General features: G+C 35.0%; 1 pseudogene across 1 annotated transcript; it reads right to left on the bottom strand.

Annotated features, from left to right (window-relative positions):
• Positions 1-1838: 1838 nt before the first annotated feature.
• Positions 1839-63728, bottom strand: LOC145693086 (glucose dehydrogenase [FAD, quinone] pseudogene; annotated as a pseudogene). The gene is made up of 2 exons (XR_014132709.1): positions 63570-63728; positions 1839-7993 (listed from the first exon to the last, which is right to left on the bottom strand). The product of XR_014132709.1 is annotated as a glucose dehydrogenase [FAD, quinone] pseudogene (transcript).
• Positions 63729-123341: the final 59613 nt, after the last annotated feature.

Here is a 123341-nt window from a genome sequence, read left to right as displayed (position 1 = left end):
AACTTATCTATGTAAAGCACAAGACTTCTTAAAAGCAAGACTTGCAAGATTTGCAAGCAAGACCGAGACTAAGACGAAGACTGGGTGTGCAAGACTAAGACCAAGACCAAGGGTTGCAGTGCAAGACCAAGACCAAGACTGAATGTGCAAGACCAAGACCAAGACCAAGACCAACCGTTTCTTGGTCTTTATCTTGCATTTGTTCTCTGCATAGAAAGTCGCTAAAATCATTAACAGTATTGGGCTAGGGATGATGAATGAACGCGCCATTCGCCCTTGGTTTGTCAATTTCATTCCGGTGAAAGATATGCCAAATCAGCCCCGTGTGTTTCGACTAGCATCATGTTCAAATTGCTGTGGGAATGAACCCCCAGAAAAGTGTTCGTGGCATTGAATACGAGTTAGGCATACACCATGCCCTGTCGTTTGATGGGTCCGTGTAATCCAGAACATGAGAAAGTTGGAATCATGTTATCCCACTTGAGTTGACATGAACCAACAAAAATCATTGCTTGTATGATTGAAGTTCTCTGGAGGGATAATACCTAGGTAATTATGTATTAACCGGAAAGCTTTGCTGCATCGGATCGTTAGTTGCAATGAAAAATAGATTTACTATGACAATCGTGAATTGAATGCTATGAAATAATAAAATAAATGATTAAAGAAAAATACAAATACTCATAGCCTGGATAAGATTGTAATCTACAACAGACAGGACTCGTGATCGCCAGTATAATTTCTTAGATCGCTCGGTCGTGCTTGCCGGCGTTATTTCTCATTTGCTCTTGAACACTGTATGTATACACATTGTATAATTGAATGCAAATTACAGTCAATTAGTCTGGAAATATCTTTAAACTCCCTTGTAACAGTCAACCATTTGTATCGTTCGCTATGTTGGGAATTTAATTCTACGTTCTAAAACTAGCACGGAGGCCAAACAAGGAAGAGTTTCTTAAGTGGGAGGGCTTCACTGATTTTAACTTCAACCAATAGTAGTTGTTCTTAAAACTCCGAGGAAACCGCGACCACTAATAGGGATGAATCAACTATTTCCAGTTTTTACGTTCATCAAAAGCAGTAATAGATAACAAAGAACAAAAGCAGTAATAGATAGCAAGAAGCAGTTTCCTATAATCGATTAAGCGTTCCAAATATACATTTCTTCTTCTTCTTAAACACTTTATTAAAACCGGAAGTCAGAAATTCATTACAACTTCCGTTTCCAATATTTATCTACATAGACCAAAAACGATAAGAGATAGTGAGAATCGCTTTTGAGGGAAATCGATTTATTCTTCTAAGTATAGGTATTACCTCCTCTCTTAACCTTGTATTCAAACTGGAAGTGGGAGAAGTCAACAAGTTCTGCTTTTAACACTGATCGCTATGGAGTAATAACGGTAGTACACAGAGAAAAGCGGTTCCCAGTAATCAAGTAAACATTCCTAGAATAAACCTATATTCCATCTCCACTGTAGGTGCCTAATATCTCTACTAAAACCGGAAATGGTAAAAAATACTACTACTTCCAGTTTCCGATATTAATTGAGATAATATCATGTCATATAAAACAAACTCCTTCACTTGAGGTGTACGTGACACTGTTGCTTTTTTCATTAAATTGATTACACAAAATAAAGGGAACGTAGGTTCAAATTACATTGCTGTAATCTCAGTACATTCTAAACATAATTTTGTTTTCTGTTTGTTTTTACATAAATTATTTCACATTTGTCTTTAAAAAAAAAACTTACCTAGAAATAAAATGACTCGTATTTTTTTTGTTCTTAAAAACAAGGTATCCTTTAAAATAAAATACAGTAGTTTTTTTATGCGTTAGCCAACGTACGACACTAATCACACGTAAAAATGACTCAATATTTCCCAAAGTATTTCTCTAGTGATAAGTATTTTGTATATGATGAAGAGACTGATTGAATATATGAAGTCCGTCACATACGGCTAACTTTTATTAGTTACATGTTGTCTTGTCAATGTGCATTTCAATTACGGTTGTGTATAGTAAAAACCTATTTGAAACAATAGTATTTTTAATGGAAACACTAATATAACCATTTACTATGGGAATATTATAATGAACAGTTCGTAGAGGAGAGCATTTCTACAATCACCACAGCTTCACTACTCACTTAATGAACTCCAAATTATGATTAGTACTTTTACAACAACACTCTTATCATTTGTAGATGTCACGCAGTGGCGTATTTAGGATTTTGTTTCGGAAGGGGGGAAGCTATGTACAATACGTGAATAAGTACTTATATTTTTCCTTTTTGTGTGCCGACAAATTTTAATGAAGTTGTGCATATAAAAATTTATTTCAGGTGGGACTGGGGGCCGATAGCTACCCCGTAAATACGCCACTGCTGACAGGTATAATACTTCTCATCTTCCACACTGCGCTTGAGGTTCGTAAGGTTACCAGATATCTAGACTGAGATCATATGAAAATTGTCCCGGTTAAACCGGAACGTCTGGGAGTCCTAAACTAGAATTAACTAGAAAGACCAGATTCCCTATGAATAATTTGGCTCCTTTAATGTTTCGCATAGAGGATATTCTATGTACTTTACCATGTTTAGGAAATTTGTTCATTGAAGCATTCATTACAAACACATTACTTATTTATTTAAAATGCTTATCCAACGCTATGAAAATTCGCATTAGAAAAAAAAGTTTGTTAGATAATTCAGGCTAAATAAAACCAACTAATGAGTAAACTATTGCTTAATTTGCGCAGCTCGTCTTTACACTTGTATTATACATTTCTGATGGTGCAAATGACAATCTATTATTTAAACATCAAATAACCACCAATATTACAGAGAATTTCAACTCCTGTGAACTCTAATTGAAAACACTTTCCTAAATAGCATTTAAAACATCTTTTCGTCTTCCAACACGTATTTTGAAAACATTTATTTAAAAAATGGATGGAATTATACAGAGGAAATAATGTCGAAAAGCAAATTTGTCCAAGAGAACATAACAATCTATAACAAGAATTAAAAAAAAAAAAAAAACTCAATCACAAGTTCGTTTTATATGAACTCATCCACTTGCTTGACACAAGACAAACTATTATAAAAATAAAATACATTTTCTCATAACTATCAATAGAACGATTAATGAATTGGAAAACCATTTCGGTTATGTAATGCAGTAATGTCCTTCAACCAAATTATTTTGTAACTTTTAAAGTTTAGAATACCTTCAATCTTTGTTTTACAAGACAAACTGTAAGAGGTGATTCCTCCTCACATCAAAATAAGACAAAAAGTTCATATGGACCTATGGCGAAAAGTGCATAATTTCAGAGCTAGGGCTGTCCAAAATCGCAAAAAAGCCAAATTTCAAGAACCCTTATTTCGAACTCGAGAGAATGTGGATAGTGATCCTTATCAGCGTAAAGGAAGTCACGCATACGCAATCCAAAAATGCATATTTCATTAATGTTCAATGGGTGTACAAATTATTCCCTGCAGGGTGAAATTTCCAGACATGACATCAACCGAATTTTGAGATGCGCTCTGACTTTATGATTAGTCCAATGTAGGCAAACGATAAGCCGTGATAGCAGTGAACACGGAATTCTTTGGCGCAATGTCGGAAGTGTTAAGGATCGTGAGCAGCACGGTCTCTCGTACTCAGGAAAACCCATGGTGCGATGTTTTCTTTCACGCTTATAGGTAAAGAAAACATGAAATATACCGTGACGAAATACATATCATCACGCGCAATTCCGAACACAAAGGAACATGGAGTTGCCAGTTTCTAACACTTCTGCGTTCCGTCCGAAGCATTGGATGTCCATTATTGTCAAGGTTACCTCCTGCCTACTTTGGACCCTTCTTGAAATCAGGGTATATCTGAAAACTCTATTGAAAACATATCTGAGAATTACATCTTGTAGGGAATACCCTCTGCAGCTATCGACAATTGATGAAATATTCACTTTTGGATTGTATATGAGTGACCTCCTTTACGCTGATAAGAACCACAATCCACAGTTTGTGGAATTCGAAATAGGACCTACTGAAATTTTGCTTTTCGCTATTTTGGACAGTTCTAGCTCTGAAACTATGCACTTTTTGCCATAGGTCTATATGAACTTTTTGTCTTATTTTGATGTGAGGAATCACCTCTTACAGTTTGTCTGTATAGTTCATTAACACCCTGTATATATGAGGGGAGTGAAAAAGTTCCCAGAATGTTGTTGTAGTTTTAGCATTTGTGATGCAACTACAATGAATCTTATGCAGTACAGTCCATAGATTGCCTAATTGTGAATCTGACATGTGTTAACACTTCATAATAGGCAGTGTACGTGTGTACCACTAGTTTAGCTGAACGGAGAAGTATATGATGATCAGTTAGTGCAATTTCACAGATGTAGCAACGCGCAATCAAGTTCATATGAAAAATGGGGAAATCTGCCTTAGAGACTTTAAAAACAGTTTAGCACCATCGGATGTTTGGTTCTTCCGAAAGCTAAAAATGGGCCTTTTCCGTTTCTCCATTGTAGAAGAGAGTAAAACCAACGCGACGCCTGAACTTCGGAAGATATCAAAAGGACATTTCCGTCAGTGTTTCCAGCAATCGTAAGATTACTGAAACAAGTGTATGTGTTTCGAAGGTGCCTCCTTTGAAGGCAATTAAGTAAATGTGTACTGTGTATTGTAGTAATAAAGAGCTACAACAAAATTCTTGGAAGTTTTTGACTGCCCCTCGTATATTTAAAGTTTCAATAAAATGCATCATAGACACATCTTTGCTCTTCCTAAAAAGCTATCCATTAAGATGTAGCAATAATCTGTTTACTCTTAAGTTCCTTTACGTAAAAGAAATATTTTGTCTTACATTATTTTATTTGCAGTACTAACCAAGATTATTATTAGCATAATAAATAACTTAATAGTTTAAAAGTTCTACGATATCTGAATGTATCAGTAAATACTATTCAATTGAACACATAAAGTCTCTCTCTTCCATTTTCAGCTCAGTTCTCCAAATATTTCTGTGAACTATTTTCACGTAAGTCTCACAAAAATTTTCTTAGTTTGCTGCAATGAACTATGCTCATTCCCATAAGTGCGGAAGTTCAAAAAGTAATTAGGAACTTTCCTTCCATAGACTTTAAGTTTACAATACAAGCATACGATGTTTAACTACAAATTTTACAATCTTGTTTTAAGGATAACATTAACAGTCCTATAGACCCTACAAATCTAGATTTGTACTTGTAAGTTAATAAGATAAAACACATAATATCAAATTGCAGTGTTATCTGTTTCATTATGTAATATGGGAATCTATAATTTATTTAATTTTTTCTGTGTCTGAGGAAATAATATACTTTCATACTTAGTAATTATATATTATACTCATTCTCCATGCAGCTGATTTCCTCAAACATATTTACTTCTGTTTTGTGTAGCCATGTTTATTAAAAGAACATTACCTCTCTTTAGAAAGTTCTCCACTCACCTATCTATAGCTCTAGTATACATATGTTTCTGTTTTCCAATTTTGAAAGCTGGAAAGCGGAACATTGCCTTCGCTAGAAAAAGTTATGCAGATGCCCAAGCCTTTAACAGGTAAATAATGGCTTTGTTGCTACATGCTGTACAGATAATGTATTTGAAATTATGATAGTTCCACAGCTAATCTAAGATGTAGATTAACACAGTAATCTTGAACTAACTTTCATAGCTTGAAATTAAACACTACATAAAATGCAACTGTTGGTATAACTTGTAATACTGCTGGTATAATCTCCTGAGTGACATTTCGTCCCCCATCAAGAGGACTTTTCTTGTCTTGCTACAACGACAGTGAGATAACATCGATTTATTTAATCTTTTCAACACTATTATAGATACTCACCACGAATATAAATATTCTTCAGGTAACCCAAACTCCCAGTTCTCATTAGCTAAGTGCGACTCCAGGTCTTTCACTCCCAAATGTGTTCCCCCAAAATCTCTAGATGCTTGTTTCCCAATTCCCCAATCTTCTTTAATCAAATCAGACCCTTTCTCCCCTATCATAATGGCCACTGCATTTGTGTGAGCACGAGGAATTCTGGGAGCTATAGAACAATCAATAATCCTTAGACCACTAATTCCGTATACTCGTAATCGTGGATCAACAACTGCATCGGGATCTGAAGGTGGACCCATTTTACATGTTCCCACTTGATGGTGAAAGAGCATTGTGTATGTTCGCAAATGGCATTCCCAATATTCTTCTGAGTTAAAAGGATACTCTTCACAGCCTGGTACAGGCACTGTGTAAAGATAGCTTCCATATTTCTTAAACGCATCAGTTTCACTCATCTTCAAAACAAGTTTTAGTCCTTCTATTGCCACTTCCACGTCTCTTCTATCGGATAAATAATTAGGGTAAAACAATGGAGCTTCGAAAGGGTTTCTGGATCTAAGTTTCATAAATCCTTTGCTATATGGTTGAAGTATCGTTGGAAATGTTGTCCAGGCATCCTTGTTTTTGATGGGTCTAAATACTTTATTATAAAGTTGATCACTTAAGCCATGTGAGTCTTTGATTCCACCATTATCGGAATTTGTTGAACCAGGAGCAAAAATAAGTTCGAGATCAGGAAAACCGTCTGAATATTTAGTTCTCACGAAACCAAGGGATTCAGCGCCACCTAGTGATGTAAATGGACCTTTTCCATCTGCAAAATACGTAACAAAATTTTGAAGAATAGTTATTCTAGATTCTATTAGACTTACACTTCGATTGACTAGGAAAGTTATGCCACCTATTCCTATGTGATCCTGTAAATTTTGTCCAACACTGGGTAAATGCTGTAGAACTGGAATTCCTAATTCTTGTAAATGATCTGCAGGACCAATTCCAGATAACATAAGAAGTTGAGGAGAATTTAAAGTTCCAGCCGAAAGAATCACTTCATATCGTGCTTTAACTTGTTGATATCTCCTATTTCTGTAAAATTCAACTCCAACCGCTCTTCTTGTTGAGTAATCAATTAATATCTTGGTGACTTGTGAGTTAAGAGCAACGTGAAGGTTATCTCTTTCTTTAATTGGTCTAAGGAATGATTTCTCCGTGCTGCACCTCCTTCCGTCTCGCACTGTTCCTTGAATAAATGTAAAACCTTCTTGATGTTTGCCATTTACATCCTGTAGTTCAAATCCTAATTCTTCAGCAGCCTGAAGAAAGGCTAAACCTAACGGTGTTCTAAATCTTACTTCATCCACTGTTTGATAACCTCCTGCTGAATGATAGTTGGTCTTGAGTAAATAGGGATTTTTCTGATCTTCTGATTTCTTAAAATACTGAAGAAGGTCCCTGAAGCCCCAACCAGGATTACCCATTGCTTCCCACGCATCATAGTCTCTCCGATTACCTCTAGTGTATATCATGTAGTTTATCACACTCGTGCCACCTAATACTTTCCCGCGTGGCCAGACACAACGACCTTCAACAAGTCCACGACAGAAATTGGGAGAATATTCAGTTTTATAATTCCAGTTGATTTCTGGAACATGATCAACATATGCTGATACGACAGGAACGTCTGTCAAAAAATTATCAAATCCTCCAGCTTCTAACAGAAGAATTTTCCAGCCTTTAATTTCACTTAACCTATTTGCTACCACGGCTCCAGCTGAGCCCCCACCTACAATTATAAAGTCATATGTATCATCAACAACTTTAACATTTGTAATTCGTCCTTCCAAAGCTTGGAAAGTCCCTCTATAGAAGTCTCGTATAGAATCAAGGATAGTTGATGAGAAGAGACCAAGGGTATCCAAAGAGCAGGCGCAAAGACCAAGAACTAGTAGCAACCATTTCCATATAATCATTTTACTTTTTGTTTGTCACTGTGGTCACTTTAAAGACGGGTCTTCTTCATATGATAACTTCTTGACATCTTCCGGAATTTCTTGTTCCAGTTGTTCTTATATGTTGTATTCACCTGCAAAATTAACATAATAATAATAAGAATAATCCAGTTTAAATCTGATTATTATACAGAACACTACAACTATTCTTAAACTCTTTAAAGAAATACAAGTTCATCAATAATTGTAATCGATATTTTTTTAAAATAATCATTAAGAGACTAAATAACCAAATATAATAGAAAATTTTTAACCGATCAAAAACCAATAGCACAGGAAAAGGAGTCAGAGAGGCAGGACCGGAAAGACGCAACAATGCATTGGGACAAAGGAATAGTAGTTGATGAATTTTCTTAGGTTGCACTATAAGATCTGTCAGTAAAATTCTGTTTTTCCTTGAATTGAGATCATTACTTGAATTGAGGTTTTATATTTTCGGGTGCAGACCTATATCTAAGTTACTTATATATCTAAAATAACCTTCGTTTTCGATATTTATTGTAGCGTCAGGAAAAAAAAAAAAAAACAACGTAAACATTGATTAAAATAATCGGCCATGATGAAAGAGGGCAAATGAATCTGCTTCACTAAAATTGCAACGATTAACTCTGCTGCCATAACGTCATTGTAAAATTGCAATTAAGCAAACCACAAACAGGTCAATTATGAGCTTCCTCATTGCTATATGTTTAGCGTATGGGACTTCGGCACGGGAGACCTGAGTTCGATTTCCGGGGAAAGCTCATATGGTTCGAATCCCACGTTTAGCTCTAGACTCACGTCTCATATAGCCTCACTGCTGAACGGGACACTAAACTAAACCCAATAAACAATTATATATCAGCAATACTATTAATGATAATTGTTCTAATATCAATCATTGTTATGAAAAGTTGGTATATATATGGTACAAATAAATAGCTGCATCTTAATTTACAATAATACAAATCCTTACAACTACAGCAGCATAAACATATTTGAGAAAAACAGAATCACATGAAGAGTCTTAAGCATTAATGTGCAAAAGGTCTGGCTAAATGAACAAACTTCTGACGGTCAGACAGACTTGTCGCAGGAAGTGTCCATACGAACAAGCATGTTAACGACTGTAAAGTAACATTTGTTTGCGACAAGGATACCAATTGCGATGCTTATATAAACTTGATTCAAAGTGAGAAAGTTGCTAATAAGTTTTTATAGCATTAAAATATTTCTGTAGAATACTGAGTAGTCGTTATAAGGAAGTACTCGCATTTTTATATCTATATCAGCATGGTGAAACCAAATATGGAGACTCGCTAATAGAATAAGCTTTCTTAAGGTATTAGGAGATTATTTCTGCAAAGAAACAACAAATTTGCATTGTGTCAATACTGCATATCATGCAGTTCTCGGGGTATGCATTGGAGTCTATAACTGCTAGCATCAGTGACCACGGCATGACGAACCTAGAAATTTCCGCATGATGTGGCTGCAGTGATATATAGCCTAGCGGTTATGATCGAATGTGCATGTGGCTTGTATGAGAGATTTTTCTGATAGATGTAGCTGCAATGACCATTGGCGTTTAAGACAGTGGTGTGTGTGACCGATATTGTGATGTGTTTGTTTCTAATATCCCAAATACAGAGTGGTAATGTGCACGGTTGACAACACTTGGGAGGTGATTCCTGACATCAAGATACGACAAAAGTATGGACCAACTGTAAGTGTAGAAATGCTTCCTTTCGGCTCTATGACCACCTGAAAATTTGTTGGAAAAATGCAATAACAGTCATCACTCGTGAATCAAATTTCAGTTCAAAGAAGGAATAAAATATAATGTTCATTATATTTAGTTGTAGATTCCACTAATGCACAATTGAATATAGTGCAGCGGCGGCGCAAGGGTGATATGAAAGGAAACTGAAGAATCCCTTGGGTATTTTTATCAAAAGTTAAATGAGAAAAATGAACAACAATCATGTATACCCTAGGTAATATTTCAATGAACAAAAGGCACCGTACATCGCTCAAGTTAGAAGAACACTGTTAGAATTCGAAAGAAGGAGAGATACATAAGTTTGATTGATCTATTTTGTCTCAGCTTAGTACAGAATAAACTCCCGGAGGAAGAATTGAAATGAAACGAAGTCTTTAACGTCTTACTGTTACGCCTTTTAAGCTAATGGAGACAGATGATAACTGAATGGTTTCTGTTCAAGTTAAGAGCGTGCGAAAATGAAGAGAAAGGAACTTTGATCCAAAGTAAGTGCAAAATGAATGTGCGTAGGACGGCTGTATCAAGCGCCGCAAGTAAAGAAATTTTAAGTTTTTTTTCTTTTTTTTCGGATTTTAACTTGACGATGTATTATGCTATATTGAAATATTGTACTTGACAGCTGCTCATTTTCTTCATTCAACTTTTAACAAAATACCCAAGGGAGTCTCCAGTTTCTTTGGGGGTCAGGGCCGGATTTCCCAATAGGCCCGGTAGGCCCGGGCCTATGGGCGCAAACTCCCACGGGGTGCACGGCCGAGAGAAAAAATAAAAAATATCTAGAAATAAAAATAAATAGCCATAATTTAACATATTTTTTGAATTGATTAAAAAAAAAACAGGCTAATAAAGCACTCTGATTTTGAAGTTTATTGGAACAAATAATTGTTGGTAAAGTTCACCAATCTTTTGTTAATACATTAACGGTATTTTGTTAAGCCCAGAACCAAGTAAATTCCTCAAAAAACTTGCAATGATAAAATTGCATCGTGGAGTGGTGTTTAAGCAATTAACATACAGGCCTGATATAATTTTTTAATAAAGGTTTTTAGGAAAGTAACTTTAACCAGACTAGGGGGCGGAAAAAATTATTGGGCCTAGGGGCGCCAAAATGCTAAATCCGGCCTTGTTGGGGGTTACCCTTGCGCCCCCTGACTATATCCAATTGTGCATTAATGGAATCTACAACTAAAAATAATGAACATTTCATATTACCCGACTTCGTCCCGAAATTTGATTCTCGAGTGATGGCTGCTTTTGAAATTTTCCGGCAAATTTTCGGGTGGTCATAGAGTCGAAAAGAAGCATTTCTACACTTAGTTGGTCTAGGCTTTTTGTCTTATCTTGATGTCAGGAATCACCTTCCAAGCGTCGTCAACCTTGCACAATAACACCCTGTATACTGTGGTATAGTTTTGAAAATAGCAAAAACAACACACGAAGGATTTGTACCGTACAAAAGGCATACGTGGACTCACAAAAGGGTATCAGCCCAGAATGTTGTTTGTAATAAAAATGGAAACATCCTTACGTATGACGAGATGTTCTAGATAGTGGAAATAGTATTTGGATAACCTGGATGAAGTGTTATGGAAGCGAAGATAGGTCTACATAATGATAGTGGCGTATACATAATTTTATCAAGATAGGGAGGGGTGTTAAACTTCCAAGTTAATATCGTTTCAGGATTTTCGTATTTACATTTTAATATGGCAAATGCTTATTTCTTCATAACATCTTGTTGAAGGTGGGAAGTTGAAATTCGGTACTTCCACCCTTTCTGTACGTCACTGCACGACACCATGTCATTTTTTTTATTATTATTATTACAGGCATGAGGATTGTCACTGCAATTTAGAAAATCTCTCCAAGTGACGAATTTGTGTCCCCGGGTTTAGATCTGAAAGTGACCTGAAAAAGAACACTTTTTGTGATTTTATTTACAGATGAGAAATAAATGAATAACAAAAATATATGAAAGTATTATATATACACCGTATACAGGGTGAACAATTTATCTGGAACAACCGTAATAACGGAGAAACCAGAAGATCGAGAAAAGTGAAACTTTTCATAAAGCAACTATAATGAGGGGGACATAGTTTTACAATTAAACAACACCACCTAATAAACAGTGTTGCAATCCCAACATAAAGTTGTATATTTTCAAATGGCACTACGTCAGATTATTACATATTTCAAATCAGCATGTTAAACGAAAACTCAAAATATCACATTTATTATTCAGTGTTGCAAACTAATGATGTTATAATATTACAAACATACAAAGTTTGGAAGCCTCTATCACACATATAGCGAAACGGAGATGGACAAGACAATGCACATCGGAAGTACCTTAGCTTTGGATACTATGGTCATGGTATGACTTGTGTTGAATAAATAGTAACGAAGTTATAAGCCCTGAAAATTTGATTTTTTTCGAAAGGCTTTATTTAAAAAAAATGCTTAGATAAATATATATCTAGTAAGTTTCGTGGCTTGCAATGGATGTGTAAATTATTTTGCCGTTTACAGCACTTCGATATCTCAAACCACTCCGGAGATATGATAAACATTGTTGAAGTTTGCAACACTGCTTAAATCATGTAATTGCGAGGACGTGTTGTAATTACACCTACTAAAAGTTATTCCAACAATACTATAAAAGGAAAGAAAACAACAATCAGTTTAAACATCATCCAGAAATACGACATTTTCAGCAGTATTGCGAACTTTATCAATGTTTATCATATCTCCAGAGTGGTTTGAGATATCGAAGTGCTGTAAACGGCAAAATAATTTACACATCCATTGCAAGCCACGAAAGTTACTAGATATATATTTATCTAGGTTATCGATATCCAGGTTGGTCTATACTTTTTGTCTTACCTTGGTGTCAGGAATCACCCCTCAAACGTTGTCGGTGTTGTTTTGAAACACCCTGTATATGTCGTCTGTTATTAAAGAATTTTAAAATAAGTTTTCATTTTAGGTAATAACATAAACAATGTACACTCATGTCCAAAATTATTGTCGCATGTCTATAAATATGATGTTGTAGGAATATAATTTGATAACAATTCGACAGGTATTTCTTATAATGTTAGTATGTGTATAATGGGCAAAGACATGTATGTGGAAAATTTCATGTCAAAAGAGACTAAATAAGAATAATAAAACGAAAATAAAACTATTGTGCACTTAGCAACATTTTGTTTTGCTCATTCTAATATTCTTATTTATAATTCTTTTCCTATGAAATTTACCACAAATATACATTTGCCGATTATACACATAGTATCAGTATTAAAAGTGACCTGCAAAATCATTATCAAATTATATTCTTACAAGAAAACAGTTATATATATGCGATAATCATTTTGGACATGAGTGTACATAAATATTTCTTCCTAATTCTGGATAATAAAGATTTTGCATAAGTTGTTTGCATGTTTATAATATAGATTTTGCATGTTTCTGTACAAATTAACGAAAGATTGGTGAGATTTCTTCTTTCGTTTCAGGAACAATCACTTCCTCAATAAAATAACAAGTTGCAGTGAACGTGTGGGCACGGACACAGACGGAGTACCTACCTACCTCAAGCTATCTTGTATTGCAGCAAGTCACAGTGTTGTAAATTTCTCTCAAACTAAACTCCCACATTGCAATAACAGTAATTTATTCTTAAGCATGACTGTCTTACTTCGTAATTTACGTGAAATTGGTTCAAAAAGGATAACAAACATTACAAGAGCAATATTGTGAAAATAATTAAATATAAAACTTAGTGACAAGATCGTTTACAAAATACTCTTTCGGAATAGAAAGCATTCCCGCCAGTTCATTTCTTGAAGAATTTGAGTTAGTAGTCCAAATGTCAAATTATGGAAGTTAACAAGAAAGGGTGTTTGCAAACACTGTTGCCGCATTGATCTACCCTCGTACCAAGCAATCAAACATATCTAGGGGTCTATGTATTTCATATGTGAGGACTTCCTGGTTAATTAGAGCTTTGAAAATAACTTTATGGTAACATATAAATATGTGATTAATCAAACGATACGCAAATTGGATCATAATTTAACAATGATTTAAAATTGAAGGGCTCGGGAAAAGATAGTGCTATGCCACACTTCGTCCTAAAATGAACTAAGGGTTGTTTGTGGTTCCTCATCTGTAGTATTTTTAACTATCGTAAGAAGTTTCAAGAAATTTTAAGAAATAACAGCACAAATGGTATAATCTTTGTTGTTCCCATAAGTATAATCGTAAACATTTCAGCATGAACAACCTAACGTCTGGGAGCAACATGATAGAAGCTAGTACAAGTAATGTTAGTAAACATGCGAAGAGGACATTGTGTTATATACTCAAAGAAAGTGAAACTGAAGTTACTTCACAGTAATGAAGAATATGTTTCTCGTGATAGTGAAGAATATTTATTAGAAGACAATAAATTTGAGGTGGAGCATATTTTTTTTTAAACAAAATAAGGCTTAACTATGTTTCTCAAATTCAACGTATACAGGTATACTCTTTCTTGAAGTAGTACTATGTTAAAAATTAACTATATTATTGAAATGATAAAGTAAATTCCTCATTGGACGATTCTTTCCAAGATTAGGAAGACTATTTGCGTCTCTGAACAATAGCGACAATAGTCTATGATCAATGAAGACAGTTTGCGTCTGAACAATGTGAATTGTGATAAATGTTACAAGTAAGTGCAAGATAACTGGTCTTAGAACTACGGTCAAGCTAGAGACCTGCACGGGCCGAATTTTTCGGCCCGAGCCCAATCCAGCCCGGATGTACGTAGGCCCGGAGATTTTCGGCCCGAGCCCGGCCCGGCCCGATAAGTTTTTTAAAATTCTTGGCCCAAGCCCGGCCCGGGCCCCATAAATTTTCGAAGTTTCATTTTGTAACATTTTTCACGGGCACACTTCTTCAACTTTTGCCTTTATTCTAATTATCGTTTAACGAATGTCAATATTATTAAAGAATTGCAATTAATCGGCCCCAGCCCGGCCCGACCTGAAGAGAAATCAGTGTCGGCACGGCCCAAAGAAATAATAGAGTCGGCCCGCTCAAGCCCGGCCCGGCTCGTGCAGGTCTCTAGGTCAAGCCAATAAATGTACAAAGTTCACACTGTATAGGTGTTTATATTCCTATTACACACCAATGGCGAAGAAAATAGTATATCGCATCAGATAACGTTTTTACCAATGTGGTACAACATTTCGACATTTTTTTTTTTTTTTTTTGGTCTTAATTTGATGTGAAAATCGATGGTTGTATACAGAATTTACGATGTTACACTTTGTTTTTCGTTAGAAGAACATACAGTGAATTGTATTTCTTAATTATGAAAATTTTCAAGGCGTTCAAAATTTGCAGATACTAAGTTCTAGCTATTAAAATAACATATTTCAGAGTTAACTGTGCTCTTAATATTTCTTGAAAACATTAGTAATTATACGTTATTTAAATTATTTCAACTACGTACAAGGAATTTGGTATTACATTAAACTTAAAGTAAGAATTTTGATATGAATAGGCTAATAATATTTTTATCGTTAAACATGGAGGTTGAATTTGTGTTAAGAATATGTGACAAAATAACTCTGAAGGTTTAGAGAAAACATTACTTTGTTTTGAATATGTTGCTGTCTTTACATAGAACACAAACTGTGGTTTTATTGAACTTCTATTAAAAAAAAAATCTATAAAAAATTTTCTTCATAATTACTTCACTTCAAATATTCAAATTTAAGTATTTTCTATATATCAAGAATATGTTGAGCATTCTTCATTTACATTAATCTCCATTAACATTCTTCTTGGCATGATTCTAACGTGACATATCAGCATCTTACAACGACTCTATTTTTACAAATAAAGTCTACAAGCAACATAGTGCTATGCCACAATTTTCAACGATAACTTTTTTTTTTTTAACATTTTTCACACCTTGCGTTTAAATTCAAATTTGAACTTTATTGGAGAAAAAATGTGCGACCTTTCTTTATAATATAATTTTTCGTGGAGAAAATGAAACTATTACACTAGTTAACAAAGGTTTTGTTACATAAAAGGAAATACCTGTTCTTAAAGGAACTTTTTGCGCTGAATTCGAATATGCACTCGGTTTTTCTCCATCACGTACGATTTTCCCGTAACAGAGGGATTTTCGGGAAAATCCCTCAAAAATTTCCCTTTTCGTTTATTTTACACCCCAAGATCTTGTCCCCTTGCATATACTAACATAGAAATTATACCTAAGTATACTTTGATTCATATTTAACAAACCCTCCAAGTTTCGTAATAATCGCTTTATTCTTTCTAGAGAAATAAATATGTTTGTATGTATACTGTGTGTATTGTTTATTGCACCTTATAGTAATGCTTTCAGATCTCTTAAGTTGAGGTAAAACGTTTTGCTTTATTACCACAAACACATATATAAAATATAATACAATATAATTTACAAGTGTGACAATTTACAATAAACAATAATACAAATGTACCAAAAGGTCATGAAAAGACAATCAAAACTATTACAATATATGAAACTTCCATTGGGTTACAAAAACATACACTACTTCCTTCTTTTGTAAGAAATGTTGCATTCTCTAACAAGACCCCAACAATAGTCACCCATCATTGAAGCATCCCATCGTCCCTGGTACCTTTTCAACATTGCCATTATATCTTGGTGGAATCTTTCCCCCTGTTCGTCGCTGAGAGCACCTAGGTTAGCAGGAAAGAAGCTGAGGTGGGAGTGCAAAAAGTGGATTTTTAAAGACATCCTACAACCCAACTCTTTGTATTTCTGTATCATGTCCTGTACGATTTCTGTTTAACTCTCAGCTTTGTTATTGCCCAGAAAGTTGCGCACAACACACTTAAATGCTGTCCAGGCAGCTAGCTCAGCACTGTTTAACTTGCTGTCAAAGCTATCATCAAGCATTAATTTCCTAATTTGGGGACCAATAAACACTCCCGCTGAAATCTTAGCATCACTCAGGTTAGGGAACTTATCTCGCAAATACTTGAAACCTTCACCAGATGTGTCCATGGCTTTGACAAAGTTTTTCATAAGTCCTAACTTGATATGAAGTGGCGGTAGTAATATCTTATTAGGATCTACCAAAGGAGCGTATTTGACGTTGCATTCTCCAGGTACGTAATTCACTCTAGGTTCCCATTCCTTCACTTCATAATGTTTGTCATCAGCTTCTTTCTTTCTTTTGCATTCTGTTACATTTGATAACAAATATTGATAACCATTTCATGAACAAAACGAAAAAACTTGGAGAATTGTATATATATGTATTAAGATATACATATACTGTACGTTTAAAAAATATATACGTTGGAAGTACATTCTATTTTTATACACGTTTCTAATTTACAGAGAGCAATACAAGTGTGTTGTTGATTATTGTAAATATTCATTTTTATGTCTGTGTTTGTAGTAATAAAGCAAATCGTTTTTACCCCAACTCAGGAGATCTGAAAGCATTACTATCAGGTGCAATAAACAGTGGACACAGTATACATGCAAATATATTTATTTCTCTAGAAAGAACAAAGCGATTTTTACGAAACTTTTAGGGTTTATTAAATATAAATCAAGGTATACTTAGGTATAATTTCTATGTTACTATATGTAAGGGGACAGGAGCTAGGGGAATAAAATATCTGAAAAAGGGAAATTTTTGAGGGAATTTCCCGAAAATCAATCTGTTACGGGAAAACTGTACGTGATGGAGAGAAACCGAGTGCATATTCGAATTCAGCGCAAAAAGTTCCTTTCAGATCAGGTGATTTTTCTCATGTAACAAACAAAAAGTTTAAATTTGTTAACTAGTGTTATTTATAGATTTTTTTAAAATTTATTTATCTCGAAATCATACAAATGTGGCATAGTACTATCTTGCCCCGACCCTTCAATTATTTAATTTCTTGCAATCTGAATAAATTATTATAGATTTCAGGTGAGAACTTTTGGCACATCTGTGCACAAAACAAGCTACTAATTCTAGTACAAAATCATGAAAATTGGTTCTGGGTTCGATTCCCGATGGGGAAGCATTGAACGCATTACGGTAATTCGGATTCCACCTTAAACTGTAAGTTCGTGTTTCGTGCAGACCATGATGCTGAAAAGAGACACTAAACTTCAATTAATAAAACAAAATCATGAAAAACGTTGTTCTCTTGATTAATAGTTCTAAAACTACGTCCAATTTAATTTAAACAAAAGCCAGTCTAACATTTCAATTCTCAATATAACTTTAGATCACAAGTTCAATCAAACTATTAGGGGTAAAAGTATAATCATGTATTGCGTAACAAAATTTGTGGATGACAGACAAGCCAATTGTGGTACATTTAGGAATAGTCTAATAATGTTGAAGTCGTGGAAATGACGGATTAGAAATTGATGTTCTATTCCTAACACAAATGTAGGCTAATTTATTTCCTGATAATGATCATATGCCTATTTTTTTTAATTATAGAAATAATGCACGAATGAACTTTTTGAGACTGCTGAGCTAGTCTTGAATCTAAACATAGCTAACCTAGGTCAAGTTCAACCCATTTTAGCCGATAACAATAACATTTGTGCATATAAGTAGCATGTCAGTCAACCTCCGGTTGCAAATTGAGAAAATATCACCCCATACAAACCAAACTCCTTCCCGTGGTGTACACATGACACTGCTAATTCTTCTTATATTTGATCAATATGATTTAGGGTTGCCACTTGTCCCGACTAAGTCAGGACATTCCTGATTTTGTAGAAAATATCCCGCGTCCCGACGTGACTTTATCGGGTCTTTAAAAGGTTCCAACTTTTATATTTGTTGATGAAGTTGGTAATTTGTTATTATTATTATTATTTGATTATTATGACAGAGTATTTTTTATTTTATTGCTATTATATACCGTATCTTTAGAAAATCCTTAGTTATAATCTTTCATTCAAAGAATCAACCTTTTATGTTGAAATATGACAATAGGTAACCAGGATCTTTTGCATGCCGGATATGCAGTTTTAACCAAGGTTGACTCATTCTTTAAATGAAACTTTAATTTTCTTAGTTCTGTAAATGGTATATTATGAAATTTACTGTTTCTATTTTAATCTTATTTTATAAATTAGCTTCAACCTTGTGAATTGAATCTTCTGACAAGGGCCTTAGCCTGCCAATATTCATTCTATACTAGAAATGTTCTGGGCCATTTAAAATGATTATAATGGTTTTAACACAGTGCTGTATTTTTGCCTATGAGCTGTTCAAAGTTGTTCAAAGGCACAGAAAACAAAGTTATTATATTATTATTATTATTATTATTATTATTATTATTATTATTATTATTATTATTATTATTATTATTATTATTATTATTATTATTATTATTATTATTGGAACATAATTTCCATATTATTACACAGTCTTTTAAATAAGAGGAAATCTTACAACAGCGATAGGCAGGTAGCAGTTTGCCTGGTAACAAAATCCAAGCTCATTTTTTAATTGATAAAGATCGACTTCTCAAGGCAGTAACAAGTAACCAGAAATAAACATTTATATGGGAACAACAGTAGTAGACGTGAGTGGCAGCAACTAAAGAAATAAGAACAAGTGTACTATTCCTGGAACAATAAATATATTAAAGTATAGGAATAGTTAACTATTTCTATTTTTTTTTTTAAACTTTGGATGCAGCCCCTATTTAGGTAAGTAACATATAGGCCTGGACGTAGGTTACATACTATGCAAATTGGTCATTGTTTTATTATATACTAGCAGAATACCAGTTCTTCACACAGAGAGAATACGTTTCATTTTGGACAAAGTACTAACGGGGGCTGAATTGGGATATAAACGGCATCGGAAGTGTCACTGTGCGTCTCAGCAACCCCGAAAACTATGAATTCGACACTAATATCGGTCATTTTCGATCATTTGTAAATATTTCCCTCTCCTCTTCCCCTAAGTTGCACCGTCAAAGTGAAATGATTAAAAAAAAAACTTCCCAGGTCCAAACCTAATTTATGTTGAAAACTTGATCCGGATCGGTCGGGTGGTTCAAAGTTATTAAGTCACAGACATAGTGACTTTCATTTTTATAAATAGATTTTATATGATCTAGGCGTATGACTTAAATTGTCTTACTTTCCTTTTATCAATTAAATATGCATGATTCGATCTTCACTATAGAAAGACTTATATTACATTATATTGTAAGAAACGATTATACATCCTCCCCTCTCTCTGACTAAGTGAGTGAAGTGACCCTACAATTTGTTTCAGAAAGGTGGGAAAAAGTATGACACTCCTGACATTTTGCTTTGAAATGGTGGCAACTCTAAATGATTCAGCATAAAAATTGTTAGTGGATATTCATACACCAGAATACTATATGACTACTGACTTATTATGAAACATATCCTCCGTCATTAAAAATAATGTATAATTTAATGTAAGTTATGTAGGCGAAATCGCCTAAAAAAATATGCGCGCCTTGCTTCACTTACGATAAGTAAACTTGAACTTTCCTGGCTTTGGTACGGAAGACACGGATTAGATATATGAGATTAAAAAAATAATAATAAAACTTTTTCAACAATTAGATGCTGGGCCTACCTACTTAATCTATATTGAGGCGCCTGGTATCAAAATCCGCCACGTCCATTTCGCTTGGTTTCGAGTAATCTCGCAAAACGTGCAGTGAAGCTCCATATACACGCGTACAAAGTTCCATATTTGAACATTTTTTTTTTTACTATGAAATATTAAGCTTTTAAACAAAATTCTGTTTCCATAAAATTCCTTTAGATCAAACATATAACAAAAGATATATAACTCAATTTCAGTTTTAAAAAAATGGATTTGGCGGCTTTTGATACTTGGCGACTCAAATGAAAGTGGTTATGTTTGTGAGTTAATAACTCTTGAACCATCCGACCGATCTCAATCAAATTCTAAACATGAATAAGGTTCGGATCTGGAATGTTTTTTTTTTTAAATAATTTTACTTTGACGGTATATATATATATATATATATATATATATATATATATATATATATACAGTGGCGTATTTACGATTTTGTTTTGGGGGGCTTTGCCTGAAAATGTAAAAATTCTGCAAGATATTTCATATATTTTACTATAGTAAGTAAGATTTCGGGGGGGCTTAAGCCCGGAAGCCCCCCTTAAATACGCCAGCGTATATATATTTGGTCTAGGAATTAATTCGTGCGGTTGGTACGCACACATTGAAGCTGTAGTACAAACACAAAATACATAAATACCTTAAGAAAAATATTGTCCATCGCTAGCCACCACTTTCGCCCATCTGTCAGGCAATGTACGGATTCCGTGGCGAAAGAAGTCCTCATCCTTGGAAGCGATCCAGTCAGAGACCCATGTTTCGATATCTTCTGAAGAAGTAAACCGCTGTCCAATCAAATCGTTGTTCATGCAATCGAACAAGTAGTAGTCCGAAGGAGCAACGTCTGGTGAATACGGCGGGTGGGGTAAAACTTCCCATCTGACATTTTCTAAATAGGTTTTGACCGGTTTTGCGACATGTGGGCGAGCGTTATCATGTTGAACAATAAGTTTATCATGTCTGTTCTCCCGTTCTGGCCAGAGCTTGCTTCAAACGCATTAATTGTCGTCGATAACGTTCTCCATTCATAGTTTCACCCGGTTGCAGCAGCTCATAGTACACCACACCTTTCATATCCCACCATATGCACAGCATAACCTTTGCACAGTGAATATCTCGTTTTGGTTGTGATGGACCTAGTTCACCTGGTTTCACCCAGGCCTTTTTTCGTTTAGGGTTCTCGTAATGGATCCACTTCTCATCACCCGTAATAATTCGATGCAGAAACCCCTCTCTGCTCTGTCGTTGAAGCAGCAATTCGCAAATGGTTTTTCGTCTTTCAACGTCTCTGTCTTTCAATTCATGTGGAACCCAATGTGACATCTTTTGAATCATTCCCATGGCTTTCAAGCGTTTGGAGACTGTTGTTTGATCAACGCCTAATGCTGCTGCAAGTTGTTCCTGCGTTTGACACGAATCCTGCTCGAGCAATGCTGTCAATTCTTCGTCTTGAAATTTTTTTGGCTGTCCAGCTCGCTCTTGGTCTGCCAAGCCGAAATCACCACTTCTAAACCGTGCAAACCACTTCTGACACGTTCGCTCAGCTAGAGCATGGTCACCATACACTTCCACCAAAATACGATGACTTTCAGTCGCACTTTTCTGCATGTTAAAGTAATGCAGCAGGACACCCCGCAAAAACACTTTATCAGGCACAAATTGCGCCATGTTCACTTAACTACAAACTGGTGTTGTTGACGCTTTAATCCACTGCCCTATACTACGAACGATACGCGATGACAGGGGTTTGCAACACATGTGTGGATACACGGAACTGTGGGACGCTCCGTTCGTTGCGCCATCTCTTGTCCAACCGCACGAATTAATTCCTAGACCAAATATATATATATATATATATATATATATATATATATATATATATATATATATATATATATATATGTGTGTGTGTGTGTGTGTGTGTTAAAAATGACCGATTTTGGTGTCGAATTCATAGTTTCGGGATCGCTGAGATGAACAGTGACACTTCAATGCCGTTTAAATCCAAATTCAGCCTCATAACTTAGAAGAGGGTATAGATATACAAAAATGACCGAAAGCAACCTATATTAGTGCCAAATTCATAGTTTTCGTGGTCACTGATACGAACAGTGACACTTCCGATGCCGTTTAAATCCAAATTAAGCCCCCATTAGTACTTCTAATGGGGGATGACAACATGTAAAAATAGTTGAAAACCGCCTATATTAGTGTGGAATTCAAAGTTTTGGGGCTCACTAAGTCGATTCGTGACAGTTTTTGTGCCCTTTATATTTAAAATGAAACCTATTCTCACCGCGTGTAAAACGAGCATTCTGCTTGTAGTTCATATAAAGATCATATAGTAATATCAAAGTATATTTCACTTACATTAAATCATTTTTGTAATAAAGAAAAAAACAAGTGAATTGAGGAATTATGGAACTTATTATAAATTTTCAAAGCATGGGTATTCAATATTAAAACCGGAAGCAAAAAATCAATGACTGAAGATGGATGATGGAAGATGGAAGATGGACAGATGGATGAAGTCAGAGACGAAATCTGATCTCAATTCATTTACGTTCATTCGCTGGAGCTGAGTTTATTTTCAGACAATTTTCTCAAAAACGAGTAAAACAAATCTATCCCTATTTCATGAATAAATATTTCACCAATGACATGACAATATGGCAATTCAGTTCTACTGAAAAGTCCGCAAAGGGTAGTTTATTCTTGGGGATGAATTTTTTCAAATATTTTCTCAAGAAAACGACTCAGAAGATTTTGATCATATTTCATAAACAATTTTTTCATTATTTATCTGACAATATTAAATATTCATATTAATTTTGACTATTAAATTCCGTAAGTAACTTCATGAAAAGATCCACAAGGTGTAGTTTACTCTTTAGGGTGGATTTTTCCTATTTATTATTATTATTATTATTATTATTATTATTATTATTATTATTATTATTATTATTATTATTATTATTATTATTATTATTATTATTATTATTATTAGTTTTTACATTATCATCAAATCCAACTCATGCGATACTTTACTTTGTATTACATAAATAATTATTTCATTAGTAACGACAATCATATACTGTATGATCCAAGTCTTGTCTCACAAAAAAAAAAAAAAAAAAAAATCTACAAGAGGTAGTTTTTCTCTTAGGGTTTTTTTTTTTCAGATGAAGTTTTCCGAAAACACTTTATAGTTTTATTCATAAAATTCAAAAATAAATGTTTCGATAATAATTGTAGCATAACATGATTTAATTTAAGGAATTGGAGCAAAAATTTTTAGTGCCATGGTCCGTATCTTTTAGTCGATATGTAAGGCCCATGAATCGTGTACAACCGTTGGAATCTCAAATTTATAGTTGTCAGATCGTACGTTTTTCTGGCAACTTACAAGTTTTTTTTTTTTTCATTTTTCCCGTAAAACGAATTTTTCCGTTTTCATCAATTAATAAAAGAAATAGTTTGGAACACTTTCAAAATGGTTTCATGTAAGTTACTGCGAAACAAAATAACAAGAGGAATTGATTTCTCACATACACTGTTAAAAACGCATATCAACGATGTAATTTAGTATCCAGAGAGAAAATGCAACAGGGTGCTTTCGTATCTGGTATATAATCGGCAAATCGACTTAATGTTTAAGAATAATTTGGTTTTAGCATCTTAGCCTTCGTCTATCAACGCCGTCTCGATCATATCAAAATTAAGAATAATTTGGCTTTAGCATCTTAGCCTTCGTCTATCAACGCCGTCTTGATAATATCACAATTAAGAATAATTTGGTTTTAGCATCTTAGCCTTCGTCTATCAACGGCGTCTTGATCATACCACAATTAAGAATAATTTGGTTTCAGCATCTTAGCCTTCGTCCATTAACGGCGTCTTGACCATATCACCATTAGGAATAACTTATTATTGGCATCTTAGCCTTCGTCTATCAACGCCGTCTCGATCATATCAAAATTAAGAATAATTTGGCTTTAGCATCTTAGCCTTCGTCTATCAACGCTGCCTCGATCATATCACAATTAAGAATAATTTGGTTTTAGCATCTTAGCCTTCGTCTATCAACGGCGTCTCGATCATATCGCAGTTTCGATCGATCTTGATATACTGCTGTCAGCGGCAAAAGCTACTGTGAACTAATAAAAACCGAACTCCAAATGCCTGTAAATTTCGGTATGCCCTGCAAGTATTTTTGAATGTGTAAAAAGGGACGTGGGACCTTTAAGAATTGCAAAGCCCTTATTAAAATACAATTCAAAAGCAATAAAGATTTGTGTAGAATATTATAGCCCTACTTAATTGGTTAGATTTCAGTTTAATGTCCTTTCAGCACGGAGGCTATATGAGACATGTATGTATAGTACCTACAGCTTAACGTGGGATTTGAATCACATGAGATCCCATCGGGAATTGCGTATATGCGCTTTCTTACTGTTTTATGTGTTGCAATTATTTTTAATAAAACCGATCTTGTTCACCAACTAACATTATTCTACATTAGTATGTAAAGCCATACATATGTTTGTTATATATAAACTCTGAGTATCACATATACTCCTCCCAGCCATAATAATAATAATAATAATTTTTTATTAATTTGTTGTAAGAAAATCTAGCAGCTCTACTCGATTTCGATGTTTTTTCTACGATCATCACACTTTGTTGAACGAACTTAAAATGTTTGCTACTAAATTGTCAATTGCCTCTCTCTCTCTCTCTCTCTCTCTCTGTGTGTGTGTGTGTGTGTGTGTGTGTATCTGTTATTAGCAAATTTTTTGCCCTCCATTCGGTAGAGCATCAAAAACTACCTAAAGAATGATGGAATTTTTCGCGTCACTCTTACTGTTCCCGAGATATTCCGATTTGAAGAGATTTAAGGTGCCATATCTCGGGAACCGTTACTCACAGAGAGTTCATATTGGTGTTGATCAATACCTAAAAGGATGGTGAACATTTTGATACCAAAGAGTAACTAGTGGCCACTGGCCAACTTGCGACCGTTCCCCAAATATTGGCCAAAAAAGTCTGGATTTCGGTAGATTTAAGAAGCCATATCTTGGAAACCGTAAGTCAGAAAGAAATGATGTTATGCGAATCTTTCAATTTTGAGCCCTCCATTTTGAGCATGTGTTTTCGTAAAACACATATTGTAGCACGTATTGGAAATTATAAAAGAATATATATATATATATTACAAGAATTATTTAATGAGTATAATAATAAAATACATAGAACAATTGGTATGAAGCCTGTGAAAGTTAATACGAAAAATTATTTCTTTTTAAGTTCATTCTGGTTTACTCTCTGGTCGCTCGAAACCAAAAAGAGAGAGGTTTTATTTTGAAAAAAATAAATATAAAATCTTGCCTCTAGAACTGAGAGTTTGTATTGTAAAGAACGTATAGTATTTAAATTATAGTCTCATTATCTAATGATATTAGGCTGTCGACAGTAATGATGAAGAATTGGGTTTTATTACAGAAAAAGGGGAAAAAACTAACATCATCTTGGTCTAGGTCCTAAATTAAGGTACAAGTGTGCACACAATTTAAATTCCGGTGCTGAATAAATGAAACAAACAAACTTGTAAGAAGTTATTATGTATTTTAAGCTATATTAGCGTGTGGTTTCTCCAATGCGAAGGTCCCATTTTTGCTTACTATAAACGTAATGTACACACCGTACGTGACGATATGATATGTTTTATTTACAATTCTGCCACAGGCGACCATATACATTATTTAGCTTTTTATATCCATGAAATATAGAAGACTAATTGCATAATTAGAGTAAATTATGCTTATAAAGAAGAATTACATTGTAAATATAGCATTACTAACCATTATTCTGGTACCCAAGAAATTTACGTATAAGATATATATATATATATATATATATATATATATATATATATATATATATATATATATATATAGTTCATATAAAATAATCATAGTTGCAATTTCCAGGAGGAGGAAAAAACTAAAACCGTGAATATTTACAGCAGTCAATACTGACCAATTAAGAAATAACAATTGAAGGTACGGGTGAAAGTAATTCTGATTTAACACTTTTCTTTCTGTTTACCTTTAAGTGAAACCATATATTATGGAAGATAGGGAAAACCACAACATTGGTTTATGTTCAATCTTTCAAAACACTCGCCTGCAGGAATGATCTTAATAAAGGTAATTTATTTCTTGCTGTACTTTATTTTATTTTATATGTTTTGAAAAGTAAAATTAGAATATATTATCCATTCACCTTGACAGCTCAATAAGTACTCAAGTTTATAGTTTAAAATACAAGACAGTTTTGTAAGCAAATAAAGTTAAAGTTTCATATTATTTACTCAGTAGTATAAGGAAGAACACCCAAGTCTAAAATTATTGTCGCATGTCTATAAAGATGTTGTTGTAGGAATATAATTTGATCACGAATTCGCTCGGTATTTCTTATAATGTTAATATGTGTATAATCGGCAAAGACATGTATGTGGCAAATTTCATGTTAAAAGAGCAGTAAATAAGAACAATAAAACGAAAATAAAATTTTCTTGTCCATTTAGCAACATTTTGTTTTATTCATTCTAATTTTCATATTTATAATTCTGTTCCTATGAAATTGACCACAAATATATCTTTCCCAATTATACACATAGTGTCAGTATTAAAAGTACCCTGCAAAATCATTATCAAATTATATTCTTACAAGAAGACAGTTATAGATATGCGACAATCACTTTGGACATGAGCGTACATAACTCACTAAATAAATACAATAACAGAACAAAATAAATAAAGGTAAAAGCCACAATACTAACGCTTATTTCTTAAATGAAGTCATGCGATGGTGTAGTTTTTATTGTAACCAGTAGGGCAGCGGTGGCTCAGTGGTAGAGCGTTCACCTGTGGTGCATGAGGTCCTTACTTTGACCTATCTCGCGCCAAGTGAGTTTTGTAGTGAACAAACACCGTGTGCATGAGTTTTCTCGGGATTCTCCTGTTTACTCCCACTTTCTTCATTCCACCTTTTCGCTCGCATCACCCTCCCTTTTAGTCTACCGGCCTAACCATGGGACATGCAACTTAAAGATTTTATTTTCCTTTTATTGGAACCAGTAGCGTACCCATAGTTCAAGGGAAGGGGGGTTCAAGCTCTAAAGCTCTAAATTGGAGGGTCCAAAGTTTTGGTGTATATATATATATATATATATATATATATATATATATATATTCGCCTTTTCACTTATTACCTTCGAACTTCGATATGTCACCTAAGACGTACCTGGAAGATCACAAATAGTCTCCATCAGCATCGACGACCTTCTGCCAACCTTCTTGAGGCGCATGAATTCCATTGCGGAAGAACTTGGTGGACCGTGAAGCGAAGAAGGTATCAAGTGCACTTTGAACCTCTACTAGGGATCTGAACTGGCGTCCTCTAATGTGATTTCCAAGGAATGGAACAGGTGATAAACGGACAGTGCAATGTCAGAAGAGTATGGCGGATGTAATAGTTTCCCACCCAAGGCGTAGAATTGTGTCCCGCGTCATCGTAGCCACGTGGGGCTTAATGTTGTCCTGTAACAGGAGGACCCTTTTGCGATTCAGAAGTGTTTTAAGTTTTTCTTGAACACAGCTTAACTGCTGACAGTACACAGTTGCACTGATGCTCTGACCATCTGGTAGCAGTTCCCGATGCACAATGCATAATGCCACCAAACACACAAGGAGGACCTTCTTCTGGTGCAGTGCTGGTTTCGGCTGTTTTGGAACCGGTTCATGGGATGCTTACCAATGATGACGGCGCCGTGGAGCTTCGTACAGGACCGATATTGTTTATTGTTTATTTTTGGTAGAAAGATATTATTTTGGATGTATTTTGATTATTATTGAATAAGTTATATAGAGAAGAAGGTTATAAAATAATAAATATAGAAATTATAAATTTTAATAATTTATGTTTGTTATGGAGGAAGATTTTAATGTACGAATTTTTTTATGTGTTGTTTCTTTAGTACAATTAATTATGTATTTATAGGAAAGTTTGTTGGTATAGGTTGAGGTTTATATTGTTAAGGTTTTAATTTTAGTGGTTGATTATGTTGTTTTGATTGATTGACCGATTGTTAAATGATTGATTAAATAATTGACCTTTTGTTTACCATGTTTAGTTTAAATACCCTGTTTTTGGCTTTTCACCTGTATAACTTCCTTATTTTGTTTTTGTATTTTGACATTTCCACTTTTATTTTTAGATTTCACTTCCTTGAAAGGGCATTTACGAAACCTCAGCCTGTTTGTTTCTTTAATTTTTAATTTTAAAAGTTTTTAATATACATTGATGAGTTGAATTTACATTACAACTCGCGTTCTCTTCTGGCTCGGAGTCAAATCATGTGGGACCCATCGATCCAACTTGTAGTGCTTCCCAAATTGATGGAGGTGCTACCGAATAGTTTCTCCACTCACACTGAATTGTAGTCCCAGTTCCTCATATGTTTGGTCACTGTTCGCCTCAATTGCTGCCTCAATATCTTTATTTTGTACATGTGTTGGTCTTCCGGCATGTGGTGCGTCTTCGAGTGTTTCATCACCGTCCTTAAACTTGTTATCGCTGCACTATCCGCGTAGTCATGACACCTTCACCAGAGGCCCCTGGCATATCTTCCGTTCCGCCCTGCAGCGACCTTTGACCCCAGTTTGAACTCGTACAGCATATACGCCCTTATGAGGCTCTGTGGAGGTGTCAAGTTTACTCTGTCCTTACGTAAGTTCACGGTGTAACTGAACTGCCACAACCAGGTAGTATGTTGGATATACCCACACCAACAACTGACCTTCGCCTTATCTCCATTCGCATTCAACTCACGGTGTGAGGAGCAATGGAACACAGATCTCCACAAAAGCGACAGAATTTTCTTGCCTTTATATATACCTTGCTCAAAGAGGATTAAAATCCGAAAACCTTCCCTTGTGTTGTGTATGCCACTGCTTCCAACCATTCATTTATGAAATATGAGCAGAATTGTAATGGGTACTTATAGAATAATTCGTTCGAAAGAAACTCATCTTAAAGAGTAAACTACCGATTATGGATCATTTCGAGGAAAATGACTTATGCTAGGATTATTAATAAAATAATTAATTATTTAATATGAACAAAATTGTGAGAGTTCTTTTTGAAAAAAATCGTATAAACATAATTGTTAGAGCCTCTTTTAAGATATTTGCATTTTTTAAAATTTCTAATCTTCAGAAAATTGCCTCTATTTTGTGAGTAGGGAGAAAATTCAAATCCTCTCCCCTGGAGAATCTTTATAAAAACATTAAGTTCAAAATTGATCTATAAGTCCATACGAGCCATAAGTCACACTACATGTAGGTACTTCCCATCTAGTGACCTAATAAATATATATGAGTTTTATAAATGCCTCTGCAGAATTAAATATGTCTCTAGCTCCTTTGTCGGAATTTTATGTAATATCTCTGATGTTGCAGCTTCTTTTACTTCTATATTTTTTGAGAGTGATTTTCAGCCACTTGTTCTTTAACATTTCTCCCCACAGGGTTATGTTAGGTGTGAACAAGTCGGAATTTCGTTGAGATCATGGTAAAGTTGGAGATCCACGGCCAATCCACCTTCCAGGGAAGTTGTCGTTTAGAAATGTACAAGTAACACGAAATGAGCAGGCGTATCATCATACTGGAACCAAATTTGATCCGTAACTCCAGTTTTAAAATGTTAGTTTAGGTACTAAACTATCTCGGCGAATCTCCAGACAAGTTCCTTCGTTAATAGACCCTTTAGAAAAGTTCACCCACATAATTTACAGCAATACTTTCTCACAACATACGCTATTCCACCGCATGCAGCAATAACCGACATGTGGCATACGGTCGACAACGGATGTTGCAATATATGGCTTGCAGCTTGTTGGCAGGGGGACAAAGAGCGTGTGGCATGCTACATGTGTTTCCAAGTATAGCATGGGCTATTGTGCGGACTTTCGGAAAACGAGAGAATTTAATTCTACTAAGCCAACAGTTTCGTGGTTGACGTTGACGGAGCAGAATATCTCAAAATATTCAGCATGGTCGTAGATAAAAAGCAAGAACTATTAGATCAAATGAAGCACAGAGCAATTTCTTTCACAAGTTGTTGGTTGACGACAAAACACATTCCAGAAATTGTGCTAGGATGCGCCAGGAAGATTTTGAATTTTTGCTAGAAGAACCAACTATCCTGAGGCAGTATTATCAAAAGTGAGATTGTTGATTACTCTCTGATTCTTGGCTACTGGTGACAGCTACATTGATCTGTATTTGTTTTGAGTTTCTGATCTTTTATAATCAATCACAGTAATAATCCGTAATTCCGGAGCGTTTGGTAACCTTTAATAACACTTTTCTGCATGCCTTGCTGGATCCGGACCTAAAGTCTTCGACAAGCAGATTTTTGTAGCTTACGGCATGTTTATGGGCCCGACAAGTTATGACATGTGGCATGTCATACTTTCGCTTCCTGTATGACGCGCCGTTCCCTCGGTTAAATATAAAATGTCGCATGCTTCATGTTACAAAATGTTGCTTCGGTGGAATAGCACGAATAATGTCCCAACTCCAGTAAGAAATGTTGATTTTCCTTCGAAGAGTACAGACCACTACACAAAATTTTCTCACTTCAAATCCTAATATTAAATCATGTTATATTACAGTTATTAATAAAACATTTTTTTTTTTGTAAAATAGTATCCAAATTATAAAGTGTTTTAGAAAAAACTTTACCCGAAGAAAATCAATCACAAAACTAAATTATTCCTTATAAATTTTTCCACATGAAATTACTTATGTCGTATATTAAGGTTATTAGTGAAGTATTATTTGTTCATAAAACAGCATAAGTCGTAATTTACAAAACTCAAACATACCCTCAAGAGTAAACTGACCCTTATGAATATTCTGATGGAAGTGATTTATGCAATATTATACATTCTTAAATATTTATTTGTGAAATATGAACTTCGGAGAAAGTCTGAAAAAACTTAGTCCCAAGAATAAACTACTCCTCGTACAAATTTTCAAGACAAATGAGTTAAGTCATATTTTCAGATTATTAATGAAATATTTGATTATGAAATATAAACAAAAGCACCTGAGTTACTTTTGAGAAAATCGTCTTTAAAAAAACACCTCAAGAATAAACTATCCCTCGTATATTTTTTCAGGACAAATGAAAAATCTTTAAGTTTTACGTCCCACGTTTATGCCAGTTAGGCTAAAGGAGTCAGGACAAATGAGTTATGCTTAGAGACGAAACTATTTAGTTAATGCGATATGTGCGAAACATTAAAAAAAAAATGCGTATATGTTTCAGAAAACCTCAAACTTTTTTGTTCAAGAGCCAGAAATCACGTTTATAATACCGCGATTTTTTTTTTTTTTTTTGCGAAATTCGGCATTACTTGCGATAAATGCGAATGAAAACGAAATAGTAGAATTCTTGCTAATTGTTGCTAACAATAACTTAAAAAGCGCATTTCCAATATTATTATTTAACTTAAAAGTCGTTGCATTTTACCAAAAACGTGCATGACGCTAAATTAAGTTCTCCATAAAATCCGTAAGCTTACATGGTGTGATACTTTCTGGATGTTAAACAGTTTAATCACTCGCCCACTTGCCCGGGGCGAGTGGTACATTGATGCGGGCAAGTATTTAATATCATACCAAAGGTAGTGATTTCTATTGTGGGAAGGGTTAGGAGCTTTTTTTCTTGGGCTGGTAAAATTTTGTTGCTTATTTGCATCCCTTTTGCTGTCAGCTCGTTACGTTCAATACGGTTGCAAGTCTCGAGTGTTGATGCCGCAAGATTCTTTTCCAAGTATAATATGATGATTACTAAAAGGAGAACAAATAATTGGTAATGCCTTGCTGCATGTTATTCTTTATCTAAGGATGACGTTAGAGGAAGTGTTTAAATTTTTGCATTAATCTCTACATTTCGGTGAATACATTAGCTAGAATGTGCACCTGATCAAGGTATATCCTCATTTTTGTATCAGATATGCCTTACTAGCAAAAATATACTGTTTACAAGTACAATATTTGTTTTTTCTTTTTTTTTAAAAAAAAGTGCTACATTTAGAAAAATAAGTGCGACATAAATGCGAAAATTGTGATAATTAATGCTACAAAATATCAAAATTGTTGCGAAAAAGTTTCGTCTCTATTTATGCCATATCGTCAGATTATTAATGGAATATTTATTTATGAACTATGATCAAAATTCCCTGAGTCGCTTTTGAAATGAAATCTTTCAGTTCAACGTCCCACAATTATATCCTTTAGGCTAAGGAAGACGGATGATTAAGGCAAGTGAATTATTATGAATGAATTTGGTGGAATGAGAATGTGGGAGAAAGCGGGAATACCCGGAGAAAACTCACGGACACGATGTTGTCCACCACAAACTTACTTAGCCGGAGATCGCCACGCACCAGAGATAGGCGCTCTACCACAGCCACCCTGTCCCCTGAGTCGTTTTTCAGAAACTCGTCCGAAAAAAACACCTCAGAAATAAAGTATCCTCATACATTTTTCATAACAAATCAGTTATGCCATACTGTCAAGTTCTTTAATGAATATTTATTTATGAAATGAAGAAAATCGCCTGTTCCAAAAATCCATCCCAAAGAATAAATTACTTCTGGTATGTGTTTTCAGGACAAACGAGTTATGATATTTATTAACTTATTGATAAAATATTTATTTATAAATATGAACAAAATTTTGTCCGTCATTTTTGAGAAAATAATTTAAAAAAAAAAACTCACATTATACCCACTCGTACATTTTTCAAGACAAATGAGTTATACTATATTGTCAAATAATTAATAAAATTTTATTGTTAGGTAATTAGGACGAACAAACCAACGGATGAACAGACGGATAGATGTCGAAAAATATTTTTTTCGATATCTATGGGCCATAAAACAAGTAAATCCGTTCAAATCTCGAAATCGATCTTCTTCACTATCATCACATCATACTTTCTTTTCTCCTTTCGTCGCTCGAAAGTAAAAAGGATTGCTCGACTAATGCAGCGGCAAATTGTATATACATTCATTATTAAAAGGAACATGTTTTCGTAGCAATAACGCACATGATTCACTATGTTTCAACATAACACCCTCACTAACTGTAAGTTCCTTGACAAAAGGTCAAGATGACCTCATGTCAAGTTGTTTTTCATGCAACGACGTACTCTTGACCATAATATTACGAGTTTTGATGCCTGGTTGTGTGTTAATTTACAAGGTCACTATTTGATGGATTAGGCATCTGCAGCACATAGGCCTATATTGAATCCGATCCTTCGAAGACTGTGTTCGCGTTTCTCGTAACCTAGCCAATGCTGCTTTTCTTGCAGTGACTTCCAGAATTATGATTGAATTGTCATAATTTGCTGTAATGTCTGCGTAGTGTGCAGTCTTTTGTGGGCTCAAACACTCGCAACCAAACCGGTCTTTCCAACTTTCTTTTTCTGGTCAACCGGATACATGTCATAATTCAAGACTTCTCTCGACTACTTTTATTTAAACTACTAAAAAGTAAATAAGAATATTGCCATAAGCAATAACTTCATCTAATGTACCGTATTTCATATTGTGTCTTATTTCTACTTGATGGTGTTGTTAAAAGTAGATTATAGTGCAATTTACATTACAATTACATTGAGATACTGTGCAACTATATTAACAACAATAGAAATATCTTGACGCGAGGAAACCAGGATCAATTCCCAGCAGGAGCTCAGATCCCACATTAAGCTGTACGTCAATGTCTCATATATTGCCTCAGTGCTGAAAGGGACTATGAACCCCAATCCTAAACTGAAACTCCAAAATGTTATATCTTTAATGTAAATAAAACGTTGTTCCAACATAATTCGTAAAGTAAATAAATAACGTAAAGTAGTATGTGATACTATTCGGTTCAAAATCTCTTGTTCTCGCGAATTCTGTCAAAGAATTTGAAGCTTAAAATATATAAAACGATAATGATGCCTGTTGTTCTGTATGGTTGCGAAACATGGTCGCTTACTCTGAGGGAAGAACATAGACAAAAAGTATTTGATAACAAGATCCTGAGAAGAATATTCGGACCCAAGAGGAATGGGAATGGGGAATGGCGGAAACTTCATAACGAGGAACTACATAATTTATACGGTTTACCCAATATTGTTAGGGTCGTCAAGTCTAGGAGGCTTAGGTGGGCAGGTCATGTAGCTAGAATGGAAGAAAGTAGAAACGCTTTCAAAGTCTTGACTGGAAGACCCATCGGAAAACGACCATTAGGATGACCTAGGCACATATCGGAGGACAATATTAAAATGGATCTCGCAGAGATAGGAATACAAAGTAGAAACTGGGTCCAATTAGCTAAGGATAGAAGTCAGTGGAGAGCTTTTGTGAACGCAGCATTGAACCTCCGGGTTCCATAGGCCGTAGAGTTAGTTAGTTTAGTTAGTTAGTATGTGATACTACGTCCTTATATTAAATATCTATCAATCTCATTATTCGTCCTCCCCATTTACGTTTTGGGTAAGATACTTAACTTTATTAATATTGCTTCTTTTGTCAAAATTACTGTGGCTCATGTGATGAGATATTTCTCATCTGGCCTCGATTCTACCTTTTTTAACATTTGAGACGAGACGAGAAACATGTGAATTCTCGTATTGGTTTCGAGTCGAGAAATTTCTCGAGTCTTGTGGGCGATACTAATTCACTCAAGTATTAGATCTTAAATACTGTTTCAGTGTTACATGATTCATAGGATAAAAAAAAAAAACAAAAAACTATGGACTGATAAAGTAAGTGTATAAACATAATGAAGATTTTTTTTACCAATTTTTATCCTATGAATCATGTTTATCCTGTGAATCCTATGAATCATTATTTGAAGATAGCAAGTTATTACACAATATACTCCAACAACAATAAATCTGGTTTAAATTAGGGATGGCCAATTCGGAATTTATACTTTCCGGAATTCGGAAAGTAAAATAGGAAATATCCCGGATTTCGGAAAAATTCCGGATTTCGGGAAAATTCCGATTTGGGAAAAATCTGACATTTTTTAAATTCCTAATTCCGAAATTTTTGAATCCAGGAATTTCCTAAATTCCGGAATTTTTCCGAAATTCGGAAAGTGAAATTTCCTATTCGGGAAAAATTTTGGCCATCCCTAGCTTTAAATGTTTATACGATACCCTTTGTGGATCTCTCGTAACGCGGAAGGATTTTAATAACTTCTAAATGAAATTAAGAAAAAATTAGGGCATACATTTTGTATACCTAGGTATAGATTTACAAAGCGAACGAGAAATATTTCAAGACGAAACGAGAAAAGTTATTTTTGAGAATGGAGACGAGACGAGAAAGAATTCTTTGAAAATCGAGACGAGAAAACCTTACTTCTCTTCCTGTCTCTAGTAACACTAATCAAAGCACCATCTCATAAACATTATTACTGTATTAGCTTTACCTTGAATAATAAATGTATAATATGAAATGAAGATTTATTAAATGACTTAAAGGTTGATCTAAGATTCTTTAAAAAAGACCTCACAAAATATAAAGTTAACTAAAACATTTATGATAATATCATAGAATATGCACTACTGTTAATCAATGTAATTTCCTTTTTGTTTCTCCTCAAGATTATATACGCGTATAGATTTTCCTCCTCCACCCAGTTGCACTCATACCTTCCAAAGCAACGCCATCGGTAATTTGACGTCATTAAGCCTATAACTAACTAATGCAGAAACATGCTGCAACTTCCTGTGAGCTTTCACTAACGAAGGAATAACGGAATATTTCAGGACAATTTCACATTTTAGTTTTTTGAGTCATTTATTGGGCAAGTGGCAGCGAAAGTGGTGGCAACCACAGACAGATTTAGCTGTATATTTGATTCCAATTATTATTGTACACGTACTTGAAGAAGTAAGAGGGAGACGTGCGTTCTCGTTGAACGTGAGGGAAACTGTTGAAAAGTCATTGAGATAGGTCATGATTGAATCAAGACAAACGAAAGAATAAATGTCAGGTTGGCAAGGATTGAAATACGGTAATAAGACTTCAACTAAGAATGCAGTTTTAAGAAGTTAATTTTTACGACAAAGAACAGGTTCTCTGTTTTATATCATTTTTCAAGAAATTAAACTGCTTCTTTTTTTCGACATGACAGGAAAACGATTATCATTTGGCTTGAATAGTATAATCCAGCTACATTTTGTCGTGACTCTGTGAAAATAAGAATTGGAAATACGTTTCTGAAATCTACTGCACGCTAGGAACATTTTGAGGTTTGATTTGGTTTTAGTTTGCGTAGAGTTTTACGACCTTTTTCAGACTGAGGCTAATAGTAAGTAGAATCTGACGAACTTCTACACCCGAAAGCTGGAATGTTAGCGGTACTTTACGTAATAATGATGTTCTAACATGTTTCTTTAATGGATGTTGTCAGACGGTTTGGTAGGTCATTAGGGGTTGATGACATGGATTTGGAAAGTTGTTATATTTCTGTTTTTAGTTGTGCTGACATGGAAAGGTCATGTACTCTTTTTCGAGTGTGTATACGTGTGTGTAGAGACTTTTATACTGGGTATTTTTAAAAATAATAATAATGGAAATTTGAATTAAATCTGTTGATACGTCATTCTGTATCACGTACTTTCGTAGTAGTGATTAAATTAATATTTGAGTCCCGCCTGTTAGGCTAAAGGAGATGGTGATTATTTTATTTGTTAAAAATAAGAAGCTCAGAACACTTATAATGTGTGATACGCACTGGGATCGAACCCGGGACCCTTAACACAAGAGATGAATGCTGTATTGTACGGGGATTGAATATGGGATTTTCAAGCACAAGAGGTGAACGTTGTATTGTACTGAAAATGAGCCTGGTACCCTTAGCACAAGAGATGAATGCTGTATTGTACGGGGATTGAATATGGGACTTTAGCACAAGAGGTGAACATTGCATTGTACGGGGATTGAATATGGGACCCTTAGCAACAGAAATGAACGTTGCATTGTACGGGGATTGAATATGGGACCCTTAGCAACAGAGGTGAATGCTGTATTGTACTGAAAATGAGCCTGGTACCCTTAGCACAAGAGATGAATGTTGCATTGTACGGGAATTGAATATGGGACCCTTAGCATCAGAGATGAATGCTGCATTGTACGGGAATTGAATATGGGACCCTTAGCAACAGAGGTGAATGTTGTATTTTATGGGAATTGAATATGGGACCCTTAACACCAGAAATGAACGTTGCATTGTACGGGGATTGAATATGGGACCCTTAGTAACAGTGGTGAATGATTTATTGTACTGTGAATAAACCTGGTACCCTTAACACCAGAAATGAACGTTGCATTGTACGGGAATTGAATATGGGACCCTTAGCACAAGAGATGAATGCTGTATTGTACGGGGACTGAACCCGGGACTCCCCCAAGCACTAGAGGTGAATGCTGTATTGTACTGAGAATTATTGCAATTCTCACATGTAAATTGGCGAGAAAAAAAAAACATATGGGAAATACGAAGTCTGTGTATGTATGATTTATTCATCGTTTTTATTCCTTATAGTTAACTTCGTGTTTACAGCCAAGTTTGAAATACGGAGCGAGTGAATTGTTCTTCCGTCTCTGAGAGAAGGCTGTTTTAGAATGAATAGAGTTTTATTTTTGTAAAATGCCATTATTTCCGGGTCGTTGCCTTACACGCTTTCACCTTGCTCCCGATAGAACTATGGCTTGTGACACGCATGTATAGAGTGTCAATGCACTTTTCTAATTTTATTTCCGCTTGTACTGGAATAACCTTAGACACTTTCTCCCTTGGCCAGGAGAAACTGTCTGTCAACATACTGAAATATTTTTCCATTAACGATGTTTGTCACTGCGATACCTATCTGCAGTGATGAAGAAGACAGATAGAAATTTTATGTTTCTTCCCCCTTTAGAAGATGTATTTTTGTGGCAATATCTGATTTTGGCAGAATATCTAATATCTGATGAACATGTAAGCATTTTCCTTAATTAGATGAAAACCGTACATAGCCTGTCCTGAATGCTGATCGATCGATACCCTGTCTGAATGAGATTTCTCCAGTGGTTGACGAACTTGAAAATAAGAAATTTTAGATGTCTTACCGTAACACTGAATAAACGATGTTAGCGGATATGATGAACTTATTTATTTATTTATAATTAATGAAATCGGGCTGAAAACCCGATGAAAACATGATGCTTGGGGGAGGGACATAATGAAATCCTTATATATATATAGTATTAAAATAAAGTTTGTTATTATTGTTTTTACACAGCTCCATAGTGTGTGTGTGTTGATTTTTTTGTGTGTTGAACTTTTTTTTCGTCAGTGATTTTAATAGAGCGAACTCTGATTTTTAAGGTGAGAACTTTTTTAAATGCCATGTATTATTCACTTAATTATAATGAAAGTTTTTTGAATAATTATTGAAAAACTACACGATTTGCTTTTGAGAAACATTATCGGAGGAATAAACCTACGACTTTGTAATCATGCAAGAGGATAAGCTTTGCGATATACTGAAAACGCTTGAAATGTAATTGCGATTTTCGATTACTAAAGTTATTATTATTATTATTATTATTATTATTATTATTATTATTATTATTATTATTTTTTACGGATCGTATGTTATACTCTGAACAAATTTATTTGTGAACGTTTTAAAATCGGTGTTATTTGCATTTTTCATGCTTGGTACACAAGCTAATATCAGCTACGCTGCGAACTATTAAAATATTTTATTGCTTCTTATTTTTTATTGGAGCGTATGCCAGAGCATACTCCTAAGAGCAGCTACGCTGCGAACTATTAAAATTTTTTTATTTGTTCGTGTTATTTTATTTTATTGGTTCATTTGCGTAGCAAATTCAACTTATTTATTGGATTGTATGCTAAGCAAGCGCAGAACACTTGTAGTGTGAACCTACAAATAAAAGGCCTAAAGACGGACCATTTACTTGTAGAGTTTTATTTGCTTAATTATAGCATGCTTAATTACAATATGTTTGATTCATTTGTTACGATTTTTTTTAACTGTTATACCGAGCACTTTAAAATCAGTTATACCTAATATATATATATATATATATATATATATATATATATATATATATATATGCACGTTGTACAGATGGGACTTGAACTGTTTAAGTAAGCTCATTTGCCAATAGATGGCATAAAAGTACGCTTTGGTAACACAACTGATAATCTTTTTAGGAACGCAAATGTTTGAACTAAGACTAGTATTTGCTGAAAGAAATGTTTTAGTCTTGGGGGGGAGCGCTTTTCCCCCAACATTATCGTGTTTTAATAGTAAATATTACTGAATGTTAGTTATTTTGCGTGGGTGGTAGCCACATAGCGCAAACAATAGCTTTAATGTCAAGAAAGAAAATTTACGGAAACCCCTAAATACATTGGTTATTGAACACTGTCTTTTGACTTGAAAACCTGTTGTATATTCGCAAAGCAAAAGGAAAATTACGTAGCTATAACTGACGGGGCCCATTAGTTATAGGCGATCCTAGATTTTAGCAGTATTATTTTATAGCAAAAAGAGAATTATGTACGACTTTTTGTAGTATATTTTTACAAGTAACGGGGGCCCTTTCCCCATAGTTATGGGTTCCTCTAGATTTTAGCAGTATTGTATTATAATGAAGCGAATTGAAATGATGTCCCTCCAACTAAGTGGCTTTTGCCTCCCAGATAGAGCCCATGTCCCTCAACGAGGGGCTTTTGCCTTTCAGATAGCCCAACATAGATTTAAACAGTATTATAGCAAAAAATGAAATTATGTAGTCCTATTTGTACTATATCCCTCCAACTAAGTGGTTTTTGCCTGTCAGATAGATTGCCTAAATTTACCAGTATTATAGCAAAAGAGAATTACGTACAACTATTTGTAGTATATTTTTACAAGTAACGGGGGGGCCCTTCCCCATCTTAGTTATGGGTTTCTCTAGATTTAAACAGTATTGTAGGGACCCCCAAACACCAAAGGTGAACGCTCTACCACCGAGCCACCGCGGCCCCCAGGCTTACTTAGATTTTAACAGTATATTACATTATAGCAAAAGGAAAATTACGTAGCTATAACTGGCGGGGCCCATTAGTTATAGGTGATCCTAGATTTTAGCAGTATTATATTATAGCAAAAAGAGAATTATGTGGAGCTGTTTTTACCGGTTCCCCATTAGTTAGTTCTTACAATTGTGGGTTTTTCTGAATAGGTAATAACATAATGATGATGATGATAATTATGTTCAACTCAAGGGTCATATGTGTTGGTGGGTCCCCCTTAGGGATTTGTAATATAATGAACGTTTGGTGGTTTACTGATAGAAGAAGAATCAACTATGCCCTCACAAATTATGTTTTATTAACAGAACACAACTGCGAGAAGGGTACTTATTTAATGCTATCAGTAGTATTTAATGGCTAAAAAGAAATATATATCATACTTTACCTTTTAAAATATAAATATATATTCAGGACTAATAATAAATACGTCAACACGGCAAAAGGCTTATACTAAACTAAAGTTAATTTAAAAGTTCTCCGACAGATGTCATTGTTAGTGGTGGGAGGGGGAGAATACTTGATAGAACATGATATAACATGTATTTGATGTGTACGCTTATCATTTTTTCTTACGTCGGCGTGCGTTAAAGATCACAGAGAAAGCTTTCCTGATTATTTAACCTATTTTAATAGTATTAAATAAAGTATACAGGATTACCAGTATATTTATTGAGACCTGTTTTATTACAGATATTGAAGCTGTGCTAAGCGTTGTGGTGCTAGCAATTAATTAAAAAGTACCGACTATCCCAGCTGAGATTTCTTCTTTTTCTTTTTTGTGGATTGTGAACGGAGAACTAAGCCTTGAAACGTATGTATTTCTTATGGTTATTATTATGATTTTTTTTTTAAAAAAAAGAAAGAAATTATATGGTTTTTAATTGTACTTGCCTTGTATTTAACCAATATTAATGAACAAAGAGAGACTCTTTCTCTCTCTCTCTCTCTCTCTCTCTCTCTCTCTCTCTCTCTCTGTGTGTGTGTGTGTGTGTGTGTGTGTGTGTGTGTGTGTGTGGATATTTTTAATAGAATAGTTTATAATTTAATATAGGTGAATATATTTACTGATTTTTTCATAAAGTAACTTGATTGATTTCTATTTACATATCAATGATTAACTCAAGATGATTATTTTTTCTTTTATATGATATTATTATGTGAGCGTTGCTTAAAAGATGTATTTATTTGATCTTTTTTTTTATTAAAGTGGTGTTGATTACTCAAAATAGTTTTTTCTTTGTTTTTTTTTTAGATGGATTTCTTCTGCCCAACTGAAGAATTTAACATGATTGATGAGATCTACCTGCAAGAGGTTTTGCGCGGTCTCAACGAGTACCCTAGGGTTTTTAGTACGTGGAAAGCCATCATGGAATTAAGCAGACTTGGCCATAGGGGAACCGTGAGATGCGAAGCCATATTGCGGACCCTTCGTGTCTTTGAAGGTAATGATATACTACTTCTTCAGCACTGTGTAAGCAGTGCTGACGTATTGGATTTGTTTGTGTACGGTTTTTTCCGTAGTAAAGAATCATATGAATTGGCTCTAGATAAAGTTATGTATTTATTAGCTTGTGGGGAAGGTCAGGTAGATAGGATAAATGATACAGAGTTATCTGAGTTTTTTGATTTTGGCTCGCGATTTGTTTTGGAACCATGCTTAATCCCATCTGAAAATAATAATGCCATAGTCATGACCCCTCAAGAAACTCATAACTTGAGTTCTAATAATTTATATTTGTTATCAAATGAAGATTTAGCTTTCCTAAATGATAAAGCAGATGGGATTGGCAATCTAAATTCCGTTGAATTACCAATTGAAGAAGAAATGAGGAGATTGGTTGAAAATGCGGACAATGCTGTGGTTATACCCACGCAACAGGTCCAGGGAGAAAATCCTGTATACAATACAACTCAATATTGTGTACAGGATAATCATGACTATGGGAACCAAATGATTTTTTCTCCGCAGCCTGGACCGTCATCTGCTAGTGTCCCACCAATGGTTGGACATGGCAACCTAAATAAGAATAGTACAAGTAGTACTACTGGTAGTCATAATAGTGGTAGTACAAGTGGTAGTAGTAGTGATAATAATAATGGCGGGGATAATCAAAGAAATAGTAATTTCGAAGTTGTAAGACAAAGCAGACAAAGGTTTCGTAAGTTTCATCTTACGGGCCATGAAATTGTCGTTAGACCTGTGGGTGATGAAAGGAATATTAATAACCCAGAGGCCTATATCGAAAGTTTAATCGATTTTGCGTTGGAACATGTGATCTCCAATGCACGCCCCATGGACTACATTGGTTTATACGTTGAAAGTAGTAATAGTACTAATAACAAACCAGTGTATGTGCCGTTTAGAAGAAAGGACAATTTCACTGCTAGAACAGTCCTCACTTCAATCGAACGAGTACTAAATTCGAATGAAGTGTTCCTTTTAGGGGAAGAAGTATTGTTTCGATTCCATATAGCAGAGAATTTCCACGGACAAGGAAGACCTAATGCAATGAGTGCTGTCCAAAAATACTGCAAATACCAAGATTACTTGGAAAAGCGATTAATTCGCATTGAAAATAAGAATATGTACTGCCTCCCCATGGCCATAATATATGGAATAACAAAACATACCGCAAGTAGTCAAGTTTTATGTAATTTAAAAACAAGAGACTATAATAATTGGATTTTTAAAGCAGAAGTTCTCTGCGAAATGGCAGGAGTTAACGTTCAAAGTAAGCAAGGTTGTGACATCTCTGATCTGGACCTCTTTCAAGCATATTTGAAAGGGGAATATCAAATTGTTGTTTATGAGGAGGTTGAAAAGAATAATCGGGAATATATAGTACTTTACCCAGGAGAACACGCAGAAAATAAGATTTTTATCCTATATCAAAGAGGTAACACTATTGGTCATTTTGAACCCATTCGTAATATTACAAGTTTTCTCAAGGCACGGAAGTATTGTTATTATTGTTTGGAAGGTTATGATGAAAGGTCACGTGCACACAAGTGTAAAACTCGTTGTACTTTTTGCGAACATACTCACGAACGGGACTATACTGCAAACAGGATTAAATGTAATGCATGCAATAGAGAGTTTGCTGAGGGTATTTGTTTTGACAGCCATCTGACACATAATAAAGCGGCTAAATCCGTATGTGATAATGTAAAGCTCTGCATCGATTGTGGTATCATCTTTGATAAGAGGGGGCGAAAATCTGAACACATGTGTGGTGAACATTTTTGTTCAACATGCCGCGCGTATGTTGATACAAATCATACATGTTTTGTTCAGAAACAGCAACCTGTTCATACGAAAAGGTTTATGTACATCACCTATGATGTAGAGACGATGTTGAAGGCGCCGAATGAGCGCGGTGAAAGGGAACATGAAGTTGTACTGGTGTGTTGTCATCATGTATGTCACGTCTGTATACGAAAAGGTATCGATGAGCCTTGTAAAACGTGCGGTGACAATATTGGAAATCGTTCGTTTTCTTTTAAGACAATGACGGATTTTATTAACCACGTGTTAGTAGAACGTCCTGTCTTTCAGAAAATCCTGGCGATCGCTCATAATGCATCCAGATATGATGGTCTCTTCTGTCTTAGAACTCTAATAGAAGACCAGCATATTGTACCTAGTGTTCTTATTCAGGGTCAAAAGATTTTTAATATTAATATAGGTAACCGTATCTTTTTTCGCGACTTTTTCCTCTATATTGGTGCTAAATTATCCAAATTACCGAAAACGTTAGGCCTTAGTCAAAATTTAAAGAAGGGAGATTTCCCATATTTGTTTAATACTGAAGAGAATCAAAATTATGTCGGTCCCTACCCTCCGCTTAAGTACTATGACCCTGAGGGACGAAGCACAGAAGAAAGAAAACAATTGGAAGCCTGGCACCAAGAACGTGCGGAAAGTGGCGAGGAGTTTAACCTGCAGAAGGATATGTTGGCTTATTGTAAAAATGATGTTAGAATTCTAACAGAAGCGGTCATCAAATTTAGCGATATTATTGAAGAGAAAACGGAGGGTTTGCAATGTTTCATAACATCATCAACCATTGCAAGTCTTGCAATGCGTACATATCGTACCTTGCACTTACCGGAAAATACTATTCCTATCATTCCCGCGTTGGGATTTCATCATAAGACCAAGTATAGTACAAAAGCTATGCAATGGCTTATGTATATGGAAGACCAATTAGGGATAGAAATCCAGCATGCTAGGAGAGGTGGGGAAAAGTATATTGGTAGGTACAAGGTCGATGGATGGCACGAAGGACTCAACGCTGCCTTCGAGTATTACGGATGTTTTTTCCATGCCTGCCGCCATTGTTTTCCCTTTAACCGTGACGCGGTTTTGCACGATGCACAAGACTCGTACAATACGATGGAAAAACGATATGAGCAAACCATGAAAAGTATAGGTGTAAACCTATATGAAATATGGGAATGTTCTTGGGATAATAAGATAAAGACGGACAAGGAAGTGCAAAAGTTTGTTAAAGAACGTTGTACTAATCTACCTGATTTTCTTATTCCTAAGAACTGTTATAACGGTGGTCGCACGGAGGTCTTTCGTTCTTACGTCAATTGTACGAGTGATGAGCGTATATCTTATGCCGATGTAACTAGCCTTTACCCATGGGTAATGGCGCGTAAACCTATGCCGGTTAAATCACCTAAGATTCACACGGGACCGGACTTTCCAGATGTGGAAAGTATTCACGGTGTAGTCAAATGCACAATTGTCCCTGCAAAGGACCTCTATTTTCCGATCTTACCATACGTTGCGGGAGGTCGATTACTTTTCGGCCTTTGCCGCACATGTATGGAAGAAGAAAACACTAATGAATGTACTCATAGTGATGCTGAGTGTGCTCTCACAGGAACATTTTGTACTCCAGAGTTACACCTTGCTCTTAAAAAAGGTTACAAAATAATCGATATACATGAGATATGGGAATTTGAACTCTTAGATCCTGAAGAGGGGAATTCAGGTGGGCTGTTCGGGACCTATGTGAATTCCTTCCTTCAGATGAAGCAGGAAGCCTCTGGTTTTCCTGCTTACTGTACCACTGAAGAAGACAAACATAAATATATCGAAGAATATTATGCCCATGAAGGCATACGATTAAATTATGATAATATTAGGACGAACCCTGGATTGAGGCAATGTGCGAAACTATACCTCAATTCATTGTATGGAAAGTGGGGGCAGCGCACAGATATGTTACAGAGTATAATTGTTAGTGATGAGGTTACATTTCTTAGGTATTTAACTACGGCAAGGTATGAAATTCAAAGTGTGGTACCAATTGATGATGACCATCTCATTGTCACATACAGAGACATTGAAAACGAAAACGTACCGTTAGCGTTTTCTAATGTGATACTAGCCGCATTTATTACTTCGTGGGCTAGACTTAGACTTTACGAACTACTGACGACTGTAGGACCTGACAGAGCAATTTACTGTGACACTGACAGTATCATGTATCTACAGAAAAAAGATGAGGAACCCTTGTTACCGCTCGGAAACTATTTGGGAGATCTTACAAATGAAATTCCTGAAGGTTGGGAATTTACAACCTTTATAGGTCTTGGCTGTAAAAACTACGCAATGCGGCTAACAAATGCCCAAGGGGATGTTCGCGATATATTCAAAATTAGGGGGATAACACTAAACGATAAAACCTCTCAAAAAATTAACTTTGAGAGTTTCTATAAATTAGTGTCTGGACAATTAGAGTGTCCACAGTAATAGAAAACCCAAACAGTATCGTTCGTAGACCAGGGTTCCGTATCTTTAGCTGTAGAGAAACAAAGACACACCGTGAGGTCAACAAAAAACGAAAACGTATTGACGAACCTGACGTAAGTGACGATGAACCAGTACAAAAACGTGCAAGTGTACCTTACGGTTATAGACCCACAAATGAATGAATGTGAGTTGTATGAATGTCTCTTTTTTTAAACCGGCTCGTATGCACAGCATAACCGTTCTTAAAAATATTTAATTTATTCCTAATTTATTTTAATTTATTCATAATTTATTTTAATTTCATATACCAGTAATTTTTTTTTCATTTCAAGCTTTAATTTTATATCCCAGTGATTTTTTTTCATTTCAAGCTTTAATCTTATATCCCAGTGATTTTTTTTCATTTCAAGCTTTAATCTTATATCCCAGTGATTTTTTTTTTATCCGTTTCATTAGTATGTATACTCCGAACAATCAACGATTGTGAAAATATTAAAATTCACATGTTCGAAAATATGTGAATGTATGAGTGTGAGTGTGTATATAAAGCAGAGTCTCTATTGTATGCATTCATTTGATTACAAGATGTTAAAGTTTCAACATCCCTCTACTATTTTAATTGCTGGTCCTTCAAGGGCTGGTAAAACTTGTTTTGTAAATCGGTTACTTAATGAATGTGATAAAATGTTTAGTATAAAATTTAATGATATTGTTTGGTGTTACGGCGCAGTAATACCAAAATTAGATGCAAATGCAAAAATACGTTTTGTAGAGGGGATACCTGACATGAATAATTTTGAAATTAAAGAAAATTCATTATTAATACTTGATGATTTAATGTCGGAAACTAATGGCGATGTTGCTAATTTATTTACAAAGTATGCACATCATAAAAAGTTAACTGTAATATTTATTATTCAAAATTTATTTCCAAAAGGAAAACATGCACGTGATATTAGTTTAAATGCACATTATATTATAGTATTTAAAAATCCACGTGATAAATTACAAATACAATATTTAGCAAGGCAGATTATGCCTCGGTATAGTAAAGAAGTCGTGAGTGTGTTCGAAGAAGTAACACGGGAGCCTCACACTTATTTATTATTTGACTTGACACAAAAAACAAACGATGCATTGCGAATACGTACAAATATTTTTCCGAATGAAATAATGCATGTGTACGCTAACGTAAAAGACATGCATACAGAAATTTTTGTTTAGTCTACATCAAGATGTTGAAGGTGAAACAACACTACAGCACGCTCCGTGCTCTGTGCAAATGCAAAAATGCAAAACGAAAACAAATTTTACAAAATGCTTCAGGGGATTTAATAAGAACAATATCTCAAGTAGCTAAAAACACAATAAAAGGAAACATTCCTTTAAATTCTCGTCAGAAGCAACGTTTACGTAGACATAAAAAGATCTTACGTGCTCTATCTCAGCAGCGTACTGCATTGAATAAAAAGAAGAAGTTGTTATTACAAAAAGGTGGTGCGCTTTTACCGTTAATCTTGGGACCACTTCTTGCAGCAGTAGGAAGTAGTATTTTCAATTGTTAAATATGTCAGAATTACGTAAAATGATTTTAGTTCCTGAAAATGCTGTACATGAAATTCAATCAAATCTTAAATCCATAGATTCACATCAGTCACGTTTAGATGAAGAAATGAATAATATCTTAAAACGCCGTGATCTTAGTGTACAACAAAAGTGGAAATTATATCAACAAGTTTTGCATCGTTATTTACAGTATACATCTTCTTCTTCTTCACATAAGCCTATTACTTTACCTATCATTCAAGAAGAAGAAAAAGAAAAATTATCATCAAGTTCCAAACAAGATAGCAATACTTCTATTTTACCATTTGTATCAGACATTTTACAATCAGTACCGAAAACACTTCGTAGGAAAACAGATCTATTATTAAAACAGTTGACAAGTTCTGATAAAATTCAGTGGGATAAGTCTGGCATTGTACGTATTCAAGGAAAAACAATACCAGGTTCAAATATTATAGATTTAGTAAATGATGTTGTTCGTACAAGGAAATATTCAAGAAATCCTTTAGGTATTCATGAATTTAAAAATTTATTAGAAGATCTTAATGTTCCTAAAGAATTTATTGGTACACCTATTAGCACACCAGCATCAAAAGTAAATAGTAGTAGTAGTAGTAGTAGACAACGTATTCGTAAAGTAAAAAAATCTACTAGTCCTGCAGTAGTTGCTAATTTATTTAAACAGTGGAAAGAATATAGTATGTAAAAAATGACAAAATTATCAAAAATATATTATGATTATTCAAATCCTGATTCTTTATCAAGTATACAAACATTACAACGCAAAACAAAGTTATCTAAAAAGAAAATTAAAAATTGGTTAGCTTCTCAAGATGCTTATACATTACATGCACCAGCTCGTAAAGTTTTTGAACGTAAAAAGTATTATGTTAGTGCACCAAATGAAACATTACAAATGGATTTAGCAGATATGCAAAATATTGCAAAGTATAATAATAATTATAAATATATATTATGTTGTATTGATATTTTTTCACGTTACGCATATTGTGTTCCGTTAAAAACAAAGAAAGGTCCTGAAATGGTAAAAGCAATAACAAAAATTTTTAAAAATTTCAAGTTACCCGTGTTTAACGTACAAACAGATTTAGGCGGTGAATTTTATAATCGTCATGTAAAACAATTGTTTAAAGAATATGAAATTAATCATTATAGTGTTCATTCTGAAATTAAATGCGCGTTAGCAGAACGTTTTATACGCACATTAAAAGAAAGATTGTATCGTTATTTTACTGCAAAGAATACTTATCGTTATATTAATGTATTAGATCAAATTGTAAAAAATTATAATCATTCATACCATTCAAGTATTAAAATGGCACCTGCACAAGTAAATGATTCCAATGTGAATCAAGTGTGGGAAACATTATACGGAAATAAAAATAATAAAAAGAATATAACATGTAAATTTAATGAGGGTGATTATGTACGTGTTAGTAAGTATAAACATGTATTAGAAAAAGGATATTTACCTAAATGGTCACAAGAAATATTTATTGTTGACAAATGTATTAAGTCAGATCCTGTCACTTACAAATTAAAAGATTGGAACGGTGAAGAAATTAAAGGAATATTTTATGCACAAGAATTACAAAAAGTAATTATAAATTCAAAGAAAACATATCTCATTGAAAAAGTATTAAAACGTAAAAAAGGGTGGATGTATGTAAAATGGTTAGGATATCCATCAAGTATGAATTCGTGGATTAGATCAGATTCTATTCAGTCTGCAAAATGAATTCGAACTTTACACACGACTTTTACGTTACTCTTCCTTCAAATGCAAGTAGCAATCTTTTTGAGAATAATACTACATCATCATTTCGAGTTAAATTGGCACAACCTATTGATTTAAGTGATGGGGAATGGGGTGTTGCATTAACACAAATTAATATTCCGTGGAGTTTTTACAATGTTGGTGAAAATGAGGAAATTATAATTACTAGTGTTATCGATGATAAAGTTGAACGCTACCATGTTCCAATAACACCTGGATATTATTCATCAATTGAATCAATTCTACAATTAATTCCTGAAAATGTTCGTATGTTACACTATTTACAAAATAAAAATCAAGTTGTTATTAAACATTCTTTAAAATTAGAAGATCAATGTATGATTGGTGTTACACCAGGTTTACAACAGATTTTTGGATTTATTAATGAAAATACGCTTGATGTTAAAAATGTTATATACACAAAAGTTAAAAATGTTGATTTAATATTAGCACGTGGAAAATTTCCATGTGATTTAGATTATAATATTCCCAATACAATTAATGTTTGCATTGATATTGTAAAACAACAACAAAATATAGGTCCATTAGTTCGAAAACTTAGTGTATATAATGTACAACACGGTCATGTAAAATCTTTTGTATTTCACACACCACATTATGTTAAAGTTGAAAAGAAATATTTTGATACAATAGAAGTAAACTTAAAAGATGAACACGGGTTAAAATTACCATTTCGTTTTGGAACTTCAAACCTAACACTTCACTTTAAACGAAAATGATTTCTGAAAGTATTGATGATAGTTTTTACATTACATTAGTTTCAAATGCTAGTGCTAATGTATATCCTACAAATAGTCCAACACATTTTATTAATCAATTAAAAAATAATATTCGTTTATCAGAATCCGATTGGTATGTAGGATTAAGTGAAGTACATATTCCATTAACATGTTATAATGTTACCGCGGGTGAAAACGTTATATGGTACAAATTTAAAAATGCAGAACCTATGAAAAGTAAAATTCTTGTTGGATATTATCCATCCATTCATCATTTACTAGAAGAATTAAACGCAATATCGAGTTTTATAAGATTTAGTTTTTCAAATGTTGTACATGTTGAATGTGATGAGCATGTAGAATCAGTTACATTGTCGCCTACATTAGCTTTACAATTAGGTTTTTCTGAAAAATCAGATCTTGTAAAAGAATCTCATGGATTCAAACAACCATACATAGATATCGGATATCCACATCAAATTTTTATTTATACAGATATTATACAATATCAATTTTTAGGTGATACAAAAGCACCATTATTACGTATAGCAACAATCTCTGATATTAAATATGGAAAAGTTCAAACAATTACATTTGAAAATATTCATTATATGCCACTTGCAAAATTTTGTTTTAATACAATTGAAATACTATTAAAATATCATGCAGGACGAAATTTGCCATTTCGTTCTGGGACACTGACCGTAACACTACATTTTAAACGCTCTCCGGCATCTTCTAAATAATAATAAAAAAAATGAGAGCAAGACGTGTTACTTATCATCGTGGGCGCGGAATACCATATTTTTCAGGACCTGTATATCAAAGGGGACATGGTATAGGTAGTTTCTTTAAAGGATTATTTCGTTTTGCTTTACCATTTCTTAAACAAGGTGCAAAAACTGTAGGACGTCAAGCATTACAAACCGGTATGCAAGTTGCGGGTGATGTATTAGAAAATCGACCATTTAAAGAATCGGTTCGTGCACGTGTAAAAGAAGCTGGTAATAGTTTAAAGACAAAAGCAATTAATAAAGTTGGGCAGTTGCTAACTGGTAACGGCAAGAGACGGTCACGCAAGAGGAAAGCTCCTGCAATTGTAAAGTTTGGACCACCAACAAAACGTAAACATATACAGGACATCTTTTCATAATGGCGTTCCTAAATTCAAATAGTTTTGAATGTTGTACCAATGAATTTGATTTCTTTTCTATACCAATGACACAAACAGCTATTGAAGCAACTACAAATGCTGAATATCGTCCTATTTCCACATTAACCTCAGAAGGACCTATTGAATTTGTTATTCCGGGAGAAACAGGTGAATTTATTCATCCTGCATATCTATATCTTTATGTACGTTGTAAAATTACTAAAGCTGATGGTACAACTTTAGCTGACGATGATGTTGTCGCACCCGTAAATAATTTCTTACATTCTTTATTTAGTCAAATTGATATTTCGTTAAATGATAAATTAATTAGTTCTTCATCAGGATCTTATCCTTATCGTGCATACATTGAAACATTATTAAATTATTCTCATGATGCTTCTCAAACACATTTAGCATGTGCCATGTGGCATAAAGATACTGCAAAAAATTTTAATAAATTAGATAATACAAATGTTGGTTTTCAAAAACGTGCTAATATGGTGAAAAATAGTAAATCTTTTGAAATGTATGGACGTCTTCATACGGATATTGTAAGTTTAGATCGTATGCTTCCTAACAAAGTAAGTTTGCGTGTAAAACTACATCGTAGTAAAGATAATTTTTGCTTAATGTCTGCTGAAAATACAAGTTATAAAGTTGCACTTGAGGAAATTATTCTTCATGTACGTCGTATTGATGTAGCTGCAGATTTAGCTATGCAATTAAATACACGAATGGGTTCGGAAACAGCCAAGTTACCTCTGACGAGAGTGGAAACAAGATCTTATACTATACCTGCACAAGTAAAGTCTTACAGCCTTGATAATCTTTTCCTGGGTAATGTTCCTAAAGGCCTGATTATTGGTTTCATCTCCAACACAGCCTTCAATGGGAAATCACATCTTAATCCCTTTGAATTTCGAAACTTTAACGTTAACAAACTGCAATTACAAGTCGGTTCAAAATCATTACCTCCCAACCCCCTCACACCTGATTTTAATAATAATTTATACCTTCTAAGTTACTATACTTTGATTTCAGGTACTGGTATATATTATCAAAATTATTCACATACTGTTACTCTTGATGAGTATCCAAACGGATATGCTCTGTATGCATTTATTCTATCTCCAACAGGAACTTTAGATGATAACACGTGGGATGTAGTACGCGATTCCCCTGTAAATTTAAAAGTATCATTTTCAGAAACTTTAACTGAACCTGTTACATGCATTGTGTACGCACAATTCGATTCTTTAGCACAAGTAGACAAAGACAGAAATATTTATACTGATAACACCTTCTAATTTATTTAGTTGAGTACAATGCGGGTTGTTGTTCACTTCTCGGCGTATCATGATAACGAAGATGAGTTTATTATAAAAGAGCTAGCCATTGTAAATCCTGACGTTCCCTTTTTTCAAAATTGGGTTTTTAAACCACCATTTCCTTTAAATAACTTATCTGAGCCAATCATAAGCACAAACAAATATCTAGGTGAGAATGTGTATGGCATTACCTGGCACGAAGGGGATGTAGAATATTCACATCTTAAGGAAATTCTTCAAACATATTGTTCAAATACTACAACCATATACACATACGGAATAAATAGAAAGTGTTTTCTTCAAGAAATTCTTCAAAGAGAAGTTACAAATTTGGAAGAAATAAACTGTCCAAAGTATACTGCATTAAGTTTTCACGTTCATCGGTGTGCACATAATAAGCATCGTTTCGGACAATATAGATGTACTGTTCATGAAGCATTACTGTATAGTGAATATGTGAAAGTGTATGATTATGTGTTACATGTGAATAACAGTGATAATTACATACCTACTACAATTAAAAATAATCTTTATCATGTATAGTGATGAATTATTAAAAGTGTTACTAACTGATAAAGTGACTGGTGCAAGTGTTACTGGAATTTACCCTATTGACAAACTTCCTGTAACGGTAAAACCTCCTGCAGCACTTGTGATTAATCTTGATACATCTGATTCTGCTGGTTCCCACTGGGTTGCAGTGTACATCAATAAGAAAAAACATGGATACTACTTTGATAGTCTTGCTATGGACATTCCCAAGGAAATAAAAAACTTTTTGTCGAAAAATACTAAAATGTACTTTACAAATATTCAACAATATCAACATGATAATTCTGTGTTATGTGGTTATTTTGTCTTATATTTTCTGCATCATATTATTCGCACTCAATCATTTGAAAAGTGTTTAAAATTGTTTAACAAGAAAATTTTGAAAAAGAATGATGCTATTGTTTATAAACATGTAAACAAATTTTTAAAAAGAAAACACAAATAATTTTTTTTTATTTTTTTTATTTATTTTTTTTAATTTACATTTTTCATTTACAATAAATTTTTTAAACTTACACCCATGCATTTTATTTACAATTCCTCATTACAATCTTGATAATGCATTAGTTAATGCTGTTGATCTTTCATATTTCCACCAATAATTCAACTGTTGTGCATTACGATATGCACATCCTGATTTCTTTACAATACTTGTGTGAAAAGAACAATATTCATTAAATGTATTTCCACATAATTCATTTAATGAAGGACAATGTTTTGTTTCTAAATCAATGACATTATCTAATGCAAATATTCTTTTAATCCAAAGAGATTTCTCTAAACCTTTACAATAAAAGGTTGAATTCTTTGCACATAATTGATATACAAAGTATCGTATGCATGATACAGTATATCCAGTTTTGCTATTCCATTTCAATCCATGCAAATTTAATGTTAACCAGTCAATTTGTTTTTGACATCCTAGTGATAATAAATTATATTCAACTGGTGATTTTACCAAGCAATGGAAATTTACTGTATCATCGCATGCAGTTAAACAAAACTCACGAATAATAAATTCGTTATCAGACATTTTAAAACCTTGAATATCAATAATATACTGATTTACACATGGTGAAATTTCATTTGTATGAAAAATAAAAAACGGAATTATCTGTCCAACAAATTCTGTATTTTGTAAAAGATCACAAGTTTTATGCATAAAGCATCGAAATGAGATTTCACTATGTTCTTGTTCAAACACTTCAAAGAGTTCACTAAGAGTTTTGTCAAGAGATAAATACTTCACTGCAAATGATCCAGTATTATGAAAATGTCTACATTCATGAGGAAGATGTAACTTGCATTCCACGCATTCCATTGGATTATTGTTGTGTAAGTATACTTTTATAGTTTTTAATACACAGTTCACATTAATGTTTTCACCATTACATAACACACATGAAACACTAGCACTATTCGAATACATTTTTTTTTCAATCTGAAATATTCGCTTTCCGTTTGTCTTTTCTTATGAAGATCTCTAGTAATTCCGGTAAATAGTCTGTATCACTTAATAATTCCACATAGGCGTCATAAAATTTTTCTCTTGTTAATAGTCCGATAATATGCGTGTTTGCGTACAAATAAAACACATCATCTTCAACACTAGGACTTGCTATAATACTCCAAGCACGGATTTCCAATAATTCTGGACGCGTCGTCATACAATCATGATCAAAATCATGATTAGATCCTGTCGTACAACCCTCACATATTAGTGTCTCATTAAAATTCCATTTTTCAATAGCCTTCTTTATACATTCACGATCCACTTTTTCACTATTACAAGAACAATCTAAAGCCCAAAATCGTGATGTTCTTGATAATACAATTGGAGATGCTGGCGGTGTTGGTGAAACTGTTAGCGCTGGTGAATCTATTGCATCAAAATCAAATTCTTCATCTGACGATGATTCGTATATTTCTGTTTCAGCATCAGATATTGCTTCAATATTGCTATTGCAAAGATCCTTCTTCTCATACGACTGCATGATGTATCTTTATATATTTTGTCTCTTATAACCTGTATTTAAAGTATTTTCATAACCGCAAGGTAATCATGTGTTCGGCATTCCCAACCTTAAAGTTATTTTTATTAGTTTGTCCCCAATTTGTGATGCTTATCTACCACGTCCGCAATCTTCCTTTTGTTCACCTACCGTGGCGCCAAAGTTATTTCTATCAGTCTGGCGGTATTCTGTAATGTTTACCAAACGTGTCAACGGTCTTCCTTTGTATTAAAATTCAAGTTTTAGCACGCCCTGCAAGCACACATCATCACTCTTACCCAACCGGTTTTCCAAAAGCGCGGGAAAAGTTCAGTTCATGTCTTAAGTTCATCAGCAACAGACGTACGAAAACCACGCTCTGTATATGTACCATCATAGTGTATCATACCGTACACAAGGTTTTACCACGCTCACCGAGTATGCTCACACAGTGTTCGAGTAATCATTACGAAAGAATAAAAAATACGATCCAACAAATTAAAAAAGTCACGCATGAATAAATATTTCCCTCCCATCATACAGTGTTCACCAATAGTGTTAAGGCTCCCGGGTTCAATCCCCGTACCTATCACACACATTATAAGTGTTTTGAGCTTCTTATTTTTAAAATATTTTCGAAATTATTTGTAGGTTCCCATTTTTAATATGTTCGGAAATACAATTTGCTCCGACTAATTTATTAGGAGAATATCTTTTTTATTCTCTCTCCACAATTGTTCGAACATCTTATTTTTTAACAAATAAAATAATCACCATCTCCTTTAGCGTAACAGGTGGGACTCAAATATTTCATTTTTCCAAGTTATATATATTTCTCAATGTAAGTTTCTATTAGTCAAATCCATTTGTATAATATCTTTTTTATTCTCTCACATATTGCTCGATCATCTTATATATTCAATCCCCGTACAATGCAACGTTCATCTCTGATGCTAAGGGTACCAGGTTTATTCACAGTACAATACAGCGTTCACCTCTGGTGCTAAGGGTCCCGGGTTCGATCCCAGTGCGTATCACACATTATAAGTGTTCTGAGCTTCTTATTTTTAACAAATAAAATAATCACCATCTCCTTTAGCCTAACAGGCGGGACTCAAATATTAATTTAATCACTACTACGAAAGTACGTGATACAGAATGACGTATCAACAGATTTAATTCAAATTTCCATTATTATTATTTTTAAAAATACCCAGTATAAAAGTCTCTACACACACGTATACACACTCGAAAAAGAGTACATGACCTTTCCATGTCAGCACAACTAAAAACAGAAATATAACAACTTTCCAAATCCATGTCATCAACCCCTAATGACCTACCAAACCGTCTGACAACATCCATTAAAGAAACATGTTAGAACATCATTATTACGTAAAGTACCGCTAACATTCCAGCTTTCGGGTGTAGAAGTTCGTCAGATTCTACTATAGTAGAGTATTCCAGTTTAAACGGAGTTTGATTAACAAAATTCCTTTATATATTAACTTCATGAGTGTTCGTCCATCTTGGAAGAAAAAAAAATTCTCAAGAACTGCTTGATGCATCATTAACCCAATTGAGCACCTCGGAGACGATAATGGTAAGCGCCATCTGTAGTCAAATTGAGTTATTAGGTGGAATGAGTTGTGATCTAACCACTGAAGAGTAGAGTATGTAGGTGGTTTAATTTCGGAAACGTACCTGCAGATGGCAGTGGTGGGTGTAATTGCATTGAATTGTATGGGAATAGCCAGCCTTTTTCTGCATTTTACTCGAATGTGACATACCATTGTGTTCGCCCGAGTCCATCAATTATAGCTAGGATGAAGAGTGTCAACAGTTAGAAATCGATTATGTTGATAATGGTGGTCCATATAGCAAAAGAAGAATAACTCAACGATTTTTGGTTTCAAAGTTCATAATTACAGAGCAAAATCGGTAATAGACAACTGTTTCCTGCAATCGAATAAGTATCCCAAAAATACATTTTACTGCCATCGTTTACCTCCTACTGAAACCGGAAGTGATAGAAATGCACTACGATTTCCGGTTTCAACATTGACCTACATAGAACACACGATAAGAGATAGTGAAAAGTATTTTTTTAAAAATCGATTTAGAGTTCTAAGAATATATACCATCTACACTCTTAACCCTTTAGTCAAACTGAAAGTGGCAGAAATCAACCAGTTTCAAATTTAACGTTGATCACTAGAGTAAAAAACGAGAATAGAGAAAAACGTTAAGCGTCTCAGAATATATTCCATTTCGATTCCAAACTGCCTACTAAAACCGTAAACGGGTGAAATTACTGCCATTTCCAATTTCAATATTATTTGAGAACATATGCCATACAAATTAAATGTCTTCGTGAGGTATACACGTGACACCAGTACTTGTTTAAGCATATAATAACTATATTTCCATATAACAAAGACTCGTTCTTGGGACGTTCAGAGTACATTAGTCTCTGAATATGGGGATATCCATAGGGACCCCGCGTGAGCGTCCGCTAATGTTTTGGAAACAGGACTTTTTTGGAGGATTCCTGAGAAACATTTCTGTGCCCTTCGCGGAATAAGTAGGATGATTTTTAAACATCTAAATATTGTCCCATTTCCAACAGACTCATCCATCTGAAATAAAAAGACAATTCCAGGGATCCTGCCTTAAAGTTTTTACTCCTAGCATGCATGTCCCGGGACAAATATGGGACCTGTAGGACATCCAACGGACGTTCCGCGGGCTTATGCTACGTGAGTTACCATGAAGGTTTAAAACTTGCAAGTGTTGCAGAATCGGTGTTGTGCTAAGTTCGATTATTAGGTTATAGTCTTTCGCCTTAATTTCTAATTCCCTACTTATCAATCAATAGACCAAATTTATCGGTATTTTTTCATCTTTTTTGCATGTTTATGGTTGTACCCTCATATTTACTCGATCTAATTTCTATCTGCAAATCTCTACTGAAACTAAAACTCGAGCCATTTCTCACGCAGTTCATCACGAGTGACGAAAAGTGGATAACCTACGACTACAATATGCGAAAACGATCGTGGTCGATCAAAACGAGAAGAAGCTCATATACCACGTGAGTAGCGACAGTCCATATACATATTTAGCGACCCGTCAGAAATTGAGAGAATTCGGCTGGTAGGTTTTAATGCAATCATCATATAGTCCGGACCGCCAGGATCCGTTTATTTAGGGCTCTGAAATACTCCCTGAAGAGTATTAAGTTAGTTTCAAAAGAGGAAAGTGAAAACCACTTTTTTTTTTTTTTTTTTTTTTTTACCGGGAACCACAGAAGTTCTATAGTGCGGGATTATGGCGTTCCCGGAAAAATGACTAAAGGTGACCTGACAAAATGGAACATTATGTTGTTTCATTTCTTTTTCCAAATCACAATAAATATATTCTCAATTTTGAACTTCAAAGGGTCAATACTTTTTAAACAACCTGATATATTGCTGCATATTAGAGCAGCGTTTCCCAACCTTTTTCAACTTGCGGCACACTACGAGTGTTACTTGAATTCTCGCGGTACACTTAGAGTTATTATTTGTAAATATGAAACACAGTGATATTTTTTTCTGTGATTATTGATCTCCTTCTCACAGAGAAGAAAGCTCTATCACTGGGTTTCCCCCGTGGTAAATCACTATGCTTATTTTTCATTCTAATTTAAAAATAGAAACAATTGCAATGAAATGTTGAACTCAGGTGTTTAAAAATACTGTACGCTTTTGTTTTCAGAAACTATCCAACCTTTCACTAAGAAGGAAGATCACTAAATAACGAACGAACAAACAAATCTCTTTTACTTTTAAAACACAAATGTAGGTAATTTGTCGAAAGGATTGAATGATATTTTAAATTTTCAAGTTACGAAATAGTCTGCAACAATAAAGAATGGTCATAACAATGATAACAAATACTTTTTTCAACATTAGAAATGTATTCAGAACAATAACCCGGTATGAAACTTAAAATTGTAGATTCATAGTAGAGGTTCATAGTAATGTGAAATACAAACATACCTTTTCCCCTGTTTTGATTGCTATCAAATTCACAATTTTCTTTCGATTCATCGCGGCACACCAGCGGCCCATTCACGGCATACCGGTCGGGAAACGCTGTGTTAGAGGGACGTTAAAAAAATTAAATAAAATGTAATTCTTCCTGTTTTAGTCCCATAATTATGCCCTGTAGGCTAAAAGAAACATATTATTATGAAAGAATTGCTGAAATAGGAGAGCCCCGAGAAAATTCACGGACACGAAGTTGTCCATCACAAACTCACATCTTGAGGTCGAACCAAAGGTATGCACTTTATCATTCAGCCATCGTGCATCTCTCAATAGACGTTAACAAATAGCACAAATACTTTTAACATAAGCAAAGGAAGGGAAAGGGAATGTTATCGGGGAAGTGAGATCATTTGGGGAGTTTCATCCCTTCTAATTCTCATATGCCGTTCGTATGCTCAACCCCGAAGAAATATACAATTTGATTAGTAATTGGAAGATATTTCACTAGCTGAACCTGCGTTCTCTATACAGCGCATCATTCACATATGAACATGAATCTCCTTGTCAATACTCACAACAACCGTATATGTCTCTTTACAGACACAAGTGAAAGACGTCTTAACAAAAATCGGCAAGGGGTAACATAAAGGGGAGATTTTTTCGATTATTTTTTAAATATCTCGCACCGTTTGCAAGACTGAGCCAACTTCCGGTTGGAGTTTCTAATTCATATATGATCAGTATTTTCTTTCTTTTTGGATGCAGTATGTAATAAGCAAATACATTACATACGCAATTAATTATAATGTCAGTGATATATGGTGTTCATTGCTCATTACTAGTTTTGACCTTGGTCTTGGTCTTGCACATCCGGTCTTGGTCTTGGTCTTGCACTGGAACCCTTGGTCTTAGTCTTGGTCTTGGTCTTGGTCTTGCTTGCAAGAGTCTTGCAAGTCTTGCTTTTGAGAAATCTTATGCTTTTCATAGGTAAATTTTACTCTAGATCAGAGGTAAAAGTGAAGGGGAATGTGGGGACGCCGTACCCCTACCTACAAAAATATGTATGGCGTCCCTCCAGTTCCAAAAAAAAAAAAAAAAATGCATTAGGTAAAGATAGGCAGGGAGACGGTGGGACGTAATGCTGCTATAAATATACCACATTGACTTGACACCTAGTCTTCCGTTTCAGGCGCTGCTATCGGCTGAAAGAATTCCACTTTCTTTCGCTAAGGCTCCCTCGCCTAACAGCTGCTGAACCCTTATTGGCTCAACGCGTGGGTGTGCCGGGGTGTGAGCTTTAGTTCACATTTTTGCCACGGCTCAAGACAATTTGGCAGCATAATACCTATCGTCCCCCTACCTTTTCAGATATACTTTTACCCCTGCTCTGGATATAAGGGATAATAAATTCTACAATGCTCCAATGGTAACGGAAATACAAGTTATGTTTCTAAATGTAATATAGTTTACCTTTGTGTAAGTATGATGATAGTGTACAACATAGGCTATGTCCTTTTCTTATTTATTTCTTCAATGGGTGCCCACGTTTATGTTAGATAAATCACGTTTCGTAATGTTTTAATATATTTTTAACAGATCCAATACTCCACTAGCTCCCAAACTGGAGAGGCTATCCTGAGACGCATGAAAGAAAATCAAGACAGCTCAGATTACTGAAACACCATGAATGGCAAAATTATTTTTACACTCTAAAGGCGCCAGATTATTTTTTTCAACCACGATTCGGAAATCTTAGTATTGAACAAACTTACAATTAAATATTGAGATTTGGTTTTACTGATTTCAATATGTACTCTATGGGGCAGAAACATGGGCATTACACAAAAGCCATGAAAAAAATTGGAGGCTTTCGAAACGTAAGCAAGGAGAAAAAGGGAAAGAATTAGCTGCGTTGAACGAAAAAGGAATGATGTGTTAGAAATTGTAGCAGGAGAGGAGAAAAGAAGAATTTTAGATGTAATTAAGAGAAGAAAGAGGAACTGGGTGGGACATTGGCTGAGGAGGAACTGTATTATGAGGGACGTGCTAGAGGGTATGGTGGAAGGAAAGAGAGGGAGGGCGAAAAAACTATAGTTGAAGGAAGGTATTAAAACAGAAAATTGCTACGTCAAGACGAAGAGACTAGCTGAGGACCACCGTATATCGAAGCTACTCAGTTGTAGCAAGTGACCTGCCAATAATGGCAGAATAGCTATGATGATGATGATGATGATGATGATATGTTTAGCAATATTGGCCAAAAAAGAGAGAGAGAGAAATCAAATAATAACGATTATATTCAAATCTCTTAATATTTTAGAATAATCTAAGTGAAAACTGAAAACGACTCAACTGTTTATGTCTTTTGTGTAAACTCAATTTATATAAATACTTTTGACCTATATCAGAAATACGAAATAACGGCATCAAACTCCAAGGCCAAGGTCAAGGAGCCAAGGCCATACCCATGTAGTCGGCGCCTATAGTGTATGGAATTATTAATGTTCAATAATTTCGGTAATTTTGATTTCTTTTTAGTTTTGGAAGAAGAACATCACTATTATGTTTCGAAATGAAGTGAAATATCTAGTATAACGTTCCATGACTATGCACCGAGACTTAGGGACATGGCGATGATGAGAAATGAATGGTGCACAATGTGTTTGCCCACCAAAAAAACTCACATGGCGCAAACTGGGATCGAATCAGGGACCCCATACCACAGGTAAACGCTGTACCACGGAGCCGGTACTTGTGCACGACTCTTGCGCAAGAGTCTTGGTCTTGGTCTTGCACCCCTTGATCTTGCATCGGGATTCCTGGTCTTGGTCTTGGTCTTGCATGTAAGACTCTTGCACAAACTGCACGATCAAGACTCGGGCGTTCATCACTAGTCAAAACACTCCAAACAATAACGATTCATCTTAGACTGGAGAAACGGTTATACTTCGTTTTTCATTATCATTTGGTCATGAAACAAAAGTCTGAAAGATATACAACCCCTGTATACAACTTATTGTATTGGAATATAGTATAACTCATAGGATATGATGCTTTCCTTGTTTAAAATTTCAACACTTCCAATGTACCCCTAAAAAATGTAATAAAGAAATAACGACCATGTTTTTTTTTTAACATCCAATTAAAACTGGACAATTCACACAAAATTTGGAATCGACCAGTGAAAACGGCACGTTTCTAGCACTTGTGGTTATCGAGATCTCTTTGACGAAAGATTGAAGATGAACATATAAACTCTCCTTTGTAGACAAATATACAGGGTGTTTCAAAACAAACCGACAGATTGGGAGGTGATTCCTGACACCAAGATAAGACAAAAAGTATAGACCAACTTGGGTGCACAAATGCTTCCTTTCGGAGTTTAGGCTGCCGAAAACACGAAACAATGAACTTTAAAGGTTCATAGCTCAAAAACTATGGGACCTACCATAGTCGGATCAAGACTTCACTTAGGAACTAATATGTGTCCTACCCAAATATCCAAGTTTCAGAATTCTGCGGTACTTCCGCAACAATTTTTGCAGAGGTAGTTGGAGAATACTTCAAATTACATGTCCGTAGCCAAACTCCCTCTATAAAAATTGCTTCGTGAGTACCTTAGTATTCTGGAACTTGGATATTTGCATAGGGCACATATTAGTTCCTATGTGAAGTACGGTATTGACCCGATTACTGTAGGTTCCTTAGGTTTGGAGTATGGACCTTTAAAGTTCAGTTTTTTATGTTTTCAGCAGCCTATAACTCCGAAAGGAAGCACTTGTGTACCCAGAATGGTCTATACTTTTTGCCTTATCTCGGTGTCAGGAATCACCTCCCAAACGTTGTCGGTGTTATTTTGAAACACTCTGTATAAACCTAGTATTTAAATACGTATATTATTTTGAGAAATGTTGCAGATCTCCTATATCGTTCCAGTTTTATTCCTACATATCCTTACTTAATGCCTTAAGAATGTAGAAAATAAGTATAAAACCACTGAGATTCTTTAAGCTACTTACAGCTCAGCAAAGAGGTCACAATATGTCACTATGTACTACAATTGACTTCGTTGATTGAATTTTTCCACTGGATAGTCCAGTTGTTGCAATCTTGACCATTCCAGGAAGCTAACTGAGTACGTTTGAATCAAAACATTGCTCGCACACCTCTCTCCCACAGTGGGTGGAGAGACAGTGAAAGAGGCGAAAGGAGGGAGGAGATTAGACAGGAAGGGACGAAGAAAAAAAAAGCAGTTTATCAAGTCAGGTGAGACACATCTTAATAATCCTGTTGTTCGCTTTGATTTTTTTTTTTTTTTTTTTTGCTCACCTTCACCGTTCTCAGGGACTGTTATTATATAATGAAATGGGATGCCATCGAATACAGTAGACAGAAAAAGAAAATCAAGAAACAAAGAAAAAAGAACCCTAACAGAATGCTTAGAGTTAATCAAATAGAAATTCCGCCTTTTTAAAATAGCTAATTTTTCTAAATATGAATGAAAAGGCAAAATTAAAATTTGATTAGTCGTAATGCCCTAGGGCAAATAGCGTTTTCTGAAATTACGGCTGAAATTACGTATCAGGGAGCAGAGTAATACGTCAAGATCTTGCTTCACCCTATAAAACCTATCATAACGTATTTCCCAGCTGTAAATATTAAAAATTATGGTATTACCATTTCATAACACTTGCTACGTTCTGTGGCTCTCTAAGTCTATCATTTTGACTCCAACTTTCCATTTCTTAAAGAAAAGGAAGAACAAATAACGCGAATTTCACTTCCAATGACTGAAACATCTTCTTTGCAATATTTTCTTGTAATTCGCTCAATAGATTACAATAGTGATCTCATGTGTGTTACCATGGTGACGACCGTTTCTTCTATACAATAATCATCACCGTTGTCGTTTGCCTAGTAATTTGTGGTAGTTACACATTCTAACTTTCACTGTCAATTTTTTTAAAGTTTATTTTCTTTATAGTATGATCAACTGAAACCCGTTTACAGACAGCTTCAAAAGTACTGGTAATATTTAACTAGTCTTTACACACACAATGTAAAGACATCCATGATGAATGTATCACGGTATTTGTATTTGAAAAGAGGCCATCATAAGCGTTCAAACATTTGTTCAATTGTGTGACCAGTCTACGAATGTCGTTCATGTAAAATTTGAAAGATTGGCGTCGTTCGAATTATTGACGGACGGCGGCCTTATCATGTGAGTGAAGTTTCTGCTCTTTTAACGCCTTCTTTAGAGGACCAAAGATGTGAAACTCTCAGGCTGATAGGTCAAGCAGTAGGGAAACCTTTGAAGAAATCTTTGCAAAATTCTGCTCAGTGTCATCAATATATTCTTGACTAGGGAGGGAATAAACTCATGTTTCTGCATATCCTTCCCGAAATATTGTTGACCAATCGAAAAATGTTTTCGATATACATCTGTCACCATACATATTCATTGACATTCTGGGGGGCGCGGTGGCTCAGTGGTAGAGCGTTCACCTCCGGTGCTTGGGGTTCCTGATTCGATCCCAGCTCGCGCCGTGTGGACTTTGTGGTGGACAAACACCGTGCTCGTGGGTTTTCTCGGGGTTCTCCCGTTTCCTCCCACTTTCTTCATTCCACCATTTCACTCATCTCTCATCATCACCGTCTCCTTTAGCCTAACCGGCATAACCGTGGAACGTAAAACTTAAAGATTTCATTTCATTGACATTCTTCAGCAGTGAGAAACTATCTTCTTTGAACGTTTGTGGATACAGATCGCCATCTTTCTATGGATATTCTTGAAACGACAAAAATAAATAAAAACAAGAATAAAAATGACTGTATAAAGACATGCTATGATATATCACTACAACTACACATTCCTTTCATTTCGCAATATTGTAGTTATTAAGGTCAACGAACATTTTTCAGTTGATCAATTCCCATGTTTTTATCTGTTGGAAATCTCTAAGATCTTACCAGTGTCTCTCGTACTGTAATATTAACCATCCGTAACATAACTCAACATCATATTACTTAAGCTTAGTATTCTCAGTGAGTATTGCAGCGGCGTATATGCGAGGTTTCGTACGAGATTTAAACGCTTCCCCTTGAGCAAGATATTATGGAGGAATAATCATTTACTATACACATACACACACACACACACACACACACATATATATATATATATATATATATATATATATAGATAGATAGATAGATAGATAGATAGATAGATAGATAGATAGATAGATAGATAGTGTTCATTGTAGCGTAGTTGCTAACGCTCTCGCCTTCGGTGCGAGCGGTCCCGATTTCGATTCCCGGTGTAAAACGCTTTTTCAGGCCAGCCACCCTGCATGAGGTTTTCTTCATTCACACCAGGCAAATGCCGGGATGGTACCTAACTTACAGGTCCCAGGCCGCTTCCTTTCTTCCTTCCCTTTCTCCGGATAATGTGCTCGCCGAGGGACGTCATCCCTCAAACTTGACGGGCTAAATGGCCTTAGATGCCGAAAGCCCAGAAATCTAAATCCTAAAATCCTAGATAGATAGATAGATAGGTATAGATATATCGCGCATAAGGTAGAAGACTGACTGTTACAACTCAAATTTACGATTTGTGGGAACATGACTTTTAAAGTTTATTCTATCAAATTCGCTCCCTGGAATACAGATATTTCTGCCATCTAGGGCTTAACTTGTTTAGTTACGTTTATGCGAAAATACCACCAGGTAGAGCTCGTTTCTATATATATATATATATATTCTCTTTTCAGTGATGATAGCCCAAAATTTCCATTTTTGAGTTGTATCACTCTTCCACCGGGTGTGTGATATGTTGAAACTCTTGTATAGTGGACAGTAATGGGGATCGTTATCCGGAAAAAGCTTAGGATACAATACGAGAAAAATTGAAGGAAATTATTTGTGGTAGATTCCTCTCATACAACAAATGACTCGAATTTAACAGAAAATTCTCTGAAGAATTATCATTTGTAACCATGAGCAATGCTTACATAGGAATCCATTGTAGCTTGAAACCGGAAATGTATTTTACATAAAGGATGGATTTTTTAATACTCAAATTTTTAACTTGTTAGACACTTTATGAAGTTCGCTTATTTTATTTACAGGTTTGGAATATTGTAGGAGACGGAAGACACGTAATTTATTATGTATTTATGTAAGACATGGTTTAACATTAAACTACATGCATTTATGATATACTGAATAAGACTTAAAAGTTTTTAACATCTTTTCATTAGTAATTTATACCGTTCGTGTTCAAAATAATGGCTGCATTAAGGATTACTACAGCTCAGCCGTGCACATTGTTGAATATGTTTTATAGTTATTATGGATATTGCCTTATAGGATACGCGAGGGACACAAACTCAATTCACTATAGGTTGGTGAGAATAAAATGTACCCTTTGTCGTTTGTTAAGAAAAGTTTATCTGCGCAATAAAGCATAAGCTTAGTCTGAGATTCAACGTGTAACGCTACAAATCTCTGTTCGTCAACACTATCAGGTTCAAACATTCGGAATGATCTAGGTTGTTCCACACAATTACTCTTCACAACAAGCTGCAAACAGCTCTATTTGTCCCCCCGTGCTTTGCTAAATTTCATTCTGATAGTATAACATTAAAATATACTCCTTAAGCAAGAATATCATCAATATGTCCGAATAAAATCTTCCAGAACACTATAAAATATAATCTATTGAAGGAAATTATTTGCACCATTGTAAACGCATTATATACTTTTCTTATCCATGCTGATCTTATTTAATGGGTCCGTGCATTCAATTATATATATAAAGTTCGACTCCCGGGATCTGTATGCGTTAAAACAAGAAAAATTGTATGAAGTTGTGCTGTAAAATAATAACTAATCAAAAAATATCTTCATGGGATTATCATTTTTTTTTAATGTAACAATGTTTCTGTTACAAAAATCGTAAACGAACTGCAAACATACTATTGGATTTTCAAATCGAAGTCCATGTTGGTTTGAAAAGTTCAGAGAAAGTATTGTTTTTAGTATCGTAGTTCATAATCAGTGGCGACGAGGCTCTGAAGCTGGGTCTACCATGTTTTCTACCGTATATTTTCTTATTATTACCGTATATACCGTATCTTTGGTTTCTTATAAAATAAAGTCAATACTTCAACATTTCGGTAACAAAATAGTAGGTTGAAAATACTCGGAGACCCTTCCGTCTGAGCCTCACCAGCTCGCTAGACAGGCTTACGGGCTATGCTGCTCTGGGAGCGAAGCTATTATCGCTGGGGATTACTCGCATTCTTGGGAAGGTGCGAAGGCTCGCCTCTGTGAGTTTAGTTTTAGCGTTAAAGGCATCTCTCAATGCTAATATGTTATAAAATTATTTCCTTAACACAGAGTAAGACGTTTCTGTGTAGTATTATGTATTTCTATTAGTGATTAATGGGAAGTATTTTGACGAGAGACGCTTACTGCACCAAAGAGATCAGATCAAGAATTGCCATAGCTAAAGAAGCATTCAACAAGAAAAGATCACTCTTACTAGCAGGCTCAATATTGGACCTAAGAAGTTGGTCAAGTGCTATATATGAAACATAGGACTGTATGTTTCAGAGACTTGGACATTACGGAAGTAACAGGAGTAGTATTTGGAGAGCTTCGAAATGTGGTGTTGGAGGAAGATGGAGAAGATAAAATGGACAGAGATAGCAACAAACGAAGATTTTAAAAACGGATAGGAGAGAAGAGGATACTTCTGGCCACCATCCTTCGTAGAAAGGCCAATTGGATTAGACACATCTTGCGAATAAATTGTCTTTTTCACACCGCCACAGAAGGAAAGATGGAAGGGAAGCAAGGAATAGGAAGAAGAAGGACACAGCTGATCGATGATTTGAAAGATAGGAGAAAATATTGGAAGTTAAAAGATGAAGCTGAGGATCGATAAAAGTGGAAGAAACATTTCCAAGCCCAAATCTAAAATTGAAAAAAAAAAATCCTCATTAGTTCCAGGACCTGCCCAAAAGGCAGAATACTTAATAATAATAATAATAATTAGTGATCACTTGTTCAATTTAGGTATACACTCTCAGGAGTTATCCAGAGTAGCTGTTTTCTTTTCCTAGATAGGGCCTGGGCCATAATAGCTTGTAGAATATGTCTTTAAATATACCACTGCATAGAATACAATATTAAATATCTTGCGTTGATTCAAATGAAGTTCCTTCTGAGGATTAACAGTTCTAGTGAAGTCATTATTACGGGTTTGCCTTAATTAAGTGCAGTATTGTGTGGATCACTAGTTGTTCTCGGTGCTATGCTAAACGCTGCTTGAATAGAGCGGCGTTGCCAGGTAGTGTCGAGTGTTTACTGGTGCTAGATAATAAAGGAAGTAATAATGGAATTCTACTTGGATACTTACTGGAGAAATTAGTTTTCGAACCTTACCGCAATTCACATTCAAATTCCACTTCTCGAACTGCAACGCTAGCATCCAGAAATTAAACGTACAAATTTGGCAACAACGCATTATTTCGTCCTGCGTAAGCTTCTTCTCAAAATCTATTTCCTTAAATGTAATTTAATATTTAAATAAAATGTGAAACATAACACGAAAAACGGTCAAACAATATATCTATTTTGTAATGAGATTTTTACTTTAAAATACTTTACACATCAAATAAACATTTCATAAAATTGAGCACTTCTAGTAAGATCTAACAGCAAGTGCCATCTTGTGTGCTCATTGTAAAAAGAATCAAATATTTTCTTTTATTTGTTACCTTTTTCGATATCAGAAGACACAACCAAATGAATCACTGTCTTGTGTTGTAGCTGAAACATAACTTTATCTTATAGTTCAATATGTGTAATATGTAACGTTACATTGGGCAGTAGTTAAGGGAATGAACTAAAATATGTACTGACTTGTGAGTGTTGATCCACCTAAAGTCGGAAATGCAAGTAACAAACGCTTATCCAAGAAATTTTTTCAGCAAACTGTAAGAATGTACTTTCTTTTTCTCTCCCTCCATTTTCAAATATGCAGGAAATGAAAACAGTAGGAAATTCCCCTCAACCCCCCTACAAATCCTAGACAGAAAAAAAATGTGAATTGCACTTCAAAATATTTGTAGTGGAGCTAAATGGGAATATACCATTAATACATATTGCGTGTTTTTTCATGTAAATATTTGCTGAATAATAATAATAATAATAATAATAATAATAATAATAATAATAATAATAATAATAATAATAATAATAATAATAATAATATACTACACTTCGTCGTACAACTCTTGTCATTTAAGCAAACATTTAATAACCAAGAGGAAAACGCTACTAGTATACCAAGACGAAAATCTTTAAAATGGAAATACTATAGTTTTAGGAGAGTAGGACTCCTACGAATTTACAACCCTGATTATAACGCTTTGTTTAAGTGTTGTGGGGGACGTAGGCACGTGTGTGGCGTGTGTGTTTATACTTTCGTAAATAATTCACGAATATTCGTGCGTGTAGTGTTGTAAGAATACCCAAGTGGACAGAAAGTATGTATTAAGTGGATTTTCTTTCGCGAAATCCATTTTCTCAATGTTCATTTGAAAATAAGTGCGTTATTAAAGAGCGTAGAAAGACCAAAACCGGATCTAAACATTGCGGAGAAAAATGGCACCAGGGTAAGAAAATTTTGCTGAGAAGAAGAACAGGCGTTTGGAGCTGATATAAAGGGAGATATAAATTCATCCATATGTGATACGACTCTGTCAAAGATGGCCTCAGTGAACTTATAAGGCAAGATTTTGCTTCTATAAATATTCATTCTTTCTTGTTAAATTAAACAAAAGAAAAAAAAAACTACTATGTATGCATGCACATAAATTTTACTCTAAACAGTGTTATGGTTCTTTGAAATAAATAGATTTGGTAGTTTTTTTCTAGTTTAATACAATAAGGAAACTATAATTCTGACTATAATTTTAAACATTTTATGATGCATTAAAGGTTATTTGTATTATTAGTTTATCGGGCCTACGCTACATGTGGTATTACGCTTCGCCAATGTTCATAATAGGGTTAGTTCAGCATAACTTCTCTCCATTAATGTGAAATCTTCAGCGTAAACTGTTCGATTGTTACAGTATAAACTCAATAAACTACATCAATTTTACCTGTAATCATCTAAACTCAATAAAATACATCAATTTTACCTGTAATCATCTAAACTCAATAAAATACATCAATTTTACCTGTAATCATCTAAAATGTTTAAATATTTGTAGACCTCGTGTTACATAAGAATACATATTCAAAATGTCCTTCAAAAGATTCTCCATGCCTTACAATATATAACATCTTTTCACATCCACTGTATTCTTTCCATGTCTCTCCCTATGGTTATTATATATTTCTCCATGTCCACCATTTTATTATTGTAAGGAAAACCTTCCTTGCTGATTAGGTGCTGCATTGTGTTATTGATGATTTCTTCACATCATAGATTCCAAACTTCCCTATCGGTTAAATTCGTTGTCTCAATGATAGTAGAGCATATATCTGATGCAGCTGAATGATACTTCATTTGCAACAGTCTAATATATAGTAAACCTTAAAGCATATAATAATATACAACAACAATAAAAAAAAGGAGTATATGTATGTTTATAAATAATCAATTTTCATCATCTCTGTCCTTTCTTAATTTGGTATTAACATCATCTACCTCATTATTTCATAGAATATATAAAGTGACCAAGAAAGTTCTGTCACTTTTTTTACCGCCACCTTCGAACATCGATATATCACCTAAGGCGTCCCTGAAAGATCTAAAATAGTTCCCATCAGCATCGACGACCTTCTGCCAACGTTCTGGAAGGCCATGGATTCCATCGCGGAAGAGCTTGCTGGACCGTGAAGCGAGGAAGAAGGTATCAAGTGCATTTTGCACCTCTACTAGGGATTTCAAATGGCGTCCTCTAAGGTGATTGTCCAAGAAATGGAACAGCTGATAATCGGACAGTGCAATGTCCGGAGAGTATGGCGGATACAATAGTGTTTCCCATCCAAGGCGTAAAATGTTGTCCCAGGTCATCCTAGCAAGGTGGGGCTTAGCGGTGTCCTGTAACAGGGGGACCCCTTTAAGATTCAGAAGTGCTGGCTCCAGAGTTTTGAGTTTTTCTTGAACACGGCTCAACTGTTAACAGTACACAGTTGCATTGATGCTCTGACCAGTTGGTAGCCGTTCCCAATGCACGATGTCGCGAACAGTCTATCAAACACACAGGAGGACCTTCTGGTGCAGTGCTGGGTTCGACTGTTTTGAAACCGGTTCATGAAATGCTAATCAATGATGAAGGCACCATAGGGCTTTGTATAGGATGCACTTCTCATCACATGTCAATACCCTGTCCAGAAATTCTCCTTCCTCAGACGAGACAGTAAAAAAAAGAAAGATGTATGTTCAGGTTGCCTTCTGGCCCGGAGTCAAATTTTGTGGGACCCATCGATCCAACTTGTTGTGCTTCCCAAGTTGATGGAGATGCTGCCGAATGGTTTCTCCACTCACACTGATTTGTAGTCCCAATTCCTCACATGTGTGGCCACTGTTCGCCTCAATTGCTGCCTGAAGATCTTCATTTTGTACATGTGTTGGTTTTCTGGCACGTGGTGCGTCTTCGAGTGTTTCGTCACCGTCCTTAAACTTGTTAAACCACCGCTTAAAGCATCAACTGTCCGCGTAGTCACGACACCATCACCAAAGGCCTGGAATATCTTCCGCTCCGCCGCAGCGGCGTTTGACCCCAATTTGAACTCGCGCAGCATACATGCGCTTATGACGCTCTGTGGAGGTCCAAGTTCACTCTGTCCTTACGCACGTTCACGGTGTAGCTAAACTGCCACAACCAGGTAATATGTTTTGTATACCCACACCAACAACTGTCCTTCACCGTATCTCCATTCGCATTCAACTCACGGTGTGAGGAGCAATGGAACACTGACCTCCACAAAAAGCGACAGAACTTTCTTGGTTACCTTTATAGTTTGGTAAGAAAAAACTTTTTTGTTTTGAGTTATATATATCAAGGTGTATGTAATGCAGCACTGACATTGTTTTATTTCCCCATAATTATAGTATAGTATAGTAAACCATATGTAAAGAATTGTTCTGCAGAACTAGGAATCCAATTACAATTGTGAAGATAGTACAGGTCATTGACTATGATAATGCAAATTGCATCAGAATCGGAATTTACAGTAGATATAATTAGATTGTAACCTTTCGGTGAATTCCATAGAGTTTCCCATATCAACAACTTACAACCAGGGATGGATTCAGAGGGTAGCTCTGGAGGAATTTCCACCCGAAGAAAGTTCATTCCTCTCGGAGAAACTCAAAATTTCAATCACAAAATGTAGAAATTACTTCACCCAAACTCCCCTCCCTCCCGAGGAGTTCACATCCCCCCCCCCCGGTGAAAAGGTCTGAATTCAACACAGACTACAACTCTTGACGCATATTTTATCAGAAGAATAGAATGAAAAAGGAGATCAAACGGCTTCATTTAATACATATTATCTTAAAGAACAAAATTTTGTGTTTGTAGCTGGGGAGGGTAGTTTTCAAATTTAAACTCAAACATGAGCTCTGTCTGAGAGAACCTCTTCAAGGACTGTTGTGCAAATGTATATACAATTCGATAAAATTCATCTCAAAAGGGGAACTGACATTTCCGTCAACATAACTTCTAGATAATCACAATAACCAAAAAATATGTTCTTCAATATCATGGGAAATTTATCCGCAAAGAAGAGGGCATTATTAGAAAATTAACAGATATCATAAATGAAAATTTTCAGTTTTGCGTCCGACGGTTATGCCGGCTAAGACTAAAAAGACGGTGGTTATTAGAACGAATGAAATGATGGAACGAAGAAAGTGAGAGGAAGCGAGAGAACTCCGTGAAAACCCAAGCATATGGTGTTTGTCCACCATAAAGTCCACTTGAACGATATCGTAAAACCTGGGTAACAAATGTGAACCGTAAGTTTTTAACATATTGTATTCGGCTTAGAATGTACTGTATATAAACAGATGAATTACACTAAACAAGCAACTGAAAAGCGTTTACTCCAATAGATCTGACTACAAGAACATAAAGAAAGTGATTCAAATGAGAGCTGTTTAAAAGAAGTTCAGTGAGGAAATTCTGATTGGCAAATGCAAGTGAATTAACCTACTGGATAAACCACTTAAGGGAAAAAAATGAAGAAAAAGTGCACTACGAATAATGCCTCTAGGGTGGCGAGGAAACTTGTGTAATAAGACCTTTCATTTTTAAAATACTATACTGTATATTCCCATGCCAGAATAAAATTCCAGTAATATAATGGGCATCCGTAGAAGTAGCAGACATCTGAAATTCAGAAGAAAATAGTAATTTCACCTTGGTATTACCTGATCAGGATAGCAGTGCTGTTTTTTTTTTTTGGGGGGGGGGGTTGTGTTTACTTCAGTTACTGTGCGAGTGCGGCGAGACAGGGGAGCGGAGTGTGCCACTGTTGCAGTGTATCCAACGGTTTTTCAAAGTTAAAGTTTAGATGTTATAAGTAAAAATGAAATGAAATGAAATCTTTAAGTTTTACGTCCCACGATTAGGCTAATGGAGACGGTGATGATGAGAGATGATTGAAATGAAGAAAGTGGGAGGAAACGGGAGAACCCCGAGAAAACTCACGAGCACGGTGTTTGTCCACCACAAAGTCCACACGGCGTGAGCTGGGATCGAACCAGGGACCCAAAGCACCGAAGGTGAACGCTCTACCACTGAGCCACCGCGACCCGCGATATTATAAGTAGCCTAATCTGATTGTGCTGATCGACGAGCTTTACGATACTTGCGTTTGTGTTTTACTAGTAAGCCTAAATATACGTTTATCGGTTGGCACATAAATTCTTTTCTTGAGTTCAACATGGAAAGAATTCAGATACGTTTTCACTCGAGAATTGTGAATGTAAGCAAGCCTCCTTTTGGTGCATGTGGTCCCGGGTTCGATTCCCTGTGAGAGAGTAAACAAAAAGTACAATATTCCGTTTGCATTAATCGTCTGCCTTCTTAGGCTAAAGGGCATAACCATGGGACGTTAAACTAATAATAATAATAATAATAATAATAATAATAATAATAATAATAATAATAATAATAATAATAATAATAATAATAATAATAATAATATGACCTGAATTACTTATATCATTTTGTAAATTAATTCCAAGTGTCAATTTTTCTTCATCAAATATGTCTATTACTTTCTTCTTCAAATCCATGCCCGTGGCTAATATCCTTAATAGTTAATTTCTATAGCGATTGAAGCTAACACATTAAGTCTGATGTTATTCATTGTATTCCTCCGAAATGTATTAACTCCCTTCATGGCACCCATGCTTCTCTTGCATGGTGCTGTAGTAACTGGAATATTTAAGCGCACATGTAACAAGTGAAGACACTCTAAGTGCACTTCTTGTGCAGGCAGTTTGATGTGATGTTTTTTTGAAGTAAATCAAAATGTCTAAGATATTTACAGTATTTTCATCGTACTAGATGACTGTCAGTTCATTCCTCAGCTGATTACCGTCGAAAACAGGATACAGTCTAAGCAGATTATCTAGTTTCTTCCTAAAAATATCACTCATAACCAAGTAGTATTTAATCTTTATAATCATACTTATTACGCGAATTCGTGCGTATGAATAAGACTGGTCAAGGTATAAAGATACATAAACATTCATAGTAGTAACATATGCATACTTATTACATTAAAATACTAGGCTACATCCAGGCCGGTAGCCAGCCCAAAAATTTAGGGGGAGCCCGGCAGAAGTTAGGGGGGGCCGATCCAACAATATTATAGTTCATCAACATATTATAGTTCATTTGCAAGCCTACTGTGAAAATTTTAGAGGGGGCCAGCAAAAATTTAGGGGGGGCCGGCCCCCCTAGACCCCCTGGATACGGGCCTGGCTACATCTACGGCCAAAGAAAAAGAACACACAAAAATAGACATTTTTAATACTATTAGTAATCAAATTCATTTACATATCTAGGTATTCATTCACGGAACAAAAGCAGTGCTGTAATAGGTAAGTTTTCTGTAATCTCTTGAATCCTCCTCTCTGTTCTGTCATTTGAATATATTGAGGAAGCTTATTAAATAATATCGTACCCATAAATGTTAGATTCCTTTCGTATAACTTTGTGCGATGCTGTTTGCTGTGGATTTTATCCTCACGCCTGGTATCGTATTTATGGGTTGATGGTGTGTTAAGTAATTCAATGTTGGTTTTAACAAAGAGCATCATGCGAAATATGTATAGTGAGGGTAAAGGCAGTATTTTAAGTTCCTTGAATATTGGTCTACACGAGTCGTTTATTTTGGCCTCTGTTATAGTTCTTAAAATTCTTTTTTGATAACTGCCCCACGAACAATATACTACTTTTTTGGAGAGAGGGGGAACTTCCCCAGAAGATTATGCCATATATTAGTAAAGACTGAAAGAGACCGAAATATAAATTACGAAGTGTATCTAGATTTAAAACATGTTTGATAGATTTATTGCATAGAGCATTTTATTGATCTTTAGGGCCAATGAAAGTATCTGTGTTTTCCAAGAAAGAATGTGATTTAGCCAAAGTCCCAGAAATTTGGTTGAGTTTGAATGCATTATTATTTGATTATTTGATTAACATTATATCAATATCTACGCAATGCTTATTTTGAATATGATGGAAATTTAGGGTTGTAGATTTGTTTGTGTTTAATTTTAGTTTGTTCTGGATAAACCAGTTTTCTAAACTACTGGTTGCTTCGTCAATTTTATCGCAGATAATATCATAACTTGTGTCTGTTATAGTTAGACTTGCGTCATCAGCATACATAATTGTATTTACTAATGTTACGTCATTTGGCAAATAATTTACATATAACAGAAATAATATTATTCATCCTTGAGGAACACTGGTAGAAATACTTTTAAATTTAGATTTATAAGTAGCTGAATCACACATCTGTCTGACACAAATTATATTTCGACAGCTTGGGCACGATTTTGCAAATATATACGATTTAATCCTTGAGTTGACAACTTATCTTAAACCGTAACCGTTAACTTTATGGATAAGAATGTTATGAGAGAAGAATCGAAAGCTTTGGATAAATCCAAAAACATTCCCACGCATTTTTTGCCTTTGTCCAGGGCTTCCGTGACCTCATTGATATAATTGTATATATATGTTAACCTTTTTTTAAAAAACGAATGTTTCGCATTAAAGTCGCAAATAAACGTTTTACGTATTTGCACCGTGTGAGCGTAATAGCAAGTTCAACCTATGAGCGTAACAATGTATAAACAATGCATAGAGGCATTCACATAATGCTGCACATCTCTTTTCGAAGTAGCTATTACAGACAAACCATCGCACATTTAATACATAAGAGAAGTAGGAATTGATGTAGAAAATTTCGGCGTTCGGTACATGGAAAATTTGGTGTGGGGGAATACCAAATGTAAAGAAAGATTCGTTGTAGTAGACCGTAGGATCCTTAGAAACTTAACTTTAAGGATAAAGTAGCGTATTAGCTCTAAATTCAAACTTTGTGTAGAATGTACTTTTACTGTCCACTATAAGAATTTAAAAGAAATGTGATTGTGAAATAATTACTAATTATAGTAATCCCGCACAAAAGACATGTAAAATATATCAGACCTAATGCAAAAAATATATTTTCTTAAAATACGTAATAACATTTTATTCGGGAGTGTTTTATGGCGTTTTCGTGTTCACAATATGAAGTTTTATAAGTTATTTGTCGTGTCCAGAGTGCTAGGCATATTTACTATTATAAGTATTACTTGTCTCCTAACTTTCCGCACACCGAATTCTTGTGCACCGAATTTTCTTACATCAATTCTTCCTACACCGAATCTTCCTAGACCCGGAAACTTATATCTCATATTTCTGGCTGAGTGGACAGTGGGATTATGAAACACCAATTCACTTCTCAAGTCAGTTCTTGAGAAAAATTTTCATATAGATAACTGATTCATACTAACTTTGCTAACTTGAATAACTTACACTAAAATTACAAATCGCTGAGCAAAGCAACGTTTATTTATAAAATAATAAGAGTGTGATAGTTTCGCCAACTAACAGAACATATCGGCTTCATCAGGCACCATGAAAACAAGAGAGTGTTGCATCTAAATATATCAGAGTCCCAGGAAATGGTTCTGAACGCTGATTGGCTGATCAAAACAGATTCAGCCAATCATAACGAAGATTGACAAAAATGAAATTAAATACTGCAGATCCCTTTCCCTCCCTGGTCCAGTGGAAAACTAAGCTACAAATTAAGTCTCTGCAATAACTTGCCCCACTGTTCGTCAATTTTAAGTTTTGTATTTCAATTCATAACACAGTTTTTTTCTCTTTTTTAATGAACCTAACCTCTTATTAATTATTCCTTATGCAGAGGTTACAAAAACGTGTCACAACAGATTCCTCACATCAAAATAAGACAAAAGGTCTTCCTGCATATTGTTGAATTCCGCGTCGTGAAAGAGTGACAGGGTTGCCTAGTTCCCTTTTATATGCAGTCATTCATTTTAACCGTAAAATTACTAATTTTTTAATGACGACGTACTCTCAATCTGATCCCAAATTTCTCCAAGCGGTAGAATTAAGTAGTAAATAATACAGCTGTATTTTATCTTAGAAGTTAAGGTGGTCTTACAAGCAACGGCGCCGACTTTGTGAGACTTATCAGTGGCAGGACATGTTATGTTTTCCGGGGAGTCTCGATATTTTTTGATTGATTTCCGTTTAGTTAAAATCTTCTATGAACACTGTCATAAAGGGCTATACTGTAATAAAGTGAAATATACCGGTACTGCAAGGATAAGTTGGGGGTGCCCTAGCTCAGTCGGTAACACGGCTAACTTAAACGCAAGAGAAAGGGGTTCAAACCCGGGTCCAATGTTAAGGATAAGTTACTGTAATGAATATTCTCAACATATGAAATCGTAATATTAAGTATATACTTTAAACAACTTACATGATGCACAATGATTGCAAGAGGCAATGATAGTGTCTATTATGACACGTTACTGAAAGAAGATACCCATTCATACAGACTAAAATGAAAAATCTTCATAAAAGCAAACAATTTTAATGGCATTGCAGAAAGAACTGTGCAAGGAGTTTGTTCTGAACATAAACTACGAAATGACTAACTTAAGTGTGTTGCTTGGTTCCCTTTGCACAAACATATTTGAAACGAACCATTATTATGTTTTAGAGGTTAGAAATTTTAACTTCCATCTCAATTTTTAATTGCTTATATTTTTTTTGATAATAGCAAGTGAGAAATATTTATCTTATTTTGTTTTTATCAAAATAAAAATTTTGTGGGCGCACCGCACCCACAAGATTATTTGTGTAATGCTGGAGCCCCGGAACACCCACGTAATCGGCGCATATGCTTAAAAGTGCTACACGATAGTTAAAATAAATTAATGCATATGAAAGATGACTATATTAGGTACTATTTTCCATCGGCGGAGTATTTCTGCACAATGTACAAAAACTGTATTTTATGTTTATATATATTTTATGTTTATGTTTATCAACATGCGACATAGGTAACTGTCACATGTTGATGTAGTGCGTTTGTGATTTACAAGATGTAATACTTGGAGTATTTCATTTTTACATTAGAGTTTCTTGAAGTATATGAAATCTTCATGGGTTTGAAGTGAGGTTAAATACACATGACTTTTGCAATTAGATCAGTTGCGTACGCAAAGGGAATTTTCGGGTTTTAACTCTCTCATTTAAGAAGACATTATGAAGAATGTACTCTTACCATATCAAGATATATTGTATAGAGGAAGTCAGTTGAATATGAGCATAGTTAAGGAAAATACTAGCATATCTAAATATATATATATATATATATATATATATAGATATAGATATATATATATATATATATATATATATATATATATATATATATATATATATATAGATAGATAGATAGATAGATAGAGATAGAGATATAGATATTACAAAAAGTAAAAAGTCTCACCAAAAGAAAGTCTGATCTTTCGTCTAAAACGCTAAAAACGCTAAAAAGTATAAGGTTATACATACTTTTCTTCGTGAGTAATAAACAGGTTAGAAAAGTAAGTGCACAGTGCTCATATTTTCCGTAGTACAAGGGTAATATGAGCACTTCATAGGGCAAATATGAGCAGCAGTTTTTTAAAAAATATTTCCAAATAAAATACAAACCAGATACAAAAAATGTACAAAAGAAGAAATAAAACGTAAATGATTACAATAACGAGCAAAATATACTTTCACATACACATAAAACACAGTTCATATCAAGAGTTCTATCTATTTGGTTTGACGTAAATAATTAGGTATTAAATCTGTTATTAATCACAAACAAAGAACTCAGGGCACGGACATTTACATAAAGGACATGATACCAGTCTTGGCACATATCACACTTGATCCATTCTTCCCTTTTGGAGTCTTCACTAAATTCTCCTTCACAAATATGGCAAATATTATCATTCTCCTCACACTGTGTGGATGAGCCTGTCCTCTTTCTTGGTGTAGCATTTCTGGCGTTTTCTTCAATGGAACTACTATTATTCAATTGTGCTTTAGATTTATTTATAGATGTCTGCTTGTTCACCTTCTCCACACACATAGACTGTGACAACACCCCTTCCACACAGGACTGGGGCGATAGACTGGAAATGGACGAAATGTATCCAAGCTGATTATGAACTTGAAGATTGTATTATGTTATTACGGAATGTCTACTTTAGTTAGCATCTGCAAAAGCTCCTCACGTCCATTTCTCTCATTACTTTCAATAAAATATGTGCCCATATTAAACTGAATTCAAAAGCTCATATTTCACCGACTACTGATGATATTTTAACGTGTTGTAGTTGACAACTCTGTTTATAGAAAAAAAAGTAAACAAAAGACTGGCGTTGTGTTCCTAGACAGAACTGACTATAAATTCAGTGACAAATTATATACAATGCATAGATACCAAGTTTTAGCTTATTATCTATTACCCTAATTTAACTCATTTTTTATTCTACGTACCGTACCTGTAAACTTGTCTTTTATTTTACAACAGCTGCAGCGAACGAACTTGAGCTACCCTCTGCAAATTCATGAAACTCCAAGTAATGATACGAACTCCGTTGTTTTTCTCTTACGAAAGGTATGTGTGTTCTGTGTGAGTTCAAGCTTCGTGCTGCTCATATTTTCGAACTGCTCATATTAAACTGGCTTCCCCTACACAAAATCCTGGAACAATATAAACTTGGAACCTTGAACCCTCTTGATGTAATTCTGTGTATATCGTTGCACTAGTCAATGTTAGTGTTTTATGTCCAGCATTTAGTACCTTTTATAAAGATAGACTATAATAGAAAGTTCAGATTGGGATCGTGCATTCATATCGAAAAGTTTAAGAAACTGGAATAAAATACAGGAAAAAATCCAAGAGATAAAAGTTTTAAAACATAAACAAAGCGAATTTCAAAGAAGAGTTTCTAGCAGTCACTGCGAAGCAAAGAGAATGAGGATTTAAAATACTTCTGTATATTCGTTCTTGTTGTTGAAGTTTAGCACCGAGGCTATATGAGACATGGACCTATAGTTTAAGGTGAAATTCGAACGACCGTAATGCATTCAAATGTTAAAGTTCTCCCACAGGGAACTGTCAAGAATGAATTTCTTCATATAGCAAAGTACATATGCACCTATAACTAATCTTACTGCACATTGGATCCTAGTGTCAAATAGCGAGTTGATCGCCCAGTCGCTGAGAAACGCAACGTACAGCACATCAGTACTACCAGGGGCGACCCTGGGCAATTTGCCGTTTATTGCAATGGCATTTGCCGCCCCCTTTTCCCAGAAAGCACAGATCTTAAAAGCTACGAACGATTTTAAATATGCCACCCCATCATGAATAACGGAGAAGGAAACAGCACTCTAACTCAGAAAGGCCTAAACACTATAAATTCAATATCGTTGTGTCTGTTTTTTCTTTAAAAAATAATCTGTTATGTTAGTGAAAGATAAAGCAAACACATCTGCAAAGGAAAGAGAAAGATGGTGATCCTTTTTATAGAACTTAATTTCGAGCTTCAATCTGAATATACCAGTTTGTAATTCCAGTGCAACTAGATCTTTTATCTTTATTTGTTGATTTTTCTTCTAAACTGTTAAAATTCTCCCAACCTTCATTGATAAGGAACTTATTTGTAACAAAGACAACACTAGTTTTCATATCAAAACTGTGATAACTAATTCATCTGAAAACCCGGTTCCAGAACCGGATCTTAGGAACTGGTTCCAGACCTGGATCCGAAAGCCCCCAAAGACCCGTAAAGGAGGCACAAAGTTCACCTTAAAAAAAAATGCAAAGAGGACCATGCGCTTGTGCCTTCCCCGCCCAGACCCGCTTGTGCCCCCAGAAAAAAAATTGGTCCACCAGTGGGTGTTTAGCCAAATGAGTTGGCCAGTTTGCCTGTTTAGCCAATGAGTTTGCCAGTTACCCAGTTTATTTAGCCAAATGAGACAAGCTGCCGCTGCCTGGGCGCCTGCCCGTCGCTTCCACAATTTCATCTAGCATACTGTTCACACCCAGCCAGCAGTTCGGGTTTAGCGTAGGAATGGTCACAAAGTTTCGGTTCCAGCGGAACCGGTTCTACTAGATCCGGTTTTCAGAACCGGTTCCGGATCCAGTTCCAGACCTGGATCCGAAGAACCGGTTCCAGACCTGAATCCGAAGAACCGGTTCTAGACATGGATCCGAAAAACCGGTTCTAGACCTGGATCCGAAGAACCGATTCTAGACCTGGATCCGGAAGAACCGGTTCCGGAACCGGATCTTCTAGAACCGGATCCGTTCAGACCCGAAAACCGGTTTTACCAGGAACAGGTTCTGGCCATCTCTAAGAGCCGTCCCTGAGTACAACTACAATTATTGAGTTTTTGAAAGCAACGGAACCAAGAGTACCAACACCGGAGGTGCCCGGTGCTCGAGCAACCTCTAGAATTTTAGTAGGGATCAGTGCTTAAAGTGAGCCGGTATGAGCTTGTTATGCATCCGAAAGTTACAAAATCATTCGGTATGGCATACCGGTAAAAATAATTTATGTAAATTGTAATTTGCGTGTAGAAAAAAATGTACCCTATACATATGTTTAATCCTGTGCCGTATGTTAAGTCTTGGTTGCGAAAAGGAAGGCGCAGTGCAGACTACGGATTTCAACAACGAGAAAAGAAGGAATATGGACCATATAAGAAACTGTGGCGGATACTGTGACTTAAGGTTCAGAAGCTAGATTGCTAAAAATAGTTTAATATTCTAATTGTGTTCTGAAGTAGGTCTTTGTATATACAATGTATTTTGTATATATTTAGAGCTCCACACTTACGTAGAAAGTATAAGAATTTGACACTTTGAGCTGACAGAAAATTCATTTTTTAAAAATCGTAAACCGGCTGCAATATATATATATATGTTTCTGTCCATTGGATTTGCTAGTAATAATTTACGGAATATTGTGATGATTAGCAATATCTAGGTTTCCATATTATTGAATGAAATACAACGGAAAGCAAAATTCATTGAATACTATATTTATTTCTGTTAGGCTGATAATAGTGAGGAGTAAAACATTTACATATTAGTCCTCTCTTACTTTCTCTCTCTGTCTCTCTCTCTCTCTCTTTCTATAGATTTTTCATGTCGAAAATGGTGCAAAAAAGTCAGGAGTAGATACTCTTTCTGCTGTAGGTAGTCATTTTTGTTCCATATGGTCACGCAGATATGATAAAGAGAAGCATAAGAACAAAAAATAAAACAAGAAAAAGGAAAGAAAGAAAATTCTCAATGTGCTGCGTTGTATACACTGACCAGGGCCGGCGCTAGCACCTTTGCTGCCCTAGGCGGTACTTTTACATGCCGCCCCTATACTCCGCAAACCTTATTTTGACAGAAGACGTTCAAGTGTCACGAAAAAGTAAGATGCCCCATTTAAAAACATGTATGAAATGGAAAGGTAAAAAGAAAATTGAACTACCTCTCTCGAATGATTATGTAATATTTAAACGACTCCATACATGACAGAATATTCAGTATGCTCGATTTTGCTGTATATCTCTGATATACAACACCACATACAAAAAATAAAGTAAAATAATATGCTTTAGTCACGACTAAGAATTTTAATTTTTAAGCTTATTTTATATCAAAAGGTGTTTCCAATAGAGCAGCGTTTCCCAACCGGTGTGCCGCGGCACACTAGTGTGCCGTGAATGGGCCGCTGGTGTGCCGCGGGGAAATCGAAACAAAATTATTAATTCTATAAAAATCAAATTGCAAGACATAAGGGAAAATGTATATTTGTATTTCACATTACTATGAACCCCTACTATGAATTTGATTTTTATTTTTTGAAATTGAATTTTAAGTTTCATACCGTGTTACTCTTGTGTACAATTTTAATGTTGAAAAAAGTATTAGTTATCATTGTTGTGACCATTGTTGCTCCTTTATTGTTGCAGACTAATTCGTAACTTGAAATTTTAAAATATCATTCAACCCTTTCGACAAAGTAAAATGCATATAAATTACCTACATTGTGTCTTAAAGCTCAAGAGATTTGTTTGTCAATTCGTTATTTAGTTATCTATCTTCTTAGTGAAAGGTTGCATACAGTTTTCGAAAAAGAAAGCGTAGTTTTGCAAACCTGAGTCCAATATTTCATTGAATTGTTTTCTATTTTTAAATTAGAGTGAAAAGTAAGCATAATGATTAACGACGGGGTAAAACCAGTGGTCGAGCTTTCTACACTATGAGAAGGAGATCAGTAATCACACACACACACACACAAAAATACCACGGTATTTTATATTTACAAATAATATCTATGAGTGTGCCGCGAGAATTCAAGTTACACCCGTAGTGTGCCGCAAGTTGAAAAAGGTTGGGAAACGCTGCAATAGAGCACAGAGCACGAAGATAATATAGGAATCAGATATTACGGCAAAACTAAGTGATTAGCCTAAGCCTTATAATGTACTAAAACACGATAGAGATACATAAATTTAACATACTTTTAACATACTTGAAAGAAACTTTTCTTGCTTTGATATGAGCAAATTCCTTTATCCCATTCGCGTAGTCCAATGTTTCAGCCAATTCGTGTTTGATTGATATCATCGCTAGAACACTCAAGCGTGTTTCAGACATGGAAGAACATAGTTTTTAATAAGGTTAAGTTTCGAAAAACTTTCTCCACTTGCCACTGTTACCGGTAAGGTTAACAAAATCCCAAGTGCCACACTGACATTCGGAGCAAAGTCATGTTCCTTAATTAATTTTAGTTTCTTTTGGTGAACTTATAGGCTTAATCATAGCTGGTAATACTTTCGGTTTGGCTTTCAAATCACTGGGGTTAATATCTTTCGATTCTTCGTATGTTAAAATGCTGGCAAGTTTAGTACACTTTTCAGACAAAAGTTCAGGTAGCATGTCTTAAAGATTACTTGTATCACAAAGAAAATCGAAATACTCGCTGTGATGTTTAAGTTGCTTAAACCTTTCTCTTCAATCTAACACAATCACGTCTAGAACTTTGTAATAAAAAACAATCTTGTATCTTGTTTGTGGATCTTCAACAGCTTCATCTTCTGCCTCGTACTGAAACGGTCTCCTCTTCTTTCGACTTCGAGCTTGCACTGTATTGCCTATCCGTGGATCATCCATATCTAATACTGATGCCAAATCCATCGCATCAACTACGTAAGACTGAAACTTTGCACCATTTCTGCTCCTCTCAAAGTACTCAATATATTTTCAAGAAACCCGACTGCATCCAACACATGAGAATCAATGCTTTGGAGACTTCTGCTTACTATATCTATGTGAAGTAAAAAGTCATACCAGATAACGAGTGAGCAAAGGAAAGTAAAGTCACGTAGCTAGTTTGCTATACACAGAGCACTGTAGGCTACTATTCTATCTGTTCTATTTTTGTTACTTATTTGAAGTAAAGCATCACAAACCTCCCCTATTTGATATCTAAATAGAGTCAGAGCATCAATTCGGCCCTCCCATCTCGTGGTGCTTAATGGTTTTAATGTGAAACTGCAAATATGTTCCTTTAGTGTGACCTAACGTTGAACTGATGCAGAAAAAGTCATAAACCTCTTTAACTATATATACAAAAAATGAAACGGCATACTGAGATGTTGCGGCTGCATCGTTAACCACAAGGTTTAGTGAATGAATACTGCAAGGAACATAGAAGGCTCGGAAATTTATTTCTAAAATTTTATTCTGAATACCTGAATGTTTGCCTTTCGTATTGGAACCATTGTCATATCCTTGGCCCCTCATGTCTTCGATGTCATGTGTTCATTTCTTTTAGCTGTTTAATTATTACTCTTGTCAGTCCTAGACCAGTGGTGTCTGTTACCAGTACGAAACCAAGAAAATGTTCGCAAATTTTTACAAGGCATTCTCCATTACTGTATGTAGTTTGTACAAAACGAACGATTATTGTCATTTGCTCTGTACCAGAAATATCTTACATACAGTCTAGTATTATACTATAATACAGAATTCGCCGCTATCAACAAAGACAGTGTTTTACTTTTAATTTGTTCACTAAGAATTTGAATAATTTCATTTTGGACATCTTTTCCTAAGTAATTGTGATATTTATTTTGCCTTAAGTGGGAGTGTACCTTTGGCATATTTGGAGAGGAGCGTTAGAAATTGGTGAATAGAAAAAAATATGACACCTTGATAATCTTATCCACTCTAGCTGAAACTTCTGCACCACTGCAAGGGAAATATTGAACGAGATACCTGGGGATAGTAGTTTGATAGTTGAAAATGAGTGGGAGTGCTCTGAATTTCCTGAGTATTTTCCTGAATATGAGTGAAGGAAGTTAAATTACATTCTCAAGTAAACACAATTTTGTTTCTCCATGTGGGCTTGTTACGAAGCATTATATTTTGATAGTATTCTTTTCTTTTTTCAAATTTTGCCGCTCATTACACTTGCCGCCCTGAGCAGTGGCACGGCTCGACCCCCTAGCGCCGGCCCTGACACTGTCATTATACAAAAAAAAAAAAAAAAAAAGTACTTGAATTTGGTTCTATTTCATTAGCATCAGTGGCTTTCTTTCTTTTGAAAACTTATAAATCAGAAGGTTAGCGTTCATTATGTCTTGACGAGAATTAAGATGGGGGTTCAAACCTTAGAATCTCCCTAACTACGCTCCCTAAGAAAACAAAAATGAGAAGAGCAACAATAACAAAAAAAAAAAATCTCCATTTTCGTTTTAAAATACCTAAAACTGTATTTTCAGCGGTTCGATTTTTAAAACTTTCTGGAGCAAGACCCTGAACCTCCCGCTAAGCATTGAGTGTATTTCATAATGTCAGCTCCTTACTTGTTCCCCGTGAATTAGAACAGCCCCTCTCTTTTTCAAAATCAGGCGCTCTTGAACTGATCAGTGGTTGTTACATGAAATACTATAAAATATAAGAGCAAGTCCTGTTCTAAGTGTAACGGCAGATAAGCTATAGTTCCGCGTGTGCAATCGGAACTTTCACTTTGTTTTTATGGTATAGGAAGATACAGTTTTTCTTTTTCTGAAAGCATGTAGTATTTTTCTTTTCTTCTCATTTGAAGAAAATTTAAGACTAATGTTTCCCAGAACTTTTAACTGCCCAAATTAGACATATAGTAGACTATAAATACTGGAGAAATGATTTTAAGTACAACTTTTCAAATACCATAAAGATTGTGTAAGATGCAGACTGCATAACTTAGTCTATAAGATTACTTTGCACGATTTATTTTTTCTTTCTTTTCTTATTGAATGTCTTATCTTATAAGTATAACAAAACTTTAAAAGTTATGTATTTGGTCTCCCTCTAGGGCTTCAGATGCCCCTCCTCGAAATCTAGGAGATTAGATAAAACATTGATAAAAGGACATCGTGAAGCACCAGATACTACCTATCGTCAACCAATATTGCAGCGCAAAACATTGGGATTGAACTCAAAATGCCCAGAATTATTACAACACAACATCGCTCTAATCATCCAGCAACAAGTGACAAATATTGGAAAAGATTCGTTCACATCATGTTGAAGGAAAGATTTTCTAATGGCAATTTACCCGCATTTTCTTTATTGTTATTGCACCCTGCTGTAATGTTGGAGATGTCAGTAGAAGAACTTGGTCAACAATCACAGCGTTTTTATGACTTCTTTAATCTGAAATTTTTTGGTAGTGAAGCAAAAATATGATACAGTTTTGGAAGGAAAAAGGACAATAAGAAAATACTTGAAAATGAAGGAACTGGTGAAAGAAGCAAGGAAATTTTCCCCACAAACAAACCATGATCTTCTTACTTCTCTGTAAAAGCATGCACTACGAGTACTATTGAACGGTTATTTAGTGCCTTGCTCAGAGTGAAAACTTGGTTGCGTTCAACAATGAGAGCATCGCCTGAACGGACTGGGCATCTTGAGTGTACATCAAAGCATGGTCCAGGAAAGAAGGAAAGAAATAGAAAAGGACATCTGTAGAGGTTTAGCACAGACGGAAGAAAAATTATTTTCATATAGGCTCAAGACCAAATTTAGAAATTCTTCAAACGACCTATTTTTTCACTCGTCTAGCTCGTACCCTGACTACACCCACAATTGGTTACATATACTTTTTGGCGGTTTTTTCTTTTTCTTTTTGTTATCATGAAAACAAGCAAGATTGCTATCATGAAAACAAGTATGATTGAAACTTACAGAAGTATATACATGAGTCCTAGAAAACAATTCCCAATTTTTATTTATTTTTTGACAATTCCAAAATTTAATGGTGGATCATATGTACCCTTCCCAAATTTAAGAGCGAATCAAGGTACTCGTATTCTATGAAAGAGAGTTGACCCCTGTATCCATTCATATGATCATATAATGCTATAAAACTATAACTTTGAAGATAAATGAAGACAAACCTCTACTACGAAGTGGCCATATGGTAATATGACGTTTATATTTTGATTATATTTGAATATGAATTACCCAAAAAATCTAGGTTAACGTAGCGACTAGAAAAATGAACTTAACGGCAATTGATGATTTATCATGTTGTCTTGGTTCCTTGTTAACTACTTTTTAAAATAATATTTATATGTATTTTGTAATAAACAAAAAATGTAATTTTAATAACTCTGTACACCAGTCCTATGCTCCTATACATTTTTTAAATGGACAATTTCCAAAATTTAACAAGGGGTCTTATGCACCCCTCTTGAAATATTGAGGGGTGGACCAACGTTCACATTGCCAAAATTTAGAGGGATTGGTCCTAAGTACCCGTGAATCATAGGCTGTGGGCAGTGACGACACCACATTCAATTTCTCGGGTGGAAAAGTGGAGGAGCAGAAACATTTTAGGGGGGTCAGCTCTTTTTTTTTTTTTTTTTTTTTTTGTACACCGAAAATAATAGTTTTAAGACTTGACCTGCATTATAACATATTATGCCTTAAAAGGGGGTGGACGATGCCATCAGGGATGCTCGCCTCCTTGCTCCCTCTAGTGTAGCCACTGCACCTGGGCTAGGGACCAGGAACACAAAATTGCACCAAGTTCTCTCCATATGACTGACATAGACCGATTTCTTTCATTGTTATAATAGCAGTTTGCATTGTAAAATGGCCTTTTAGCAGCTGTATTTATGACATTGAAATTTTAAGGACGTTCTAGATAATTGATTTGCGGTCTAAACATTAGCTATAATTATCTTTAATTAATAATACATAAAACAAGAATTTTAAAATGGAAGAGATGAAACTATAAACATCAATGACCTTCGCAACTACTCGTAACTAGCCACTGCCCAATTTGTTTGGAAATCACATTTAAACAAAACAAATTTAGTTAAGCAAACATATAAAAGTCCATAATTTCGTTCCTCATACTTTTATATAAGAACACATTATTGCATAACATCACGATCAAGACCTTGGGAAACTATAAAGAAACATGTTTCATGACACCTACCTCTGGTCACTTGAAGAAGTAGTAAATATAAACCAGAACAAGGCTTTGTTTTTGGTTGGTGCAACTCTTTTCCCAGTGTCTGCTGGTTCTTCTTTTGCCGATTGATTGCTTGCTTGCTCCTTTGCATACATATTTTTAACAATTTCGTAGTGGATCAACAGGAAGTATCTAAGCAGGAAAGGAAAAGGAACTGATATTGCTTCATTGTGTGTATTGTTAAATTATTTTTTTCTTTTTTAACAACATCCGTTCCGAGAGTTGGATTTTGGTTTTTATCTCAATCCTCATAATGACTGTCCACTCCTTTCCTTTCTTTTCTTTCTTTTTTTTTCTTGTAAGGAAGTTTCATATGCGTAAAGATCAGATTTGATGATACACAAACAAAAAGTAGAACAAAACAATTGACCACAAAATCAAAAGAAAATGTAGTCTTCCCTAACATTTTGCCTAATAACTTACCTTCTAAAAATAAATATGATTTAAAATCACATCAACTACGTATGTGTGTATATTGGATATTTCATCTTAGATATGTATACAGGCAGGCACGTAGACAAAGGATGGGTCCAGGGGGTCCGGACCCCCTCCGAAACCGGAACCAGAAATGAAAAAATTAAGGAAGGATGAAATAAAAAGAAACGAGAAAAAGAAGAATTAGCGTTAAAAAATATAAAGCTACAGCAAGCGTTTGATTTTCCTTCTTATGTAGTGATGGGCATATTCCCGGGAAGATAGTTTTGGGAATATTCCCTGGGAAGATTCCCCAAAATGGGAATATTCCGGGAATTTATGTATAAACACAAATAAAATTGCATCCTATTACTATATTATGATTTCAAAGGTAAATTCGTTTTTTAATCACGGTATATTTATTACTGTTGTATCCAGAGGATTCTTTAAAATATATATTCTGAACGGTATAGTTATTTTATTATATTTAGGGAGTACGCAAAAATATAGCCTATATTTACTTACAATATGTTTACGCGAGAAAATATATTGAAAAAAATTAGTAGAGGAATTCCACATACTATTACACCGCTAAACAGTTTAAATTTATATATAATTTATATCAAGTTTTTTATTTTCTAAACTTGATCCTACTACTGATATTATAAACAAATTAAACTTTTAAATGTTATAAACAAATTAGGCTCGGTAACTGCCAGAAACTACATGTATCACCATTTTATCAATATTTGCACATATATATTTATGTCCACAATATTTGCAAGATACTGACTTATCTTTATAATTTTGCACGTAACATTGCCACACACGACCTTTCTTCCTACCCATTTCTCGAAATTTCATGCGTTAATTCACATGTAAGAGAAGTTCGAATACCTATTCAGAAATTCGAGTCAGAGACAGCAGACAGACTGACGTCTATTACTAACAGTGGTTCGGGGTGTATTAATAGTATTTCATCTCTATTTTTGCATAAATTTGCAAACTGGTTCCTTTTTATCGTTTGGAAATTAGTACTTTGCTACTTTCTAGTGCAAATGGAAATGGAACTTTAAAAAAGTCATGTTATTAATTAATTATTTAAAGTACGGTCAGCAAATTTTATTTTTTAACCTCCAAATTATTTAAAACCTAGAAGCAAATGGTAATGAATGAAAATAAAGTAATTAGTAATGTAGTTCTTCTAATTTGGAAAATAAAGTAAAGAAATGGAAATAAATTCCTTCCCGGGAATTTATGTCAGGGAAAATTCCCGGAATATTCCCATTTTTTATTTTCCTTCCCACCGGGAATATTCCCACTGCCCATCACTATTCTTATGAGGAGATTTCTGTGTACGAAACGGGGGGAGTCAAGTTAAAAATGGATATTATTGTAACGGGGTTATTATTGTAACAGAGTTTATATTCCGAATTCCATCTAGCTCCATGCTAATCCTATGGAGTACAAATGACAATCAATAAACCGGTTCGATGAGATAGGCTCTCAGGTAGAACTTCAGAAATTCCCACAATCAATAATATGAGCCTAGCAACATGTAGATTCTAGTTAAACTTGTTATAGATATTTTCAATTTCGCTGCTTTTACTCGAGATTTCTTCATAGTTTGTTATTAAAATATTTACTAACATATCCTCATTTTATTATCCTAACAAACCAATATAGGTATGTTGCCAATAAACTAGCTTAGATTGAACGAGTCCCTGGTGTGTAACCACAGTATCTCATGTCACGCCCCCTCCCCCATTATGAAATCATGACTAAATGAACCAACATATGTTGCCAGTAAAATAGTTTAGAATGATGTAGTCCCTGGTGTGATAAGCAGAGTATTTCGTCACGGACTCCCCCTGTTACGAAATCGTGGCTATTGCCTGATACAGGGCATCTCATAAATCACTTTCGCCCCAATTGTAAAAATGTTTTTTATTTTATTTTAAGAAAGTTTGGTTGGTGCATGTAATTTTACTTTTTTTTTTTCTTTTTCTATGCAGATCTGAGGTTACATGAGACGTGCATAAACAGATTAAAGTAGGATCCACAGAGCAACAAATAGGAATTGAACACAGTTCCTCCTCTCTACTTGCGATTAGCCTCACCGATTAGACCACGAGGAAGTTCGTAAAATATACTGTATATGTCAGTAGCGATTCGTGGTCTGTAGAAGCACCGGTTGCAATGTTGCAATATCAAAGGTATGTAGTTACGAGAAAGTATTCCCCTCCCCCAGCATTTTTGAGTCTTATCCAAAAATATTCAGGAAAGATGAAGAGGAAAGTCCTTTTAAGATCCATTTGTATATTTATTGATTAATTGATTTAATATATAAGTTATTTCCTTTTTCAGACAACCACTATCAATGTACGTTTATACACTATTTATATACAAACCTTCTACGTTCATATTATTGAACAAGAGATAAATCGAATATATAGCATGTGCTGTAAGCCATAAATCCAAAAAGAAGAAAAAAGCAAGAAAATCGTATATATTCATTCACGCAGTTAAACAAAATTATTTAATTAAGTAAACTGTGCTTTATTTTAAAATGGAAGGTCTTTCTTCGTTCTTTCCGAGCTTTAAATTTTTCTATGACTTCATTGAAATCTGAAATGCTGCTCGCCAAGTTTTTCTGAATAGAAAGCATCGCTACTGCAAATATTTTCCGCTTTATTTTCTTTAAGGTACAGAAACACCTCTCTCCTCCGACAATATGCATTTTGCTAGCATTTCTTTGTATGAATATAAGGGACAAAAAATTCATTTTCAGTAACTACGTATTTTTGTCTGCTGTTCTACTATAAAGAAGCATGAAATATAAGATTTTTTCCTTTGAAAATTAAAAAAATAATAGTTTAACATTCCAGCAATTTAGGCTAAAGAAGACAGATGAGTACTGAAAGTGATTTGAGATTATTTTTTTATGCTCTCCGCCAGAAATCGAATACGGGATCATGTACACGAACAACACAGAGCTAAGACATTTTCTTCTTCGAGACCCGATCTTCTCCCCCCCCCCCATAATAGAATATTTTTTAATTTTAAAAATAAAATCTATCCCAAGAATTTTTACCTTTGTATTATAAAGGTAAAATAAAATCTATTGACTTCGAACGACCGTCCCCCCCCAAACATTCAGCCTGTATCCGCCCCTGCTACCACCAGACGCGTATTTGTTCTTTGCGAGTTTCTGTTTGGTGAATAACTTCTTTCTTCCAAGCGTCTATATCTTACTCAATCTATCAGTGAGTCAAGCGCTGCCAAGCGAAGGAACTCGTAACTACTACAGAAGCTGACTATATACCAGTTGAGAACGAAGTAGCAACTGGAAGAGCGCTATACGGGAAGATAGCAGCGATGCAAGAATAAATCCACTTCCTCATGTTAAGAGATAGGAGGTCGCTGCCATATGCTCAATGTTACTGCTTCCAGTAGCAACGCTCCCTGCAACTGGATTTGTAAATCACTCTCTTACTTTCAGTTTTTTTTAAATTTATTTTTTTAAGAAATGCATCAATACTGTTTTGCGCTCAAGAGCAAGGGTTTATTTTTTTACTCATACATTACTTTAATACTTAAAAATATCTTTAGTATTAAAAAAATATCCGGTTGCACAACCATACAACACATAGTACCAGCCGCCGCTGGTATATGTAGTCTAATCTTTGGAAGGCACTATTATAATACGCATAAAATTTAAAACGGAAAATAAGAACGTGTTGATTTGAAACTATACTGAGGAATAAGAGGAACGTGGTCTCGTAACAGTACTACAACACATGTGGATCACGTCACAATACAATTGAGCAATAGAGTGCCGTTTGCTGTGCTTCAGAAAGTTTAGTACTGTCTTTGGTTAACTTAAGACTCTTGAACGTGTACTACCACGTAGGAACCACCCTATCCAAACCACTTAGTGTAATGTCCTGATTTGTGGGCCTGAGCTGCTCCACGCCATCTGTTAGCGATTGGTGGAACTACGTCCAGCGAATGCATGGTCAGCTAACCGGCGTATTGGGAGCTTTCTAGACCTAGTGGCCGTCACATCTTTTATTCACGAGACTTCCCAGTTTGCCTCACGACGCTGGGTGAACGCCGAAAATTGGGGAAGCACCGGCCGGGAATCGAACCTGGGACCACGTGGACGTGAGTACAACGCTCTAACAACTAGACTACGGTGTCGCCGGAACCACTCGTTCCATTATTGAGTGGCTGGAGAAAACACAATGTTATGTCCCATTTGTTAACTTTCGAGTAGATTAGGAAAGAAGATTCCGATCCAATGCAATGGCACATAATAAACAAGCTTCCCCTGCCATCTGGTAGTACACTTCCGAAATTAAACTATCTACATACTATTCGAGGGTGCGAATTACCGGGGGGATGAGGGTGATTTTCCCTCTCAATCACATTTTGTCCCCCCCAAAGAAGTCAGCTGAAGTATCCCCACCGGGGATGCTCGCTTTCCCCCTCAAACTATGATTAGTATAATGCCAAATTTCACTGATTTTTGTCATTTCTTGTCAATTTAATCTTCTAGCTGTCTTTCGAAATGAGCGATGTAAACTATTCACTTTTGGTCATTTCCAATTTGCTCACTATTTTCACCGTTGTTTACTTGAAGAATATTATTATGATTACGGGTGTTACTTGCAACGGTATCCTCATACCCTTCAGTTCGTCGTCGTTCGTGAATTTGAATATACAACTTGCGCTTTACAAAGTCACATAATGGATTTATATGTGCTCTTAGCGGTTGTCCAAGAAGAAGTAAACATAGTAAACTTCTTCCACCATACTTGGCAAAGGTCAGACATGTCATTCATTTTATACATTTGTATTGATTATCATCCCGTTTTTATTTTTGTCGTATTTCTTTGTTAGCGCATGGTTCTCATTCCCTAGTAGTTTGCGTGTTTGCAACTCAAAAGTTGCGTTTAATTTGTGGTAATTAGTATAGTAATTACTGCCTTTTACATTTTACGGAAATGTACTTTTGAAACTGTACTCAAAATCTGAGATATATTCTCTCGTGGCTATATGTTAGCGTACACGCTGGTGATACGCTGCTACTGAGCCGACATGTTAGTGAAGGTGAGTAGGCGCATAATTGAAGATTTGCTTCAGCATTTGCTAATACGATTGGTTCTCCATGTCATTGTCTGTTTCTGTATAAGCACTTCAACTAAAGCGGGCTTTTAAAAGTTAACTTTTCATTTTTCCATCTTTCTTTTCGCTGTACAGTTTGTTGTCCACACCAATAATGTTGTTTTGGAAAACTTCAATGTAATGTTTATACTTTTTTGAATAACGTAGCACATAGCGAATCAACTCATATGTAACCTAATAGTGAAGTAATTGTAAGTGTTGACTACCTGAGCTCCGTCACGGGATCGATATTTAAAAAGCGGGGAGTAGAAAAGCAAGCTCGAAATTTGAATTGAGAGTTTTTAAATATTTGGTCTTCGATTTGACCTTGATGCCAGAAATCGGGACCAGCAACAATCTGTTTCTCGTATGATAGGCGAATACCTAGAACTTTGTTTAAAAAGAAAGAAAATCTGGTTTAACTGTACTGATAATTTTAGTGGTTTTCATAATACTGAAATAGGTTTTGTTTGCAAGCTGTGTGTAATAACGCAAAGTGGAAGATTTCAATATGAGTGGAAAAATTAACATATGGTTGTGATCATAGCTATCGCTCGGGCCTAATTATTAAGTAAATAAACCTTAGAGAGCTACGGACACAATAGTGAGTACATTTAAACATGTTCAGAAAGGTTAGGTGTGATGTGTGCATGTCAGACAATATATAAGTACATAGTTGTTGTCTAGATTAATTGAATTAATAAATCTCTTATTTATTACAGATGTCATATTTATGTGTGTGGGGGGGAGGGGGAGGAAGACATTATTGTTTCATTTTGAATTATTGCACCTTCAAACTTTACGTCCTGTTGGCCTAATTTTATCCCCCCAATATAGATTACCTAATTCGCACACTGTGCTATTCTATGGTGCAATTCCTACGCATTCTACTTAATGACTCAATTTCATAGGAAGTGGAGCTTACCATTATGTTAACCCGAGACCATGCATAAACAGCTTTTGAAAAAAGTTCTGTAATCAGGTTTTCTGACAGCGATATTTCCGGAAGGAATTCCCTGCTTTTTCTCCCCACCCTTCCCAAGTTAACCAGCCGCCGTCCGGAGCTAAGATAAATTGCAATTGCATGTAATATCACTGTATAACTAATTATCTGTCTGCTTCTTGTGTAGAAGCTATCACGATATTTTCTTACCATTACGAAATTACGCCTGCTTACTAACAATAAAAAATACTCAATGTACACTTATTTTCATTGAAACTAACTGCAGAATCGATTGAAAACTGGATTTACATTTATTTGAGACAATTACCATACTTCATGGAATAGAACATTCTGCGGAGCGTAATATGCATGCTAATTGTAAGCACTTTCTTTTGAGGGATGGGGAGTCAAATTCAAGACTGAAAGGCAAGTTCATTATATACAGTAATATGTTTTCTTCATGCTTGAACTGGTTTAGTTGTTTGCATGAGTTGGTGCATTCGTATCCTATATAACATGCACTCATATGTTGGAGGCAATTTTAAGAAGAAAAAAGTATGCACTCATATGTTGGAGGCAATTTTAAGAAGAAAAAAGTATGCACTCGTATGTTGGAGGCAATTTTAAGAAGAAAAAAGTGTGTTATGGGGCCTAAACAACTAACTTTGCCTATTGGCTTCCTTTTCTTTTCATATACTGTCTTGCTTATCTTTACCTCTTCACTCATGGTAAAAGTTAGTGTCCTTTATTACTTCAGCTTAGACCTATATATTGAATCATAGTAAACTTGTGTAGCTTAATAATTTTGCCTTTCCTCTACCATCAAAGAAAGGAACATACAAATATACATAATTGCACATGGGATGGTGTCTTCCCACTTCGCCTACTACTATCAGCTATCATTCACAGATAAAAGTCATATCCGGTATTTTAGGCGAAATGCGAGTTCGCATTTGGCCTACTTCTCATTTCGCCTAATGCTCTTCTATTCAACTCAGAAATAACATGGTAACATTGTTACAATATGGTCAAAACATTTCTAAGTTAAAAACAATGAGTCCTATACAGTAGTTTTTACCATCACATTAACAGTTTGAACAACGCGTGATGCTAACTTTCGTATTTAAAAACACATTAGTTAAGTTAGCAAGATTTATATTTTAAAAAAAAAAAAAAAAAAAAAAAAAAAACAGTTACGTCTTAGCCACAGGGCTGTCCAAACATATTAGGAAAATTCAAGGTAAGAGAGAATTAGTCTATTTTACCCTTATATATTATATACAAGTACCCACCTCTTTGTTATTCTACAATTGCTTACCTTCTTTCTATAAATCGAAATACAACCGAGTATCAAGGGTGCGAACCTTCTCTAAACACCAGCTTTAGAAAGACACTTATGTGTCGGGTGGGAATGATTACGTGCTACAATGAAATTTAGAGATATGTTGGCGGCACTTCTCTACACTGTTAAAAATAATTTCTTAAATTTGAGAAACCGTTTCTTACCTGCGTCTGAGACAATATATTTTTAGAAATGAGATTTGGCAATTCTCATTCGTAAGGAAAGTAACAATATATTTTCTCGTTTCGCCTTATACAACTTCATCTTTTATTTTTCATTTCTCATTAATGAGAGTTTCAAACTCTTGTTTCTAAGAAAAAATATTCTCGGTGCACAGTTAAGAAACGGTTTCTTAAATTTGAGAAAGTATTTTTAACAGTGTACCAGAAGGGTCGCTCCTATCGAATTCGTCTAAATAGTGTTCTAATGGACGCCAGCAATTCTTCATTAGTCAGGTTGGCCGAAATCATAGTAATTGTCCACTCTAGTCCTAGGTTTGGTCAGAGTGACTTCAACAAGATGTCAAGTCAAAATCGCCAATTACTAAAAATTAAATTGAAAATATACTAATCGTTAGTGCTACGCTAGTGATAAATGCTCCAAAACTATGTTAATGTTCCGACATATGTAAAGATATTAAGGAATTAAATACGATATTCACTTGACGTCAGGCCAGAATCGCCACTTTTTAAAACAATGTCCAAAAGTAATATCAATCATCATCTAATATTTTTAATTTAATTTTTAGTAAGTAGCGATTTTGACTTGACAAACGTAAAAAGAATGCCAAACGAGTATACCAAACGAGTAAATATTAGATTAAAAATGTTTAAAAATAAGCAATAACACTTTCCATAAAATATTTAAGGTAATCACCAAAGAGATAAGGTTTATATCTTTCCTGCGTTATTCCACACGCACTATTTTCACTGTTTTATATTTTACTTAAGAAATACTATACTGGAGTTTGACGTAACAATCGTAGTGCCCCGTGTTCTACATTCTTAAATGATTGGTATATACACAATATTTTAAGTTCGCTATAGCCATTTTGAAAGAGAATAACAAAACTGGGGAATAGCGGCACAAAATTGCAATGTTTAGCACAACAATCACCTTGATCATCTTTCTACGAACTTGGTAGTAATGTTCAAAAAGCCCGTATCTCTGTTATCTGAGCTACACAAGAAACGGGAGATGATGCACCTAAAAGCAAATTTGATAGTATAACACATTGTTAAAAATACTTTCGGGTAAACGTCCCCTGAACAGGACGTGTTATCATCTGCATGATCTTCAAATACACTCTCAATATTTAGTCAGGTTTCTAGCCTCAGCAAGCCATTATCGTACTTCACATTTCTCAACAACTGGTGTTTCATGGTTGAATGAATTTTCTCTTTTTCCTGAAATCAGCATTGCAACCTTCTGTCTTAAGATAAAAAAGTTTAACAGAATAAGGAGATATCACTAATAAATTTGATTTCGAGAGTACACTAAGTAATACGAAGTACATCGCACATAATCTTATTATTAACTTCCTAGTAATGATAAGAGACAAGACTTGAAACTTAATGCTTTTATAAGATTCAGGAGTAGTAGTTAACTCTTGCGAGTGACATCTTTCTAGACTATCTTCTCGAATGTGAATCAGTTTTATCAAAAACGACTCAGCTGATTCTGCTTATATTTCATAAATAAATATTTAAATCCAATAACCCAAGAATAATGTGTAAAACAAATTCTTATATAAAAATATGCAGGAAAGGTAATTTCCTGTTAGGGATGTTTTTTTTTTTTTTTGTGTGTGTGTGTGTGTGTGTGTGTGTGTGTGTGTGTGTGTGTGTGTGTCTAATACGGCATGCGATTTTATTGATACTTCCTTCAACTTGCAGAAATATAACTGTTTGGGATTGCAATACATCAAGTTTACGTGAGGTAAAAGGAGTAAATTCTACCCGATGTTGCACGTTTGAACATGCTCATACAAAATAATTTTCCAGTGAAACCTACCGAATAAATTATTCGATTTTATTAAAATATGTTTACAGTTATCTTCTTTATCGCATTCAAACAATCCTCACTTGCTGCGATTGAAAATAGTAGGGTAAACGGGAACAAATACCCCAGACTTTGGGATTTCCATATTTTAAATAATATAATAAGAAAATAATTTTCTGTAAAGACATTCGCCAAAATTGCTAGATTTTGTCATAATAAAGAGTATAGTTTGTTTATAGCTTAACAAACATCCCAATGCATGTAGTTAAAATAGATCAAGGCCCCCTTATTCTCCCGATATTCTGAAAGTTATTTCCGCGATAACTTTCGTGAAAAGTATTCGCTTTTGAACAATGTAGTATATATATTGCTTGCGATTTAAATTAGTGAAGAATGAGGATAATCCTAGGTAGGTCATTCCGCTGGCACTTCAAAGTCTCTTCAATGGTAACTTTCGTAAAGAAAGAAAAAAATGAAATATATGAATTGTAGTATATTATTTCTGATGCCTCAAATTTGCCACAATTTCCTTGAGTTTAAAATCAATCAATAATGAAGAAGTTATTCTTTTGAACATGACTTTAAAATACATTTTGTGATGATAAATTATATTTTAAAAAAAGTCAAAACATCGGAATCACAAATAATAATACAAAATCATATTCGATATTACGGCATTAACGGGGAGGGGGGGGGATCAAGCTGGGTGAGCCTCCCTCTCTATACCACTGCCTCAAAGCATAATCATGGAACATTAAACTAAAAACAATAAGACCGATTCAGAAGGAAATCGGCGATGCTAATAATAATAATAATAATAATAATAATAATAATAATAATAATAATAATAATAATAATAATAGTAGTAGTAGTAGTAGTAGTAGTAGTATGAAAAATATTTCCTACTGTTTGCTAGATTAATATTCGAGTGTAATTTAACATTTTAAAAGTCTTTTTTTTTAGGGGGGGGGAGATTTCCAGGTGTTGGCGCCTTAAATTTGGATGTTTCTTCAAGAGATTATTCAGTGTGTTAGCACATCCTAGGCAAAATACTGCTGGTTAGAATATCCACATGAATTTATAACATGCGATATTGACATTTATAAAATGTCACGATAAATTATATGCTGTCTACTAGTAGGTTGTACTAAGTAGGCTACAACCTCGAGGCGCAATGTCAACTGCCCTTCACACTTTATCCAGGCTTAGGACTGGCAGTGTAATGGTAGTGTATAAATTATTAGCCCTACATTGACGTACTTAAAAGTTAAAAATTGCAGGGGAAATATAGGTCCCTTTGTCATCATTCATGCAGTTTAACGTCCCACATTATGCCGCCTAGGCCAAAGGAGACGGAGTGATTCCTTAAAATAACATTTTATGTTTTCGAAATCCACTTAAAGGTACATCAAATGAGCACTTAAGAACGTTATAGTAAGATGGAGAATATGAATTAATTACCTTTGTGCATACCCATACGAAAAGTTTTGGCTACATCTATAGATGGAAAGCCCTCCCAGCTGGTCTATGACTAGCACGCGCCCTTTAGGTGGACGAGGCCCCGGTTCCGATTCCCGGTAGATTATTGAATGATAGTGGTTCGGATTCGACATTAAACTGTACGTCCAAGTCTCATATAGCCACGCTGCGGAAAAAGGAAAAAAAGACTTGAAAGATGGCTTGAAAATTTTAAACTCAAGGAAATTGTGGCAAATTTGAGGCATCCGAAATAACATACTACAATGCACATATTCCATTTTTTTATTTTATTTTATTTTTATTTATTTTATTTTATTTTATTTTTTTCTTTACGAAAGTTACCATTGAAGAGACTTTCAAGTGCCAGCGGAATGACCTTCCTAGGATTATCCCCATTCTTCACTAATTTAAATCGCAAGCAATATATATACTACATTGTTCAAAAGCGAATATTTTTCACGAAAGTTATCGCGAAAATAACTTTCAGAATATCGGGAGAATAAGGGGGCCTTGATCTATTTTAACTACATGCATTGGGATGCTTGTTAAGCTATAAACAAACTATACTCTTTATTATGACAAAATCTAGCAATTTTGGCGAACGTCTTTACAGAAAATTTTCTTATTGTATTATTTAAAATATGGAAATCCCAAAGTCTGGGGTATTTGTTCCCGTTTACCCTACTATTTTCAATCGCAGCAAGTGAGGATTGTTTGAATGCGATAAAGAAGATAACTGTAAACATATTTTAATAAAATCGAATAATTTATTCGGTAGGTTTCACTGGAAAATTATTTTGTATGAGCATGTTCAAACGTGCAACATCGGGTAGAATTTACTCCTTTTACCTCACGTAAACTTGATGGGGAATGCGGCGTAGGATCGAAACTGCGTAGCATCGAAACTGCGTACGATCGAAAAATTCAGCTCAAAACCTGTTTCGATCCTACGCAGTTTCGATCGTACGCAGTTTCGACGCTACGCAGTTTCGACGCTACGCAGTTTCGACCGTACGCAGTTTCGATCCTACGCAGTTGCCCTGAAATAATTTAAGTTTTAATCATGCGCTCAAAAAATATATTTTTTTCTCTCTCTCTCTTTAATTTGTTTAACCTGTGCAGCTATAAATTAGGGTTATATTCATGGACTCCACACGACCTAAACTGCGTAGGATCGAAACTGCGTACGGTCGAAACTGCGTAGCGTCGAAACTGCGTAGGATCGAAACTGCGTACGGTCGAAACTGCGTAGCGTCGAAACTGCGTAGCGTCGAAACTGCGTACGATCGAAACTGCGTACGGTCGAAACTGCGTAGCGTCGAAACTGCGTAGGATCCACACTGCAGGTAGGATGGACAAGTTACAGGCGTATGGATTGAGAATCAATTATGATTTGTAATGATGACTATGTCAGAAGTGTAATACTAACTTTGAAACAGCTTCGACGGAATATAATGTAAAATAGTTATGTAATATGAAGAATTTAAAGTAATGAAGAATATGATGTATAATGAATATTGAAGGATAATAATAATAATAATGTTTAACGAATATTTCGATTGTAAAGATATTATTTCTAAAGGCTATCAGAAAGTTAGAGAAACAAAAGTCAGATAAAGATTCATATGCTGTTCTGTGTGTACTTGTCTGCGTAATATGAATGAAAATTTATATGATTTTATGTACAGCTTAACGACCTAGTCACCAGTTATTCATATGTATGTCAACAACGTTACAATATTGTACTTCGCTTTGGGAGTTTCTCATTTGTACGCTGAACCTCAAATCGATTTATAATTGGAACACGTACCCGTGGGGGTAGGAGCATTTCAATGTATTCCGTTACATTTCACAAAAATATTTTTAACCGTAAAAGATTCGAAATTAAACTACTATTCAAATAGAGAATAAAATTACGAAAGTTTACAACTATTACTGGAAATCAATGCTGTCATCCATTTTGAACATTTTAAAAGAACATAGTTTCTAATGTATTGAAATTTCATTTCTTATGAATAGTTTGAAACGTTGTAAATAGTTGTAAAGAACCTGCAGAAAATTCGTCAAAATCCTCCTACAATGGGGAAGCCGTGTTAGACATGGAGTTAGTGGATGCAGATGGTGGCATTGGAAAAGTCCGGGTCTCCCGAGCACAGTGGTGATATCAGAAACCGGGCCCCAACCATGAGGCTCCAGAAAAATGGGGTCCCGAAGTTTTGGGCGCGGGTTCTTTCTATACGCCTATTAAACATGGAATTGTATGTGGGTGGGTGGTGAAGTTTTTAAATGTTCGGGTCGTCTGAGCACAGTGTTAACGTCAGAAATTGGGCCCTTGTCTCAAAGGTCCAAAAATGGTGTCCCGAAATTTTGAGCTTGGCTTCATTATATTTTTCTTTTAAGCATGGAGTTATTGGATACATATTGTGGTGTTGGAAAGCTCCGGGACCTGAGACTCCAGAAATGAGATCCCAAAAGTTTGGGTTCAGGTCTCTTTTATTTGCCTATTTAACATGGTGTTGTACTATAGTGTTAGCGTTTGAAAGGTCGGGGTCGATTAACGAAAGCGGTAATGTCAGAAATTGGGCCCTGGCCTCGAAGCTCCAGAAAATGTGGTTCCGAAATGTTGGGCTTGAGTCCACTCTATTTCTCGTTTCAGCATGGAGTTGTTGCATACAGATGGTGACGTTGGAAAGATCCGATTCCCCTCAGCACAGTGGTGGTCAGGAACCGGGCCCCCAACATGGGCCCCAGAAATGGAGTCCCAATGTTTTGGGCATGAGCCCCTTCTATACGCCTATTAAACATGAATTGTTGTACGAAGGTGAAAAACTTGTATCTTCGTAAAAAAAAAAAAAAAAAAAAAAAAAAAAAAAAAAAAAAAAAACTTGTATCTTCCTTATAATTATTAGATAATAATCTCAGCTCCTAAACACGTATAAAAGATACCGAAGTTATATTTCAGCAAAAAACAATTACCATAAAACATCTCTTTGCATGTGTAATGACTGAAATGTATTATACTTTGCTTCCCTCCCAAATAAATAAATAAATAAATAAATAAACGATTACAGTCGATAAGCGTAAATCTGGCAGAACCTATTTTCCGAAATCTAAAACAAATCACGCAGATTGTTTATTGCTTGTTCGCGATTGTCCACATCACATTTTCGGTTTTTCATTGTATGTAATTAACTATACCATAACAGAAATTCCCGCTACGAACAAATTACACGTTAGGTATACGCCTATGTGTCTCGTCTCGAGGACTTCCGGGCCGCAGTGGCTTAGTGGCAGAGGGTTCACACATACTGCGGGGCCCTGGTTCTATACCAACTTGCGCAAAGTGGGGTTTGTGGTGAACAAACACCGTGTGTGAGGGTTTTCTTGGAGTTTCCCTTTCCCACAACTCTTTCATTTCACCATTCCATTTATTCTCATCATCTGCGTCTCCTTTAGTCTACCCAGGATCACAGTCGGACATAAAACTTAAAGATTGCATTTTCATTTTCACATTTGGAGACCCTGTATCTGTGTTCCTTGAGTGCCCCAAATGCTAAATAATAATGGGTTGGAAGGCCCATGAAGTTTAGTACCTGGTACACTCATTATCTCAACTTGCCCAAAAAGTTAAGGGCTCACGTTAAGTTAACGCCCCAAAACTTTGATTTTCACACCTTATTAACTATATTGGCCCAAAAGATGAAATTTGTTAGCCCATCGATCTTTATCTCGACTAGCCCAGAAAGTTGGGAGGCTCTGGTGAAGTTAGCCCCCAAATTTTCGGCGCCTATATCACATTAACTATGGGAGAACGAAAGCTGAAATTTGGTAGCCTATCCAGCCCGTAGACAGTACTATGTAGGCCACTCATTCTCTGGACCAGCCCAGAAACTTTTTTGGGGGGGGGCTCACGTTAAATTAGAGCCCGAAATCTTTGGCGCGCATATCTCATTAACCCTTTCGGGACAAAATCGATTTTGGGGTTTTTGGTAGACTTTCAGTTAATGATTTATTGCCCAAACACTGTTATCCCGATTGATATCGTTTACGTCTTGTATTTTAGAAGAGGGACATGGCTAATTTTTGGTGTAAGTTAGATTGCAGTGTTGCTAACGGGAGGGATTATTGAAAAAATGTAGGAGTGAAATTAAAAAAAAAAAAAATCCCTAGCCGAATTTCATGATTTTTTCTAGCTGGGAACACCGAAGCCACAGGGGTTCAAGTCACCTAAAAAGAATTTTCTGGTATGTTGACAAGGTACAGTAAAAACCTGAAGTCGCTGGCTGCCATACAAAGAGAGAAAGAAAAAAACTCTCTCATAATACACGTCAAATTTTGGCACTTCTTACGCGTCAGAAGCAAAAATCAGCATACATGGTGGTTCACCGTCTTCCCTAATTATTCAATCGTGCTCCTCTATGGTGCGTTTTGTAGGCCAAGAATGATTCCAGACAGTTGTACGTTGGTTTGAATATAGCCAAGGACACTGAAATAATAGGGGGGAAAGGATAAACTTCCCAAATTTTTTACAAACAATTACAATTAACATTTTCTGTAGCTGGCAACATTGCTACCACTCAGAAGCAAACAATTTTAAAGTAATCTTTGGCCCACCAATAATATATTCAGCTAGTATCATGATGATATCTCTCAAATTAAGCATGTAATTTTAAAAAGTATATCATTTTTCCTAGAAAGTCACTATTATCCTTAAAATTATGTAATATGGTATACTGTAAGACCGGAATTGTAGTGTCCCCAATTATCCAAGTGAAACTTTTTATAGTGCGTTGTGTAAGTCAAGGATGAGGCTTCCAGAATCTGGTATGTTCGTTCCAATGTAGCCAATAGAAGAGAAGAAAATAAGAGGCAAATTTTAGAAGGGAAAAAAGGAAATTTTTACCAAAAAAAGTCTGGAAATAAATAGTTCTATGGCTGGAAATACTGCTAAGAGACAGATGCAACTATCTTCAAATAAACCTTAGCCCACCACTAATATATCCTGAAAGTATCATGTCGATATTGAATAAACGAAGCTAGTAATTAAAAATTAATAGATTATGGTAAATATAAAAGTGAGAAAAATCAAGGATTAGAACCTTAATACGAAAATGAAATGAAATGAAATCTTTTAGTTTCACGTCCTACGGTTATGCCGGTTAGGCTAAAGTAGACGCTGATGATGAGAAATGAATGAAATGGTGGAATGAAAAAAGTGGAAGGAAACGGGAGAACCCCGATAAAACCCACACACACGATGTTTAGAACCTAAATACGAATTTATGGTGCGCCTCCTAATTACGCAATTGCAACGATCTGTGCCCAAGTTTGTTCAGTAAGGACCGATGTTTGACTGACGTAGTTCACTTGCGCTCGGACGTATAGGTACGGAATTATAAACATAAACTTCGAAAATTGACAAATCTGAAAATACCTTATCTTCGCATTGAATTTGGACCCCTCCTCCAAAGTAAGTTCATGCGTATGGTACGTACCACCATACTACGATTTTTAATTTCAGTAAAAATCCCTTTGTTTTCTTGCCCCCAGGATAACTATATACTCTGCCAGTTAATATGTTTAAAACATTTGGAGTGATGTATCGTCATGTGTATAGATTAACCTCTTGCACACAGAGAATGTTTCTTTTCCAAGATTTAAATAAAACTGAAATGTTTTCCATTTCCATACAGAATTCAATTCACCTAAGATGTCCAAAGTTCACCTAAGATGTCCAAAATTCAATTCACCTAAGATGTCCACAACAATTTTTATGGAGGTAGTTGGAGAATACTTTATATCATAGGCCCGTAGTTAAACTCCCTCTATAAAAATTGTTGTGGAAGCACCTCAGGATTCTGACATACGCATTTTTGGATAGGGCACATACTAGTTCCTAAGTTAAGTCTTGACCCGACTGCGGTAGGTCCCATAGTTTTGGAGCTATGGACCTTTAAAATTCCTTTTTTCATGTTTTTGGCAGCCTATAACACGTAAACCGTCGCTTGTAGAGGGATAAATTCTTAAGGTCTTTTGAATTTGGCTAATCAGAGTGCTTCTTTAACCCGCGTATATTCGACGATAACCGTTCGGGATAAAATCTGCTCGCCATGTAGACCTAATTTTATTACAAAATGACGACTGTCTATTTACTTTATTTTGTAGTTCTTCCATATTCACTTTCAAATGATCGGCGCCAGTTGTCATCTAATAAAGTTGATGCGTTTGTTGCTTCTAGTACACAACCGCTTTGAAAAAGAAGCAATAAATGCATCAAATGTGGGAGATGAATTTAGAACACCAAAATGGTACATGCCTAGCACATCTTGTGCTGTTAGGGTTTCTTCAGAAACATTTTGTAAAACAATTGAAAACACATCGCGCGGTTTGTATTTTGAAATTTTGCGTATACTTGGATTTGTTTAAGTATTTCTTTCTACTGTGTTTGCCTGTAGCTTCAGTTCATAAGCCTTTATAATTAGATACCCAACATATATGGCAATCACGCAGAAAACAACACCGAAGATTCTACACTTGTGTTAACACACAGGCTGTGTATCATTTCAACTAGCGGCATTTGACACACAACTCCAAACGGAGAGTGAGTTGTTCTAACCACTTGTTTGTGTTATATTTTAACACAATCGTGCTAACACATAGGCATGTCGTTGAAATAATACAACGATTTTTTACAGTATAGGCACTTCCAGTAGAACTACAAGGATTAAATTTGGCAAAGTTTTTAGCCTCCTGGGACTATATAGAAAATTTCCAAAAGTGAATATTTTCCATTTTTAGCAGCTTTAAAGAGACAAAAAACTGTGTAATTTAAATAGACTTTTTGGATGTACAAAATCTCATATTTTAGGTACCGTAATTGAAATCGGAATAAAAACTAGGAATTTTGGTATGTTAGTAGGTTTATGAGGCGCGAGGCCGTAGGATGAGAAATTTTGTATCTGGCGACAAATTCCCACCTACTTAAAACTAAACTGATTATATAAACATTCAATTTTGCCAATTGCCAAGTTCATAAAGAAATTGAAAATCACAGCAACTGGGTAAGTAAGAAAATGCTAATCCAAATGTCAATTGAAAGAAACGGAAGTCTTTTAAGTAAATATTGGCAGCAACGCATTCTAATTTTCCAACTTGGTCAAAAGTTAGCAGGGTTGGAAAAAATACAGTTTTTTTTAAAAAAAAAAGAACAAAACGCGTGTTTAAAACATGAAAAAAGTGTTTAAAATGTTTTAAAGATGTTTTAAAAAACACACAAAAAAGTAAAAGTACATGTTTTAAACATTTTGAACAGTTTAAAATATTATTTTAAACATATTTCAAAATCGTGTAATCACGTATTTATTAAGACTTTTTGCTATTTCAACCGATCTTTTCATTTATTTTATTCTCTTTAAGACTACACAGTGTTGGGTACAGAACATTTCCGTATAGATTAGTAATTTTCAACTTATTTCATATAACGACCCCTTTTATTACACCCTCTTGCCAGTGACTCTCATACAGTAAGTATTTTCTTGGATATAGTAAGCTTTTAAGGTAGATTTTAAAATTTACCAACTATAGAGGTTTCACACAATCTATCAATATACATGGCAAAACAAAAGTCCTCACCATCCTTGTGCGTTGACAACGGGTTGAGGGAGAATGATGAATCTTGGAAGTGGTCTGACACATCAGATGGTGCTATCAAGCATCATGGCGAACATCTGTGCTTAGTATTCGAAATTTCAAATGCAAATGGTGTCATGTTACATGAGGGCTAGAATTTTACCAGAAATGCTGTTGTGCGGTTATTTTAACCATAAAGAAAATCATTTCGAGTTACCGCTTCTAAAAGTTTTGTAGTTATGCCTTTAGGGGCTAAGCTAGCGTTTCGTGGAGGCGGGTGAGATTTTTGTTGCAAAATTTGATTACTACTTCATAACACTGGTGCTAATAAAATTATTTTATAATAATAGGGCTACGTTTTCGAAAAGTAATGTTTGAAGCACACTTCATATTGTGCTAACTTTATATTTTCTGCAAGTCTATGTAATTGGTTGTTTTTTGAGTCAAAAATTTATTGACGAAAGGTAATATTTGGGGCGTTCAGAGTACAATAGATCCAAATCCATTTTCAATAAACTTCAGTTTTCCTCAGCAAATGAATTCTATTTCAAAAAATAATACTTCGCAGTCAAGAATCCAAAACAAATGTAACTAAAACCATGCGAAAAGGCGTGGGATAGTTTCATATGACAGCCGCTAGTAAGGGCGTCAGTGGAACAGGAGGGCAACCACCCTCATCCGCACCCTGCATTTCAGATTTTGGGGACGGTAAGACAGTTTTAGAAATCTTTTGATAAGCAAAGTCCAACAGAATAAGCCTGAGGTAATTACACCGAATAAATACGAAGAACATACAGATGATTAAAACTGGGAAGTTGCTTAGGTCCAATTTCCTGAATTTTAAGCAGGCCCGAAACTCGAAAGTAGAGCCACCTTTGAAATCCTTGGGTAAAAAAATTATACAAGAAAGCAATATAGGCCTATAGCTCCTTACAGCCAATGATCAAAATCCGTATTTATTCGGTGCAAGGACTTCAATTTTTAAATGTTGGACTTTGCTAAGCAAAATGTTTCTAAATCTGCATTACTGCCCCAAAAATCTGAAATTCAGGGTAGAAGACGGATGATTTCTAAACGAACGCCCCTATCTAGCGGCAATCATACAAAATTCTAGATTCCTTTTTTTCAGGTAGTTTTTCTTTCTTTCATCTCGGATTCGTGGTTGTGAAAATATGACATTTTACGTCGATGTATTCTTTTGGACACATTCTGCATTTATGTAACGTAATTATGCATCATTGACTATGACATTCGGAGCTTGACTTGTTAATCATTCCAACGCTGCAACATACACAATACAAGTATAATGTTAATATCTTAAATGTATGAGCAAGGAGGGGGAAGGGAAAATTAGCTCTCCTCCCCATTCCGTCAACGCCCTTGTCTAGCGGTTGTCCTATGAAATCCACACGCTTTCCCGTGGTTTTTGTTTCATTTATTTCATACCCTATGCTACGAAGATATTACGTTTGCTGAGCAAAAGTGAACCTTTCTGAAAATGAACTTGGGTCGCTTGTGCTCTAAATGTTGAGTTGAAGCCAAATTTATCCTGCAACCCAAGTTTGTTCGAAACATATAAAATTAGTTTGTTTAGTTTGATTGATTACATCTTGCATCAGTAGCAAGGCTATATTAGACAGAGCTTTTTGTTTAAAGTGGGATCTGACCCACTAATTTTGAAATTTTACGTGGGATCGCAGTCAAAATCTATACAGCAAATTCCGACGCCTCGTGTCTCTATCCTCAAAAATTAATGTTAAAAGACTGAATATTGCACCCTGTAGCGTGGTACATACATACAAACAAACAAATTGAGATCAAATTGTCCCAGACCTTGACGTTCAGCACTAACGTTATAATAAGTATCACACTTGGTTAGTTACGTGATCGACTGCCATACCTTGCGTTTCTCACCTGGTCTCTTCATACAAGCTATGCCAAGTTGTAAAGTTTCAAAGAAAATTTAGAACTGTGGTGGGGAAGAGGTACGAAATAAAATTTTCATAATATAATGAAAAAGATATTTTTGATACAAAATTAGTTGTTACCTGAAGTTTCCAGTTGCATCTCAGCCACACCACTGACGTTAGATTCATCAGAAGCAATTTTCGGATCAACATTTTTACCATTTGTTTGGGTTTCCATTTTTACCCAGCATTGCATTTTTTATAATGATTTTCGTTCTTGGAACTAAACCACCCATTTCTTTCTTACACGTTTTGTGACAAACTCGTTTGATCGTTTACTTACCTGATTGAGTTTGAGTTACTCTAATAAATTTGTATCAAATCATGTCCTTCTTTTCTTCACGCATAATCCATGTTAAACGATTCCATGTTGTACGGAGACAGAACTAACATGTACTGTACAAACGAATGCTTGCGATATTTTAATTTCAGAACCTCAACGTCGCAATGAATACAACACAACAGTTTGTTTCCGTGATAATTATTTTATTTATTTTTTAATATCAGTTCTATAAGTAGTCCAACCTTCGACTACGACACTTTCTCGCAAGTTAACTGAGAAGCATTTAAACAATACAATATACGTTAAAAATAAGGGGGAAAAGAGACAAAATAAATTGTAGATCACCACATTGACCTGCTGTAGCCACGAGAAATCAAACCATTCACATGGGAAGAAAATAGTCTTCTGATTGGGGAGCACTTTTGGACAGTTCTCTTGCTCTGGAAGATTTCTTTTTTTTTACGAACATAAAATAAAATGCAAATAAACATATGTTTAAGACAAGTCTTCAAAATAAACGTGTTTAAAACAAAATGTTTAAAACATAAACAGAATTTGTTTTAAACAAAATCAATTGTTAAAAAAAAGTTTTAATCATTTGTTTTAAATATTTTGTTTTAAACAAAACAACCCTGGAAGTTAGTAAATTTGGGACGAAGCCCAAACTAGCAAAAACTTGAACTAATTACATGAACCTTCGATTGTGCCACCTGCAAAGTCTATAAAAGAAGTGACAATTCACAGCAACTAGGTAACTAAGAAAATGTTAAGCTAAGTCAATTGAACTTAACGGCAATCTTCTGAACAAGGAATTTGCCAACTTGATCAGAAGTAGTGGCTTTTGGGGGGAGGATTCTCCTTTCTCCCTGCTGAGACAAGACTTAGCTTTTTTGGTCCTCCTGAATAAGTCATAGTCCCCCAAGAAAAACTTCCTGGGTACACCCCTGTATGATTATTTAATTATATTTGTCACTATTTTATTTCTCAGTTTCGTATCTATGCACTTTCGATCGTACGCAGTTTCGACCGTACGCAGTTTCGATCGTACGCAGTTTCGATCCTACACAGTTTCGACGCTACGCAGTTTCGATCGTACGCAGTTTCGATCGTACGCAGTTTCGACCGTACGCAGTTTCGATCCTACGCAGTTTCGACGCTACGCAGTTTCGGTCGTATACAGTTTTGATCCTACTCCGATTTTTCCCTATATAACTTCAAAAAAATACTATTACTTAATATTCTGTGATTATAAAATAATTGTTTTTTTATTGTTCGATCATAAGACCTTATCTGTTTTCGATCCTACGCCGGTTTTAGTTTCGATCGTACGCAGTTTCGATCGTACGCAGTTTCGATCGTACGCAGTTTCGGTCGTACGCAGTTTCGGTCGTACGCAGTTTCGATCGTACGCAGTTTCGATGCTACGCAGTTTCGATCCTACGCATGTAACCCAACTTGATGTATTGCAATCCCAAACAGTTATATTTCTGCAAGTTGAAGGAAGTATCAATAAAATCGCATGCCGTATTAGACACACACACACACACACACACACACACACACACACACACACAAAAAAAAAAAAAAAAAAAACATCCCTAACAGGAAATTACCTTTCCTGCATATTTTTATATAAGAATTTGTTTTACACATTATTCTTGGGTTATTGGATTTAAATATTTATTTATGAAATATAAGCAGAATCAGCTGAGTCGTTTTTGATAAAACTGATTCACATTCGAGAAGATAGTCTAGAAAGATGTCACTCGCAAGAGTTAACTACTACTCCTGAATCTTATAAAAGCATTAAGTTTCAAGTCTTGTCTCTTATCATTACTAGGAAGTTAATAATAAGATTATGTGCGATGTACTTCGTATTACTTAGTGTACTCTCGAAATCAAATTTATTAGTGATATCTCCTTATTCTGTTAAACTTTTTTATCTTAAGACAGAAGGTTGCAATGCTGATTTCAGGAAAAAGAGAAAATTCATTCAACCATGAAACACCAGTTGTTGAGAGATGTGAAGTGCGATAATGGCTTGCTGAGGCTAGAAACCTGACTAATTATTGAGAGTGTATTTGAAGATCATGCAGATGATAACACGTCCCGTTCAGGGGACGTTTACACATACTTTCATAAATCGGAGAAACCGTTTCTTATCTGTGCACCGAGAATACCTTTTCTTAGAAAGAAGAGTTTGAAACTCTCATTAATGAGAAATGAAGAAAAGTGGATGAAGTTGTACAAAGTGAAACGAGAAAATATACTGTTACTTTCCTTATGAATGAATAAGAATCCTTATGAATGAGGGTTCAAATCTCATTTCTAAGAATATATTATCTCGGTGCACAGGTAAGAAACAGTTTCTCAAATTTAAGAAATTATTTTTAATAGTGGAATTGCCGTGGAGCAATTGACATACGTACCGTTTTCAAGAGCCTATATATTTCGGTTATCTGAAGTACACAACATTCGGGACATGGTGCACAAAACTTTCCAAAATGAGTACTAATAATTGACATAACAATTTCCTTGGTTGACATTGTACATATTTGGGCGGTTGGCAAGCCCGTAGCCAGCCCCAAAATTTAGGGGGGACTGGCAGAAGTTAGAAGGGGCCCGACCCAATCATATTATACTTCATAACCATATTATAGCTCATTTGCAAGCCTACCGTGAAATTTTATGGGGGCCAGCCAAAATTTAGGGGGGGGGCGGCCTCCTCTTGCCCCCCCCCCCGTGGATACGGGCCTGGCGGTTGGGATTCGCCCTATTATCAAGTGGCTCTCTGTCCTTTGAGGTGCACAAAACTCGAGAGGTAGTGCATAAGATTGCACAAAATAAATTCTAACGATTGATATAACTTTTGCCGGAATCGGTGTTATGAAAACTCCAGTGTTTAGTATACTCAATATTTTCAAGTGGCTATATCTCTTTTATCTAGGGTCCTCAAAACTCGAGAGGTTATGACAGGAGTGCCGGTCCTAAGTTCGTTCATTACCTGTTCCTAATACTAATATTGGGATTCGAACCTTGGATCTCTTTTAGAGTCTTCTTAAGAACATCATTCATTTGTGAAAGACTAATAGATTTAATAAGGAACTGGCAAATAAACAAATAGTCTCACTCCCACGGTCCTAGGATTCGGGCGTTAAATATATCAGGGGCATGAGCCGTATACCCACCGTCGCTGTTGCGTCAGCTCCAAGTTACACTGATCATTACCTGTAAAAGTGCAAGGTAGGACAGCCATGCGTGATCGACGCCAGATGGATAATGGGAGACGAAAGTAATGTTTGTTCTCCACTATTTAGAAGTACCTTACCTGTTTGGTTCTACTAAAAACCATATACACTATTAAAAGGTAATATTCTCCTTTTGCTGAGAAAGAGACAATATAGGTTACACGCTTTGAAATCATTAAGTATAATTTTCACTGCACATTAAAAAGAAAATATTTGCGAAACATTTGTATTTGATTTAAACTTCAATGAATATAAAACATTTACAAACGTATGACAGCACAAGACACAATATTTCACTTAGACGAAAAAGATGGCCCAATCACTGCGATAAACGGATCGAGACGATACCGAAATAATGCGCGAAATTATCGACCGAACGAAGATGATGAATCGGTTAGTGGCTATGCAGTCCACTGCGGAAACTTCACTTCGAGCACTGTATAAGGTTCACAAAACATATTTGTTTATAAGGCAGCGTGAAAATTATTATCTGAATAGTAAACTATCGGAATTTACGTAGTGTGAGTTCATTATATTCTTCCTGTTAGTTGCACTTATTCTTGATGTAGATTAATATTTGAAAATGTAACTTATAGTATGTTGCACTAGCTTGACGTTATGAAATATTCCAGCTTTACATTTTGAGAGACTTATACTCTCCCTTTTTAGAGTATATACACTTTCAACTTCACATGTTGAGAAAAAGAGAATGAGAGTCCTCTCTCCGGACCTTTTCCGGCGTTGCACAGTTGCCAGTTCACAGCGCAAGAATACACTGACAAACTGAAATATAGTTCGTAGAGAACATTAAGTTTTTGGCATTACTATATTGCTAACAATATATAATGAATGGTTTACAGGTTAATAGAAATCACATTAAAAACACTGATAGTTCCAATAAGTTGTGGAACTGATGATCATTGATAATTTTTACATTGTCACGTAAAACTCTATCATCATCATGAGAGTTCACTGCGTGGGCGTTTGTCTCGAGAGTAGCGAAATTTTTCCTTCAAATATGGGCTGTCGGGAGGAAGCAAAACTGTCTGCAGAAGTGAGGCACCTTTTGGGTGAAAAATTCCTGAGCATTGTTCTTCCCCAACTGTTGATTAGTCGCATTTCATTTCCAAGAATTGATGTTGGAATAATACGAGGGTTGGTTTAAAAATTCAAGCCAATCCATCTTGTTACAACTGGTGGCCGACGGACTGTCCACTGAAGGTATTCCAGAAGTGGGCAAGAACCCTGGAATCCAAATCTTCCTAACTATACTGCAACACTACAGCAATCACAGCACTCCATTAGTCCATAGAGGGTTAATATCATTTGAAGTTCGTTTTCACTGAAGAATAACAGTTTGTAACTTCACTCGAACGCACATAATCGCGAAATTCGAAGAATAACGAACGCGAGGGCCATTTACGATAACGCGAGGGCCATTTTGTAAATGTCTTTTAAGTCCTTTTTATTTTTATTATTTGTTTATATTTTCTATTTATTTCAATTGTTCCTTGCAATGTAAACACAAAATAATTTCAATATTTGAATATAAATCAATAGTTACTTGTAATTCAAAAAACTATTCAACATTATACTTCATAATGTTTTCCAAAAGTCAAACTAAATTACACAGACATATTAATATATTTAATGAATTAACATCATATTTAATAACATGTTAGGTTTGGTAATGTATTGTATTCAATGCCATATTTAAGAATGCACAGTAAGATATAAATAGTACAAACTAACTATATACCAATAAATTTGAAATAGTAAAATTACTTAAAATTCTGCAATAGTACTTCTTAATTCTCAGATAAAACACACAATATCACTCAAGAATAGCATATATCACTAAGTAATTCAACTTATCATGATTTTATTTTTCACGAAAATGAGATATTCTTTCCTACTATATGTACAGAAAATTTATTATATTCGAAACACCAATATTATTCATAAAATTCAAAAATGTACTTTCATTGACATATTAACACAAAATATTTATCAAGAATATTCAAAATAATTCAACACAACTAAAACATATGATATAGTGCACACGATAGGTTCACATTTTATTAAGATTACATATTAAAAACACATGTGTAAATATAACACTAAAAATATTTCATTTACTATGAAATGGAAGACTGGGCACATGTGAGCTCGTCACGCTCAAAGTATATAAAAATATACTGCCTGCATAAAGTATGCAACACCCTACCCCATTTATTTATTAATATGTTTCCATCCCCGAAGCAAAGTGAAAAAATAAAACATTTGGTTAAAATTCAAAAATAATATAGAGGGGACTAATAAGAAAATTGCCTACTCCGGGCATTACATAATATGAATAACCCATAATATTGGAGGAACCTTTGCTTCAATGTCTTCAAGTACTGCTTGAAATGTTTTCGTATTCAACGAAAAGATTAATACAAGGTGAATGCAACAAAAGTTGCTAACAATTATCATATGCACAACTTACTTGATACTTATTTATAGTAAGATGTCTCATTGTATTTTTTTTTTCAACTAAACAACGCGCCATGAAGGTGGGTACAGGTAACTACCATAATTTACCACACCAAACTTCAAGTATCCTCAGCTGATTATTAATCCCAGAGGCATACTGATTGGTTAAAACAAATAAATTGATATAACACATCGTAAGTATACATTACTATTAATTGACGCATGGTTGTTATTTGAAAGTTGAAATCTTTACTGCATTAATTTAAAATGTGCTTATTCAGGTTTATTTCCGAATGGTTTCTCACCAGAATATTTAAATTTGTGATTCGACAAATTTTTAATTTTGTAAAATTGCAACACTGTGATGGAATATTCTGTAAAGATTTCCCACATCTTCACAATTTAAATTTATTTCCTTTCACTATATTTGAAGATTTCCGCTGCGCATATTCACTCTTGCACTTCGAAAAGAAACACTATATTTTCTATGATTCGAAAAATGAAATTTCATTATGAATGTATTAACGAAAAAATATGCTATTACAAGTAATTTCATATTAAGTATGTTTGAAATATCAAGACTTTAAAAATGGTATCTCTCATCCAACATTTTCAATATCTTATGAGGTGCAACAATGTATGAAGCGAAAAAATATTGAAAATTTTCCTGAATCTATTGGCTATAGCCATTAACGTGATACACACAATAAAATATTATTGTTTTTATTTAAACATGCAAAATTTTGTAAAACACTAACAATGTTGAAAAATATTTATAGTATGAAAAATAATTACTAAAAACAAAAGAAATTTTGTACAAAAGAACTTTTGCAATGGATATGACCAAAATTTATTTTTCATTGCAAGGTCAAAATATGGAAAATGGGCAATCCGGCTATGTAATAATGTCGTTTACCCAATTCCTTTTCGTATTGGATTTAGTACAACATCGTAAAGTAAAATTCTCATGCATTCAAAAATTTTGAGTTTAACTTCCATACACGGCATCCACCGATTTTTGTTAGTACAAGAACGCAACATTCTGTAAACCGTAGATTTTTGTACTACCTTGACATGAGAACTAGCAGTTACCTTACGAATGGTTTGTACACTCGGGACATTCATTATTTGAGTGTCATTACAAATGTTGGTAGCAAAGAATTTACACTTTCTACATATGTGTAATATCTTACTTACTTTACGCATCTTTTTGCGAATCTTCAAGTTATTTTTCATTTTCGCACGGTGGAAAAACCGTTGCTTACCTTGTTTACTTTCCAAGCAAAAATTTCTGTTTCTAAATTTCTTAGTAACATTTCGAGTTGAGTACAAAGTGTTGGTTGGTGAATAATCAATCTGAACGTTTTGACTTAGTTCAACACACTTTTCCTTACCTTTTCTGAATCTAAATTTCATAGATTTACTAGTTGCACGATGTATGCCAAGCGAACATGGAATGGTTTCATTTCTGTTAAAACATACAATTACGAATGTACATACTGTACCTTTCAGCAACACTAAAGATATATTACCGCTGGAAAAATAATGCATTTTACAAAAAAAGTCATATAAAATAAATAAATAAAATAAAAATGTAAAAATAAAAAAAAATAAAAATAATGATGATGATACTGATATTGTGTTTCTGTATGATGTTCACTTTCCTCGAGACTATGGCTGCGTGGATGTGTCACTGACCGCTGAACGCGAACCCACCGGGCCCAGACGAGTAAGCTATCAACACTCACTGACCCATCCACTACACCAATCATCTCCGGAAAATAGAACTCAAGTTGACCCTAAATATAAAGATTTCTACGCCTCCTTCATTCTCACTCGCAGCCCAGTATCCCGATCCGCAGTTCATAGCCTGCATCCCATCGCGAGATAAGGTTACAAACCACAATCCGACAGAACAAGACACTGACCCAAGAGTGAAACTGACGGTGAGTGCTTCGAAAATCTAAATGTGTGTGTTTACTAACCCAGATAAAAATTAAAAAAAAATATCTCAAATTGGATCTAAACCGCGCAACGGAATGGAATTTCGAAAAAGAAAACTGTATGCCAAAAATGAATTTTGCTGATATTATTAACGAAGTGAAATTTCCTGGCAGGTCTGTGATTCCAACCCCGGTCACACAAAGTGAAAACGATTCTATTCGTCTCAAGATGCTATAATATACTTTGGTTACACTATTCACGTACTGCTTTTCAAAACTCTACTTTCTGAGTACATAACAAGACTATTGAAGTTACTTTACTACCTAGATTTAAGTAATTAGCTCTGCACTGGATAATGAAAGATTTTGGTTTCGACTCGCATACTTTATTACACTAACTTTCTGTATGATAAGAAATAACAGGAGAATACATTTAAAAAAAATCGCAAAGGTTGGAAATTGAGGAAAATTCTTGACATAGCTGAATGGGTAAGTTTATCATTGCATTACATATTCTCTTCACATATCATGAACAATTCTACATACGTTTGGTTTAGTCAAAAAAAAAAACATTTTGAAAATAAGGACATTTACTACCATCACCACATGAGCCTTGTACTACACAGGTATCACTTATTACGGCTGTGTGCTACATGCTTTACTTTCTTTTCTTAGTATTCTCTCTTCAGATACCGTTGTGGAGGTGGGGTCAGCGCGGAGGATTTATACCGACAAGGTGACCTCCCTTGTATGAGCTCAGACCTCATCCACTTTGATTCCCACAACAAAAACATTTTCCTTTGAGACAATACATACACTAGATACATCTACATGAAAAGAAAGTACACTTAACCTAGTCCCTAGCCTAACTATCTAACTTAAACTAAAACATATAAAATCACTTTATTCAACAGATTAATAATATAGCACACACCCTGCTTCTTACCGAGGACGTATGGGACGTCGACCATTCAGCTCTACTTTTGTATATTGTTAAAATAAAAAAAAAGTCTTAAACTATGTGCTTAAAATTCGAATTTCTGGTTTCCGGTGAAAGGAATTTCAAAATACACAACGAACGTGTTGTTGTTGACGAGCATCTCCCATTACCAATAGCTATGCAAGCACCCTCGTTATCAATGTGAGCCGAAACTTTGTATATATTTGTCTCATCGTATTCAAACTACAGTGAAGGTAAGCACAAACCAGAGAACGGATTTTGTTCTGTAATATAGCAGTACGGAAAAATAATAAATAAAAAAAAAGAATATACGAGATTACATATTCAAAATATAATTTTGGGGTGAAATGTATATACTCGAAAGTACACACATTTCATGGACTGTTGGTAACTAACATCCACACTGAAACTCCAAAAGAACAATTCCCCCCCCATTGAACGACTGATTTGTCACATTACTAAGTTTGTATATTGTATAACTTAGGGAAAACTACGCAGCGTTTAGCACATTTTAGTGGACATCACAACACTAGATAAAAACATTTCTGATACGAAAGAGGTTAGAATTTAGAGGTTCTCACGTGGCCCAAAACAACAGTAAATTTTGATGCTATCACTTACTTGGATTCCATGAAAGAAAATATAGATACCTTCTAGGTCTGTCCTTCCTAGCCAGACTTTCTTGAAGAAGAGATTTTTTTTTTCGCTCCCACTTAAGTGAGTGGGTTAACAGCGAATACAAAACACAAAAGGCATTTGCTGGCCTTCACGTTCGATTCCCGACACGGTTTCACCCAAAAGGCTGGCGTCAGTCCTGCACGCTCTGATGTATTCGTTTGTTTTCACTTCCACAACTTTACAGTCCACTGAGCACAGCAACCAACTCACTGCCTTCCATATTATGTCCACAGATATCAATGGTATCAATTATTGTGTGTCGAAACCTTTAAATACTTCTCTTTTCCACGTTTTTATGGACGGAGATTATCGTACGTCCATCACTTACCACTGCTTCTGGAAAAGACAAAAACAATGGGAAGAAGATCCCTAATTGGAGGTTCATTGTGACGTAACTATACGATGATAGGTGTACTCCTCAAGATCAAAGAAGCCGAAAAATCTCAACCACACCTGTGATTGCGGAAGATCCAATCACAGATAATTTAGGTTAAACAAAGAGATGCTTCAAGAAGCTACTATGGCTGACTTTGCAAATATAAACTTTTAAAGAAGATTTTTGAAATAAAATTTTTGAATTCTTTTGAAGATTCCCTAAGCCAAGATATGAATGAAAATTGATTGGAAAAGACTAAAAACGACCAGAAATTACCTTATTTCCCAAAATAATATTATATTTTAGCTAAATATACAAATAATTGTTCAATGTAAATATATTACCATATATTTCCCTCTAAATATACTAAAATCATTAGTTCAAGGAACTTAACGCAAATTTTGCGGTCTACTTCAAATCAAGTCATTGATTAATTATATATATTAAAAATAAAATTAAATTCATATATACACTGGTTGCCCAAAACTTCCGGGCCATGTTACATTATACGATGTATAAGGTAACATGCAACTCACCAATCTGAATTGGTTGCCTAATGCAGCTTACTTTACGGTAATTCGTAACATGCCGTGTATACACCACAAAAAATACAGGACTTGCAGACAAACATTTTTTACGAACAAGTAGCATTGAGCCGGAGGGGGGAAACAGCTGATCCACTCACTTCCTTTCACATAAGGGACAAGTGCAGACTTTATTTTCGTCTAAAAATACTACAACAGTATCACTTTTTATTTCCGTAGTGGTGGTTACGTTAACCACACTCGTACTACTATTGGAGGTAGCCTCCATGAAATCAACCTGCACGGTGTTTACGTTTACACTGACATTTTTATTACTTACTTCATTTCCCTGAGCAAAGACATTATTACTTTGTAAAATAGAAATACCTTCCAGCTTAGTTGTAATGCTTTGTAATTGTACAGTGTTATTATCCAATAACTGAAACACTTCATTCCATCTCACATTTTCACTTTCATTAATTTGAACATGCGACTCTTGGACTTCAGATAACCTACCTTTCTTAACAGGGTTTGGATATAAATCAGTATCGTCGGCAACCTTTTCCAATTTCCTCTTACAACTTTTAATTCTAACCTCAGAAGGACAACTATGGCGAACATGTGCTAACGGGTACACGTTAAGTTCATCTGCGAAAGGAATTCTATTTTCCTTTTCGATTTTACCCACATTACATGACATAGTATGTAAACTAACATCCTTACTACGTTTTTTGAGGATAGATTTGATACTACTAGCAACATTTTCAGGAGAATTTTCAACATTGCTTGAAAATAATTCTTTCTCCTTTTCATTGAACGTACTATCATAATCACTAAGAGAGCTGACATCAGAGTACTTTTTCTGTAGCCGTTGAACTATTATTTCAATAACTTTATTCTTGACATTAACGTCATCACATTGGAGTTTCAACTTTCTAGCTACATACTCAAAATATACATTTTTGCCGCGAGCACATTTCTCTTTCAATTTCTCGTATTGCTTACTTCTACGTATACCACGTACACGGAGATTGACCTCCTTTTCTACGTTTTTCCCATATTCACAATTAAAATTAAGTACAAATTCACAAATAGCGATTTTCGCTGCTCTACTGAATCTATGAGTTTCTACATCAAGGCCTAAAACATTTTGAAACTCTTCTAAGCAAAATGGAACAGTACTATACATATATTCATTTATTACGTTAGCGTACTCTAATTCTATCTGTGCTCTTACATTCATTAAATTCAGCGCTAGCATTTTGTACGTGGATTTATAAATCATATACTTTAAAATGAACATAAAAACATAAAAATGTAAGTAACACTACATGTGAAAGAATGCAAGGATATATTTCTTTCGCAGAACATTAATTGCTAAGTTCACATTTTAAATTTCAGTGATTGTTTCGCATTCTGGTATGCGTAAACTAGGACCTACCTGCGTTTCTTCAGCAGTGTTTGGCTGATTCAACAGCTCCTGAGAATTTTCAACCTTTTTGTGCGTTTCATACTTTTCACGTAATTCAGCCAGTTGTATTTTTAGATTCTCAAATTGTTTGGTCAACTCTTTTTGATTTGATTTTAATATTTGGTTAGTTGCAGCCAAATCTGCAGACAATTGTTTCACCGCTTCAAGCAGTGTTTCCGTTTCACTAAACGTTGACATTGTAAAATATTATACTTAAAAATACAACATGCAAATTAGTGGTGGCATTGAATACAACAGTGAAGTTCAAAAATTTGCTTTCTTCCCACTAACACATCTGTCTTTGGTCGGGGCGCCATTTTATGACAGGAGTGCCGGTCCTAAGTTCGTTCATTATCTGTTCCTAATACTAATATTGGGATTCGAACCTTGGATCTCTTTTAGAGTCTTCTTAAGAACATCATTCATTTGTGAAAGACTAATAGATTTAATAAGGAACTGGCAAATAAACAAATAGTCTCACTCCCACGGTCCTAGGATTCGGGCGTTAAATATATCAGGGGCATGAGCCGTATACCTACCGTCGCTGTTGCGTCAGCTCCAAGTTACACTGATCATTACCTGTAAAAGTGCAAAGTAGGACAGCCATGCGTGATCGACGCCAGATGGATAATGGGAGA

Source organism: Thermobia domestica, chromosome 8 (genome assembly GCF_964235325.1).
Source record: "Thermobia domestica chromosome 8, izTheDome1.hap1.1, whole genome shotgun sequence".
In the NCBI taxonomy this organism is placed as follows: domain Eukaryota; kingdom Metazoa; phylum Arthropoda; class Insecta; order Zygentoma; family Lepismatidae; genus Thermobia; species Thermobia domestica.
Note: the sequence above shows the minus strand (reverse complement) of the source record. Positions and strands in the feature narration are given on the sequence as shown.